This window comes from Rattus norvegicus, chromosome 9 (assembly GCF_021556685.1).
Source record: "Rattus norvegicus strain SHRSP/BbbUtx chromosome 9, alternate assembly SHRSP_T2T, whole genome shotgun sequence".
In the NCBI taxonomy this organism is placed as follows: Eukaryota; Metazoa; Chordata; class Mammalia; order Rodentia; family Muridae; genus Rattus; species Rattus norvegicus.
The window spans coordinates 66,294,541-66,438,719 of NC_141542.1; the positions used below are offsets into that span (position 1 = coordinate 66,294,541).

Consider the following 144,179-nt stretch of genomic DNA (forward strand, 5'->3'; position numbering starts at 1 on the left):
TTCTCCTGGTGATGTAGGGATGGTTCTATATTCAGAAATCCATCAACATAATCCACTCTATAATCACAGGAAGGAAAAAAAAACCCACATGATCATCTCATTAGATGCTGAGGAAACATTTGACAAAGGTCAACACCCTTTATAATAAAAGTCTTGGAAAGATCAGGAATTCAAGCCCCATACCTAAACATAATAAAGCAATATACAGCCAAGCAGTAGCCAACACTAAATTAAATGGAGAGAAACTTCAAGCCATTCCACTAAATCCAGGGGCTAAACAGGGCTGCCCACTCTCTCCCTACCTATTCAATATAGTACTTGAAGTCCTAGCCAAAGCAATAGACAACAAAAAGATGTCAAAGGGATACAAATCAGAAAGGTAGAAGTCAAAATATCACTATTTTCAGATGATATGATAGTATACTTAAAGGACCACAAAAATTCACCAGAACCTCCTCAACTTGATAAACAACTGCAAAGTGGCTAGATATAAGATTAACTCAAACAAGCCAGTAGCCTTCCTCTACTCAAAGGATAAACAGGTTGAGAGGAAATTAGGGAAATGACACCCTTCACAATAGCTTGTTACAAGTGCTGGGGGTAGTAAGAAAAGAGGATTGGTCCATTTAGTAGTTCCAGAAGGTATTTGGCCAAATCAAACAGTGGAGGAGTAAATATTCAGGTACATGTGATGTATTCTGACATTTTTCCTTGTTGTATCCTAAAGTATCTTGTTACAGATGCTAGAAAAGTGAAGGAAATGCTTGAATCCCACTCATTAAGGAACATGTGTTTAATTTTGCTAAGTAAACACATTCATACTTTATCAATTAGAGGGGCATTTATATTCTTCTTTTGAACTAATTAGTATAAGTTCTAAGTAAAGTTTCAGCTGACTTATGAGATGACTCGATTAAATGTGAAGAACCCAACATTATGAGCAAATTGAGCCAGAGGTATACATGTCTGTGGCCTAGAATTCTTCCTTAGACACATAACAAGTCATGTTCTAATTCTGTCAAGTAAATCCCTTATTTAAAGATTTAAAGATCGCAAAAATATAAGCTAATAAGCATTATCTGGTGACAAACATATATATGCATGTTACATACTTCACTCTGTATGCAACTTATGTGATCCCTGTGAACTGAAAAGGAACATGCTGTTCAGACAGCAACTTCTAGATGCCCTCTTCGTATTATGTTTTTCCTCATGTTTATTCCTCACATAGCTATTGAGCTTGTATTCGTCAAGTGAAAATAAGCCATCACAAGTTTAATAGTCTGAAAAATAAGAACCAGTAACAATATTTAATTAAAATTATAAACATAATGTTTTTAGCAAAGCATTAATTTAATAAGAACTTTTCAATTTTTTATTTCCTAACACATTCAGGGTGACTCTTTTAAAAGAGATGCATGCTACTTTCCTCTAGAATTATTCAATGTTGGCAGGAAATGCAATATTAAGACAAAGGCTTACATTGACTTCCTGAACTTGGGTAGTGGGTTCAGTGGTAAAAGTATACATCATCCATGCACCAATATCAAAATACATAGAAAAATGTTAAATTTGAGGAAACAGATGTTGCTGTAAAATTATTTAAAAAAATCACTGTCTTTTATCCTGCACTAGATCCGGCACTGTAGTGCCCCAAGATATCTGGTAGATATCTTCATCTCAGTCAGCAAAGCCTCTCACCCGCTTTGCTCTATCCCATATCACACTGCCGATGGCTTCTCTCTGAGCCTGGCAACAATCTCTCTACTCATCTAGTTCTCAAGACAGGTTGTTACCATGTCAGAAATATACATCCCAATTCCGTGGTGGCTTAGTCTCTCCAACTACCACATACTCTCTTGAATATGTGTTTTAGCACAACAAAATAACCTCTGATCTAATTGATAAGATATAATTGCTCACCTAGACATACAAAGCGTTGTACACATCCATCCCTTAAGAATATTCATAACAACCTGTAAATGTGCAGAGAGGAATCTTAACTTCTGCCTCCATGTTCTCTCGGCTGCCTCTTTTTTTCTGTTCAGCCTCCTCCTCCCTCAAACTTTTCTCCCACCCATCCTTCCTTCTCATCCAATGACAGGCCTTGTTTATCTTGTACCTGCCTTCACCTGCATAGTGGCATCATCCTACAGAGACTGGCAGAACCCTGGTGCTTCCTGGAGAGCCTTCTGAATCTACTTGGAGAGGTCAAGGACAAAGGGAGAACCAGCTCCTAGGAAATACATGCCATTCCTGAGGATGACACCAATGGTATTCTTTGTTCAATACAGGCAGGATATCTTATCTACCTTCCTACCTTCCTACCTACCTACCTACACGCACAGACACAGACACACACACAGATACAGACACAGACACAAACACAACCACACACACACACACACACACACACACACACACACACACATGGATATTGCATGGGTATTACAAATGCTTAAATTTATACATGCCACACACATGTATAAATTTGTTTTACTTTCAAGTACATGAATAGATTTGATTATTTCTAATTTATAGTCACCTGTTACACAATGTTTCTGGATTTGAAAGTGTTTCTGAACAATTCTGACTTTGCATACTCTCAGTTTATTTTCCTGTTCATATATGCCTTTATGTAATTTTACTGATTGTACTGAAAATAAGCTAAACATGAATGTAAACTTCTTTTTAGCATGAAGACCAAATTTAGGTAATTTGTAATATTTTTCTAGATACTCCATTTAATTTTGTATTAATTTAAAACAAATAATGAGAATACTACAAAGAAAATGCATTTTAACAAAATATATAATCATCTCTTCTATTATTTTTTTCTCTTCTTAAAGCAAAGTAAGATTTACCCATTTACAGGGAATGAAGTATAAAGAACTTTAGCTATTTATTTAAGACAAATATTGTAAATTATATTTATAATTTTATTGAAAGAAAAATAATATAAGCTCCAACAATACAAAACATCATTTTGTAATTATAAAAATGGTAAGGGAGAATTAATTTTTTTAGATAACAAATACACCAGATTTCTAGATAGGCTAGATTTTGAAGAATAAATTAGACAATCTCTAAGTGAAAAATCTCTTTGTTGAGCTAGAATGCGCACTACTACATCTACTGTTAGTTTTTTCCTAAAAGTTGGAGCAAAATTTTCACTAAAATGAAGCTGATGCTGCATTCTGTAATAAGAGGGGGGTGCTAATGAATGTAAGTACCAAGTGAATAAACAACTCTTAATGGCTGAATGTAGCTGTGCCTTTCTTTCCCCTACTTCCTTCACTCTCCTATATGTAGCCCAGGGCAATTCAATATGTGCCTGATCTGAGGTGGTACTGCACTGTTCCCCATCCACAGGGGATGGTGCGGCTCCTGTAACCTGAGCTGCTCAGACAGCATTAGTCTAATCAGGTTTCCCTTTCCTTTCCTTCCTGCCTAACTAGAAAGATGACACCCGCTTTGCAGGTCAGTGTTGAAATCTTTCTGCTTTCCTGTGGTTACTGTGGATGGTGGGTATTCTCTGGTGAATTAAATGAGGGGAATGCATTATAGTTTTAAACTTTGATGCCCCATTAAGATAAATATTCATCTAATGAGCTGAGAAATTACCAATGCTGCTGTCCCGCTTTCCTCTCTCCTAGGCAGGGAACTGCCTAATCATGTTGATAGTCTCTGTTCTTAAATCACTGGCTATAAAATTTTAGCCAAGGAGCATGCTTAAACACGTTTAGTATATTCATAGTGCACCCAGTGAGCACATGCAGCTTCAAGTAATAGGCAAGGAAGACTATTCTGACTTTTAATAATGACGGTAGTAGTAGACTTTTTTTTTTAAAACAATTTGGGTACAAGCAAATAAAATCCAGAGGGTATGATTTATAGGCCAAATGCTTTTACACCTGACAGTGTTTTGTAATTCAAATAAGTACTTTTCCAAATACAATTCACCAAAACCTATAGAGTATTTTGAAAAACAAGCAATTTTTGTCACTTTAGTAACACTTGGGGTTTATAAAAAAAATTGTAACATAGCAATTTAAGGCAAGCTGAATTTAAAATATGTCCTTGCAGCTTAGGGCAGGTGACAGAGGAACGAAGCAATTTCAGGGGACAACACAGAGTGCTGAAGCCAATTATATCCCTGTGTTATTCAGGAACATAGATACCTGCCTGCCCAGTCACAAATGCATGCACACTGTGATCTATGGTCACAGGAAGGAAGCTCAATTTTCTCAGAATGGAAACAGTCTGATAAAGAGTTGATAGAGCAAATGCTCTTAGGGTGGAGCAAATGAAGAACCTAATAAGAATGATGGGGATATTTTAAGCAGCATATTTTCTAATGTGCTCTCACACAAAAGTTGAGCTTTAGTGTAAAGCCTGCCAGGCAGTGTAGTATAAGCAGGGATTCTGCACTAGGTTTGCTCAAAATAAAGCTTTTGCTTTGAATCTGTTTTATTCTTTCTCTTTTCTTTTTTTCAATGTTTTTGCATAGGTAACACACACACACACACGCGCGCGTGCACACACACACACACACACACACACACACACACACACACACACAAACCCAAAAACAAAAACACTGCTGCAATGTATGTAGTTGATCAGTGCCCTAATTCATCAGTGTGGTAAGTCAGTCTTAGTGGTGTAGGACTTTGATGCAAGGTAGTCAGTAGGCTGAGGCAGAGGAATTACAAGTTCAGGAACAATATAGTCAATTTAGTGAAAAACTTTCTCAAAATAGAAAACGAAGATTGTTAAAGCATATTAAAATGCCTTGCTTATGGCTGAGGATTTAATGATTACCTATTTTCAAAACTTTTCATTAAAGGCAATTTACTGGAAAAAAGCATATTTCTGATTAAGACTGAGAGTAATAATTGTGTATGGGTATAAACATATATTTAGAAAGGAGGTAGCTTGATGCTCAATCAATTTAGCTAAAAAAACGTAGTTCCTTCCCAGGTCCTAGAACATTCCCTAATTTCCAAGCACATACTTCTGTGTAAGATTCTATTACCAGATATGGATTCTTTCTTATGGAATGGGCATGGAATACAGAGGGCACTTGTTCATATCCTTAACAGCCATGGCACCAGTTCACTCCAGAAAAGGAGGAAGAAAGAATGAAAGAATAGAAGGTAGGGATAAGACCTTTAAATTTTTCATCTGAGTATGGCATAGTCATTGCACTCATGAACTCTCAACAGCTCTAGGTGGTTATATTGGATCTGCCCAAGAAAAAGGCAGTCAACTGTTGAGCTTAGATGAAAGAGGGCCTCAGAAGTCCTGCCTCTCACTATGTCCTACCCATAGAGGAGGGAGAAAATAATAAAAAATAAAAGGAGGGATGGCTGGGCAGGGGGAAAGAGGCATGAGAATATATTATATATAAATACACACATACAAAATTGTTGAAACTCGAAAGTTATTTAATGAAACCAAATGTATTTAGTGTATAGTGCAGTGTAGTGTATTTGCCTCACACAAGCAATACTCTAAACCATGCTTCTGAATCTGTCAATGCAGTTAAAAACAGTAACACATACATGGAGAAACAGACGGAAACCAGTGATGTAATTTTGTTTCCTTAAGCAAACATTTCTCTTCACCTGTATGTGAATATAGATTTATTTATCTACCTGAAAATTAATGGACAGGGTTTTTTTGTAAAGGCCTGTAACAGCATACATTACAGTCCAAACAAAAGTAAACTTATTCAAAGATGAACTCATATTTTTAGGAATATGTCACAAAATTGGCATAGATTATATATAAAGTTTTTATCTGATGGAATTATAGCATTATGACAATATAATACATTTTATTTGTGAAATTTTGCAGTTGTTTTTCAAGACTTTAATAGAATCCATGAAATGCAGTGTTTCAAGTTATAATTAAAATAGAAATGTAGATAAGACCAAATATGCATTTCTAATGTGAACTAATGAGACAGAATGTATTAGTTTCTTAAATTTTCACGATGTTGATTGAATATAAGTGTCTAAAGTCACAAACAATTAAGGTAGACAATTTATTTAGAGTAAATTAGATTTATCCTGAATTTCAACCAGTGATAGAGTGAAGATTTGATACAAATATGTTCTCTACACTTAAAGACCTAGACTGTCCCTTTTTTACAAGTTGTTTAGAATAGCATGTTTACTTCTTGTAAGCATGTGGCAAGTTGTGATGGTTTGTATATGCTTGTCCCAGGGAGTGGCACTATTAGGAGGTGTGGCCTTGTTAGAACAGATGTATCACCTCACCCTAGCTGCCTGGAAGTGAATCTTCTACTAGCAGCCTTCAGATGAAGGCTCCAGATGCCCCATGCCTGCCCTGATGCTGCCATGTTCCTGTCTTGATGATAATGGACTGAACCTCTGAATTTATAAGCCAGCCCCAATTAAATGCTGCCCTTATAAGAGTTGCCTTGGTCATGGGGTCTGTTCACAGCACTAAAGCCCTAACTAAGACAGAGGTAATGTAATACTACAATAGTCCCATGAAGATGTTCAAGATTATGGTGCTTATTGGGAAATGTCTGTCTTTTGTATATACTTCGTTGTGAAATAATTTTAGAACCAGTACAAAGTTATCAGAAATTTCAAACGGAAATCATAATCTAATCAAGTGTACTCTTTAGTCACTTTTAAAATTCTACAGTGGTATTATTTTCTTTAGAATATCTCTTCATTTGCATGACAAGATCTTTGTATAATGCTTAGCTAATGTCTCTGAAATAGTAAACATTCTCTTTCATAGGCAAAAGCACCTGCACTCTAGTTTCTTCAAGTCCAGAAACACATTTAGCTTTGTCTTTCTGCTTGACATACAACATTTATTAACTGTATAATCTTTGTCTTTGAGAACTCCTTAAGATCACCCACTTTATGTTTGGTACAAAAGAAGATACTACTGCCTTGATGGGCTCGCTGTTAGAAATGTATGTCCAGAAGATGTTTGATGCAGTCAGGAATGACAGTCGAGTCACTGAGAGAATATTTTAGAGAACAGCAACTATAATTTTTATGACTATTTTTAGTGTGCATATATAATTTTCATATTTATTTTTAATTCTAGGAAAATTTCTTAGTTATGGATATTAATGTCCCAAGTATTTAGCTGGAGAAAATAATATCCATATTACTACATATTTCTCGTGATTGGTACTTTCATTGTCTTATCTAGTCTCGCTTTATGTTCAATCTGTGTGTTATATTTTGAAGAGATATACACTTCTGCAGATGCAGATCACTTGAAGAATAACCTACATTGCCCTAGCAGCTTGGCTAGATTATAATTGAAGTCATTCAACTTTTGGGAAATATTTTCAAAAGAAAATTGTGACAGTGGCAGTTTACCTGCCTGTCATGAGGGCCACTGATTTTTAAATGAGAGTGATTCATGATAGTTATGTTTTTTTACATGCTATTTTAATGCTGTATTTTAGTAATTGCTTCAATTAAATTTAGTAACACACGCACACACACAAAATGATTAGTGTTTCTCTCTGTACTACATTGCCTTCTGGTACAAATATTATTAGAAAATCAACAATCCCACTCCTAACTCTAAAAATAGAAATCAGCAATTAAATTATATCTTATCCAGTTTTTATATGTGGAAAATCATTGTAGACTTCAGTAATTATTTGTGAAAATAGGCACAAGGAAGACAAAATCAACAACCAAGTAGAACAGAAACAGTAAATTATACAGACTTGAGAGAAAGGCAATCTTTTTGGCCATAACATTTTAGTCTACCTTCTCTCTTCTCTCTTCTCTCAGTACGTCTTTCCTTCTCTTCACCTCCCTCTCTCCCTCTCTCTCCCCCCTCTCTTTCTGTGTGTGTGTGTGTGTGTGTGTGTGTGTGTGCGTGTGTGCATGTGTGCATGTGTGCGTGTGTGCGTGTGTGCTCATGTACATGTGAGTGCACATTTCCAAACAATATTAACATATTTAAAGTCATACATGGGAATATTTTCTCATTGGAATATACAGTTGGAAACAGGTGACACAAAACGGTAGTATGATAGGGTTTCCCCATTTTGCTTCAATGCAAAGCTGTTGGATTTTTCTCAATATGATAGAGGATCTACTTAAAACAAATGTTAACAATGTGCCTTAATGCCAGGAGTCATACACTTTTTCTCTATATTGTTACTGAGGTGAGATAAATTTCAATTACACTGGGAATTGGAGTCTAGCATTTCTAAATTGTCAGAAAAGGGGGCTCAATTGCAGGCAGGACTTGACACAACCTAGTTAATTTTGTAACGACTCTAAGTGCTGATGTGAAAGAAGTCTTCAGTGACCATCAGCCACTCTTTTCCCCAATGGCTCCCTACAAATCATCTCATATACCACAGCACAAGGCTAGAAGCTAAAAAAAATGAACACAGCAGTAATTTCTTTTTGACAATGATTTGACACCTGTCTGATGGGGCTAGCTAACAGCATGACCTCCAGACTGTTAGCTTTGCTGAAAGACATTCACTTTATACACCCATGGGGTTATGGATTCCTGCTAATAGCAGCAATAGAATGGATGATAAAATTATGGCAGGGTGGAAATGCTTTCTCAATTAATTTCCCATCATGTTAAGGCTATTATCATAGGATGTCATCTGGCGAAATGGGGTAAAAATGTCTAGTACATCTGAAAGTTCCTTTTAGAACAATGGATAATAGTTGATAATAGCAAACCAGACCCTTAGAACAATTTACCTTCAACCCAAGCTGTTGTAATATTGATCGACAGGAACTGTTAACTGAGCTGGGGTTTAAAACTATGCATGCACGATGGTGTAGAAATGTATATGTGTGGTTCTGAGAGGCAAAGAGCTTTCACAAGAAAAAAAATCTTTAATTACTTAGATTCTGACCAAAGGAGAAATAGTGAATATGTTCTGGAAGAGTGCTTGTGTAGGGTGCTAGCCTCTGATCAAGCAACCCTTTACTATTGAAAACAATAGAAAAATATCTGAGCATATACCCATACAAGTAAATATGATTTCCTTTTGTATTTCACTTTTATGTTCAACCATTTAAATCATTTTACTTTATTACCTCCTGCTTATAAACAGTGAATCAAACATCAATATTCATCTTTAGAACATGAACAGAGAAAGCATATCACCAAATATACTTTTCCCATTAAAAAATGGGTCTCATGGTAACAGAGGTGTTTAGTGTGATACTTCACTTCCATGATTACTTAATAAAATGCCCTAAAATTATATGGGTAGAGGAAACATTTGCAATTGTAGTTACACAAATTAAAAGTGTTTCAGGTGCATTAAGAACATTTTTGTTCATATATATGTGTTTGAGAACTTTATCTGTATAAGAGGATATGATTCAAGAAACAAAAAGCAAGATCCTGATTAAACAATTTAAATTAAGGACTGCATCAAGTTTCATGAAGGTGACAAGTTGTGTGTTGCCAATAATGGATCCAATGAAATTTAAATTGTTAATTATTTCTCCTCTCCTGTCACTTTTTACACTATTCATTGCTTGTCTAATAATATAAGAGTTTGAAAGTTAACCAGTTACATTTGTTTGTCTAAAATAGGTATGCATGCATCCCAATATATATTCATAAATAAATTGCTTAAAATTTTAAAGGGATCATAACTCATTTGATATTAAAAATACTTACACATAAAGGATTCACTACTTAAAAATGAAACCCTTAAAAGTGCTTTTTTAACCATAGGAAAAATACTATAGAAAATCTTTGAGAATTATTTCATTTAGCTATTGACCCTTCAGTCACTATCAGCTACATTTTTTATTATTCTTTACATTGTATTTGACTTTTTCATGTGCTTTACGTTCATTCACATCCCTGAGGAGATATTGTGAAATTGAGTACACTTCTTAGCAGGTACTAATTAGGATACTAGCTCTAGATTTTTACTTGTAATGTATCTAGGTATATTCAGGCTTACTAGTCAACTCAAGTGCCTGATGTAAATGTGAGTGGGCATTTTGGACTTTTTATTTCAGTACATTGCCTCAGCCAATGCCACACATTTGATGTTGAATATTTAGATTTGCTAGATCTTTATCTTTGAAATAGATTTTTTTTGCTTAATTTACTGTACTAATTTTTTTAGCATATTGATTGGAACCCTTTAATTCAGAGAAACCAAAGTGACCATATTTGCAGAATAGAAACAAAGATGTTGATTCAGTTTGGAGTGTCAGTGAGACTGTTAGCCCTCCCTGCTCTCTCCTGGAGAGTTTCGTTTGTGAATTATCTACAGGAGCCATAGTGAGCTGTTCCATATTTCAGTTTTCACACCGAACACATTTTATACATTTATGTATTTATGCATGTATTTTGTTTTGCTGTATTTATCACAGGCAAATTATATCCCTCAAATATATGTTTAAATTTTCTGTAAAAATGACCTCAACATATACAATCCCACAGGCTAGATGTCTCAAAATATGTATATGTTTAAAACATGACTGGTTAATGTCATGCCACAAATTTTCAGGGCTATCTTTTCTTGAGGTGAGACAAAAATTGTAATAAAATATAACAGTAGATTTGCATTAGTTGTGATTTAAATGTGTGCGGTGTGTGTGGGTATGAGTGTACATAAATGCACATGGTTTTATGCTCATAAAATCAGAAGAGAATCAGAGTGGTAAAATAACACAATGATTGATATTGTATCATAATTTTAAGTTCTGTTGATATTTCACACTTGTATATGTTAATTGTTTATTTTGAAGTATTAAATACTATCTGAATATTAGCTAAGTTGTCTGTATAATTGAAATACCAACTCCTAGTAAGACATATCCTACTGATTACATTATCATCCTCCCTATCCAACTTTGGGTAATGCTGTTTCCTTGACCTACTACTTTTCAACACTGCTATGTCTGACTGATGTTATGAATGTGTCAAGAGAAACCACATGGGAGCTCTAAACATGTTCTTTGTGAATATGACTATAATTACACATTTCTAAAATTCACCGGAAGAATGGATTTCCACTGTCAGCAAACCCTGGGAGAGTCAAACCATGTGGAATGGATCTGAAAAAAGTGGATAAGGAAGTTGAAAGAATAGGATTTCATGGCCAACTTTAGTATTTGTTCTTGCTTGAACTTGCACAGGTCTTATGTATCTGAGCCTGCACATGTTGTCATAACCACTGCAAGTTCATATGTGAAGCCGCCCTGAAGTATTCATGGACACTATTTCACTGTAGTCATCTCCTACCCTGTCTTTTACAATCTTTCCATAATCATCTTCCACAATGATTGCTAAACCTTGGGTAGAAAAGTCAAGTATATACATTCCATTTAGGGCTGAACGTTTTACATTATTTTGTGTGTTTGGCCAGGAATGAGTCTCTGGGTTAATCATCACGTACTGCAAGTACATGATGAAGGTATAAAGATGCATTTATCTGTGCAAATAACTAAGATGTCAGGAATTGGTTTAATGTTATTTATTGGAGTAATAGGTTCTTTTCTAGGGCTGTTAACTTGCTTGACCACAGTTCTTAGCCAAACCATGACAGACGTATTCTTTCATCTTGTGGAGTGTGGCTTCAATCTAACCAGAAAGTGGTTGTTGACTCCCATGTTGTTCATGCTGCTGGTACAATAGTAGGCATGCACCATAGTTCATAGTTGGACAGCATTGTACAAACACTTTCGTAGTAAGCGTAACACCTACCAGGACCACGTAATCTAGCTAGTAACAATGAAGTCTCCAGGTAAGTACAAGTTTGGTTTCTCAGAGTCTGTGACTCAATATGTAGCTTCAGCAATAAGATCAAGACTAGCACATAGTCTAGAACTTTGGCAACAATTAGTACTGTTTATGTGCTTTTAAAGTGCTGCTGGCCGACAACTCCAAAGAAAGTAACCCAGTCTTCACACGAAGCTTTTAATTTGTTCCTAAATTCCGTTTATGAAGCCAGTATTACTGTGATACCAAAAATCAGAATCATTTAAAAAAACAAAAGAAAATAATAGGCCAATATTTTGAATGAACAAATTTTCTCAATAAAATTCATGCAAATTTAACTCAAGAAAACATCAAAAGGATTATTATTTGTGATGAAGTCCGCTTTATTCCAGTATACATGGGTAGTTCAACGTATGTAAAATAATTGTTTACTAAATTTAATCTAAGAGACATCAGTTCTGACTCCTGATCACATAGCAGACTATCTGTTTCTTTTCAAAAAATTTTCAGTAGCTTTTTCTAAAATTATTATCAACTTTGTTTTTTCTCTTGTTCAAATTATAGGTGAACATGTTCAATGAAGAATTACACTCGTGTATCATAAACACTTACTTTCTTCCTGTAACTTGTACTTAAAGAATAATTAACATGTTGTAATTCTGACACATAAGTATGGTTTTGGTTTAAAAAATCAATTAAATCCTTTTATGTAAAAAGTAATCTTTAGATATAGTTATGTGGCCATTGTGGGAAAATATTATCAGGAAGAAAACTTCAAATTTACACATGCATAATTGAACAGAATCATAATGGAAATAAAATGCGTATATACGGACTCATCACTAGTTTATTCCATTTAAAATTGAACCTCATTGTTGTATAAATGAACATTTCCTCTTTTGTTAGAGTTTTAATTTCATATACTATTTTTAAATAATAAATATAGAAGTGTGAACATTAAATATTAACTTTTTGTTTAGTTTTATATATAGAATACAGGATTAAATAAATTTAAGGATCATTTTTAAAATTATAAAATACTTCTAAAAACTCTGATAAATCCACGGTAAGCTTTGTGAGAACCTTTCAGTATAGTTTGTTCAATATTTGTGATAATTAATTTGCAGTATGTCTTTGAGTGGCTAACACAGCACCAGAATAAAGAATATTTTTGGATGTCTATGGAACATCTGGAGCTGATGATGGACTCTAACCAGACTCTGTTGTCAATCTGAGTGAGCACGAAACAGTATTTTGCAGCCTTCAAATAACCAAGTTAAGGGAAAGTCTGTATGAAAGAGTTTCTCATAATAAACCTATTTCATCATTCAGATTATTGGCCATGTTTCTCTCAAGAACCCTGATGTAATATTTTAAAACATTTTACTATCAATAATATATGCTTTCTGAACTCCCTAGAGCAAGAATACAGTGTCATATATACAAGGAAAGTTGGTTAAATAGTAAAATAAAGGTTTGTCTGCTGTAGCTCACACTGACAACTTTTACAAGCATGGTGTGGAAATCCGAGGCTGGTCAGAGAGATGCAAACCTAAGTTGTTAAATATTTACATTCATCTTCTTTTGTTTTCTCCCCGGTAACTTTTGAGGTTAATTTGTTTTTATATTAAACAAACTAATTAAAGAAATTAAAATAAATGATAGATATTAAAAAGAGAAGTAGGATGAAGTTTGAAAGTACACGAAGGAGCTGACCTGAGTGTTTCCTTTTTTGGATGGGAATTTGTTCAATCTTTTTTTTTTCATTTGTATAGGAAAAACTGAGAACTCTGTCCTTCATTTTTTATTTGGTTGTTTAGTGATACATAGATGAGATGGGGTGATGAATGCAACAAGAGTCCACAAGAACAAACCATCAATTTCGCAGCTACGGGAGACTTTGTGCTTAGTGGGTAATGAGGTTGGACAGCTGAATACACAGGCTTTTATTGATCCACGTGGCAGAGGAGTTTCAGTTCCTTTGCCTTTTATTCCTTCGTACATTATTGATAAAGGTGAAAGGTGTGCATGTTTGCAGCTAATGCCTCAGTTTTCCAGTTCTTTGGATACAAGTGGAAAGTTTACAATCAGATAAATTACTGCCCTCTACACAAGTATTTGCTGAATGAGAAACTATTGCTACGTAGACACCAGATATCTCTGCCCAAGGCTAACGAGCTAAACAAATCTCATTTTCTCACCTGTCTGCTGGGAATGATAATACATATGATTCATGAACGTTAAAAGAGAACAACTTTTTACATTTTTGCATTTATTTTATTTTAGGTAAATATATACACAGCATGTATTTAATCCCTACAAAAATGAGAAGGTGACATAGCATCTCCTATAACTGGTATTACAGATACTTGGCAGCATCTATATGGGTTCTGGAAACTGGACCCATGTCCTCAACAACAGCTTCAACTGCTATCCAATGCGGAGTCATTTTCCATAGTAGGAGAAAAATTCAAATCTAAATTATGCCTTTAACATTCTTTTCTGTTAAATATGAGAGAAAAGGACAATCAAAAACACAATTCAGTAGAGTAAATGTTACGTATTTGGAGGTATAATTTCTTATTTCTCACAATAGAGTCGGATCCAGATGGCAGAAGGGAAAAAGCAATGCATACGCTGTTAAGTTTCTCTTACAATAAGATGCCAACTTTCTAATTAGTCATTTCTCTTCCACAACAAACCCCAAAGGTTTAGATCTTGCTTTATGCACTGGAAGGTCACTAAGAATACATTTTTTGAAAAACCACCTGCATCTGGAAATATGTCAGCAAGTCTGAAAGTTACCCACGGGAACCCAGTGGGAGCTCTTCCATTTTGTAAATGATGAAAATGTGATAGTGGCTCCATCTCAGCCATCATTGACACATCTCCCTTTCCTGTACAAACTTTGGCTGGTTCTTTAGCTCCCTCTCTTTCTGAATGCCTCTTGACCCTATAACATCACATACTCAGCTTAAAGAGAATTAAAAAGATTATTAGGATTACCACTGAAATATCATTTAAAATATTATGGCAAATTATTCTTAGCATTAAAAGTTATTACTTTCATACATATGTGAGTATTAATCCATTCTGCTCATATGCCTTATTTATTGGTTTATTTGGAATAAACTGTATCTTGGTGAAAATGGTGTTTTTCTGCTCCAAAGAATCAATAGAAACAAAGAATATTGGGTCACGTGGAGATGAAGTCATCAGCTAAACACACACACACACACACACACACACACACACACTTGTAATAATATTTATATAGAACTTCTTCACAATAGATTTTATCACAAAATGTGGCTCAGTTTTAAACACATTAAAAGAATGGAGACTATTAATCTGTCTAAAGCAGTATAAAGTATTTGTTTAACCATCAACTTCACAATAATTTGACAGTTTTATTCCTTCAGGTAGATTTAGAGGTTTCATCAATATACATGCTTTACCAAATAATTTTATGTTCCATACAAATAAAAATACCTACTTGTGAGTGTTAAAATGTCCCTAAATATTGCCTTTTATGCCTGTGTTCAGTATCATTGTCTACATGGGTGATTACTGTCAGAATGCCATCGATCTCTCTTAGGAGAGGGGGTCTCATTGATCCAAAAATCACCAATTAGTTCAGAAGCAATTTATGGAAGAAAAAGTTTGTTTGTGCTTCCTTTTCTAGGAGCACAGTCCATAGTGACAGGTAACCAAGCAGGGTGATGCACACTGATAATTCCAGCATTTAGAGGGCAGAGGCCAATAGAACTCTGTGGGTTGAGGCCAGCCTGGTCTACATTGCTAGCTCCAGGACTGTCAGTGCTACACAACAGAGAGAGGTTGTCTCAAAAAAATTCAGAAAGTTAACAGGAAGTAGAATGACATTATGACAATGTAAGTTTTCAAAGCCCACCTCACTGGTTTACCTCCTTCATGCATTCACAACGAAAATTCCATAAGTTCCATAAAGAGCACCATCACGTGTTCCAATACATGATCGTATGGGCATCTCTCACTTAAAACACCTCTCCTGTTGCCTCCACCTCTTTACCATAACTAAAAAGCTACTGCCCTTAAAGTCACTGAAACTAAAGGCTGTCATATCAAAGTCCTGGGTTCATCACTGACTATAAGTGTTTGTCTCTGAAGTAGAAAATCTAAAATTATGTCACAGTTTTGGAAATTTGATATATGCATTTTTTCTCCAGTTATTTCTTATTGATGACATTTTGAGCATGTCCTCAATCTGATTTGATTTGCAATAACTGTTTTTTATCCCACATTAACATTTTAGAAACACCTTTTTTCTGTTAGAACTGACTGTGTTCTTTGTGGGTCAGAGGGTCATCTCTTGAACTTCTTTCTTCACTGAGTATGAAGTGTAGTTCTTAAAATTAGGTATATGTATCCATGTTTGTGTTTAATCTATGTGAAATATACATTACAAAAAAACCCCAAAGAAGATAGTGAATAAAAGTGAATACCATGAAAAAGCAAAGCTTTCATGAGCCAAATCAGAGGCAGCTTTTACACCAATGGATACTTAGCTTACTCAGTCATTCCATTTTTAATCAGGATCAACAGTCCTGCTGTTTTAAATGTTCACCTTAAAAGTAACTGCAAACATGTAGATACTAGAAGGCCACACATAATGATAACACAACTGATAGCTTATTAGAAATACACTTCACAGAAAATTGGACATTGAACTGCCTGAGGATCCAGCTATACCTCTCTTGGGAATATACCCAAAAGATGCCTCAACATATAAAAAAGACACGTGCTCCACTATGTTCATTGCAGCCTTATTTAGAATAGCCAGAAGCTGGAAAGAACCCAGATGCCCTTCAACAGAGGAATGGATACAGAAAGTGTGGTACATCTACACAATGGAATATTACTCAGCTATCAAAAACAATGACTTTATGAAATTCGTAGGCAAATGGTTAGAACTGGAAAATATCATCCTGAGTGAGGTAACCCAATCACAGAAAAACACACATGGTATGCACTCATTGATAAGTGGCTATTAGCCCAAATGCTTGAATTACCCTAGATGCCTAGAACAAATGAAACTCAAGACAGATGATCAAAATGTGAATGCTTTACTCCTTCTTTAAAAGGGGAACAAGAATACCCTTGGCAGGGAATAGAAAGGCAAAGATTAAAACAGACACAGAAGGAACACCCATTCAGAGCCTGCCCCACATGTGGCCCATACATATACAGCCATCCAATTAGACAAGATGGATGAAGCAAAGAAGTGCAGACCGACAGGAGCCGGATGTAGATCGCTCCTGAGAGACACAGCCAGAATACAGCAAATACAGAGGCGAATGCCAGCAGCAAACCACTGAACTGAGAATAGGACCCCCGTTGAAGGAATCAGAGAAAGAACTGGAAGAGCTTGAAGGGGCTCGAGACCCCATATGTACAACAATGCCAAGCAACCAGAGCTTCCAGGGACTAAGCCACTACCTAAAGACTATACATGGACTGACCCTGGACTCTGACCTCATAGGTAGCAATGAATATCCTAGTAAGATCACCAGTGGAAGGGGAAGCCCTGGGTCCTGCTAAGACTGAACCCCCAGTGAACTAGACTGTTGGGGGGGGGAGGGCGGCAATGGGGGGAGGATGGGGAGGGGAACACCCATAAAGAAGGGGAGGGGGAGGTATTAGGGGGATGTTTGCCTAGAAACCGGGAAAGGGAATAACACTCGAAATGTATATAAGAAATACTCAAGTTAATAAAAAAGAAAGAAAGAAAGAAAGAAAGAAAGAAAGAAAGAAAGAAAGAAAGAAAGAAAGAAAGAAAGAAAGAAATACACTTCAATTTTTGGTTAGTTCTTTTTTTTAATACTACTACAATGAATGGAGCCAATTTTAAGTTCTATATACTTATGATAGTATATGATGTGATAAGGTTATTTATTACTACGACAGCACAACATGAACTTTCACTTGCTTCTAAAGTGCAAAGAAGTGATAAGACCTCTGGAACAATTTGTAAATCCCTCAGAGCTTATCATTGACCAGAATAACAGACCATGTCTTTATTTCTGATGCCAGTATTATGCTGAATTTGGTCAGTCCCATGAGAGGGATATGGCATGATAAATTATGTAATGCTCGAAGGTCAAATAAGTAGAGATGTTATTAACCATCGTCAGTGGTCGCCAATATTTCTTTTATGCCAAGAAAATCTATTAGGAATATACTACTGTGAATCTCCAAGGTTATTCCATTTGAAAAGCTTTTGAGGCAGAAATGAAAGACAGAAAGAGAGCATTTAAAATAATAAATGCTTAAGTAAATATTATATCAAGAATTTGAGGCATCTAAATATGAATTGCCCCAAACTCAAAAGTCACTTCTTAAATTTTTACTTTGCTATTGTTTTCTGAAGATGATTTTTTCAAATTGATAAATATTTTTGAAATTATTCACGTTTACTTTATTTCAGAATAAATTCTTTTAAATACTCATGTTTCATCATTTAAAAATATGTGGACCAATTACGTTTCACTTTGAACTAGAAAGCAAATTAAAGACGTGTAAAAAGTATAATTTATTTAACAAAATACTTATTCTTTTCCAAGTGGATGATCACTGTAGCGACTTTCATTTTGTTACTATAGGTATTAGCTGTTCAAGAATAGAGTAAAAATAACACTGTTTTTAGACCCCCCTTCTTTGTACAGCAACTTTAGTTCACTCCTCTTAATGAAGTTTGAGATATGTAATATATATATATACATATATGAAATGATATAGACCCAGATATAGATATTTGTGTAATGTTTGTAAAATGTTGTCTCTAAATCAGTCCTTTATAGAAAAATTGTAAAGAAATATAAGTGGATTAAATATTTTTATTGGCTATGCTGAAGGAGAAATGATGTGATATTTATTGTACCCCTTTAATTCCTTTGTATCTCTAAACTTCCATTGTCTCTGAGATTTACTACTTCACAACATGAGGTGAAGGATAGCAGAACAAATCATTCCTGTCCACAGACATGCAAATGAATGTCTCATCAAGTACAATTGATTTCCTCTCTTCCCTTTAGGAGATACATGGTTAGCGTCCACCAAATGAATTCATTTCATCAGGCTTAATCACCTTTAAAAATGCCTGACTAATCGGTGTCCGTCGAATGGCTTGTTATGCCTTACCATTATCCTCATTAATTGAAATACTAAATAGGATATTTGAAAATATTCATTCAATAATTGAGCACTGTGATTTTTGAAAATATATCCTTTAATATTTCATATTTCATTCATCTTTGTACCTCATTGTGTATTTGTTGTCTTGTATAGAAACACTACCATAACCACTTCATTAGTGCACATGTTCAGAATGTTAAGTTATCTTCGCATTCTCCATTTTACATACTTCTCTTCGCTCCTTTATCCAGGTCAACTATGTCCCTAAGATTTGCTGTGCAGGTACTACTATTCAAACAATCAGCTCCTAGCAGTAGATCAAAGTTCCTGTCAGGATGAATATTTGTGCCATGACATTCTACATTACTCTTTTTTTTTATATCTTTGGTGATAATTAAAAATCTCCTGAATGAGTAGCAGCACTTACTGTAAGTATTCTCTTATTTAATAGTTTGTTCTCTTCTGACATTATTCTTTAGTGTAATATAGAAAATAAAGGAGTTGGGCAGTTCTGAATGGATTCTTGGGTTAGAGAAATTAAAGTAAAATATCTTAATTTTATAGAAAGTAAGCATGGATAAATATATCCATATTGCAATAGGACATTGCTGCCTCTACTAGCATTTCCTAGATTTGTACACGAGTATGTAGAGAAGAGTGGCTTATGGCTCTAATTGGCATTGTGAACTTTTGAGAGAGGAGCTCAATAATGATGCAGACTGAAATTGCAGTTGGCAATTTTATTAGAAGCATCAGACAATTTGTGTACTCTGGTGTTAAGAATAACCATATGAATAAATTGTTCATTCACAAGGACATTCCACACATGACAAAAGCATATTTTTCTATAGAGGCATATAAATAATAACAGTTGAAATAAACCCACTCCTATCTAATACTCCTGGGAGAAGCATGAAAACACGTTCCAAAAAAATTCTGTATTATGAAAAAACTAAGATCATAAGACTCTTGTCTTGTTTTCTTGAAGTTTTCTTACAAGCACCCAGAAATCTCATGCAGCTCCTTTTTTGGACCATGTTCCAAAAGAACAATAGCAGAGGGAGAGAGTATCTCTTGATACTTGATAGAAGCAAACAGTTATCGTCTCCATCACTTCACGGAGCACATAGGGTTTCGGAATAAAAGCCAGGTGGCTTTATTGCTTATTATCACCATATACTGAACAGAAATGTGCTTTATTTGATTACTCTGACAAAAGCCAGGCCCATTCATATGCAGAACACACGGAACTGCTGCCTTAATTTGGCTGTGTTCTTAAGACTTACCAAATGCTGCCTGTTCCAAATACAGCTGAGGAGTTTTAACTTTTCCGAGGCCCTGAACTTCCATAATTCTTTCCTCAGATTTTTTTTAAATCTAAAAGTAAAATTTCAAACTTTGTAAGAAGCAAATATGTTAGAGCTTTAATTTTTATTTATTGTTCTCATATAGAAGAAGTAGAAAAAGCAAAATGGATAAAATCTGAGGAGTTTATCCCTTAACTCGCGCGTGTGTGTGTATGTGTGTGCGCATGTGTGTGTTTGCACATGCATGTGCATCTGTAATAATCTTGATATTTCTTTATATCTTAAAATAGCTTTACATGTATTTGTTTAAAATGTATTTGTGTACCATTGTTCTGCTAAAAGAGCAGCAATAACATGAGCCCTAACGGCACTCTGCTACATCCATAGATCGTAGTCCTGCTCAGCCATCATCACATAATATTCCTCCCCTAGTCTATGGAAACAAATACAGAGACCCACAGCTGACCAATGTGCAGAGACTAAGAGACCTTGGAACTCTCAGTTCTAAATGGGATGTCGCCATTGAAGACCTTCCCTAAGGGCTCAGGAAACTATATGGAAAGGATGGAAAATGTTTGCAAGTCAGAGGGGATGGATGGCACCAAGAAAACAATGTCTTTGAGACACAGCGTGGCTGACTCACATAAATTCACAGAGACTGGAAGCACGTGCAGGATCTGCACAACTCCAAGCCAGATGGGATCCAAGTACGGAGAGAAACAAATGGACACAGGCTCCTTTCCCTAACCTATCTTCAATTGGCAACTGTTTGCAAGAGGTATACTGCTTCCTTCAATGGAATCTCCCTGGGTACATAAACCACACTTAGCCGACCCCACGCTCAGCAGCAGAGGACAAACATACAACTAACTCGAAGATATTTTTGAAGATAATTGTCTCAGGCTGCTCAGGAGATTTTTTACTTTAGTGATCTTTGGCTTGGCATAATGTGGTTGGTTTCTGTTTTTGTGAGCTTTTAATAGAGTTTTGCTTTCTGTGTAGATTTCTCTTGTGTATATCTTCTTTTCCCACCCCCCTCTCTCTCTCTCTTTCTTTCTTTCTTTCTTTTTTCTCTCTCTCTCTTTCTTTCTTTCTTTCTTTCTTCTGGTATGTTTATTTTTATTTACCTCTTTGTGAAAAAAAAGTGCAGTTGGATAAATGAGGATCTGGAAAGAATTGGGAACCACCATCAGGATATAAAATATGAAAAGTATCTTCAATAAAAATTTTAAAATGTATTTGTTATTTTTTTTGTGTTTACTTGTTCTTATAAAAAGTCCAGGATACATTTTATTCATGAGTATAGAAAAAGCTAGGAACTTCCTAAGCTAATTAAATGTATCCGTGATATCGTATAGAATAGTAAATTTAGTTTAATAAATCTAATTAGTAAACAAATTAGTAAATTAGTAACTGTTATTTAAATGGAGCCTGTATTTCAGCCCTGTGGAGGATACTTAATGAGTCATGAAAGAAATGAGCGACTTTGTTTTGAGATAGGTATATTCTGGAGTTTATATTTTCATAGACGAGACACGTTATGGTTAATGTGTTAATAATCTTTGCCCGTCACTCTCCATTTTAAAATCTCCAATATAGACACAAATTCCAAGCTTGATAAAGAAACTTCTGTAGCTACAGACTCTGGCGGAGAGAGCTTTTCTGACTGGTTGATGGAGAGAGTGATTTTTCAGTCCCCGGCTTAAGACAGGACGCTCAGGGAAGGCCCTAAGAGGTTTTTCCCCTTCAATGGTGCGCAGACAGAAGAATGGTGAGCTGCTACAATCCACTCCACATTGCATTTGCCAACCTGCATCCTGGTGAATGAATCCTTCAAAAAGGAGAAGTCGTTATTTTCCTTAATTTGTTAAATTCTATTATCAGTGACCCCAACTATGGAGCGATTTTGAGAACCTAGGAAATAGCTCCTTTTTTTTGTTTTGTGAGTGTATTCTTAGAAGGAAATGATTCAGAGAAAGGATTTAAGGTCTGAGCTGCTGTTCATTTCGCGATGGACTATTTCAGACGTGTAAAGTGATCAGGCCACCTGGAGTTTATCGGGATGTCTGTCTCATCAAAGCTTTCTGTCAGTCCGCTGTACATTGATGATTTACGATGTTGAGGGTGGGGTGAGCCGGGAGGTGGTTGGATTTTATTGGCCTCCACTCTACAGAAAACAGTATGCTTGGTGTCCTTGCTTTACCTCAGTTGATTATACTTGTGGGGTTCCTGACACTTGGGCTATTGTGCCAAGAACGATATGGTAATATCTTTTTTTCTGATTATTCTGAATTCCAGTGATCTAAGACTAAAATAAAAAATATGAAGCCATATTATTAAAGAAATACTGTAAATGTATTCAATATTATACAGGTTAACACTTTTCCTAAAAAACTTAGATTATATCAGACAACCTTTTCATAAGAAGGCCGAGAGTCAAACATTCTATTTTTTCACAATTTTAAGGACCAAGAAACAGTTAAAATTCTAAAAAAATTAAATAAATTTGATGCTTGATCATTTGTGAGGTGATTGATTTGAAGACTCTATTCCAGGTTAGGAAGAGAGGCCGTTTTCAGGAGACATTGTTTACCTCTCAGAGCCTGGCATCAGCAAAATCAAGGTCACAAAGCAGGATATGCTTCAGTTTTTGTTTTTGAATGTCCTCTCTTGCTTTAAAAATCTCTTTGATCCACAGAAATAAAACCGCATAGTAATAAAATCTAGTGTAGAGCTGTGGGAATTATTTACTGAACGGGAATGCATGCAGCTTGATTATTCCTGAAAGTACAACCCAGGAACCTCTGCAATTGCTTGACCTTCCCAATATAGGTTCTCTTCTTCTTCCCATTCTGCAATAGCAACTCTCAAGACCATGTGATCTGTCATCCCAAGACCTTGTAGCTTTCTAAATGTCACCATCCTGAGCTGCCCATGTACTAGGGCTGTCATGTCGTGCCTATCACAGACAATGCTCTCTAAAAACCAAAGTATGTGCTCTTAAAGCTATGAGCCTGCTACGGCTCATTAAAACAAAATCAGACCAAACAGCACTGATGCCCAGGAAACATCACACCCTTTAAGAGTTGCTTGAATTGACAATGCTTTTACTTATTTCACTAAACTGATGCCCTTGTCATAATATATAGTTTCACAGTTCTTTAGCTAGTAATACTCTCTTTCACCAAGTATAAAAAGTTACTTCAATTTGAAAATTTATAATGTGCATGAGAAATATTTTGAAATTCCAAGATGAAATCATGTAGTTTATTAAGTTAATTATAGAACCAATCTTAGAAGTAGAACTGTTTTGGGTTTTATGACTTGGTATCTACATCCTATCTTAGTACTATGCACCTCTGAGGGGCTGGTAGGACAAAGAACCCCATTCATATTCAAATTGCTCACTTCTAAATTGTTGAGAAAGTCAGGTGACTTTTTTTCCCTCACACATCTACCTGTAGCTGCTCAAAGTCTTTCTATATAATTCTATAATTGTTCAACATTACACGAATTCCATAAGAGGCAGACTGCATACAGCCTGTCTGGTCATATCCTCTCATTCAATTCAATTCATGGACCAATAAATCACATGTTCGAAATTTATTACTTAGGTTAATATCATTTTATAAACTCAATATTTAAGCAACACAAAGAAAGCTTGGACACATGCAAAGGTTTCAAAAGTTTGGATCTAGCAAATGTTTAGTGTTGAGTAGAACTTGGATTGTCTCCTTCACAATTCAAGCAAGTTTCAACTGAAAGCTGATGGTCTGGAGCAGATTTCTGGGGATGATTTCTGAGACACTGCAAGAATAAACACATGTGAATGCTTAGCGATTTGCCAATACCAACACTTTCCACTACCGTGAAGGTTTAACAGAGCTTACCACACTGTGAGCATCTGCTCTTGTTCTTGAGAAGTGCAGAGTGGTTGTTCTCACCAGCAGGCCCCGGCACCCACAGAGTATTTCTCATGGTCTCTGCATGCTTGCAATACTTAGAATTTTGGAGCCACAGAAAATAAAAGTCTCTCTCATTATATGCTTTATACAAAGTTACTGTGGAGAAAGAAGGAAAATAGGGAAGAACTGGAGAAATGATGTTCCCCAGGGAAGAGCACACCAACTGCTTATCTAATACCAAATGGTCAACCTTAATAACTTACATGCAAGTAACATTATACAGACTGAATTGGTGCCATTTATGTGTTTAGGAATCATACATGTTGCTACATATATACATCTAACAATAACTAATATAAAAAATCATGAATAAGAGCAGGAGCAAGGAGTGGTATCTAGGAATCCTACACTGATGAAAGAGAAGAGAGATATTATTTAATTGTATTGTAATCTCAAAAAATAAAATAATTTCAAAAGATGTCAGAACAGTATGGAAGCTATCGCTCTTTGTTTTGTTTGCATATTTGGCCCGTAGAAATGCCATATTAAATTAAATCTCTCAGATCTAGTTAATGCTTTTCAGTACTTTTCATTGATCTAATGGGGTGAGGATACTTTGTTCAGCAATTAATGGTAGTATTGTTTGTTTCTTTTATTACATTCCATATAGCCATTCCTTTCACGTCTCATAGACATAAAATAGCATGTGCTGGTAATTTTTGTATGATCTTGAAACTACTTATTTACTACTTTGAGTATATAATTATCATTGTTATTTATGTGTTATTTATCATTCTAATAATTTATACATTGATATGCCATATAAATCTACAATTCCAGTGCCAATCTATTTATGTATAGTTGACCTATTTTAGTTCTATGTCTAATCTATCACACAATATGTACTTTCTTCTCCAAAGATGGATCTAGATAGTTTATATTTCTGTACTATCATTAACAAGATTTAAATGAATATATCCATAAATTATTTCTCATGAACCTACCTGATATTTCTTTAGGATATGAAGCCATGAATTTTTGGCACTTAAGAAAACCTTCATCTCCTACTTTTGTCTACATTAATCTACAGTTAAGTCAGACATGATTATTTCTCTGCTAATATTTTTTCATCTTTATTAACTTGGGTATTGCTTATTTACATTTCAATTGTTACTCCCTTTCCTGGTATCCGGGCCAACATCCCCCTAACCTCTCCCCCTCCCCTTCTTTATGGGTGTTCCACTCCCCATCCTCCCCCCAATCAATCACATTCACTGGGGGTTCAGTCTTGGCAGGACCAAGGACTTCCCCTTCAGCTAATATTTCTATCAATACTTTGCACTTAACTTTTCAATTATTCCAATACAAATAGTTCACCTTAGTATATTGTGCCAAGGCAAGCAAGATGGTTTGCTCAACAGGATCAAAATAAAAAAAAGTTTCGTTCATTTGCCTTAAACTAATATTCCTGAATGCAGGTAAGAGAATAATCATTAGTAATTAAAGAAGATACAAATTTAATTGCACTCTTTAGTTCTAAATCTGTCATGAAATTTGTTTTATGGTCTTTAATTGCATAAACTATTTTCAACACTGAAAGTAAAATTTAATGTGAAGCCCTATAGCTTCCATTTCAAAAACCTATTTTCAATGTATAGAGGTTCCTTGTGTTGTATAAACTTCATTGTAGTTAATTTTGGTGTGTGATTAATTTGGTTTGGTTAATTAGTTGAAGGTTTTATAAGATTAGCAAAAACAGTATTTCTTTTTCTTTAACTCTCTTTCCTCATTCTGGTTGCTAGCATAATTAAGTATTTTTTATTTACTTTTCCATCCTTTAAATTGCATGTTCTAAGATTTCAGTTTTTGATAAGGCTCATGCCTATGATCTCAGAAGAGAAGGCAGAAGCATGTGAATCAGAATTTGACATGATCCTCCGTCATATAATGAGCTTGAGGTCAGTCTAGATGACTGGGGATCATGTGACAATTCTTTTACATTGTTGAGTGCCAAATGCATTTATTTTAGACATAAGGAAAACCTTCCAGATTATCTTTCAAATAGGCACATTTTATTTTTCTCCTTTTTACATATGTTTATTATCACGAAAGCAGCTTCCATGAGAGACTCCTAAGAAGTAGTGATCTGAAAAAAAATTGGAAATACAGTTAAGTATCTATAGTTGCTGCTTAGTGTTTCTGAAGTTATTTCATGTTTTTAATTTGAAAATCCATTTTGCATTTTTGTATACTGGATTTTTAGTTTTGCCTGCTCCAATAAAGTATGAATTTCATAAAACTACCATGCTTTATGTAGTATTAAATGGGCATCTTCTATTTCTCTAGATAACGCGTCAGGTACCCAAGCAAACTCCAAGCAGCAGGTAATGAGTTTCCATTGTTGCTTGCACTCCTCTTTGAGTTCCTATAGACACATGGACATGGTCCTTTGATTCACTGAACCATTTATCTTTCCCCTTTCTATTCCACATATTTTTTCCTCTAGTATCTGGAGTATATGTGTTCACACAAAATGTATTTTGCTAACAAAATTCACACCGTGTCAAATTCTTAAAAGAAATCAACCTGTAAGAAAACTATGTGCTGCAAATTGAGTGTGAGAGTTATCCAAGTACCTCTTGGAAATGTAAAACCACAGCAATCAAATTAAGTAAATAAGAAACGTTTTATTTTGGTGCTAAATATAAGTTATTATGGCCTTACAATCCAGATCCAGTTTACTCAACACGCAATACTCAAACATGCTAATGGTTTCAAATTTAAAAAAAAATAAACAGAAAAGGAAATCATAAGTGGTTCAAATTCATTAATAGTAATATCAGATATACCTAAATATTTACAAATAGAGAAGACTGGATACAAAAAAGGTAATAAATTACTATTATGGAGTCACGGTAACCTAAGAAAATTCATTAATTATAAATTGGCATAGCTGCAAGATTCTTGCCTTTTTACCATTGTGAAAAGAATGTGTAGCTTTCGCCAATGAGTTTTTATCCAGTCTGAAGGTTTCCCTATGGATCCATTCAAGTAACTTGTGAAGGAATACCTCCCTCACACGAGGGGATGTTTTGAGCATTTCTTCTACTAGAAGGCAACTTTAACTATGAGGTGGTACTATAGGCACCTATAAGAAATGTTAACACATCAACTTATTCAGGATAACAGCAAAAGCAGAAAATTGTTTGGCCATATATCAGTCTCCCTTGTTCCAAAATGTAATGAAGGTTGATTCCGTGTCAAGGAGATGAAAAGGACACATCATAGGGGAGGATCACGGCCTGCTCCCTCCTAACCCAGCCGCTTCACCTTATCTGCCAGTATCCTTGGCCGCAGCACTGGTTTTATGAGCAGCCTCTCCTCACTATTTATAGAGGTGTGGTGCCTGGAGCATTTCATGATCGTTTTTATTTGTATCAGTCAACCCTCATTAGCCTACTTTCCCAGGACAATAGAATTATAAAATCACTGTGTCAATCTGCCCTATCTTTTTCCAGTAATAACTTCTGATCCCAGAGGCGAATTTCAACCAGCTCTGGCAGGATGACAAACGGCTTGCTGTCTCTGGAAGCACAAAGGCACACACAAGAAAGTATGGCAGGCTTACCCACCCATAGCCCTCAGAAAGAGACAGGTTTAGGTAAGAAGCCTGCAGTATGTAAATCAACTAGACATACATTTTTCTGGGTGAAAGAAATCTAATTTAGTAATTTGTATTTAACAGAGTCTGATAAAATATATTTAATGAACTCCAGATCCTAAACCTTTCTCACATAATCTTCTAGCAAAATATATTTTTGTTAATAAATATAATATATCTTTTAAGAACATTTTCTAAAGACTCTATCATAATTTTGCCTTCAACCAGAATATTGAAAGATCTTATTATTTTCATGGGTGGAAGGAGGATGTTCATACACAGCTCACTTGCTGGCATCTTAAACTATTTTGAAATTACTAACATGAGTCATCACTGCTTATGCATGTATCATTCCCACATGCACGGATTGTGCTCACCACTGTCTTTCATCCACATAGGGTGTCCTTGTCACTGTGAGGCTGGGAGCTGTTTGCTTCATACCTCTCTGCCAATTTCTAAAATGTATAGTGGTGGTCCATATTCAACACACTGGATGCTTACCTTCTTAAAACCTCTCAAACTTCAGAAATATTTAGGTCTTTTGTCATTTTTGTCTTTCATTGGCTTACTTGAATATTATATTTTTATATTCAATGGTCATCTATAATCAGTCAGTACTATTCCATGGCAGTTGACAGCATTTGGTTAGCCTATTATCTTTTATATGGAAAGGCTGATTTTAAAATCCTGTCGTTAAGAAAAATGAATCCTCTAGTTTTAATGACAATAAAAATGTCTTACGTACTTGAATTATACTTGATTTTGAAAGTACACTGCTTCAAATTGCAGTTTTTGTTTGTCAAGAAGATGAATCTCACTGATGCCATCTCTAGGGGATCATCTAATTTCCCCAAGATACATATGGGAACACTCTGGATATGAATACATTATTAAGAAGAGGTTGAGATAATGTACGTATGATACATACAAGCAAACGTTGTCCTAGGGGAAAACTGAGGGAAATGCTGACTCTCAAAACTCTCAGGTTTTAGACTCTAAAAGTTCTTAAAGCATGTTGGATGGCTAAGAGCACAAGGGATCAATGCCAAGAAAAGGTCATGAGTTGCTGAAATAAAATTTACAAAAAACCAGGAAAGATGTCCAATCCACTGAGGACACTGAGGACTAGAGTCAGAATAGAATTATAATCCTGAGACTGTCATAACCCCGAGACACAAACTCTTCCTGACCTGTTTTCCTGCCCTCGCAGACATATGTTTTTGTGGAACGATGTGTTGTAATACTGAAATCAGTTTTGTAGATAAGCATACTGAGAGAAGTATTATTCCTTGTTCATGCAGTGCTACCCTGGTATTCACAACTGAATCAGTCTGAAAACTTCCATAGCACAGAAGAGGAAACAACTCATGGGCCATAGAGGTTTGGTCTTTAGAAACTTATGAGGGCTCATCGCTACTATGCAATCAACAGAAGCAAGTGGCTGATGCATGTCTTAGAAAGGAGAGGACATTTTTTTGTTGTTGTTTTTACAATTTTTAAATTTTTGATCTTCTCTGAGGATGGCATTGGTGGTATAAACCTAACTTTAGGTATACTTGGCAGCTGGAAAAAATAGCTGACTTATTCTTCAATGTTAGTGGAATAAAGCAACAATACAAAATAGTGGATTTCATCATATTTTCATAAATCTGTATAGTATGGCTTAACTATATTCATCAGCATTACTCATTCCTAGCCGTGCCCCTCCAAGTCTCACACCTGCTGAATGCCTTGATCCCATCTACAGTCGCTTTACTTTCATTCACGTCTTTCTTCTACAGGGTGCAGAGTCTGACCTACCAAGTTTCAATAGGGTTTTCAAAGGAACATAGAACATAGAGGGATCACTTAGGTCAGCTTTTGGCACCTTCCTCCTCCTCCTCTTCCTCCTCCACCTCCTCTTCCTCCTCTTCCTAATCCTCCCCCTCCTCCCCCTCCTCCTCCTCCTCCTCCTCCACTTTCTCCTCCTTTTCCTTCTCAACAACTTTTCTTTATTTGATTTGCTTCATCTTTTTGTCTCTTAAAAATAATCGTAATAGAAATAACCCGTAGAAGTTCTATATTTTCTTAATTTAAAATTGTTTACAAGATGCTTAATTGGCTCACACTTTTCTGCTGAATATTTAATATATCACTTTGTTAAATAAAATATTTCTTCCAGTTGCCAAGTCATCTAGAAGTCAGTTTTTTGGCAACAAATTTTAATCAACACCTGTTTCTCTGATACCTTTCTGTATTGCTTCACCATTTCCTTTTGTTCATTTAAATGAAATATTACTTTTAAATTAGTGTATTTTTTAATTCTTTTTATAGGAATCATTATATAGCCCACCCATCCTATCATATCAAATTTCCATTTTTGTATTATGTTCTCCTTATCTTTAGAATATTCAAATGATTTTTGGAATATTAGTCATTTGCACCAACATATTTTAAAAATTAAATTAAAATTTTTTTTTACTTATTCACTTTACATGTCACTCACTGTCTCCATTCCTGTCACCACATCCCACAATGCCTCTCTCATTTCCCCTCCTCTTTTCCTCTAAGGAGCTGGAGACCTGGGTATTCCTCCCTAGCATAGCATTTCATATCTCTGCTTCAGTAGGTGCTTGCTCTCCTACTGAGGCCAGACAAGGCAGCCCAGAGAGTAGAACATATCCCACATGCAGGCATCAGCTTTTGGGATAGCTCCTAATCCAGTTGTTCAGGACGCACATGGAGGCAAAGTTCCTCAACTGCTCCATATGTGCAGGGAGACCTAGGCCCAGCCCGTGTACGTTCTTTGTTCTTTGGCTGGTGGTTCAGACTCTGAAATTCCCCAGTATCCAGGTTATTTCACTCTGTTGGTTTTCCTGTGGAGTTCCTATGCCATTTGGGGAACACAATCCTTCCTCTTATTCTTCTATAGGAGTCCACAATTCCATCAGCTGCTTGACTGTGGATATCTGTATATGTCTGAGTCAGAAGCTGAGTGAAGCCTCTCAGAGGACAGTCATGCTAGGTTCTGTTTTGAAAGCATAACAGAGTATCATTAATAATGTCAGGGATTGGTGTTTGCCCATGGGATGGGTCTCAAGTTAGGGCAGATATTGGCTAGCCATTCCTTCAGTCTCTGCTCCATTCCCTGTGTCTGCATTTCTTGTAGATAGGATAAATTTCAGTTTGAAAGTTTTATGGATGGGTTGGTGTCTCTCCATCTACTGGGATTCCTGTCTGGCTATTGGAGGTGGGTTCTTCAGGTTCCATATCCCCAATGAAGTGAGTTACTGCTAAAGTTACCCCTACTGATTCTTGGGTACCTCCCTTATCCCAGGTCTCTGTCTAATCCTGAGGATGCCCCCCTACTTCTTCATCTGCATAAGTTGCCAACTTCCATCCATTCATATTCATAGCCATCTAGCCATCTCTCCAGTCCTTCCCCACATCTGTTCCTAAATCCCCCATTACTCCTCTTTCACAGTTCCCCCTCTATCTGCCTCTTATAACAATTTAATTCTCTGTTCTAAGTGAGATTCAAGCTTCCTTGCTTGGACCTTTCTTCTTGTTTAGCTACTTTGGATCTATGGAACATTACATAGTACCTGTATTTTATTGCTAATATACACTTATAAGTGAGTACATGCCAAGCACTATGGACCAACATATTTGTATTGTGCTACAAGACCTTAAACATAGTACCTGTATTTTATTGCTAATATACACTTATAAGTGAGTACATGCCAAGCACTATGGACCAACATATTTGTATTGTGCTACAAGACCTTAAACCATGTCAGTTTCTGGAATCTTATTGTTTTAATTGATGGGGTTAATTAGAATTCACTTCTCATGCTCACAGAACTTTAACCATGTTGTCTGTCCGTACTACTTGTGCTTTCATTTTAAGTTTATTTTGATTTTTAAAATTTGATTTTGATATATTGTATACTGTTATTTACATATTTATTATGTTAAGCGATTACATTACTACTTTTAATTTACTATAATTCAAATATTTTACTGATTTGACAATTTCCCTTGTTCCTTGAAATATACTTTAAAATTGTTTTATTATATGGGTATGATATAATTTCATGAAAACAAATTTATACACGAATAAACATATGACATATATTGTTTTGATGATATGACCCTAAGATACAGCAAACCAAAGAATGTTTAGAGTACCTAATACTGACTTAAAGATGGATTTTTATCACCAAAGGATTTTAGTTTAACCTTTATAACAGTTTCTATAATATAAATTAGTTATACATCATATACATATACATACAAATATACAAACATACATACATACATACATACATACATACATACATACATATTGAGAGAAGTATCAATGATATGTATCAACCACTTCTTGAACATAAGGTTTTTACTAATGAGATGATTGAAAAATGTTTTTGAGATTTCAGAGACAAATTGATAGCTAAAATACAGGGCATACAGAGTATAGAAATTAATAAGTAAATTTGCCTAAAAGTAAAACGTGAGTGCAACATTCACAGACAATGATTTTGGAGGGAAACGTGGGGGCAGATGATACCAAATTAATATAGATCTTTTGAGATTGGCTTTTGAATAAAATGAGTGTCATTGGTTCTGTCTAAAAGAAGAAAAGGCACATAACCCTAAATAGGCCACTGGCTAAAAATCCTCTAGAGAATCCAAGCCAAGATCTGAGTGCTAGGAATACAGAGCTAATTAAAAATATATCATTTAGTAACAAGTGGGCTTGCAAAATGCAGCACAAAAGAAACCCAGTAATACATAATTAATATGTAGTTTTGTCTACCGGGATGCATCTTCCTAAAATGATTGATGGAGCTACACGGAAGACACAAGAAAATACTGAATATGAATCAATATTAAAAATTGATGCCCTGATATGTCCAGAGGTTAATTTTCCCCCATGTGATGAGGAAGGATGTCAGTGCATTTGCACTGCCACATGTTTTTCTTAGACAACTGTATCCTTGAGTTGCCAAGGTGCTTGATTTTTTGCTCATCGATCCTAATTATTCCTTTTCCCCATTCAGGGTTAAATATACCTTAATGGATCTTAAATCTGCCCAACAAAGAGGCCGACACAAAGATTCATCTTACTCATGACATACAATTATTAATTAATGAGGGTCAGCTGCACAAGAGGCTTGCCACTGATATGTGTAATAAGGAAAATCATTGCAGACTGAATTATACACAGTAGAACAGGAAAGAGTACATTTTATTAGAACCATCAAAATTTCCTGTTTCCAAACTAATTAAGTTAACTCTTTCTGTAGTTTAAACAAATTGTGTTTATGACTTTCATGTTGCTTCAATTTCCTTCTAGCAAATAAAATGCCTGTGTCTTTTCATTAAGGGCAATAAGCTTCCTTCCTACAGCAGTTAATTCCTCTTCTGGCATCACATTTCTCCTTTATACTGTTGGGTGGGGGTCAAGTAGAGTGCGCACTATCCATCTGGAGTCAGTGTTGTGAGCCCACAGTAATCTGAAACAGCTAATTCTTTGTAGTCTCCATGCTGTTTCTCAACCAAAGACAAGTGCATGACACGGTGACAATTAACTTAAATTTGGCCCTTCCCCTTGGACACACTCTTTTCACCTGATCACATTCTTGTTATCTAATCTCAGCTGAGACTTTGATTTGGGACTGATCATCTCACAAGACAATTCCTTTGAAGCTTGAAATCTTATTAAAATAAGTGACGTCTAGTGACCTTAGTTTCAACAAACTGAACTGAATCAGAGACCAGGTGTGCATACTCTCTTGGAGAAAAGAGCAGTTCAGAAAATAAAGCAAAACACAACAGAGTTACAAAGCTTTGAATTTAATATACTTGCTTGTTTCCATTGGGGATATCTCAATGGTCAGATCAATTCTTAAAATTAGAATGTAGTATAGTTTTCCTTCTATAACCAGTGAGTTCGCCAGTGTTAGGATTTGTCCCCATGAAATAATGTAGAAAATCACCTCCCTGATGTTAATAGTAGTAAAAGGGTAGACATTTTGTATGGCTAAGTCATCTAAAGGTTTTCTTTTTAGAAACTGATTAACACTACATAAGGCCATTAGGAAGAGATTCTTGGTTTCTTCATATGTCAAGGGAGAGAAACCATACAGTATACCTAAGTATATTCATTTCTTCAGTCATGTAATACAATGTTGCCTGTCACATCAAGACAGTAAGCAAGAAGACTCACTGAATACTAATACAGTTGTTGTAGGACATATGTATATATATATTTCTATAATAATATATTATCTTATCAGTTGTCATAGGATATATGTATATATATGTATGTATGTATATATATTAGTATACCATTTTACATAATATGTTATATATCATAAAAACTACTAGAAATATAGAATGTGAATTAGGAAAGAATTGTGCAATTAATTACTTCAAACCTGTGTCTGCTAAATAACAGGTATATTGTTTCTTCAAATAAAGAAATACCCATTTTTCCTGCATCTCCCAGATCATTAAAGATCACAGATCAGAATTCATATGTTCGGTTGATTCAGCCTGTAGGTTTCAGAATATTTTGCCTTTAACTTTTATAATAGTCTTATTGCAGATTAGCTGATTAAGGTGAATGTCAACATCTAAATCAATTTCTCAGTCACTTGTTTATTTTCTTCTCTATGGTATATTCTGAAAAAAAAAAACAGATAGTCTATTTGATGGTGCTTTCTAGTTGTAACCTTGGTGGGGAGATCTTTCTGGGGGCAAACAGACTCGACTCCACCAGAGCAGAGCTGTAGAACTGCTTTGAACACACCCTTATTTACACTAAGACATATACTGCTTGCATCAAAACATATAAAACTCTCCATTTTCAGGTGCAGTGCAGGGCAAAGCATTTTGGAGGAAGGATTTGAGGACACTTCTATTTAAAATTTCAGTTTAGTGTTTAAACTCTTCTTTGTAAGCCTAGTTTCTGAATCTTTAATCTATGCATTTAAACACTTTAATCTAGTTTTATGTTTCTCTTCAACAATAACAAACAATAGATATTCTTTACACATAAAAGATGTGTTCTGAAATAGTATACAAATTTATCACAACATTTGCAACAGAGGAATTATCTGAAATATTTATGTTTTGTTTGTCAAATGGAAATAGTGATTACTCACTTCCTTAGAAAATGCATGTGTATTTTATGAGACCTCTCATTGTCTAATTATGAATATAAACCTTGGTCAATATTCCTTACATCCTGCATGTTTTCTGAAAAAATATGACTATATGAGGAAACAATTCTAGAAAACTCAAGTATCAGCACAGAAAGGTGACAATTAAATGTACATATAGGACATATTTAATAAAATAAGATCTAAGTCTAGGTTATTGGTAATGGATAGAGATGTGTAGTATGAAACTAGTATCAGGATAGACAGATAATTTGATTAATTTTTCTTAGTATGACAAATTATATTATTTTATTCTTTCCTTGGTCTCACATTTATAAACATGAGCCATTCAACCAGTAAACGGCACCACTTATTAAAATCTTGGAGAATTTTCTACATTTATTACTTAATTATTCTTGTCTTGACTAAATGTGAGGAACATATATGAAAAATAGGAGAATTTATGACAGTAATGTAGAGAGCTTTCATAACAATGCTTTTCATTATGTCAGATACTGTGTGCGTAGAATTGAGTTCACAGCTAAGCATGCTTTTCCTCAGTTTTTCAATTTGCCTTTTTTCACATTTTATACATAACAAAAGTAAAGTAGGTATTTTATTTTAATAATTTTCTGATGAACAAATGATAACAGATATTGTTTAATCAAGATAAAGCTATAGATTTATTATTTTTATGGGACTATTTTGAACACTGAGAATAAACTGAGCGTGAATTATTCTGTTGTATATAAGGACGTAGTATCATGTAATAACATTGCATTGTGGTCTATCGTGGTTTATTTTGATTAATGAAGATTTCTATAACCAAGAACATTCATTCAAATAATTAAAGAAGTATTTCAATTCTTAACCTATACCGGCAGATCTACTCAGCACAAGAAATAGGATAGGGGCAAAGCAGAAAATAAAATCAATCCTTAGTCAACCTAACATAAATGATGGGACAAATAAAGAGACAACAAGAAAAACAAGGTGGTGGGGAGGAACTCGATACATAGATACAGCATGGTCACAGAATGTTCCTGAACCTAACAGATGGTTTTGCATAACTGACACAAAAATAAAAGGTAAGACCCTCTCGATTACATGTAAGCTGTAGAAGTAAATAAGGATAGAAAATATGTAAGAAACTGACATCAAGGCATAATATGGTTGAAGTGGAATGCACATGATTCCTTGTCATCAGAGGAGCTATACTCTGAATTATAATTGTAGTACTGTCAAGAGCTTAGTAAAGTATAAATTAACAACACATATTAGGCTGTTACAGAAACTCAAAAAGGCTGTTCTCAGCATCATTAGACTGTGAACAAAGTTACTGACAAGTACAAGTTTGCTTAAATCAAGACCATTTTAGATAAACTAAACTTTAGCATGCTTAAATTTAAAATTTAGATATTTTAAAATAAGATAGGAAATAATACATCTGAATAAGTAACTTCCAGAGACATATTTCAAGTAGTACTTTTTAATATTGTAAAACCTGTATTCCTAAGAAAGAATTCTTTGCATAATGCCATCACGACTGAATCTGGACTTCATCTTTTCGTGTTAAACCCACTAAGTGAACCATAGAATAACCAGCTCCCCCTATACTCATTTTCCCACATCACATCACATCACACACACACACACACACACACACACACATACACACACATACACACACATACACACACATACACACACATACACACACATACACACACACATTCTACATGTACACACACATGCATGGTTTTCATATGAAAATACATAGAATTTTACTTCGTACAAAATTTTTAGTTAAAACCAAGTTTACATGTAGTTATTTTTAATCTTTAAGTTAATATTTATATCAAATTCAAATTGTATTTTCGATAGTAATATATATTCAGCAAAACAAGTTGAATGACAAAATTATAGGCCACATCTTTCTTAATTTCAATGTACAGTGCAAAGCTACAGTAACTAAGACATTGGCATAAATAGACTAATAAAATTGCATAGATATCAATATAATGTATATGTACATGTATAATACATGTACATGTATAGGTTTTCATAAAGCGATAAATGGACAGTGTCTTTAATGGAATCTCTTGTGCTAATTGAATATGCACATGAAGAATTTAAAATGTTACTTATTTCATAATACATACAAAACTATCAAGTAAAACTGGATCAAAACATTAAACCTTAAAACACATAGGGAAAATCTTTTAGTGCTGTTATGGGTAATTGCTTAATGAGCATAAAACCAAAATAAAAAAAGTTATTTTACATTTTATATCTGATAGGTAATCAGTTTCAAAATATATAAGGAACGCATCCAACTCTGTAACAGCAACCATGGCAATCCACAGAAAGGCTCTGCTCTATCACTGACTGGGTAGCATGGCTTTGACAGGGGGAGGTAGTAGCCAAAGGATATAAAAAAGAAGAAATGAGAAAATGTTTTGCTGTGAATAAAGGTCCAAGAATGTACCTCGTGGTATATGTAAGTCCAGGAAGCAGCTGACAACGTAATGAAGGAGGACATAAAAGTTCAAAGTATGCAGCCAGACCCAGTGTCTCAGACCTTTGGAAGGGAGGATGCAGAATCTAATGAGCCTGAAGACACTTGCAATATATTTATAGTGTTGATAGAAGTAAAACTGTACAGAAAAATATCTTTTACATAGGTATCAGTGTAAGCAGAGATTCAGAAATCAACAAGCAAAATTCAAGCTGTACACATGTTAGCAAGTCAGAGCAAATGCTGAAGTCTTTTATATCATAAGGCTGACCTTGAAAGTCACCCTACAGGCTATGGTTGTTTATGACCACACAGAGAAAAGACAATTGTGAAAAGATAAATATATATATATATATATATATATATATGTATATACATATACATAAACATACATACATACATACATATATATATCATCTCTGTAAATTGCAATTCTAAGAAATGGTGTGAATGTCTTGAAATATACTTATCCATAAGTTCCTTTTTTAAAATAATAAATAGAGATGAGGCAGTTATTGTATATCATGTCATTTTTGAATAGTCTTTCAACATAAAAATGATTTAAAATATATTTTCTGAACACAAATGAATAATTGTCTCTTGTTTTCAGTAAATCATAATAAAGTTCTAGTAAGTGAAAGTAAAAACTAGTTATTGTTTTTCTTTAGAAAACTGAGAATCTAGATTTCAAGTCACACATTGGTAGGAAATGAGCTTCTCTTGCAGTCAGAGCAAACCAACAAAAACGTTAAGTAAAACAATCTAGTAAACCATTTCACATGCTGCTGTATCCTTAGGAGAGAATTCCTGTAAAAGTGTTAGCATCAAAAAATGCTAGCAGACTACAGGAGAATTGGGTCTATGGCCAAATTACAATAACTGTCAGGAGGAAGGAAAGAATATCTGGTCACTGTTATGGCTAAATACATTACAAATTTTCCTACCCTCCTCTATTCTTGAAGGAAAAAGTATCTTCTCACAAGTGGGATCGGAACTACTACATCGATACTCATACAGTTCCAGGACCGGCCACATCTGGAAAGACATGTCACAAACACACAACAAGTTTCTTCTAGTGACAACTAAAAGATGAAGGATTCTAGAGAATAAATGATACAGCTTTATCATTTCTAAGTATTTTCTTTAGCAGATATAGAGAAGTTTGAAATATTTCGGCTCAACCATAAAGTCTAACTCTGAACATTACATGTAAGAAACTTAACTCTGGCGGTCCAGTTTCCACTTGCACCTGGAACTGACCCTGTGCCCAAATCCCCTGGGGAGAGAGCTGGATTCTCAGAAGTACTGACAGAACTGAGTGCATAAGTGACACCACCACTTCTGTTCTCATTCCTGGCCCAAGAGAAACCTGCTTAGAGCCCCCAGGATACAGGAACTGAAAAGCAGTCTGTGATAGGATCCTTCCGGTTTCTCTCTGGACCCTGAGTTGGCACTGTGCCACAGCTCTCTGTACCCAGATCCCACTGGGTGAGAGCTGGTCTTCGAGGAGTGCTGACAGACAGGCTTACAGGAGGGATAAGCCACTGTCAGAGTCAGCAAGACCAGCTAACACCAGAGATAAGCACATGGAAAGATTCAAGAACAAGAAACTAAACAAAAGAAACCGAGAACACTTGGCATGATCAGAACTCAGTTCCCCAACAATAGTAAGTTTTGCATACCCCAACACACCAAAAAAGCAAGACTTTGATTTAAAATCACAACTTATGGTGATGGTAGAGGACTTTAAGAAGAACATAAGTAACTCCCTTAAAGAAATACAGGACAACACTGATAAATAGATAGAAGATCTTACAGAGGAAACACAAAATTCCCTAGAAGAATTATAGGAAAACACAACCAAACACGTGAAGGAATTGAATAAGCCCATCTAGGACCTAAAAGGGAGAATGGAAACAAATAAAAAAAATCACAAAGGGAGACAGCAATGGAGATAGAAAACCTAGGAAAGATATCAGGAGTCATAGACACAAGCATTACCAATATAATACAGGAGATAGAAGAGAGAATCTCAGGGGCAGAAGATACCATAGAAAACACTGACACAACAGTCAAGGAAAATACAAAATACAAAAATCTCCTAACACAAAATATTTAGGAAACCAAGACACAATGAGAAGCTCAAACCTAAAACTAATAGATAGAGAAGAGAGCAAAGATTCCCAAATTAAAGGCCAGCAAATATCTTAACAAAATTGTAGAAGAAAACTTCCCTAACCTAAAGAAAAAGAGGCCAATAGGCATACAAGAAGCATACAAAACTCTAAGTAGAGTGGACCAGAAAAGAAATTTCTCTTGTCACATAATAGTCAAAACACTAAATGCACAAAACAAAGAAAGAATATTAAAAGCAGTACAGAAAAAAGGTCAAGTAACAAAAAAAGGCAGAACTACACCAGACTTCTCACCAGAGACTATAAAAGCGGGAAGATGCTGGGCAGATGACATACAGGTCATCAGAGACCATAAATGCCATCCATAAATGATAGAACATAAATGTCTATCCAACAGAACTCTGGAGAGAAACTGGAGAGAGCATACACTAGCAACGTGACAGCACTTTTACTAGAGTAAAAGCTCTAGAACAAAAAGAAGCAAATGCACCTAAGAGTAGTAGATGGCAGGAAATAATCAAGCTCAGAGCTGAAATCAACCAAGTAGAAACAAAAAGAACTATATGAAGAATAACCAAAACCAGGAGCTGTTTTTTTTTTTTGAGAAAATCAACAAGATAGATAAACACTTAGCTAGACTAACCAGAGGGCACAGAGAGAGTATCCAAATTATCAAAATCGGAAATGAAAAGGGAGACATAACAATAGAACCTGAGGAAATTAAAAAACCATCAGATCCTACTACAAAAGCTTATATTCAACAAAACTAGAAAATCCAGATGAAATGGACAATTTTCTTGAGAAATACCAGATACTGAAGTTAAATCAGGATCAGATAAACCATCTAAACAATCCCATAACTCCTAAAGAAATAGAAGGAGTCATTGAAAGTGTCCCAACCAAAAAAGGCCCAGGATCAGATGGGTTCAGTGCAGCATTCTATCAGACCTTCAAAAAGGACCTAATAGCAATACTGTCCAAACTATTCCACAAAACAGGAACAGAAGTAACACTACCCAATTTATTCTACAAAGCCAGTATTATGCTTATACCTAAAGCACACAAAGACCCAACGAAGAAAGAGAGCATTTGATCAATTTCCCTTATGAATATCGATGTAAAAATATTCAATAAAATTCTCACCAACTATGAATCCAAACGATCATTCATCATGATCAAATAGGCTTCATCCCAGGGATGCAGGGATGGTTCAATATATGAAAACCATTAACTGAATCTGCTATATAAATAAGCACAAATGAAAAAACCCATGTGGTCATCTCATTAGATGATGAATAATCATTTGACAAAACTTAATAACCCTTCATGATAAAAGTCATGGAAAGAACAGGAATTCAAGGCTCATGCCTAAACACAGTCAAAGTAATATACAGCAAATCAGTAGCCAACATCAAACTAAATGGAGAGAAACATGAAGCAATCCTAAAATCAGGAACTAGATAAGGCTGCCCACTCTCTCCATACCTATTCAATACAACACTTGAAGTCCTAGCCAGAGCAATCAGACAACAAAAGGAGGTCCAATGATACAAATTGGAAAGAGGAACTCAAAATATCAATTTTCACAGATGATATAATAAAATATGTAAGTGACCCAAAAATTCCACCAGAGAACTCCTAAACCTGATAAACCACTTCAGCAATTTGGCTGGATAAACTCAAGCAGATTAGTACCATTCCTGTACTCAAAGGACAAACAGGCTGAGAAAGAAATTAGGGAAATGACACCCTTCACAATTGTCACAAATAATATAAAGTACCTCAGTGTGACTCTAACTAAGCAAGTGAAAGATTTGTAGGACAAGAACTTCAAGTCTCTGAAAAAGAAATTAAAGAAGATCTCAGAAGATAGAAAGATTTCCCGTGCTCATGGATTAGCAGGATTAATATAGTAAAATGGCCATTTTCCAAAAGCAATCTACTGATTCAAGGTTATCCCCATCAAAATTCCAACTCAATTCTTCTTAGAGTTAGAAAGAACAATTGGCAAATTTGTTTGGAATAACAAAACTATTCTTCACGGATAGCAAAACTATTCTCAACAATAAAAGAACTGTGGGAAACAAAATCCCTAAACCCTAGCTGTATTACAGAACCATAGTGATAAAAACTGAATGGTATTTGTACAGAGACAGAGAGGTAGATCAATGGAATAGAATTGAAGACCCAGAAATCAACCCACACACATACGGTCACTTGGTCTTTGATAATCAGCTAAAAACATCGAGTGGAAAAAGGATAGCATTTTCAACAAATGGTTCTGGTTAAACTTGAGGTCAACATGTAGAAGAATGAAAATCGACCATGCTTATCTCCCTGTAAAAAGCTTAAGTCCAAGTTGATCAAGAACCTCCACATAAAACCAGAAACACTCAAACTAGTAGAAGAGAAAGTAGGGAAGATCCTCAAACCCTTGGGCACTGGGAAAATTTTCCTTACCAGAACACCAATGGCTTATGCTCTAAGATCAAGAATCTACAAATAGGATTTCATAAAATTGCAAAGCTTTTGTAAGGCAAAGAACACTGTCATTAGGACACACAGCAACTAACAAATTGAGAAAATGTCTTTAAATATCCTACATCTGATAGAGGACTAACATTTAATATATATAAAGAATCCAAGAAGTTAGACTCCAGAAAATCAAAAACCCCTATTAAAAATGGGGTACACAGCTAAACAAAGAATTCTCAACTGAGGAATATTGAAGGGCTAAGCAGCACCTCAAGAAATGTTCAACATCCTTTGTCATCAGGAAAATCCAAGTCAAAACAATCCTGAGATTCCACCTCACTCCAGTCAGAATGGCTAACATAAAAAAAAAAATTCAGGTGACAAATGTTGCAGGCTAGGATGTAGAGAAAGAGGAATACTCTTACATTGTTGGTGGAATTGCAAGCTGGTACAACCATTCTTGAAATAATTGTGGAGGTTTCACATAAAACAGACATGGTATTACCTGAGGACCAGCAACACCACTCCTGGCATATACCCAAAAGTTGCTCCAACATATAACAAGGACATAGGCTCCTCTGTTCTTATCACCCTTATTTGCAATAGCCAGAAGCTGGAAAGAACTCAGATGTCCCTCAACAGAGGAATGGATACAGAAAATGTGCTACATTTAGACAATGGAGTACTACTCAGCTATTAAAAACAGTGACTTCATGAAATTAATAGGCAAATGGATGGAAGTAGAAAATACCATCCTGAGTGAGTTAACCCAGTCACAAAAAACAGAAAACAACAACAACAAAACAAACAAACAAGCAAATGAGAAAACCCACATGGTATGCACTCACTGATAAATGGATATTAGCCCCAAAGCTCAGATTATTCAACATACAATCCCCAGATCACATGAAATTCAAGAAGAAGGAAGATCAAAGTGACGATGCTTCTGTCCCACTTAGAAGGGGAACAAAAATATTCATTGGAGGAAATATAGAGACAAAGTCTGGAGCAGATACTGAAGGAAAGGCCACCCAGAGACTGTCCACCTGGGATCCAGGCCATATACATACAGTCACCAAACCTAGACAATAATGCTGATGCCAAGGAGTGCATGCTGACAGGAACTTGATATAGCTGTCTCTTGAGAGGCTCTTCCAGAGCATGACAAATACAGAGGCTAATGCTAGCAGACAACCATTGAACTGAGAAAGGGGTTTCCAATGGAATACTTAGAGAAAGGATTGAAGGAGCAGAAGGATTTGCATCACCATAAGAACAATAATACCAACCAATCAGAGCTCCCAGGGACTAAACCATCCTCCAAAGATACACATGGATAGACCCATGGCTCCAATTGAATATCGAACAGAGGATGGTCTTATTGGGAACTAATAGGAGAAGCTCTTGGTCTGCCAAGGCTTGATGCTCCAATATAGGGGAATGTCAGGGAAGTGGGAAAGGGTGGGAGGGGAAACACCCTCTTAGAAGCAGGGGGAAGGGGCATGGAATAGGGCATTTATTGAAGAGAATCCAGGAAAGAAGATAACATTTGAAATATAAATTAAAAAAAAAACAAAAAAGAAGCTTAATACTGATAAAAAACACTTTATTCCTTCTCAAAATTAATGTAGAACTTAATTGCAAGTTATTGCTCATTTTAAAGAGATTTCCTTGAACATTATTTTGCATAAAATGCAAATAATGTCATGAATGCATGTAATTATTCATCATATGCTAAATTAGATAATTGTAAGGACAGCAATTTTATATCAAACTGAAAAGATGTAACATAACTCCAGACATCTTTTAATATTACTAATACTGTCCATTCCCTCTCTAGGTTTATGTCAACATGCAAAATCAATATTCTTTGTGTTAATAAAGTGTTTGCATATCTCAAATCTGTAATATTCGAAATCTTGAGTCTTGTTCTTCATTCCCATCAATACAGATTAATGGTTAATTGCCGCCAGTTTTTCTTTCAATGTTTATAGACACAAATTATACACACATCAATTGGAGCAGTCCTATCCATAAATGAAAACATCAGTCAGAACTATTTTGAAACATTTGTCAGATTATGTATCTCTGTCTTCAGATGAAGAAGAGATATTAAGGTCAATGTAAATAAATTATTTTCATTTTTTGAGTTTATTATTCTTTTCTGTTTACCCCCATATTTCCTTTATTTTTATTTGGTTTTTCTAATTTTGTAGTTGTAATTTGGTTAGATAATTTTAACTCATATTTGTCAGTATAATTAAGGAAATGCTAAATGCTTATAAGTTGAGACCTGGGTTACAGTCTCATTGGAAAACCTTGAAATATAAATATTTAATTTAAAGCTTTAATTATTTCCTTACATATGGGATATTGATCTATAGCTGTTGCATGAATGACAAAAGATGAACTGATACTCATTAGTCAAGGGACACCAGAAATGTACCTGTCATTTAAATTATATATATTACACATATATTAAAATTTCATATATATAATATTTATATAAATATAAATATTCTTTACCTGGATGAACTTTGAATTACATAAAGTCAAAAATATTCAAGGTGAAATGTTATAAAATATTGGCTCATGTCTCATGTTTGAAAATAAATATATAAGGACATAGAGATTATTGTTCCTAGGCTGAATGATATATTAGGGACAGTCAATTCACAGAAAGATAACAACTTTTCACATAAGTACAGTAGAGAATTAAACTGCTTCTGCCCCTTTTTAGTATAAAGCCTAATAATCTGGCAAGCGTGTTGATTATATGTCACCACATCTATGTTTTCCTTATATGTACCATTGTTTCTTCATAGAAATATCATTGTCCATCTTCTGAATCTCCTCTGGTATTGAAATCAGTTTAGAAAATATGATACATGATTTGTCTTTATTATAATGTAACTATGCACAAATTAATTTGATGGAAAATCTACTGCAGTATACAGCTCACTCACTACCAATGGATCAGACTAGAGATGAATATTGTGAGGTGCAAGCTCCGATGCCAGGAAAGGAGAATGATCATATGGGATGTAAAGAATCTGAGGCAGATAACACAGATGGGTGCTGATACAGAGCCTGCTGTGAAGCCAGGTAGAACCTAGGCATATGTCAGGATAGATGGGACACATGTAGGTGGCAAAACATCCGAAGGACTAACACATACATGGGATGCATGGAGGTAGGCACAAGAGCCTACAGACGGACAAATTCAGACAGTCTGGTGAAGGCAAGGACCAAGACTAAGGACTTTACCTCTGACACCAAAGTCATACTTAGACACAACTGAGGCAAAGGTGTCATTCTGCTATAAATAGTTAGTTAAAGAACATAATATATCACTATTCACATTTGGGATGCCCAAACATCTGATGTCAGCCATTTTGTGCTGATTTATAACTACTAGACATCCAACCTGAGACATCATTCATCATTGAGAAACATTACGATTATTCTCCATCTTGGCTTAGGAGGCCTAAATATAAACTAGCAACTACTGGCTTTTGTTTCCTATAGATATTTCATTTTAAACATGAAGTAAAAACCAGACAAAATGATACTTCCATAAGTTTTGCAATAATAAGTTATTCCATTATCATGATTACAGTATCAGTACTGATCACAGAATGGTTTGATGTGTATTCTATCAGGCTTCTTCATTGACTAAGCTCACTGTGATCTCAACTGTGATCTAATATTTCTTCATTGCTTTTTGATTTATCTCTTGTAAATAACTTCTTACAAAGTGATTGCTGAATCTAAATGTGAACTTTGCTAGGTCAGTGATATACATACACTAAAATATTGAGAAATGAGAGTACTTTGAGGAAATATCAATTTTAAAAAGCAAATCCATTTCTTACTTCCTCATAAAGTCATCACAAAAATTAGAGGGCGGCTAGAAATGAGGAATTATAAAAACCAAACGTCCAGAACATAGAAAATAATGGTTACTAAATATTATTTTAAAAATTTCTATGTTGAGATGGGTTTTAGTTTTACTATATAATATATTTGGTTAGTGATAGAAAATTTGTCTTTATTCAGTTCCTTGTGACTAAGAAACAGACTAATGTTTAAATGGAAAAGCATTTTAAAGAGATGCTTTCTATCTTGTGAAAAACATGGCTTAAAACACAGATGAATCTTATTTCGCCTCAATCTTTTAACACACTGCTCAGTTCAAAGTTCCTTCCCAACACCTAATCTGAAATATGGCTTTGATCTCAGTCATTTCGTGCGCTGTGTCAGAGGATAATAAATGTAAATGTAACATTTAAACTATCAGTAATTCATTCTGTAAGAGCAGTTCAAAGGGAGTGTCAGTTGAAGCTATTGATTGAGATGTGAAGTTCCTAAGACTCTTCATGCATCTTCTTATTTAAATTCTAGTAGAATTTATATGGAAGGCCACCAAACAGATTAAGCAAAAACAGCCTGCTTAGTTACATACATTTTAATCTATAATTCACATGTTGGAACCTTATTTTCCAGACATATACATTTGTATTCAAACAATGTGAAAGTAAATGTTTCTTCTACTATCTGGAACAGACAAAAGGCATGCAGGTATCAGCACATAGTTGCATGTCATGTTTCAGTTTTCTATTAAAGAACCTCATGCATAATTTTAGCAATCAAAATAATTAAGCTTCATTTAATGTATGTGACAAAAGTTGTAATATATGGTTTTAATTATGATGTTGTAACAATACGTTTCCTTCACGACGTTAACATCTGTTCAAAAAGATAAATAAAACAATGGGGAGTAAGTTTGCCTCATCCATTACAAAGCAAAGGATGTTTATAGAAACATTTTAATCATTTAAATTGTTGATGTAGTTTGATGGCAAACTGTCTCACTGAAACATATGGTTTTCATTGTCTGACTCATATTTTGCCTTCTCAGTGGGGAATTCACTTGAACTGATATTACCATAATAATAAAAGAGATTTACTGATACTCATTTCTCAATAAGCAGATGTTGATTTCTACAGAGGTCATAGCAAAGAGTACCTGTAAAGTAAATTATAAAAATCTCTGTTAATGGCTATCAGATAGTTAACATTTAACACTGTTCAGAATATTTATTTCACTGAAAAAAATGTGATATATATATATATATATATATATATATATATATATATATATATATATATATATATCACATGGAGGGAAATCATCCCAATTTCCTTTTTGACTATAGTCATCAAATGTGCACAGCATTATAATGCTTATTCCCAAGGACTTAGGCATGGCTGTTTTTAAAACTAGTGCACAATGAATACATTCCTTGTTTGAGCTGCATAGACCAGATGGAATGCAAAGCTTATTGTGAGAAGGCAAACACTCTTGGCTTTGCTTGAACCAACATGTGGATCTTTTCATCCTTTAAAGCATTTTTGAAGTCTTCATGCTCTTGGCAAGCAACGGAGCAAAATGATTCAATAGAAAAACTGTTCTCAACTAGAAGTAGGCTACCTAGGAATTAGTGTCGTCTCTCAGCTATGCTGGTCATCAAACAGAAAGCAATTATGAAGGCTTAGAGAGAAACCTTTAAAGTCGTATTCCTGGGATGAGAACAAATTTCTACCATATTGTCAGATGGAGGATACATAGCAAAGGTAACACTGGTATAAAGAGCAGTTCCTGTATGAGATGTCTGAACAATGAGTGCTTATTACAAAGCATGAGTAGAGTGAAAAACCCTCCTGCTGTTGCCTTAAAAAACATCTTAAGTCAGAATGTATTTACATACTGTAATGAATATTAATTTACAAATCTGGATTATATACAGAAACCAGGTTAACAGAGATGAGTTAAGGCAACTGATGTATGCAGGAAACTGAAAAGAAAAGGTAGAATGTCAATGTTCGGATTTTAGAATAGTTTATAGACATTTAAGTTCAACCTACTTTGAATTGAGTTTGGAGTAATTAACCACTTAATAGAAGGAACTCTTGCTTAGATAAATAGTTTAGAATCATTCTTGCAAACTACCCTACTTTACCTTCATAAAATTTGTGTTGTTTTATTTTGTTGTTATTAAATATTTTTTTAGAATTTTATCCATGCAAATAATGAATAGTGGTAAACCTCATCTCCCATTCTTCCCTAATTTCCTCCTGGACCTTTCATAGAGTTACTATTTTGACTTAAACGTGTTTCTATTTCTCACTTTGCACTGCCAAAATTCTAGTTCAAGTCAGTAACGTTTCTTGATTAAGCAATATAGTATTTTCCCAAATGATTTCTCTGAGTTTCCAGCCAATTCTTCTATCCACTGACTTTATAAGATAATACATTAAAATCATATATACATGTGTGTTTACAGATTGAGACAAGAGATTCCTCATGTAGAAACACTTGAATGCATTATCGTCTTCTTACAGTAACATCTAAGCCTATGAGAATGTGCCTGTGTCCTTTCAGCTTACTCCCAGGGTCATTTTCTCCTTGATTTAGATGCTTAGCACACCCTGTTTTGCACCTGCCTCAGTATTTTTGTTATGTGTTCTTATGATTGACATCAGTTATCTTTTTACTGCCTGGTTAGTTTGTCTTGTTTTTAATTTCTTATTTTATATCTCTCAATTACTCTGTCTCTATGCCATTGTGCATTCTTTACTTAAATTTGAATTGATTACTCCTTTTATGGGCCTATTAGATTACTATCATGCTCTCTTGCATACGTTTTAAGTTAATAAGGTAAAGGGACATGCCTGCTTTATTTTCAATACTATAAATCCAAATCACAGGCTGCTATCTGAAGACATTAAGCTGTTTACTTATTTCTTCAATAAAATGTTGATGATTTTTAGTGATTCTTTAATTTTTCAAAGAATAATACATCAATATTAAATTTCTAAAATCAAGGACATCTGTAAGCCAAAATGATACTGATTTTATTCTCTAGTCCTTTACTATATTAATTGTTTTGATCAGGATTTCCAAGAAAGAGTAAAATACACACACACACACACACACACACACACACACACACACACAGAGAGAGAGAGAGAGAGAGAGAGAGAGAGAGAGAAGAAAAACCTTATTACTAATAAGTACTACTTGGTAGCAGTAACTGAGAATTCCACCATAGACTATACCCAAGATACAACATGATTGGTTGCATTGTAGAAACAGAACCATTGCCTAACTCTTTTTATGAAACCACAATTACCCTAATACTTCAACTACATAAAAACTGTACAAAGACTGAATAAAAGACATAGTTCTTGTATCAACAAAGATGTAAAAACTGTCAATAAATTCTTGCAAGCTTAATCCAAGAACACATCAAAAAGACCATTTACCATGAACAATTAGGCTTCATCTCAGATGTGGAAGAATGAAAAAAGGTTTATGCAAACTTAACTTAAAATAGATGAAAGCGCTCAATAGCAGGGTAGGTATACTGAAGCTGACAGATGAGAAAGTGGAAAATAGACTTGAATTCCTTTTCACAGGAAAAGAACTTTTGAGCAGAACACAACAAAAGAATTAAGAAAATAGTTAATGAATAGACCTCATGAAATTCAAAAGTTTCATTGCACCAAAATGCAGCGATTGCACAAAATAGTACCCTACAGAATGGGAAAAGACTTTTTTTTTTACTAACTACACATATGATAGAGAGCTAATATCTAAAATAAAGAACTCAAAACTGAATATAAAGATGACTAAGCCAATTAAATATTAGGTACATATTGAAAGAGTTTCAAAAAGAAGAAAACAAAGGGCTGAAAAACATAAAGAAGTGTTCAATGCCCTTCATTTTCAAGAAATTGCAAATCAGAACTACTTTGAGATTTCGTCCTGCACTAGTCAGAATAACCACAGTCAATGAAACAAATAACAGCTCATGCTGCAGAGGATATGAAGTAATGGGAAACTTAGGCATTGCTGATGGGAGTACAATCTTGTTTTTTAAATTTGAATGTTTTTTATTTACATTTCAAATGCTATTCACTTTCCCACTTTACCCTCCATAAGCTCCCTATATCATCCCCTGCTACCTTCTTCTATGAAGGGGTTCCCCTCCTCAACCACCCTTCTTCCTGCCCTGACATTCCCCTACACTGGGGGGTTCCAGCCTTGGCAAGACCAAGGGTTTTTCCTCCCATTGGTGCCCAACAACGCAATCCTCTGCTACATATGCAGCTGGAGCCATGGGTCTGTCCATGTGTACTCTTCAGGTGGTGGTTTAGTTCGTGGGAGCTCTAGTTGGTTGGTATTGTTCTTATGGGGTTGTAGACCCTTCAGCTCCTTGAAACCTTTCTCTAACTCCTCCAATGGGGACCCCATTCTCAGATCAATGGTTTAGTGCTAGCATTTGCCTCTGTATTAGTTTTGGTATATATGTATATATGGGTTGGACCCCCAGGTGAGGCATGCTATGAAAGGCCACATTTTCAGTCTCTGCTCCAAATCTCCTGTGAATATTTTTATTCTACCTTTTAAGAAAGACTGAAACATCTGCACTTTGGTCACCCTTCTTCTTGAGCTTTATGTGGTCTATGGATTGTATCTTGGGTGATTCAAGATTTTGGGATAATATCCACTTATCAGTGAGGGCATACCATGCTTTTGGTTTTGTTTTGTTTTGTTTCTGATTGTGATACCTCACTCAGAATGACATTTTCTGGTTCCATCCATTTGTCTATGACTTTTATGAAGTCACTCTTTTTGATAGCTGAATAGTACTCCATTGTGTAAGTGGACTGAATTTTTGGTATCCATTCCTCTGTTAAAGGCAATCAAGCTTCTTTCCAGCTTCTGGCTTTAATAAATAAGGCTGCTATGAACACAGTGGAGCATGTCTCTTTGTTATATGTTGGAGCATCATTTGGGTGTATGCCCAATAGCAGTATATTTGGGTCCTCAGGTACTACTTTATCCAATTTTCTGAGAAAACCTCACACTGATTTACAGAGTGGTTATACCAGCCTGCAGTCCCACCAACAATGAAGGAGTGTTCCTCTTTCTCCACATCCTCCCCAGCATCTGCTGTCACCTGATTTTTGGTCTTGGCCATTCTGACTGGCACGAGGTGAAATCTCAGGGTTGTTTTGATTGGTGTTTCCCTGATAACTAAGAATGTTGAACATTTTTTAGGTACTTCTCAGTCATTTGATATTACATAGGTGAGAATTCTGTGTTTAGCTCTGCACCCCATTGTTTTTTTTTTTTTTTTTTTTTTGGTTCTTTTTTTTTTTTCATTTTTTTTTCTTTTTTTTTTTTTATTAACTTGAGTATTTCTTATACATTTCGAGTGTTATTCCCTTTCCCGGTTTCCGGGCAAACATCCCCCTCCCCCCTCCCCTTCCTTATGGGTGTTCCCCTCCCAACCCTCCCCCCATTGCCGCCCTCCCCCCATAGACTAGTTCACTGGGGGTTCAGTCTTAGCAGGACCCAGGGCTTCCCCTTCCACTGGTGCTCTTACTAGGATATTCATTGCTACCTATGGGGTCAGAGTCCAGGGTCAGTCCATGTATAGTCTTTAGGTAGTGGCTTAGTCCCTGGAAGCTCTGATTGCTTGGCATTGTTGTACTTTTGGGGTCTCGAGCCCCTTCAAGCTCTTCCAGTTCTTTCTCTGATTCCTTCAATAGGGGACCTATTCTCAGTTCAGTGGTTTGCTGCTGGCATTCGCCTCTGTATTTGCTGTATTCTGGCTGTGTCTCTCAGGAGAGATCTACATCCGGCTCCTGTCGGTCTGCACTTCTTTGCTTCATCCATCTTGTCTAATTGGGTGGCTGTATATGTATGGGCCACATGTGGGGCAGGCTCTGAATGGGTGTTCCTTCAGTCTCTGTTTTAATCTTTGCCTCTCCCTTCCCTGCCAAGGGTATTCTTTTTCCTCATTTAAAGAAGGAGTGAAGCATTCACATTTTGATCATCCGTTTTGAGTTTCGTTTGTTCTAGGGATCTAGGGTAATTCAAGCATTTGGGCTAATAGCCACTTATCAATGAGTGCATACCATGTATGTCTTTCTGTGATTGGGTTAGCTCACTCAGGATGATATTTTCCAGTTCCAACCATTTGCCTACGAATTTCATAAACTCGTTGTTTTTGATAGCTGAGTAATATTGCATTGTGTAGATGTACCACATTTTCTGTATCCATTCCTCTGTTGAAGGGCATCTGGGTTCTTTCCAGTTTCTGGCTATTATAAATAAGGCTGCGATGAACATAATGGAGCACGTGTCTCTTTTATATGTTGAGGCATCTTTTGGGTATATGCCCAAGAGAGGTATAGCTGGATCCTCAGGCAGTTCAATGTCCAATTTTCTGAGGAACCTCCAGACTGATTTCCAGAATGGTTTTACCAGTCTGCAATCCCACCAACAATGGAGGAGTGTTCCTCTTTCTCCACATCCTCGCCAGCATCTGCTGTCACCTGAGTTTTTGATCTTAGCCATTCTCACTGGTGTGAGGTGAAATCTCAGGGTTGTTTTGATTTGCATTTCCCTTATGACTAAAGATGTTGAACATTTCTTTAGGTGTTTCTCGGCCATTCGGCATTCCTCAGCTGTGAATTCTTTGTTTAGCTCTGAACCCCATTTTTTAATAGGGTTATGGTTTCCCTGCGGTCTAACTTCTTGAGTTCTTTGTATATTTTGGATATAAGGCCTCTATCTGTTGTAGGATTGGTAAAGATCTTTTCCCAATCTGTTGGTTGCCGTTTTGTCCTAACCACAGTGTCCTTTGCCTTACAGAAGCTTTGCAGTTTTATGAGATCCCATTTGTCGATTCTTGATCTTAGAGCATAAGCCATTGGTGTTTTGTTCAGGAAATTTTTTCCAGTGCCCATGTGTTCCAGATGCTTCCCTAGTTTTTCTTCTATTAGTTTGAGTGTGTCTGGTTTGATGTGGAAGTCCTTGATCCACTTGGACTTAAGCTTTGTACAGGGTGATAAGCATGGATCGATCTGCATTCTTCTACATGTTGCCCTCCAGTTGAACCAGCACCATTTGCTGAAAATGCTATCTTTTTTCCATTGGATGGTTTTGGCTCCTTTGTCAAAAATCAAGTGACCATAGGTGTGTGGGTTCATTTCTGGGTCTTCAATTTTATTCCATTGGTCTATCTGTCTGTCTCTGTACCAATACCATGCAGTTTTTATCACTACTGCTCTGTAATACTGCTTGAGTTCAGGGATAGTGATTCCCCCTGAAGTCCTTTTATTGTTGAGGATAGCTTTAGCTATCCTGGGTTTTTTGTTATTCCAGATGAATTTGCAAATTCTTCTGTCTAACTCTTTGAAGAATTTGATTGGTATTTTGATGGGGATTGCATTGAATCTGTAGATTGCTTTTGGTAAAATGGCCATTTTTACTATATTAATCCTGCCAATCCATGAGCATGGGAGATCTTTCCATCTTCTGAGGTCTTCTTCAATTTCTTTCCTCAGTGTCTTGAAGTTCTTATTGTACAGATCTTTTACTTGCTTGGTTAAAGTCACACCGAGGTACTTTATGTTATTTGGGTCTATTATGAAGGGTGTCGTTTCCCTAATTTCTTTCTCGGCTTGTTTCTCTTTTGTATAGAGGAAGGCAACTGATTTATTTGAGTTAATTTTATACCCAGCCACTTTGCTGAAGTTGTTTATCAGCTTTAGTAGTTCTCTGGTGGAACTTTTGGGATCACTTAAATATACTATCATGTCATCTGCAAATAGTGATATTTTGACCTCTTCTTTTCCGATCTGTATCCCTTTGATCTCCTTTTGTTGTCTGATTGCTCTGGCTAGAACTTCAAGAACTATATTGAATAAGTAGGGAGAGAGTGGGCAGCCTTGTCTAGTCCCTGATTTTAGTGGGATTGCTTCAATTTTTTGGTTCTTTTTTTTCGGAGCTGGGGACCGAACCCAGGGCCTTGCGCTTCCTAGGCAAGCGCTCTACCACTGAGCTAAATCCCCAACCCCTTGCACCCCATTGTTTTAATAGGGATATTTGACTCTCTGGAGTCTAACTTCTTGAGTTTGTGGAATATATGGAATATTAGCCCTATATCATATGTAGAATCAGTAAAGATTTTTCTCAATCTGTTGGTTGCAGTATGTCCTAATGACAGTGTCCTTTACCTTACAAGTTTTGCAATTTTATGAAATCCCATTTGTGGATTCTTGATCTTAGAGCAAAAGTCATTAGTGTTCTAGTCAGGAAAATTTCCCCAGTGCCTTTGTGTTCAAAAATATTCCCCAATTTTTCTTCTATTAGTTTGAATATATATGGTTTTATGTGGAGGTTCTTGATCAACTTGAACTTAAGCTTTGTACAGGGAGATAAGAATGGTCGATTTTCATTCTTCTACATGCTGTTAAACAAGCATCAACTGTTGAAAATACTATCTTTTATCTACTGGATGGCTTTAGATTTTTTGTCAAAAGTCAAGTGACCATAGGTATGTGGGTTCATTACTGGGTCTTCAATTCTATTCCACTGATCTACCATCCTGAGTCTTTAGCAATTTCATATAGATTTTTATCACTATTACTCTAATACATCTTGAGTCAGGGATGGTGATTCCTCCAGAAGTTCTTTTTTTGTTGAAGATAGTTTTTGCTATCCTTGGTTTTTTTTAATTCCAGATGAATTTACCAATTGGTCTTTCTAACTTTATCAAGAATTGACTTGGAATTTTGATAGGGATTGAATTGAATCTGTAGATTGCCTTTGGTAAAATGGCCATTTTTATTACATTAATTCTGACAATCCATGAGCATGGGAGATCTTTCCATCTTCTGAGATGTTCTTCAATTTCTAGAAGTTCTAGACTAGAAGTTCTTGCCATGCAGATCTTTCACTTGCTTGGTTAAAGTCACACTGAGGTATTTTATTTGGTTGATATTGTTGTTCTTCTTATAGGGCTGAAAACCCCTTCAGTTCCGTCTGTCCTGTCTCTAACTCCTCCATCAGGGATCTCATATCCAAGCTAAGGGTTGGCTGCGAGTATTTACCTCTGTATTTGTCAGGCTCTGGCAAATCCTCTCAAGAGACAGCTATATCAGGCTCCTATAAACATGTACTTCTATGTTTTTGCAAAAGTGTCTGTGTTTGGTGACTGTATATGGGATGGATCCCCAGGTGGGACAGTCTCTGAATGGCCTTTTTGTCAGTCTCTACTTCATGTTTTATCTCTGTATTTCCTCCTATGAGTATTTTGTTCCCCCTTCTAAGGATGACTGAAGCATCTGCACTTTGTTCTTTCTTCTTCTTGAGCATCATATGGTCTTTAAATAGAATTTTGGAAATACTGAGCTTTTGGGCTAATAACCACTTATCAGTGAGTGCATACCATGTGTGTTCTTTTGTAATTGGGTAATGTCAAACAGCATGATATTTTCTAGTTCCATCCATTTGCCTTAGAATTTCATGATCATAGTTTTAATAGCTGAGTAGTATTCAATTGTGTAAATTTACCATATTTTCTGTATCCATTGCTTTGTTGAAAGACATCTGGCTTCTTTATAGCTTCTGGCAATTATAAATAAGGCTGCTATGAACAAAGTGGAACATGTGTCCTTATTATAGGTTGGAGTATCATTTGGTTATATGCCCAGTAGTGGTATTGCTGGGTCCTCAAGTATTACTATGTCCAGTGTTCTGAGGAATCTACAGAATGATTTCCAGAGTGGCTGTATCAACTTGCAATCCCACCAACAATGGAGGAGTCTGTTGTCACCTGAGTTTTTGTCCTTGGCCATTCTGACTGGTGTGAAGGAGAATCTCAGTGTTGTATTGATTTGCATTTCCCTGATGAAAAATACGTTGAACATTTCTTTAGGTGCTTTTCAGTCATTCTATATTCCTTACCTTAGAATGATTTGTCTAGCTCTGTACCCCATTTTTAATAGGGATATTTGATTCTCTGGAGTCGAACTTCTTGAGTTCTTTTTTTATTTTAGATATTAGCCCTGGATCAAATGTAGGATTGGTAAAGCTCTTAACCAATCTTTTGTTTATGATTTTGTCCTATTGACAGTGTCCTTTGCCTTACAGAGGCTTTGCAATTTTATGAGGTCTCATTTGTCTATTTTTGATCTTAGTGCATAAGCCATTGTTATCCTGTTCTGGAAAATATCTGCTGTGCTCATGTGTTCAAGGATTTTCCCCACTTTCTCTTCTATTAGATTCAGTACATCTGGTTTTATGTGGAGGCCCTTGATCCAGTTGGATTTGAGCTTCATAAAAGGTGATAAGAATGAATCATGTTGCGATCTCTGCCTGTGCTTAGAGCTGAAAACCAGTCACCAGGAGCAGTGACACACTTGTGAGCAGAGGGAACACCACTCTTCTGCTAAGAAAGACCAGCCTGGAGTCCTCAGGACACACAAACCCAGGAGCAGTCTAGGACAGAACCATTCTGGTTTCTGCCTACACCCAAAGCTGAAACTATCCCACAGCTCTCTGTATCCAAATCCCATGCAGGAGAGAGCTGGACTCTCAGAAGTGCACACAACCCTGAGAGTTCAGGAAGACTACCACTTCTGCTCATATTCCTGGCCCAAAGGAAACCACCTGGAACCCTCTGGACACAGGGACCTAGGAGCTATCAGGGAAAGGATCCTTCCCATTTCTGCCTGTGCCCAAAGCTGAAAGAGACTGGCCAGGAGCGGTGACACACTTGATAGCAGAAGTAAGACCACCACTTCTGCTTTGAGGGACCTGCTCACAGTCCTCAGGACACAGGAACTCAGGAGCAGTCTTTGAAAAGACCTTTCCAGTTTCTGCCTACACTGGGAGCTGACCAGGTTCCACAGCTCTCAGTACCCAGATTCTTCTGGGAGAAAGACAGTATCTAGGAGTGCTGAGACACAGGCTTTCAGGAAGGTCAAGTCACTGTCAGAGACAGCAAGCCCTAACTGACAGTGAAGACAGACAAGGAGGCAAGTACAGAAATATAAGCAACAGAAACCAAGACTACTTGGCATCACCAGAGCCCAGTTCTCCTTAAAAAGCAAATACTGAATATCCCAACACACAGGAACAACAAGATTTGGGCTTAAGATCGCATCTCATGATGATGCTAGAGGACATTAGAAGGACATAACTAATGCCCTTAAAGAAATACAGGACAGCACAGGTAAACAAGTAGAAGCTCTTAAAAAGGAAACACAAAAATCCCTTAAAGAATTACAGGAAAATACAACCAAATAGGTGAAAGAATTGAACAAAACCATCCATGGTTAAAAAATGTGAAGAGAAACAATAAAGAAATCACAAAGGAAGATGACCCTGGAGATCGAAAAACTAGGAAAGAGAACAGGAGTCACAGATGCAAGCATCACCAACAGAATGCGAGAGATTGAAGAGAGAATCTCTGGGCAGAAAATACCATAGAAAACATTGACACAACAGTCAAAGATAATGCAGAATGCAAAAAGCTCCTGACCCAAAACATCCAGGAAATGCAGGACACAATGAGAAGATCAAAACTAAGGAAAATAGGTATAGAAGAGAGCAAAAATTCCCAACTTCATGGGCCAGTAAATATCTTCAACAAAATTATAGACGAAAATGTCCCTAATCTAAAGAGATGCCCATAAACATACAAGATGCCTACAGAAATCCAAATAGATTGGATCAGAAAAGAAATTCCTCCAGTTACATAATAGTTAGAACACCAAATGGACAAAACAAAGCATATTAAAATCAGTAAGGGGAAAATGTCAAGTAACTTATATAGACAGATATATTAGCATTATACAAGACTTCTCTCCAGAGACTGTGAAATTCAGAAGATCCTAGGCAGATGTCATATAGACCCTAAGAGAACACAAATTCCAGCCCAGGCTACTATATCCAGCAAAACTCCCAATTAACATAGATGGAGAAACAAAGATATTTCTTGACAAAAACCAAACGTACACAGTATCTCTCTACAAATCAAGTCCTACAAAGGTTAATAGATGGAAACTTCCAATACAAGGAAGGAAACTACAACTAGAAAAAGCAATATAGTAATCTGCTTGCAAGAACCCCAAAGGAAGAGAGACACACAAACATAATTCTACCTCTAACAACAACAACAAAATAACAGGAAGCAACAATCCCAGGTCTTTAATATCTCTTAACATCAATGGACTCAATTCCCCAATAAAAAGACATAGACTAACAGACTGGATATATAAAGAAGACTCAGCATTTTGCTGCATGCAGGAAACACACCTCAGTGACAAAGGCCAACACTACCTCCAAGTAAAGGACTAGAAAACTATTTTCCCAGAAAATGGTCCGAAGAAAAATATTTGGATTAGCCACTCTAATATCTAATAAAATAGACTTTCAACCAAGAGTTATCAACAAAGATTAGGAAGGACACTTCATATTCATAAAAGAAAAACTCCACCAAGATGAATTCTCAACCCTGAATATCTATGCTCCAAATGCAGTGGCACCTACATTCATAAAAGAAACCTTACTAAAGCTCAAAGCACACATTGCAATGCACACAATAATAGTGTGAGACTTCAACATCCCACTCTCATAATTAGACAGATCATGGAAACAGAAACTAAACAGAGACAGAAACTAACAAAAGCTATGAATCAAATAGATTTAACAGATATCTATAGGACATATCATCCTAAAACAAAAGAATATACCTTCTTCTCAGCACCTCAGGGTACCTTCTCCTAAACTGACCATATAATCGGTCACAAAACAGGCCTCAACAGATGCAGTAAGACTGAAATCTCATGCATCTTATCAGATCACAATGAAGTAAAGCTGGTCTTCAATAATGACAAAAATGACAGAAAGCTCACCTACACATGGAAGTTGAACAATGCATTACTCAATAATAACTTGGTCAAAGAAGAAATAAATTAAAGACTTTATAGAATTTAAAGAAAATGAAGGCACAAACTTATGGGACACAATGAGAGCAGAGCTAAGAGGAAAACTCATAGCTCTGAGTGGCTTCAAAAAGAAAATGGAGACAGCATGCAGTAGCAGCTTGTCAGCACACATAAAAACTGTAGAGCAAAAATAAGCCAATACACCCAACAGGAGTAGAGGGAGGAAATAATCAAACTCAGGGCTGAAATCAACCAAGTAGAAACAAAAGGAACTATACAAGAATCAACAAAACCAGGAGCTGGTTCTTTGAAAAAAATCAACAAAATAGATAAACCCTTAGCCAGACTAACCTTAGGGCACAGAGAGTGTATCAAAATTAACAAAGTCAGAAATGAAAAGGGAGACATAGCAAAAGAATTCAAGGAATTTTAAAAAACATCAGATCCTACTACAAAAGCCTATATTCAACAAAACCTGAAAATATGGATGAAGTAGACAATTTTCTAGAAAGATACCAGGTACCAAAGTTAAATCTGGACCAGATAAACCACCTAAACAGTCCCATAACCCTGAAAGAAATAGAAACAGGAATTTAAAGTCTCCCAACCAAAAAAATCTCAGGACCAGAACAGCTTAGTGCAGAATTCTATCTACCCTTCATAGAAGACCTAATACCAATACTGTCAAAAATATTCCAAAAAATAGAAACAGAAGAAACACTACCCAATTCCTTCTCTGTATTCAGTTTCGCTTATACCTAAAGCTCACATAGACCCAACAAAGAAAGAGAACTTCAGACTAATTTCCCTTACGAATATTGACACAAAAATACTCAACAAAATTCTTGCAAACCCAATACAAGAACACATCAAAATTATCATCCATCATGATCAAGCAGGCTTCATCCCAGGGATGCAGGGCTAGTTCAAGATACGGAAATCCATTAACATAATCTACTACATAAAGAAACTCAAAGATAAAAACCACATGATCATATCATGGCATTAGTTGCTGAGAATGCATTTGCCAAAATCTAAACCCCCTTCATGTTACAAGGTTTGGAAAGATCAGGAATTCAAGGCCCATACCTAAACATAGTAAAAGCAATATTTGGCAAATGAGTAGCCAACATTAAACTAAATGGGGAGAAATTTGAAACAATTCCACTAAAATCAGGCACTAAACAAGGCTTCCCACTCTCTCCCTACTTATTGAATATAGTATTCGAAATCTTATCCAGAGCAATCAGACAATAAAAGGTCAAAAGGATACAAATTGGGAAGGAAAAAGTCAAAATATCTGTATCTGAAGATGACATGATAGTATACTTCAGTTACCCCAAAAGTTCTACCTGAGAAGTACTGAGCCTGATAAACAACTTCAGCAAAGTGGCTGGGTATAAAATTAACTCAAACAAATCAGTAGCCTTCCTCTACTCAAAGGATAAGCAGGCTGATAAAGAAATTAGGGAAATGACACTCTTCACAATAGTCACAAATAACATAAAATATCTTAGTGTGACTCTAACAAAACTAATGAAAGATCTACATGGCAAAAACTTCAAGTCTCTGGAAAAAAATTGAAAAAGATCTCAGGAGATTGAAAGATCTCCCATGATCTTATGCAGGATTTATAAAGTAAAAATGGCCATCTTGCCAAAAGCAATCTGCAGATTCAATGCAATCCCAATCAAAATTCCAACTCAATTCTTCATAGAATTAGAAAGAACAATTTGCAAATTCATCTGGAATAACAAAAAAAACCCAGGATAGCAAAAACTATCTTCAACAATAAAAGAACTTCTGGGGGAATCACCATCCCTGACCTCAAGCTGTATTAGAAAGCAATAGTGATGAAAACTGTATGGTATTGGTAAAGAGATAGTTAGAAAACACCGAGAAATGAATCCACACAGCTATTGTCACTTGATCTTTGACAAAGTAGCTAAATCCATCCAGTGGGAAAAGATAGCTGGTTCAACCGGAGGTCAGGATGTAGAAGGCAGCAAATCCATTCATTGTTATTGCCCTGTACAAAGCTTAAGTAAAAGTGAATCAAAGACCCCCACATAAAACCAGATACATGAAACTAATAGAAGAAAAGGTGGGGAAGATCTTCGAACACATGGGCACTAGGGATAATTTCCTAAACAGAACACCAATGACTTATGCTCTAAGATCAAGAATCGACAAATGGGACTTCCTAAAATTGCTAATCTTCTGTCAGGCAAAGGACACTGTCATTAGGACAAATCGGCAACCAGCAGATTGTAAAAAAATCTTTACTAATGCTACATCTATCTAATATAGGGCTGATATCTAATATATACAAAAACTCAAGAAGTTAGACTCTAGAGAATCAAATACCACTACTAAAATGGGCTTTGTAGCTAAACAAAGAGTTCTCAGCTGAGGGATATCTGATGACTGAGAAGCACCTAAAGAAATGTTCATCATCCTTAGTCATCAGGGAAATGTGAATCAATACAACCCTAAGATTCTACCTCACACCAGTGAGAATGGCTGAGATCAAATACTCAGGTGATAACAAATGTTGGCTAGGATGTGGAGAAAGAAGAACACTCCTCCATTGTTGGTGGGATTGCAAGCTGGGACAAGCACTCTGGAAATCAGTCTGGACATTCCTCAGGTAACTGGACATAGTGCTACCTTAGGGCTATACCACTCCTGGGCATATACCCAAAAGATGCTCCAACATATAACAAGGACACCTGCTCTACTATGTTCATGGCATAATTATATTTATAATAGCCAGAACCTGGAGAGAACCCAGATTTCCTTTACCAGAGGAATATATAGTGAAAATGTGTGTGTGTGTGTGTGTGTGTGTGTGTGTGTGTGTGCACATGCATTATACATATGTCCACATATGTATAATGGGAAAATTTAAGAGATAAAATTTGAGAATGTATTTTTTTTTTCGGAGCTGGGGACCGAACCCAGGGCCTGCGCTTCCTAGGCAAGCGCTCTACCACTGAGCTAAATCCTCAACCCCCGAGAATGTATTTTTAAGCCTGCTGATTGAAGTTTCATTTCAAAATTTTTTAACATGTAATCATAAGCATAATGTAAGCTTGCCTCTGTATCTATTTTCTATTCTCTTAATTGCCTGGTCATAAAACATCAGAATGGTTTAGAGAATTGGAGAGCCTCTTAAGGAAACCAGCTAAAATAGGTTAGTTTAAATTGGCTACAGAAAAGAGTGAAGTGAGCAATCTTTTGAAGAGCGCATCCCACAAAATGACGTTTGTAAGACCTCCTAATTACCTCAGATATCACATAGTCCTCAGATATCACATAATCCATTAGATCGGGAAGAATACCAGTGTCTTTATAACAAATATTAATCGTTGGTGTCAGAATCTACAACCCGATAAAGTCCTGAGGGCCAGCTGACTGATTGGAAATATGCAACCGTGGGGGCTGGGAGGAGGGTGCACCTTCTAGTAAGTACCAGAGACCTGGGAGGTGAGACACTCTTAGGACTCAAAGGACTTAGATGAAATGCACAACAGTGGGGATAAGGAACTTGTAGAGTGTACCTCCAGTAGAAAAACAGGGCATCAAGTGAAGGGAAGGAGTTGCCATCACACAGTCAAAAACTCTGAACCAGTATTGTTCCAATCTAAAAGAACTGCAGAAGAACCTTAGGAAAAGGCAGTCCAGTGACTGGCCCAACATGGGATCTATCTCAAGGGGAGGCTGTTAGCCCTTACACTGTTACTGTTGCTATGGTGTGCTTACAGACAGGATCCTAGTATGGCTGTTCTCTAAGAGGTCCAACAAGCAGCTGACTGAGACAGATGCATGTACTTAGATCCAACCAATGGACTGAAGTCGTGGACCCATGTGGTTGAATTAGGAAAAGGCTGAAAGAAGCTGAGGATGAGGTGAGAAACCTCATAGGAAGACCAGAAGTCTCAACCAACCTGTATTCCTGAGATCTCCCAGACATACACTCAGCCGAGGCCCCTAACACATATACAGCCCCTAACATATATTCAGCAGAGGACTGACTGCCTCTTCTAGCCTCAGTGAGAGAAGATGCGCCTAATCTGTGAGAGACTTGAGGCCCCAGGAAGTTGCGGGGAGGGGATATGCGGTAGGGTGGGAGATATCCTCTTGGAGAGAAGGAATGGGATGAGGAACTGTGAGAGGGAAGATGGGGAGGTGGACAATGACTGGACTGTAGAAAAAATGGCTTTATTTGACATCAATGGAAGGAGAGGCCTTTGGTCTTGTAGAAGTTGATGCCCCAGCGTAGGAGGATGGTAGAGCAGTGAGGAAGGAGTAAGTGAGTGCGTGGAGGAGCACCTCGTAGAGGTAAAAGGGAGGGGAAAGTGAGAGATAGGATGAGGGTGTTGTGGAGGGGTAACCTGGAAGAAGGTACCATTAGAAATGTAAATAAACAAAATAATTAAAAAGAAAGAAACAAACAAACAAAAAAACCCCAAAAACCCAAAACAACAGCAACCAAACCAAACCAAACCAAACAAAACAAACAAAAAACAAATAAAAGCCCAATAAATTATTTTCTTTACCTTAAAAGGTTCTTGGTTTAATCAGAAGACATAAAAATGTTATGTAAAAATTATGTCAAGTCGCACAGTAAAAACTGATCTATTCTGCATGGAGTTGTGTATAAGGCAAAACGAAACCATAGGCAGTTAGTCTACCATACTTAAAAATTACAAAAAGTTTAAATGTAAATAAAAATATCCATTAAAAATTACAAAAAGTGGTTTGGATATTGAGTGAATCCCCTCTCTTCATCTCATCAGACGTTGTCAAGGCATTGTGTCAAAGGAATGCATTTTGAGTGACATATTTAAAAAAATGAGACCACATTGAACTATAGTTTTCTGTACTCTGTTGCTATACTTTATATTATTGCTTATTGTTCTTATTCTCATTGATTTACAAATAACAATACCTTAAGTATGGTTGAAGAGAGAAATGCAGCACAGGCATTTTCAACTTAATGTGGGATTATATCCAAAAAGCTCAGCGTCGATTACAGTATCTATTAGTTTCTATACAGTATATATTATAGCACCAATTATAGGTATTGTAAGGAAATTAACAACCTTGGTAAATTGTAGGTAACTGAACTATTATATACTAGAGACTGTCTATACATAGTGCTAGGTGATCTTGGTTTGTAGGCATTTAGAGTACTGAAATTTTTTATAAATAAAGGGCAGTATTGGAATAGTAATATTTCATTCTTAGTTATTCCTTTTTATACTTTTTCAAATCTTCCTGGAAATTTTTTGATAGACTATCATTTATTCCTTGTGCTATCCCACCCTAATTTCATTTTTCAAATATATTGAAGATGCTCCTATTATAAATCACACCTGATAAATTCAATATCTGCTTTCTTTCTGAATCTCATTCTTTGGTTAGTAATTTCAGCTAATTTTCATCCATTATAGGCTCCATAATTTTAAAAGGTTTAATTTCATGTGCCTGTAAATTTGTCTCAAAAATGTTTTGAGAACTCATTTTGAACAATGTCATTAGAAGTTGCTTATTCGCCAAAAAAGGCTAGAGAGATTAGTTACACAGGGCCCACATGGCTTTCAGAATGAGCTTAGAATCCATCCATCTCTTGTCATTTGTGAGTAGGCAAAGCTCTGTAGACATGCATTTATTGTTATTCTTTATTCTCATAAGAACCAAGACTGACAAAATCTGCATGGTAATGATTCCCTGTCTTTAGCGTTGCTAGGAACGTTAATTCAATATTGGTGGATGGCGCCTCTCAAAAGTGTTGCCTTGTACAAAGGTCTTCTGAGTTTCTATTTTGCCCACTGTTATGTTCTGATAAGGGCAAACATGTGGCTTATTTAAATCTGAAGTTCAGATTAGGTGGAGTCAAAAGCTAAGTACACACTTTAATAGATTAGACTGTTGTTTTCTCTTCAGAAAAATTATTTCTTACTTTCTATTATTTTTGTTGAAGGTTTAAGCAGAGGATCCCACTTTTTGGTCAAGAATGCATATCTCTATAATCTACTGTGTAAAAAAGAATTATGAAAAGTATATTAAAGTATACTTATTATTAATATTGGGATAGTAATTTAAATATTAACATTTTATGTAAGTATATATGCAGAAAAATCTAATTTAATAAAATAGAATTTGAATTACATTTGATTATCAAATGAGTCTCAGCAGAAATTCAAGGAAGAAATGACTTAATATTTCTATGACTTAATATGACTATCATGACAGTCAAAGAAGCAGTATAAAGCCAAATAAAAATCATGCTCAGACTGCAAATTATGTCTTCAGTGGGTAACCTAACTTTACTTATGTCTCAAGTGATACTTCTTTATGAACATAAAATTAACAAAAAAGAAACACCTCCAAACACAGCACTTTTGCAGATTACTCTGCAGTATATTTAAATATTCATATACCATGATTTCAAAACTTACTTTCAATGGAACTTTGTGAGTATGGGTTTATGGTGATCATGATTACTAAGAGGAAAATCATTTTTAAGTAAGAAAAGAGCAATGGAAATATCAAATATTTCAAAATTCTATCATAGAACTTAATTTAATTATTTTTGTGCCATTTATTAAAAGTGCATGCAATACTAAATTCAACTTTAACTTATTATAATATTCAAAGGTAGGAAGACAAAGCAGAGAAAAGAATAAAGTAAAATGTACAAAGAGAGACCTCCAATTTATAATTTGTATTCACAGACTAACTTTTAATGAGATGGTTAAGGATATGTTACTTGCCTACTTCTGCAAGGAGTGAGAGTGGTCATGGACTAGCAGGCTGAATCACCCTCGGGACGAGTGGTCTTTGGCATGCTTGAAACAGTCTCTGGGGCTCAGTTTATTTACCAACTGTCATAGTTAGCATCAGTTGACAATATGACACACACTACAGTCACCTGTAAAAAAAAATTCAATTGAGAAATAACCTCCATTAGGCTGGTCTGTCATGGTTTTTCCTAGAAAATTGACTCTGAAGACATGGTTGTCTCTTGGAGTTTATTTTCTTGTGTCTTTTGAAGCACATGGTATGATCAAAAATCAAAACTGATGAACAGAAATTCAATATGTTCTGGATTTCATAGTTCAACATTTTTGAAAAGGTATTTTAATATATTGTTAGTAATTCTAATTTATTTCTAACATGATTAAGCAATAATGGAAGATTTTATTTATTCTTGAATTATGTTTTATTTTTATCGAAAATAGATTTTCTCCTCACATAATGTATACTGACTATTTATGTTTTCCTCTTCCTCTATGCCTCCTGCTTCCTCCATGAATTCACTCCCATCCAGATGTGTTGCCTTTCTGTCTCATGAGAAAGCAACCAGGATCCTAAGAGGTAATATTAAAATAATAAAATAAATAAACAAAACCAAAACTAACCCATCAGAATTGGGTAGAAAAAACAGAAGAAAATGGGCCCTAAAGAAGGCACATGAATTAGACCCACTCAGAACTTCCATAAAAACACTAAACTGGAAGGCATACTACATTATGCAAAGGACCCGATGCAGGACCTGGGTATAGTGCTTAGGTCTCTGTCAGTGAATGCAGCTTTAAGAATGTTGATTTAGAAGGCCCATTTACTTCATGTGTACCATGCCCTCTGGTTCTTGGGAAGGGATTTAATGAAGACATCTCACTTAGGACTAAGTGTTTCCAGGTCTCTCATTCTCTGCATAATGTTTGGCTGTGAGTCTCTGTATTTCCATCTGCTGCAGAAGGAAGCTTGTCTGATGATGACAGAGCAACGTAATATTCTAAATATAGCAGAATGTCATTGGGCCCCATTTTATTGCAATTTTTAAAAGAATGGTAGTATTTTTTCTGCGTTAAATGCAATCAGATATTGGCAGGTTACTTTTGTGCAACTATTATATAGAGAGAGTATTTACTGTATCAAGGGATTTGCATGTAGGGGTGAAGGTTCTATGTAAGCACCAGCTTGACTTCTCTCATATTCAATCAATGGTGTCTGTGTTGTCTTTAACAATTGGGCTTTGATATCAGTTTGTGGAGAGCAACCTATAGGCTTAGCAACAGTCTGGATTGTTTGGTAGTTCAAACTTCTTTGGTTAACAACTCAATTATATGTCTCTCAATCTAGGTCCTAGAAGCTTTATTTGTGACAAGAGTTAGCCAATTGGAACATCATCTTTTCCATTACTTGCTTACTTTACTTAGATTGCCTTGATATAGGAAATTTCTTCTGTATTAGGTTACCATACTATCCCTTAATGCCCCCTTATTTTTAGCTGTCTCTCCTGTATTTCTTCCCTCATCTCTCTCACTTGTTATAACCTCTATATCCATTCATCCCTAGCTATTCTGTTTCCCTTTCCTAACAAGGTTTGCCCCCTAAGTTCATCTCTCTATACCTAACCTCTGTGGTTCTACATATATGTCCTTTTTATTGTTGATTTAACAGCTGATATACACAGTAAGTGAATATAGATCATATTTGTCTTTCTGAATCTAGTATCTCACTCAGACTGAGTTTGTCTATATTCATTCATTGACTTGTAAACTAACTTTCCTTCCATCTTCCTTCCTTCCTTTCTCCCTTCCTTCCTTTCTCCCTTCCTTCCTTCCTTCCTTTCTCCCTTCCTTCCTTCCTTCCTTCCTTTCTCCCTTCCTTCCTTCCTTCCTTCCTTCCTTCCTTCCTTCCTTCCTTCCTTCCTTCCTTCCTTTCTTTTTTTGTGACTAAGGAAGACTCTACTGTAAAAACATTTCATATGTACCTTTTCAATTATTCTGTTGAAGAACATCTAAATTGTTTCCTATTTCTCTCCATTATGACTAGAGCAGCAATAAACAAGGATTAACAAGTGTCGCTGTATTGCCACATGAAAGAACAAACTACACAGTAACTTCTAATCCAATAGATAAGATATAATGGCCCACCTAGACCTACAAAACCCTGTACACATCCATCCTTTAAGAATATTCATAACCCCCCAGTGAGCATAATTGTTGGGGGGAGGGCAGTAATGGGGGAAGGATGGGGAGGGGAATACCCATAAAGAAAGGGGGGAGGGGTTAGGGGGATGTTGACCCGGAAACCGGGAAAGGCAATGACAATCGAAATGTAAATACGAAATACCCAAGTTAATAAAGATTAAAAAAAGAATATTCATAACAACCTGTAAATGTGTAGAGAGGAATCTTAACATCCACCTCCATCTTCTCTCGGCTCCTCTCCTCTTGCAGTTTCAGTCTCCTCCTTTTCGCTCAGACTTTTCTTCCACCCATCCTTGCTTCTCATCCAATGACAGGCCTTCTTCTATCTTGTACCTGCCTTCACCCTTATGACGTCATCCTACATCTCTATGCTAGGATGAACAGCCTTTGCTATACGGCTAAGACTGGTGTAGCTGAATATTGAGGTAGATTGATTCCATACTTCTAAGAATCGACTGCACTGATTTTGTTAGTGGCCATACAAGATTGCATTCCCATTAGCAGTAGAGTAGTCTTCCCTCGTTTCACATACTTGCCAGCATTAGCTGTTACTTGTCGTATTGAACTTAGTTATTTTGACAAGTATAAGATAAAAATCAAAAATTAATTTTAATTTGCATTTTTCTGATGACTAATGATGTTGAACATTTCTTTTAAGTGTTTCTCAGTGATTGAGATTTCTCTTATGGGACTCTTCTGTATAGATAGCTGATATTTTAATTTTTATCCTTCAGTTTTATTTCATTTTAAATAATTCCAATAATTCCTAGTATTTTTTGACAAAATAAATTATAAAAAGTCTTATTTATGGAAGTTGATTGAGTTATAATTTAGTTATACCATACAAGTTTACTAAAGATGTGGGAGGTAGAAAAATGAAAGATACGTAGATGGTAAATAACTGATAAACAGAATCTTTCAGACATAACCGAACTGACACACATAATGACCTCACAAAAACTGTTATATCAAGAATAAACCCTACACATTTTCAAAGTAAACAAAATCTATCATTGAGAAATGATAGTGGACATAAAAACATTACCTCTAGCAAACGAGCTATTTGCAACTGGTACTTGGGGGATACAGAAAAATTAGTTTTCATCACTGGTCTCTTACTATGTATTTTAACTATCCTCTAGGTCAAGACCCATATCCAGGAGTAGTTGGCCAATGGAAGGCAAACTCTAGTTTTTGAGGTTCTTGTGAAGGCTAAAGTTAACTTGTAAGCCCCACTTGCCCAAGGACAGGTGACTTTTTGTATTGCTACATGCTGTTGTTCATGTAAGAAATTCAAGTTATGTGTTCAATAAACAAAATCGGTCGCCCCAACTGCACAGGAAATGCTTGATCCCACATATGTGGGAGATACATAGACAGGAAGTATATATAGTCAGGATATATATTTGTCTTTAATTGAATGAAAGACAAAAGTGCTGTAGTGTTGTGGGTTTTGCCTCATATGAGCACCTAACTGACCTAATTTGGTGCTGTTCTGTGAATCCTGGGACTTGACTGGCTGGTGTCCACCTTCCCCAAAGTATTTAATAAAGCTTGCTTCAGTGGCCATTGTGGATATGGTCTTTCTTTTCATAATTTTCAGGTTTAACAGCTTTTTGTTTTGTGTTGGTATATTTTCTTGGTCTCATGATTTTTTGTTTGCTTTTATGTTTGTGATTTTTTTGTTTTGTCTTTATTTTTTTAGAGAAAAAAGCACAATGTTTGAAGGGTCAGAAAGTAGGAAAAATCTGAGAAGGGCTAGGGGAGGGATAATATCTAATATGTTGTATAAATATAATAAAAATGATAAAAATAATTGTTCCTTGGGATTCACAACTGAGTTGAATAAGTCAGTTTACTTTAATGGTCAACTTGTAACTGTAACTTGTACAGTTGAAAAAGGAATCATTATGGTTGAGAAGAAATTTCCTTTTTCTGTAAATACTTGTAATGTACATTGAATGTATACTTTTTGTTAAGTATATACATTGAACTTTGTTCTTGGACCTTGGCCTTCCAAGCTTGATATTTTACCATTTATATTTATTTATTTATAAGGAGATAAATAAAAAGGTACAAAATATGTTATACACTATGACATATGTGTTATACATACACACACATACATTTTTATTGCAGTGTTAGGTGTGTGACTTATCCTGTGTAAGAATCTTCCTCATTGTGTACATGTTTAATGTGATATTTTCATCTTGGCTGCATTGTAGAAAGTTATCTAATTAATCTATTTTTTCATACACTCAGTCAGGAATTATATACTTCTGTTTTACCTTCTACGTTCTAAATAGGTCCAGCATAATTTTTAATTTTTCATAAGTTATTTGTCTTTGAAGTAAAAGTGTAGGGATTTTAGTTATAGTCAGTAACTGTGCTGGATAGTTTTATGTCAACTTTACACATGCAAAAATCATCAGTGAGAATTGAATTTCAAATGAGAAAATGACTCCTTAAGATTTGCTTGTAGACAACCCTGTAGGACATATTGAGAATTGATAGGGGAGGACCCAGTATAGGTGGTTGCATATCTGTGGTGAGGGTCTTGGGATCTATAAGAAGGCAGGGTACACAATCCATGGAGAACAAGCAGGTAAGCAGTACCCTTTCATGGCCTCTGCATCAGTTCCTGCTGTCAGGTTCCTGCCCTGCTTGATTTCATGCATTCACTGCTTTTGATAATGAGCTGTTCTATGGAACTGAGAGTGAAATAAACCCTTTCCTCTCCAAGTTGCTTTTGGTCATAGTCTTTCAACACAGTAGTAGTAAGACTAAATGTAATAAATATAGTATTTAGATTACTTCTTTAAATTTCTCTTTCCAAACTAATTTTTATGAGAAGAATAAAGGTAATTGTTGATATGAATGATTTGTAAACATAGAATTTGTAGCCTAGAATGCTCTTAAATACAACTATGTTTTAATATTCTCTCACCACATAATTTTCATAGAGGCAGGCTGGTATTTACTTGGCTTCAGCCAATATTGATGGAGTTTATCAAAGCACAATTTAGATAGGATCACATCATATAAGATATTCCAAAAGTTTGTTTCTGTGTTTGAAATGTGTTTTATTGAAGCAATTCCATTAAAATCAGGAACTAGACAAGGCTGCTCACTCTCTCCCTACTTACTCAATATAGTTCTTGAAGATCTAGCCAGAGCAATCAGACAACAAAAGGAGGTCAAGGGGATACAGATTGGAAAAGAAGAAGTCAAAATATCACTATTTGCAGATGATATGATAGTATATTTAAGTGATCCCAAAAGTTCCACTAGAGAACTACTAAAGCTGATAAACAACTTCAGCATAGTATCTGGGTATAAAATTAACTCAAATAAATCAGTAGCCTTCCTCTACACAGGCCAAAAAAGAAATTAGGGAAACGATACCGTTCATAATAGTCCCAAATAATATAAAGTACCTCGATGTGACTTTAACCAAGCAAGTAAAAGATCTGTACAGTAAGAACTTTAAGTCTCCGAAGAAAGAAGTTGAAGAAGACCTCAAAATGGAAAGATCTCCCATGCTCATGGATTGGCAGGATTAATATAGTAAAAATGGCCATTTTACCAAAAGCGATCTACAGATTCAATGCAATCCCCATCAAAATATCAATCCAATTCTTCAAAGAGTTAGACAGAACAATTTGCAAAATCATCTGGAATAACAAAAAACCCAGGATAGCTAAAACTATGCTCAACAATAACAAGACTTCTGGGGGACTCACTATCCCTGAACTCAAGCAGTATTACAGAGCAATAGTGATAAAAACTGCATGGTATTGGTACAGAGACAGACAGATAGACCAATGGAATAGAATTGAAGACACAGAAATGAACCCACACACCTACGGTCACTTGATTTTTGAGAAAAGAGCCAAAACCATCCAGTGGAAAAAAGATAGCATTTTCAGCAAATGGTGCTGGTTCAAATGGAGGTCAACATGTAGAAGAATGCAGATTGATCCATGCTTATCACCCTGTAAAAAGCTTAAGTCCAAGTGGAGCAAGACCTCCACATCAAACCAGATACTCTCAAACTAATATAAGAAAAAGTGGGGAGGCATCTCGAACACATGGGCACTGGAGAAAATTTCCTGAACAAAACACCAATGGCTTGTGCTCTAAGATCAAGAATCAACAAATGGGATCTCATAAAACTGCAAAGCTTCTGTAAGGTAAAGTACACTGTGGTGAGGACAAATGGCAACCAACCAATTGGGAAAAGATCTTTACCAATCCTACAACAGATAGAGGGCTTATATCCGAAATATACAAAGAACTCAAGAAGTTAGACCACAAGGAGACAAATAACCCTATTAAAAAATGGGGTTCAGAGCTAAACAAAGAATTCAAAGCTGAGGAATGCCAAATGGCTGAGAAACACCTAAAGAAATGTTCAAGGTTGGGGATTTCGCTCAATGGTAGAGCGCTTGCTTAGCAAGTACAAGGCCCTGGGTTTGGTCCCCAGCTACAAAAAAAAAAAAAAAAAAAAAAAAAAAAAAGAAATGTTCAACATCTTTAGTTATAAGGGAAATGCAAATCAAAACAACCCTGAGATTTCACCTCACACCAGTGAGAATGGCTAAGATCAAAAACTCAGGTGAGGATGTGGAGAAAGAGGAACACTCCTCCATTGTTGGTGGGATTGCAGACTTGTACAACATTCTGGAAATCAGTCTGGAGGTTCCTCAGAAAATTGGACATTGAAGTACCTGAGGACCCAGCTGAAAAGCTCTCAGGGAGAACTTTCCCTCGGGATGGAGACCCTCCAACTCCAAAGACCAGACCGAGACACCACAGGATGCAATCAGCAAGAGGATTTGGTTTATTGTCCGGATACACAGGCACAGGCACCTGCGGGCGCTTCAGTCACTTGGGGGACTGGCGTGCCCCACGGAACCAAGGATGGGCTTTTTATAGGATTTTGGGGAGCAGAAGCAAGCATACAGAAGCAGATGCATGGTTACAGGGATATAATTGGTGGATTCTAATATGGCAAGGGTTTAGCCCGGGGGCAAGTTTCCTAGCTACCTTCCTGAAACATAACGACTGACTCGGCCCCCCACCAGGGTGTGGGACCTCTCCCGGGGCTTTTTTTTCATTGTCAGGTGCTCAACCGAAAAGTCGTCCTGTTGCCAGGCCTTCAACCAAACACATCCTGTTTGGCAGCCGCTGTGTACTCAGTGTTCTAACCTTTCCCTGAACCAGTCATCTTAAGTACAGCCTTGCAAAATGGCGTTACTGCTGCTAAGCTGGGGTCTTTCATTCCCCCATTTTTTTTGCTAACTTTGAGTGAAATCTTTCACTCGACTTGGTCAAGAAATTTCTGTCTGGTGGAGGCTTATTCCCCCACTGACTCTAGGCCACAAAAGGACTAGGAGGAGCCACGTAGGAGTTTTAACTTTAAGGGGTTTGGAGTGCGCTGAACTCTCCATGTCTGGGGTGTAGTGTTGTGATTAGTTAATTCCTCAGACCGGACTGCCTTGATGTGTGGTGCGTGGATCTAAGCCGCGACTCTGTCTACCTTTAGGGCGGTCGGGGTAGTCAGGAGGACGGTGTAGGGTCCTTTCCACCGTGGCTCGAGATTCTTAGTCTGGTGTCTGTGCACCCACACGGTGTCTCCAATCTGGAACGGGTGTGGCACCACCGGATGTTCAAGCTTGTCCTGGTAAGCAGCGGCCAAAGGTCTCCAGACGTCTCTCTGCACAATCTGTAGGGCCTGTAAATGGGCCCTCAGGGAAGGGCTGTCTGCAAAATCAGCAATGTTTGAATCAAAGAAATGGACAAATGGGTGTGGTGTTCCATACATTATTTCAAAAGGAGTTAGACCATGGGGGCCCGGGGTATTCCGGGCCCGATATAGAACTAGGGGAAGGAGGGCCACCCAATCCTTTGAGCCAGTTGCAAGCGTAAGTTTGGATAAAGTCTCCTTGATTGTTCTATTCATGTGTTCTACCTGACCTGAACTCTGGGGTCTATAGGCACAATGTAATTTCTAATCAATCCCCAGCAATTTGGCCACCAACTGACTTACTTGGGAGACGAAAGCGGGCCCATTGTCAGACCCCAACGCTTGAGGCATGTCATACCTGGGAAAGATTTCCTCGAGGAGCTTCTTGGTGACCATTTTTGTAGTCTCGTGCTTCGTGGGGAAGGCTTCGACCCATCCTGAGAAGGTGTCTACAAACACTAGGAGATACTTGTATCCATATATACCTGGTTTAATTTCAGTAAAATCAATTTCCCAATGGATGTCGGGACGGTGTCCCCTAGGACGAACTCCTTGTCCAATCATGGTCTTTCCCGGGTTAACCTGAGCGCACGCTTTGCAACTCTCAGTCACCTTTTGTATCGCTTTGTCCCGATTCAAAAAAAAACACAGATTTATCTCTTCCCGATCTAGTAAGGTTTTCATCTTCTTAAACCCCAAATGGGTTAATTTATGTAAAAAGGAGATCAATTCAAAAGTCCTTTGTAGACCCACTGTTTTAGTTGAGGGTGGTAGATGGCCCCCATTTTTTTAGGAGCTCTATGTCCTCATGGGCATAAACCCAACTGGTTTGTCCCACTGGTGGGGGCGTGGGTTGGTCTGGGCTATTTAAGGGCAAGATTTGTTTGTTCATGGCCGCTTCTCGCGCCGTGGCATCGGCCAGCCGGTTTCTTCGTGTCTCTGGGTTGTGCCCTTTCTGGTGTCCTGGACAATACATAATACTCAGTCTTTTGGGCAAGAATAGGGCTTCTAAGAGGGCCAGAATTTCAGCCTTATTTTTAATATCTTTACCCTCAGATGTGAGCAGCCCCCGCCTCCGGTAGATCTCCCCGTGGATGTGTGCCGTGGCAAAGGCATAACGGCTGTCTGTATATACATTTAGCCTCTTACCTTTTGCCATCTTGAGCGCCTGAGTCAAGGCGATGAGGTCAGCCCGTTGTGCGGAGGTACCAGCAGGCAGGGCTTTCGCCCAAATCACTTTGTCTTCCGTAGTGACCGCAGCTCTAGCCTTTCGCTCTCCCTCTGCCAAGAAGCTGTTGTCATCTGTGTACCATGTGTGGTCAGCATTCTGAAGAGGCTGGTCCGATAGGTCCGGCCTGGTTCCATGTACTTCTGCGAGGATTTGTAGGCAGTCATGTTGTTCTGCCTCCTCTGGTAGAGGAAGCAAGGTGGCAGGATTGAGGGCGACTACGGGCCCAAACTGAACCTGTTCTGCATCCAGTAACAAGGCTTGGTAGTGGGTCATGTGGGAATTAGAGAGCCAGCGGTCTGGGGGCTGCTTTAACAAGGCCTCCACTGCGTGGGGTGTTAGGATGGTGAGTGGCTGTCCCAAAGTCAATTTTCCAGGGTCCTTGATCAGGACAGCAATAGCAGCCACCATCCTTAGGCATGGTGGCCAGCCAGAGGCCACAGGGTCCAATTTCTTAGACAGGTAGGCCACAGGGCGTTTCCAGGGTCCCAACCTTTGTGTTGGGACCCCTTTAGCATACCCCTGTTTCTCATCGATGAACAGTTACTGAGCAAATTGTAAGGGTTTGGAACAGTCGGATGAATATCTTCTATCCTCTTGTTGACCTTTCTCAAGTCTTGTACTGGCCTATAATCTCCAGTGCCGGGTTTCTTAACAGGCAGAAGAGGCGTATTCCAAGGCGACCGGCAGGGGATTAGGATGCCTTGATCTAGAAGCCTCGTAATGTGAGGCCTTATACCTTGATAAGCTTCATGTGACAGGGGGTATTGTTTTATGGAGACTGGAGTTGTAGTGACCTTTAACTGTATAATTAAGGGGGGCTGTTGGAGTGCCAACCCCATCCCACCAGTCTCTGCCCAAGCCAGTGGAAAATTCGTGACCCAAGTGTCTATTTCTAGGGATTGTGGCTTGTCCTGTCCCAGTTCATATAGTCTATATTTATCCTCTAATTGTAGGGTTAGAACTTGAAGGGGAGTTCTATGGGGGCCAGTTATTCGGGCCCCTCCTTCCTCAAAATGAATTTGTGCTTTTAGTTTGGTGAGCAGGTCACGGCCCAGCAGAGGGTACGAGCAGTCCGGAACATGTAAGAAGGAATGGGTCACCTTACCGGTAGCCAGCTGAACCCGGCGGTCCGTAGTCCATCGGTATTGTTTCTCACCAGTAGCTCCTTGTACCCAGGCCGTCCGGTCGCTGAGTTGTCCTGAAGCTTGAGTGAGGACTGAATGCTGGGCTCCTGTGTCTACCAGGAAAGTAACCGGCTGCCCTCCAACTTTAAGCGTTACCCTGGGCTCAGGGGGGGCTCCTGGCCCTGACCTCCCTAATCTTTATCTAGAGCCAAGAGGGAGGTTCGTGGTCGAGGCTTTCGGGGTCCGCCAGTCTTCTTGGGGCACTCTCTGGCCCAGTGCCCTTTCTCTTTGTAATAGGCACATTGATCTTTATCCAGCTTCAGCCCCTTTCCAGCTCCCCCCCTATCTCCCTTCCTTTCTTGGCCCTGAACTACGGCGGCCAAGATTCGACTCAATTCTTTGTTTCTTTTTTATCTCTCTCTTATTAAAAATCTTTTCAGCTTCTTTAAGTAAATACTGTAATGTATAGCCCTGCAAATTTTCTAACCTCTGTAACTTAGTCCTGATATCTGGAGCAGCCTGCCAGATGAAGGACATAGAGACACTCGTCATTTGTCCTGGGTCATCTGGGTCATAGGGAGTGTACATACGGTAGGCCTCCTTAAGTCTCTCTAGAAAGGCGGAGGGAGTTTCCCCTGCTTCCTGTAATACCTGTTTTACCTGAGCCAAATTAGTAGGGCGTCGTATAGCCCCTCGGAGACCCGCTAGAAGCAACTGGTGATAAACGCGTAGGTGTCCCTTACCTTCAGCTGTATTAAAATCCCAGTTTGGTCCTCAGGCAGCTGGGTGGGACGCACATCATCTCCCAGAACATGCTTTCTGGCCTCTAGGAACACTGTTTTTTTTTTTTTTTTCCTGAGGTTAAGAGGGCCTGTAAGAGCTGTTGGCAGTCATCCCAAGTAGGCTGGTGGGTAAGTAAAACAGATTCTATTAGGTCGGTGAGTGCCACCGGATCTTTGGAGAAAGAAGGGTTGTGTTGTTTCCAATTGTAAATGTCAGCTGCTGAAAATGGCCAGTATTGGGTCTGGCCACCGGTTCCCTGTCTAAGTGGGAAAGCCTGGGAGGTTGAATCTGGCATCACCTCGCGCTTATTGCGCAATCTCCCTGCGACAGGGGAGAAACCCTTATCAGACTGTGGCCCGGCAACTGATCTGGCCGGCGGCTCTGCCTCCCCCGTTTTAGCTGGGCCTGTCAGAGAGAAGATCTATGAGAGGGGAGTTTGGGTCTGCCGGGAGGACAGGTTTCTTAGAAGGCTCTGATTTCACAAAGGTAGAGACTGTCCCATGTTAGTTCTAAGGAAGATTAGGACACAGAGAAAACAAACAACACCAACAGTCAAACAAACAACAGACAGGCGTGCTGCACGGCTTTGGTACCAAACTGAAAGCAAAAAGTCAGATGGAGGTGGCAAAGGTCCGGGGCCCTCTGAAAGCCAAAAATACAGACAGAGGTGCCGTTAGTCCGGATCTTTCTTCTCTAACCAGAGTCCCAGATTGGGCCCCGAAAAGTCGGGCCCCTAACACCCTTGGAACGTCTTCCAGGGCTTCGGGGCGAGAAGTCCGAGCTCATCAGCTCCTTCTTCGTCCCGCCCAAATTCCAAACAACCTGGCTGAGCGCTCACAGAACAGACCTGGCTGAGCGCTCACAGAACAGACAGAATAGGGCAGAACGAGACAGAATCAGACAGATGCCGGCCGGCTTACCTCCCAGTGGGTGGTCGGTGGTCCCTGGGTGGAGGATCTCCTTTCCCGGCCAACGCACCAAATGAAAAGCTCTCGGGGAGAACTTTCCCTCGGGATGGAGACCCTCCAACTCCAAAGACCAGACCGAGACACCACAGGATGCAATCAGCAAGAGGATTTGGTTTATTGTCCGGATACACAGGCACAGGCACCTGCGGGCGCTTCAGTCACTTGGGGGACTGGCGCGACCCACGGAACCAAGGATGGGCTTTTTATAGGATTTTGGGGAGCAGAAGCAAGCATACAGAAGCAGATGCATGGTTACAGGGATATAATTGGTGGATTCTAATATGGCAAGGGTTTAGCCCGGGGGCAAGTTTCCTAGCTACCTTCCTGAAACATAACGGCTGACTCGGCCCCCCAAGGGTTCAGCCCGGGGGCAAGTTTCTTAGCTACCTTCTTGGAACATAACGACTGACTCGGCCCCCCACCAGGGTGTGGGACCTCTCCCGGGGCTTTTTTTTCATTGTCAGGTGCTCAACCGAAAAGTCGTCCTGTTGCCAGGCCTTCAACCAAACACATCCTGCTTGGCAGCCGCTGTGTACTCAGTGTTCTAACCTTTCCCTGAACTAGTCATCTTAAGTACAGCCTTGCAAAATGGCGTTACTGCTGCTAAGCTGGGGTCTTTCACAGCTATACCTCTCTTGGGCATATACCCAAAAGATGCCCCAACATATCAAAAAGACATGCTCCACTATGTTCATAGCAGCCTTATTTATAATAGCCAGAAGCTGGAAAGAACCCAGATGCCCTTCAACAGAGGAATGGATACAGAAAGTACATCTACACAATGGAATATTACTCAGCTATCAAAATCAATGACTTTATGAAATTCATAAGCAAATGGATGGAACTGGAAAATATCATCCTGAGTGAGGTAACCCAATCACAGAAAAACAGACATGGTATGCACTCATTGATAAGTGGCTATTAGCCCAAATGCTTGAATTACCCTAGATGCACAGAACACAACAAACTCAAGAGGGATGATCAAAATGTGAATGCTTCACTCCTTCTTTAAAAGGGGAACAAGAATACCCTTGGCAGGGAATAGGAAGGCAAAGATTAAAACAGAGGCAGAAGGAACACCCATTCAGAGCCTGCCCCACATGTGGGACATACATATATAGCCACCCAATTAGACAAGATGGATGAAGCAAAGAAGTGCAGACCGGCAGGAACCAGATGTAGATCTCTCCTGAGAGACACAGCCAGAATACAGCAAATACATTGGTGAATGCCAGCAGCAAACCACTGAACTGAGAACCGGACCTCCGTTGAAGGAAGTAGAGAAAGGATTGGAAGAGCTTGAAGGAGCTTGAGACCCCATATGAACAACAATGCCAACCAACCAGAGCTTCCTGGGACTAAGCCACTACCCAAAGACTATACATGGACTGACCCTGTGCTCCAACCTCATAGGTAGCAATGAATAGCAGTGGAAGGGGAAGCCCTTGGTCCTGCTAACACTGAACCCTCAGTGAACGTGAACAGTGATTGTTGGGGGGGGGAGGGCGGTAATGGGGGGTGAACGGGGAGGGGAACACTCAGATAGGAGGGGAGGGGGAGTGGCTAGGGGGATGTTGGCTGGGAAATCGGGAAAGGGGATAACAATCGAAATGTAAATAAGAAATACTCATTTAATAAAGAAAAAAAAACCAATGACTTCACTAATTTCATAGGAAAATCGTTGGAAGTAGAAATTATCATCCTGAGTGAGGTAACCCAATCACAAAAGAAGACACATGGTATGCACTTAATGATAAGTGGATATTAGTCCAAAGGCTCGGATAACCCAAGATACAATCCACAGGCCACATGAAGCTCAAGAAGAAGGATGACCAAAGTGCAAATGCTTCAGTCCTTTTTATAAGGGGGAACAAAAATTTTCAAAGGAAGAAATAGAGAGACAAAGTTTGAAGCAGAGACTGAAGGTCTTCCAAAGGCTGCCACACCTGGGGATCTAGCCCAGATACAGCCATCAAATCCAGGTAATATTGCTGATGCCAAGAAGTGCATGCTGACAGGAGCCTGATATAGCTGTCTCCTGAGGGACTCTGCCAAAACATAACAAATAGAGAGGTGGATGCTCAAAGTCAAACATTGAACTGAGAACGGGATCCCTAGTGGAGGGGTTAGAGAATGGATTGAAGGAACCAAAGGGGCTTGAAACCCGCTAAGTACAATACCAACCAACCAGAGCTCCCAGGGACGAAACCGCTATACAAAAAGTAGACATGGACAGACTCATGGCTCCATTTGCATATGTAGCAGAGGATAGCCTTGTTGGACACCAGCGAGAGGAATAATCCTTGGTCTTGCGAAGGCTCGACCCCCCAGTGTAGGGGAATGTTAGGGTTGGGAGGCGGGAAGATGTGGATGGTTGGATGGGGGAACATTCCTGTACAAGAAAGGTGATGGGGAGGGGATAGGGGGTTTATGGATGGGAAACTGGTAAAGGGGATAACATTTGAAATGTAAATAAAAAAATATCCAAAAAGAAAAAAAAGCAGAAAGTTTTTGGAAGCTATATAGTATAAATTCTGTTTGTCAAAAATTTCTGTTAGCTACAGCCGGAAGTAAAAAATCTTTCTTTTTTTTTTTTTTTGTTCTTTTTTTTTTTTCGGAGCTGGGGACCGAACCCAGGGCCTTGCGCTTCCTAGGCAAGCGCTCTACCACTGAGCTAAATCCCCAACCCCAAAGGAACGGTAAAAAAGCTTATAGTCGTGTTTTCACTATGCTAACTTGGGCTGTATTTTTATGCATTTTATATGGCTCTCTTTTTTTATATATGAAATGTAGACATCAACTGGTACAACACAGAAGAGAATAGTTGTTTGATATGTATAAATGTTCTTTATGGTATCCAGTGTTAGCAAATATTTCCTTAAAATAAATACTTGAAAAACTGGAAAAAAATAAAAGAAATTACACTGACAAATTTGAAAGAAATGAAAAAGAAAGAAAGAAATGTGTTTTATAGTAATTATCAGCAGGAATGAAAACAGAAACAGAAGAACTATCTTGGACAAACAACTTTAGATTGCCTACTGGAGGAATGTACCTTCTTGGCATAAAGAAATTCTCTTGCCTTCTTTGTGAAATGAAGAACTTTTCAGTGCAGTTGAGGCTTTCTGGGTTTCCTCCTTCAACAAAGAGCCAGATACTGAGCCAACTCAATCTCTAACAGGATTCAATGCAAACAGTAAACTTTGTCCCAATACCTACTACACATCAGCAGATTCTGTGACCTATTGTGTCTAGAAGACACTCCTTCCTTAGAGTCATCCATTATGACTGCATATAACAATCTTTTTGCCTCCTCTTCTGCATAGATCTCTGATTTTTTAATAAAGATGAATAATTTAGGACTGATGACCTGAAAGTGTTCTTATGTTGGCAAATATTTAAATTCCCATCTACTGCAATAAGCAGATACTCTGATGAGAGCTGATTTAAAAGTCGATCAATGGGTATAATAGAATGTCATCAGTTATTATTTTATTGCTATATTTCTTTAGTAGAATCACAATATTTTGTTTGCTTTGTTTTTTCTTAGGCCCATGACTTATCTAGTTGTTGATTTTTGTCCATCTTACTAATAGCAGGTATGGGTTCTATATCATGAATCGATTGGTGGTTGTTTACTCCCATAACAATATGCACCACTATTGCACTCGTATATATCTTGCAAATAGGTAACTATTATTCATTATAGGGATTGTAGCTGGGAATTATTAATGCTTATCTTTCTCTTCCGGTACTTTTCAGAATACTGTCTGGTACCAAGAATGAACTATGAGTGAAGCTTCTAATTAGATACCAGCTTAGTTTCTCTTAGTTATATAATGGCATATATAAGCATTGCTTTCAGTGATAGGGCCTTACCATAGGTTGTGGAGTGTAACCAATATCCTTGATTGTGGTTAAGCCTTCATTATTTACTCAAAAATTGTCTGCCTCTGACCTTCATCTTTTTGAAGATGTGGAAATATTAGATTGCATATGCTACAACCACATGGTAATTCTGTTATATTGTTAAATGTCTTAAAATTTCATACAATTTAAGAACATACCCATTTTTCAAGTTCTATTTTTACATTAGTTTTGCATAAATACATAATCTAAACAATAGCAATAAATGAGACATTTCTTGAACGGATGTGTGAATTTTTCTGAGGAATTGGTTTTATTAACAAGTTATGAGAGCTCCAAGTTTCTATTTGCTCTTAACATATACAAAACATAAAATAAGCCAGTTTACCCTTCCCAATACAATGGTAATAGAAGCCCTTAAGGGCTTCTGAATGTCTCTAAACTAGCCAGTTTGATGTGACACAGTATTTTTAAACAAGTTCATAACTGCCCCAAATTACAGCTAAATAAAGTGTTTTTGATCATTATAGAGAGAAGTATTATTTAAATTGAAAGAACATCATTTTCCCCAGTAGGGTGATGTTGAGTATATCAAGCTCACTCCAGGGCAAACTTTGCTTAAGGGAAGTGGGCCAACATAAAATGGTCTCCATGGTTTTTCTATGCTTTTATTGGTCTGGTTTGTTCTTGTTTATTCATTCCTTTAAAATATTTTAAGAGAGAAATAAAGAACATGAAATTGGATGGGTAGAAAAGGGGAATATATGGGAGTAGATGGGAAATAGTATATAAGCATATACAATATGAAAAATGCTAAAACAAATTTAAAAAGGAATGAACATTACTTATAGCTATATTCTTTCAAATTTGCAGTCTCAATTTTGTTAGTCTTTGCTGTACTGCATTTTGCCTCTCAGAGGAGGTAGAAGTAAAGTTCAAAATTGTGGTCCACAATCTTTGTCTTCCCTTGCCAGACAAGAAGGGGAGACAGTTGAGTCTGGGAAGAAGCTATTGTTCCAGGTCTCTTCTCTGGATACCCAGATGCCAACAATATACTGCTGGGAATCAGGAATGGACTGGGTAGTCTGTGCTTCCCCTCGGGGTATCTACAAGCTAGGCAGGAAGGGGAAGGCATAAATATTTATACACACATCATCACCACCATCACCAGCATCATCATCTTTTTCTGTGAGAGAAATACTAAACAATTCTTAGAGATAGGAAATCAGAAAAAAAAAAAACTACTCCTACGAAAATGCAATAACTTGTAAAAATTCCACTTAATCACTACAAAAAAGGTTCAAAAATTTTATACAGCATTTGTCAAACTATATCTCTGGAATTCTGTAAACTGGGCCAATTCAGACGTGATTTTATCACATCTTCTTGGGTGTGAATGCAGACTGATCTTATAAAGCTCTCTGCCCCTGTATTTTTTGTCAACATATGTCTGCTTCCACATCTTTTCACACTGGTTTTGTTACATATACTTTCTGTGAAGTAAATGATTGAAAGTGGAAGTATTAATTCATTATAGAAATCATGAGATGCTATCAATATCAGGTAGAAAGCAGTATTTCACCTGTGTAAACCCATGTAACTCAATCATAAGATTTACATGCTTGACAGAACAATAAAGAAAAAATAAAGATCAATGATTTATTGTTATATAGGTTTTAATATTGAGACTACAATTAATATAAAATTACTGTTAGTTTTTTAAAAATTCAAAGATATAAATTGTCAATTCTTTACTCTTCCTGTCTGTTAAGTCAGCCTTCCCTTCGTATGCCCTGAAAATCTATTTATCCAAAGCTCATTCAGATAATAATATTAGACACATCATCTTTTATTTTTGGTCTGTTCTTTCGTATTTAATGACATCAGTGTATTTCTAAATTAAAGATTCACTTGTCTCTAGACTTTCATGGTGGTATTGTTACTTTGTCTTTTGCTCTGTAACTTTGAACTTTCTACATAGGTGCATCTTAGGTGGTCTTTCTGACTTAGTTCCAAAGAGTTCGGAGGTGGTGTCAGTCGACTGGTCCTGTCACAGATGGTTTAGTTCTTATGGTACCACTCAGTGGATCACAGCTGCTGAACTCTGTGGCTCTAAGGTAAATCATCCATCGACAATCTAGAAATCAAATGGTGTGCCTGTTTCGCAATATATCTTCATTTAGGAAACAGAGACTTGCCAGGTCTGACCCGTGGGCCACATTTTGCTGACCCCAGTTATACTTAGATATTTGCTCCATCACTTTAACCCATGATAGTCCAGGAGGTAATTTTACTTTAATATAAAATCTAAAATGTTAGGAAACCAGTTAAATAAACATGCATCTATATGACTATATTGTGAGCCCTACATAACAAACAGGCATGAACTCTGTGGGTCCAACAGTGAGTACTAAGTGAGTCCACTAATTCTCTTATTGTACGTGTTTCAGTTGTTGGTTCACATACCTGAAGCACAACCAGAAAAAATTTGCTTGTTTACCCAAAACTTAAGTAGTAAAATTGACAGTCCATTGTCTGTCTCAGACAATGTGATTATAGGAGAGAAGGCCAATGGGGAGAATGCCTGAACGATTACCAGTGGTCAGGATTGTGCACATGAAAGAGATCTGAAGGGAACAGCAGGGTATATTCCTAGATAATTCACAGCCCATGTGCCAAAATTTCATTGGTCAGGAATTCTACACAGCTCTGGAGAACTAGTCATGAAATCTTTTAAGTGTTTGGGAAAAGTAGATACCAACTATTCTGCAATTACTCTTATTGATTATCAAATTATTTGCCTTGTTTTATTTTTTTCTATTGGCAACTCTCTTTTTCAGGATAATGTCATTTTAAATTTTACCCAAAGCATAATTCTCTTGAATGTTTTAAACATTCTAAATATCTCAGAATATCCAGGCCACATATGTAGATCTGAATAATTAAGTTGTGCTCTTAGGGATGATTGATTATTCTAAATTATTTTAAGGCATAACCTTTTCCCTTCTATTTTAATGAATACTTCCCTATGAAAATCACCTATATTACTTAAGTATAAGGACATTACGAATAGGTTGTTAGCATGAAGTTTTATTTCATTACCTCCCCGAAGGCTCAGGCATCTTTGCAAAGGTGAGACAAGAAAGACTTGAAGAGCTAGAGGTAGTAGATGTCTATAGAAGAACATTGTTTTATGGACATGATGGGCCCATTCCACAGATGAACTCATAATGGTTGTGACTACCTGCACAATATGAGCACAAGGGAAACAAGACAGAATCCTAACATAAACCAAAGAAGAGACCTGAAATCTAACCATTGCTGAGAAGCCCTCAGTATCTGATGGCCATGGGAGGAAGTGTCAGGTTTTTGTTTTATGTTTTGTTTCGTTTTCTAGGAATTTAACCACTGAGAGGCTTCGTATGCTTCAGCAGATGGACCTATACCTACGAGTAGCACCAAATTGATTCAATGAATTTAAAAAAGAGAATGAACATGAAGTTGTGAAGGAAAAGTGTTGGAAGGGATAGTGAGGAATTGAATAGAGCGGAGTGAAAGGTAGATTTGAGTAAAATATGTTATGTATATATTAAGTTTTCAATAAAAATAAAAGATTGTTAAAAAACCCTTCATCATAAATGGAATACAATCATTTTTAAAATTTGTAACCCTAAGGTCTCACTTTTTAGCAATAGCAATCTATCCCCAAATTCACCTCATATATTTTATCAATTTACCAATAAATATGTGGCAATATTTGTTGGCCAGAGAAATTAGAGAAGAACGACTTCTTATGCTGTCTTATCAAGTACTAGAGTACAGGAATTTATAAAATTCACACTTAATTTTGCTTTGTACTTTGATAGTATAGTATTAGCATACAGAAATTAAGTTAGCATATTTTAAACACTTGTACCATAAAGAATTATGTTCGTTTATAAATTCAAAGTTTTAAATTTGTCAAACTGCAGTATGATTATTTTGGCAAATATGATTTAGGTAACATTCTTTTCCTTGATTTTCATATCTTTATTCACAGTTCTTATAAGAATGTGCTTGTCATTCACTATTAATCCTGAAACCAGTCCAACATCTTACAATTTGTCAGGAATAGGAACCTCTGTAATATTTTCAACTTAATATCAAACTTACATATGATCTCAATAGCATGAAATACTGGTCTTGACTTCATATCATATTGTCAATAGATTGATGTTTCCAGTTATGATGCTAAACTGCAGGTCATTCATGCTGTAGCATGTGCCAACACATTCTCATTCTAAGTCATAGACTAACATATCGGCAAATTCCCCTGGGAGTCTTATCCAAACATTTCAAAAGTATCCTGAGTATATATCCTCCCAAACATAATTATCCTAGCAAATCACACTGTTGAACAAAAGTCAGGAATGTATAGACAATAATCTCTCCAGGGGGAATGAAAGAATTTTGAGGAAAATTTTAATTTCCAACATGTGTTTTCCTATATATTTAACATTAACAATGATCAGTATGAGTTTTATCAAGGATTTATAATGCCAAACTAAAATACATGCCTATTTATGCTACTAAATTTCAGCGCATGTGCATATTACCTAAAGTATATATATTCTTTTAACCAAGATAGTTCACATTAGTACTGAGAGCAATGTCACCATTCGTTTCATTGTGTTAAAATTGTTCATTCTGAAGAACACATAATGAAAATAAGTTTCAGGGAAGAAATTTTCACAAGTTCGTCCATGGTCGGAGAAACCTAGATGAGCTGATTTGTGAACTTATTAATGATATGACTGGTAAAATCAATAAGAAAATGAATTCTGCATTTGTTTCTAAATGAGATCACAGTGTAAGATTGGCTCCATCCTTTTCTTTTAAAAACCAATTCAGATGATTCTGGCTTATCTCTCCACTGAGAAATTTCATTAATATAGTCATAGAATAAAATTAAAACTTGACTCTTAGAACCATGAAACATGGAAAACTAGAGAAATTGCAATTATCTCTTTGAAAAATGTATTACTTGCTTTGTAACTATTAGACATCATCTATTCAAAAACTGAAATTTTATGCACTGTTAAAGTTTAAACAGAATTCATTAGACATATGAAGAAAATAGGCTATATATAAATTGCATTCCTCAATTTGTTTTAAATTTCAACTAAAAGTTAAACAACATAGCTTTAAATACATTTTAATTTATTCTTTAAGAATTTCATATTACATATTCATATTTTAGGGCAATATGTTTTGATCAATTTTACCCCCAGTCTCTTCTCTCCATTCCCTCTGAGATCCCTACCCCACATATACATCTCTCTATCACCTGGTCAGTCACATTTTATTTTAGCAACTGAGTTTAATTGGCACTGTGTCTATCTATGTTCATAAAAAATATCATGAAGAATTTCAACAAAACTTCAAGTAAGCTAATGAATGAGGAGTGAACAGATCACCTGACTTAGTTGACAAGATTCATATTTGAGCCTTTGGAAAGGGAAGCCAAAAAGAAGAAAACAGACTAGCGACGCAGAACCTCTCAAACTGCTAAAAAGGCTAGCTTCTAAAGTGGGATTTTAGACCAAGGCCAGTGTCATAAATGTTGGCTTAAAGTTTTATTAAAAACCGTTTGGTTCCTGGGTGCCCTAGAATGTAAATCTTATTACAGCAGGCATTCTAACTTTAATTTTAAGGTTTATATCAGTTGTATGTTATAACGTTTGGCACATAGTAGTCCCAACTAAGTCACTGAGGTCATTTCCAAACGTTACCAGTTTAAAGTGCAAACATCTAGTCTATACTTCAACAACATGAGCAATGAATTAAAAGTATCTAAGTTTACAACATTAATTCAATAAAAGCTTTTAGAAAACAAAAGGTATTGTAGTATAAGAAGACATGATAAATTTTGTATAAAAGGTAAATATGATATTTCATTATACAATTAAACATTCTTGACAAATACTGAATAATGGCAATGGACAAACTCCATCTTGTTCCTGCCCTCTCAAATGGCACGTTCAATCCAAGCAGCAATTAAGCAAAAATGCTCTGAGGAGAACATCTTCTGTGACCTATTCAGATTACAGATGACAAGAGACCTCCTGGGTGATAACAAACAGGAGCAAATGTCAGAGAACTCATATCCATAAACTTTTTCTTTTCTGTGGGGAGGACTATCCCTCACAGATATTTACACAGTGATTGAATACTGAAGACTTTGCTCCCAACTGAAGGATTAGGTTCTGTTGTAAGAGCACATGCCAAATGCTGTAAACCATTTAGAGATGATCGATTCCATTCAAGCCACATATGTGCAGGTTTATCGGAAAGCTCTCTAGGGCAGATTCACTGGCCCCAAGGACGTGAGGAACCTTAAGAAGTTAACATGGGTAGGGAGAAAGAAGCAAGTGGGAAGAGAGAAAGCAAGAAAGAGCACACATAGAACGAGAGGAGAGAAAAGGAGAGAGAGGAGGAGAGAGAGAGCATGAGCTGGGAGAGAAAAAATTGTCTACATTATTTAGGGAAGAGCTTCTTGGAGAAGAGCAGGGAAGCTGCTGGGCTGAAAAACTTATGGTTGGTGGCAGGGTATGGCAAATAGGTACCGAGGGATGCTGGGAGAACCTGGAGGCCAGGTCTGCTTTGGTGATTAAAATGTGCACCTCAGCCCTGCGCTCTGAAACTGAACATTAATACTTATTAAAAATATATCGGTAAGTTGGCTTGTAACTTTGGATTGGATTGCAGTATTCTCCATAACGCTAAGACTATAAGCAGCTAAGACTATAACCAAATGCCTGTCCCTCTGTCACCGAGTTTTCTTAAAAACAAAACGAAAACCTTCAAAAATAATTCCATCAGTTCTTTCTCCTTTCTTACCTTTCCTATACTGCAAACCTCCCTTCCTTCTAAATTCCTGTCCTGTTCTTATTTAATCAATGCTGTCATAAACATAAATAAACAACATATAAATGCTGTGTCTTTTCTGTACTGCCTGCCAGAATGTTTCTAGGTCTGACTGCTTGGACACCAGTGGGGTCAGGTCTTCGGAGAACCATCCCTCTTTCAGCTGTAGTTCATAGCTCGTAGCTCTTCATCTGTGCATTGGAGTAAGCGAGATCGCTCTCATCTATAATGGAAAATCAACTTGTCTTGGACTTGTCCATTTCTCATTTAGGCAGAATGTGGAGATTTAATGTGTAGAGCTTCCCTGACTTAGCAGACGACAAACCATACTGCAGACTTGGCGGGCTGCTTGTTCTTGCAGTGAGTATATTCTGCTTTACCTAGCTGCTCGGGAGCCTTCGGTATAGGAGTGGGACTATAAATGGATACTTAAGCCCCTACTCCCTATGGTCAGTTCTACTTTGCATTTTGACTTCTTGCAACTTTCTGTAGTGATCTCTTTCTGCTGCAAAAAGGATTCATTTTAATGAGGGGGTTAGATCCACACTTTTCTGAGGCATAAAAATACTTATTTAGACTGTATTTCGAAATTATACTAATTTAAAGCCATTAGTGGATCTCTGGCAAGATCCATAGCCTCACTGGTGAGCTGGGCTATATTATAGTACTAGGTGTAATTTCAGTGCAGCTAAATAGGTCTTGAGTAATTAGGCAGCTGTTGGTTACTATCAGGAATAAGTGCCTCCTCTTAAGGCACTTCTGGAGGAATCACCATCCCTGACCTGCAGCTGTATTACAGAGCAATCCTGATAAAAACCTGCATGGTATTGGTAGGAAAAAGGAAGGAAGATAACTGGGACAGAATTGAAAACCCAGTAGTGAACCCACATACCTATGGTCACTTGATCTTTGACAAAGGAGCTAAAACCATCCAATTGAAAAAAGATAGCATTCTCAACAAATGGTGCTGATTCAACTGGAGGTTAGCAAGTAGAATGCAAATCAATCCATTCTTATCTCGTTGTGCAAAGCTCAAAAGACTTCCACATAAAACCAGATGCACTGAAACCAATAGCAGAGAAAGTGGGTAAAGCCTCGAACACATAGGCACAGGGGAAAATTTCCTGAACAGAATACCAATGGCTTATGCTCTAAGATCAAGAGTCGACAAATGGGACCTCATAAAATTGGAAAGCTTCTGTAAGGCAAAGGAAACTGTCAATAGGACAAAATGGCAACTAACTTATTGGGAAATGATCTTTACCAATCCTACATCCGATAGAAGGCGAATATTTAATATATACAAAGAACTCAAAAGTTAGACTCCAAAGAACCAAATGATTCCTATTAAAAAATGGGGTACAGAGCTAAACAAATAATTCTGAACTGAGAAATTTCAAATGGCTGAGAAGTACCTAAAGAAATGTTCGACATCCTTGGTCATTGGGGAAATGCAAATCAAAACACCCCTGAGATTCTACCTCACACCAGTCAGGATGGCCAAGAACAAAAACTCAGGTGACAGCCGAAGCTGGTGAGCATGTGGAGAAAGAGGAATACTGCTCCACTGTTGGTGGACTTGCAAGCTGATAAATCACTGTGGAAATTAGCCTGGTGATTCCTCAGAAAATTGGACATAGTAATACCTGAGAACCCAGCTATACCTCTCCTGGGCATATACCCAAAAGATGCTCCAACATATAATAAGTACATATGCTCCTCTATGCTCATAATAGGCTTATTTATAGTAGCCAGAAGCTGGAAACAACCCAGATGTCCTTCAACACAGGAATGGATACGGAAAATGTGGTATATTTATACAATGGAGTATTATTCATCTGTTAAAAACAGTGACTTCATGAAATTCTTAGGCAAATGGATTGAACTAGAAAATATCATCCAGAGTTAGGTAGCCCAGTCACAAAAGAACACACATGATATTCACTCACTGATAAGTGAATATTAGCCCAAAAGCTCGGATTACCCAAGGTACAATTTACAGACCATGTGAAGCTCCAGAAAAAGGAAGACTAAAATGTGGGTGCTTCAGTCTTTCTTAGAACGGGGATCAAAATACTCATGGGAGGAAATACAGTGACAAAGAGTAGAGCAGAGACTGAAGGAAAGGTTATTCAGAGACTGCCCAGGGGTCTATCACATATGTAGCCACCAAACCCAGCCAATATTGCTGATGTTAAGAAGTGCTTGCTGACAGAAGCCTGATATGGATGTGTCCTAAGAGGCTCTGCCAGAGTCTTACTAATATAGAAAAAAAAATGCTTTCAGCTAACCATCAGACTGAACACAGGGACTCCAATGAAGGAGTTAAAGAAAGGAGTGAAGAAGTTGATGGTGTTTTCAGCCCCATAAGAACAACAATATCAACCAACCAGAACTCCCAGAGCTCTCAGGGACTAAACCAACAACCAAAGAGTACGCATGGAGGGACCCATGGCTCCAGCCCATAAGTAGCAGAGGATGACGTTGTCTGGCATCAATAGGAGGAAAAGCCCTTGGTCCTGTGAAGGCTTGTTTCCATAGTGTAGAGGAATGCCAAGGTGTTGTGGGAGTAGGTGAATTGGAGACCAAGCATCTTTATAGAAGCAGGGTGAGAGGGGAGAAGAAAGGGGTTACCAAGGAAAGGGGATTGCATCTGAAATGTAAATACATAAAATATCCAATAAAAATAGAAAGGAAAATATATTTCAAATCGTTTAATTTAAACACTTACAGAGTTCTATTTTTAACTTTACTCAGCTCATCCCTATGAAAAACATCACACAAAATCATGGCAGTATTCCAAAAAAGTAATTGGCTCCATCACAATACTATTAAATGTATGTTGTTCATTGGCAATGGATGTATGGGTAGCTCCTGAAAATAGAGTTAAAATTCAATCCTTGATGTGGCATGCAAGTGAATTCAGAGTACATTGTCTCCAACAATGGTAGTAAGTGGCCTTTTAAAGGGGATTTACCTAGCATGCTAATTCTTCTGGGAAGAACCTCTCTATCCTCATCTATTGGCTATTAGTGAGGGTATGCTTTACAGGATGCAGCAAGAGGAAGCTATCTCCTAGGACCAATAAGCAGTTTTCTTCAGGCACCAACCCTGATAGCACTTTCATATAGTATTTCTGGGTACTAGAAAAATATTTGTATTCTATTAGAATCATGGCTTTCATATGAATCACCTTGTGAAAAGGCAAGGAGAGTAAGATAGTTACAATTAGATTTCAGTAGTTTCCAGTTGTCCTCTGTGTGGATGTTTATCTATGGGTTTAATTTCCAGATAATGTATCAAATATTTAGTTCTATACAAACATTGATATTTTTCCTTTTTTAAAAAAAGATTTATTTTATTTTATTTATATGAGCATTCTGTAGCTGTTAGACACACCATAAGAGGACATCAGATTCCATTACAGATGGTTGTGAACCACCATGTGGTTGCTGGGAATTGAACTCAGGACCTCTGGAAGAGCAATCAGCACTCTTAACCACTGAGCCATCTCTCCAGCCCCAATATTTTTTCTTAATAATGAGTTTTTCCTTTAACCATAATTCTTGGCAGTGGGAAAGATCTTCCTACTCCTTGATCTCCACCATTCTTGGTATTGTAACTTTTCCCATCCTCTCCAGCTTGAGTGACAACTGACATCCTTCCAAGTCATGTCACCATCAGCAATGGTGTTCACAAGACTTTTTTTTCTGTGTAATATTTATGTCTTAAATGTACCAAAGCTGAAAGAAATTTGTGGTATGCTCAACTTTCAGGCTTTATAGATAAAATTTCTGTGAACATTTGTGCAGTAGATATTGTGACCAAACTGGGTTCACAGTTACCCCAACACATGAAGAGCCCATCTGCCAACAAGTTGTGGTCTTTTCCAAACTACCTCCTGTCTTGCTGTTGAAGGCCCGGGAGTCTTCACTGATTTTCTGCTGCCTGTCAGCACATCTCAACTGTCTTCTTTCTCTGCATCTACTACCTCGGAGACTTCTCTTTAATTGATATCTGAGTTATATTATCAATTCCTATTTCTTTATAGTTAGGGTTGGATCAGGGTATGTACTTTTAATGTTTTTGATATGTTTTAATATGCTTTATTTTTCAGTATTGTCTTCAAGTAAGAATAGCCTATTGAATAGAGTATTTGTATAGTTAGGCAATCAGGTATCACAGTGTGCTTTTTCCAGAGGATTGGAAGCTTTATAATGTAAAAACAAAGGTCAGGTAGTCTTTGACTGAAGTCTCTGGTCTTCAGAGGCTGGAGATGCGTTGCCTAAAGCACATCATCTTTGTTAGTTTGGGGGGGCTTGCTCTGGGTGGTCTTAAGTTGAGAGAAAAAACAAAAGCTAGAGAAGTTGCTCATTACTATTCAAGTTCTGTCCATTGGGACTGACTGCTGCAGAATTTAGAGTTTAGATCTCTGTACCAATTGCTATAGACTGTGAGTAGAGTCCTATTTTTATATGTGATTTGGCTGTTGTTCATTGTATTTAATCTCACAAGTGCATGCCAAGAACTGGAGGTGGCAGAAGATTTATTGGCTATCAAAGAGGCACATGGAATTTTCCATTGTCATGGTAGTTATTACATATACATGTATTTATAAAAATTGTAGAATGCAGTCTGTAGACATTGACCAAATTTATACTATAAAATTTATAGCTCACAAACCTAATTAAAAATAAAATTGGATATGCACAGTCTATGGCTTTTTTCAGAAAACTCCAACTCTTTGTATTGATTATTAAACTACTTAATAACTTCCATTTACTGCAAATAAAATTGAAGTAGAAGACTGAAGGAAAACAGAGGTTTTAAAGAGAGTATGTGATAAACCTCAGAACAAAAATGAAGTGAATTTGGGAAGAGATTAATGGAAATCTATAAAGGGTAGGGTTGAATTTTCTCTTTAAATAAAATCCTTACTCAGGACAGGAAATTGAGGAATGGAGAGAATAGGGAGACCAATGCTAATGAGATGCATGTTTGAAATTGTGTCACTGGAGATGAACTTATTCTCTTAATAAATGTTAGATTTGACTACAGTTTCATTTTAGAAAAATAGTAAAAGAGAAGTATGATCAATAGATCAATACATAAATGTATATTTTGATGTGAAATGCTTGGGTCTTTGTCTATTAGTATGTATATTTCATTGTGCTAGAAGAAGAAAATGTCCTTACCGAAGCTATTGGTAGAAGAGGAATTAATTCATGTTGTTCATAATGAAAAGGTACAGGAGCTAAAGAGAAAATTTCACATTAGTGGAAAATATATTAACATAAAATAGTTTTCCATCCAATTTTTAAAATTGAGAGAGTTAAAAGAGTGAAGATATGCTTCAAGTCAGCAGACCATCACCTTTCAGGCGTGTCATGACCCTGTGCTTGGAAGTGGGTGAAGGTACACTGACTTGTCAGGTAAGAACTCTGTGTCTACCATCATTGTTCCTGCTCCCTTAGACCTCTGGAGTCTGGTTCCTTGGTTCTTGTTTGTGTACTCTCTGTCTGTGTGAAATATAGATTATACCATTTTTGTCTTTTCAACATATCTTAATCTGCTAAACTCAACGTTAAACTATTTATGAGGAAAATCAGTTCAGACAGAGAGACCCAGTATTGAGGAGGAATGCCTAAAAGAGAGCGCCACTTCTCAGCCAAACTTCCTTCTCTCTCATATATATATATGAGAAGCTTTATAATGCTCATATATATATATATATATATATATATATATATATGAGAGAGAGAGAGAGAGAGAGAGAGAGAGAGAGAGAGAGAGAGAGAGAGAGAGAGAGCAGGCTTTGAGACTATTGGTGTACTGGCTGGTTTTGTGTGTCAACTTGACAGAAGCTAAAGTTATCACAGAGAAAGGAGCCTCCCTTCTCCCTTGAGAAATGCTTCTATGAGATCCAGCTATAAAGCATTTTCTTAATTAGTGGGAGGCCCATTGTGGGTGGTGCTATCCCTGGGATTCTATAAGAAAGCAAGCTGAGCAAGCCAGGGGAAGCAGGTCAGTAAGTAACATCCCTCCATGGCCTTTGCAACTGCTCCAATTTCCTGACCTGTTTGAGTTCCAGTCCTGACTTCCTTTGGTGATGAAAAGCAACATGGCAGTGTAAGCCAAATAAATCCTGCCCTACCCCACCCCCTTGCTTCTTGATCATGATGTTTGTGCAGGAATAGAAACCCTGATGAAGACAACAATTGGGAAGTTCTCTCCTTTTGGCATTTTGTGAATCTCTGATATTCTGCTGTTAGGTAGCAGCACCCGAATCCACCTATATGATATGATAAAATTTTCAAATATGCTGCCAAGGCACTTATCACCATTCTAAAATGTAGATGAGGACATTGGCATAAGTGCTGCATTTTTTCCTTAATATAACCAAAAAAAGCTTGCAAAGCAACCATGTTTTTACTTCCAGATATAATTTGTAGATTTAGGCTTCTCTGTTAAATAACTGTGATGTTTCTAAAACATCATTTGTACCCTCTTCCTTCCTCCCCTGACTCCCTGAATGCTAATATAAGATTGAATTTTGAATAGGTACAACAGGCATTTGCAAATAGCAACAGAAGTTAGATCTAGCTGCATAGACGACTGGATATGATAGCAATTTGGGGACATGTTCAACCTATGTGTGTGGCCTTTACAATGCTACAGTAAATGTTTCAACATCGTGGTAGCTTCTTAGTACCTAATAAGCAGAAAGAGAAAGATCCTCTGATGGGGGTGAATATGCATACTTTTAATATTTAAGGGATTAGGAGAACGTTTGTGTTAGTCTCTGGACGTACAGCTTTCTGTATCTTAAATTAATTCTATTTCTAACCCTACCTTGAGCAATCATCATTTTTAAAAATGAAAGGTGTATCACCTATCACCAAGAAAGCTGGAAAATAAATCAGTTCATAAACCAGTTCAAAAAATATTACTAAACTTTTTGTTAAGTATTCCATAGCTTTGCAACTGATTATTGCACTAAATGGAAGGGTGTAAAGGAAAATGAGATAAACAGAGACACACACACAGAGAAAGAGAGAGAGAGAAAGAGGGAGAAGGAGAGAGGAAATTGAGACAGGGAGAACAAACAGAAAGCTGTAAGGCAGTAGGCAGTAGTGCGTTAAAGTCTTCATTCCTCCCATCCAGCACTGGGGATCATGGAACATGGTGAAACTGAACTACAGAGTGGGGGGTTCATGATAAGCTAGGCACTTATTGAGACTGTCTCAAACCTCAAGTAAAAAGAAAGGTGAGGGCTTTAGCTGAGTAGTGGAGCACTTGCATGTTTGGGCAAGACTCTATTGAATCTTCAATATTATTTTAAAACTATTTTCGGAGAACTTCAAATCTCCAAAATTAAAAAAAAAACTTTCTTATTAGAGAGCACATGTAAGCGAAGTATAGTAAAGCATTTCAGTGTGAGACATATTCCTTTAAGCTCTCTACTCAGTCAGTCTCTTGTTCCAATATTCTGGTAACATGTGCTTGACTCTCTGTATCAGATGCTCAAAAGTACCAATGCCCTTTTCAGGAAACAAACTCAGAGAGATGCAGTTCCAAATGAAATCTGGCTTCTCTCTATTTTTTCATTTAGAAACAATCAGTTCTCTATAAAAATCTAATAGGCATACTTTCTATCATGTTGCTTGTTTCAACCATGCAGGCTTCATAAATGTAAGTGGCTTTAATGTGAACAGACTCTCTAGAGAACTTTGGCAGTCGATATATTATTTTGGACAGTGTTCTTTTCTTGGTTTTCTCCCTACCTCCTCTTTCCCACTTGGCTGACTCTTAGTTCCATTTATCAGTCTTGGGCATCTTAACTTCCCATCTAAAACGCTTGTCTTACTTTCACAAGGGAGATCTTTAACCAGGGAGATCTTCTTCATGCCTCTGATAATCTCTATGCTAAACTCACTCCACTGTGTTTTCAGTACCCAGTAAATGTTGTAGGGTTTTCTCTACTCTTCTGTTCAATTCCCAAAAGTTTTCCAAAAGGAATTGGTCCTCAGATCTCACCCCTAAGTGATGGGCCAGACTTTGCCTTCTACCACCCCACATTCTACGTCTTCATTTCATGTTCAGCTGTATTAAAATTAGCCAGTACAGTGTGCATCCTCACCTCTGTCTGTGGTTGATATTCACACACTTTTCCTTTAGCCTCACGATATGACATGGCTTTTTCAAATTATTCTCACAAGTACATTCAAATCCTGATTTCAGAATTACCACATTTAACCTGCTAGCCCAAAATGTGCCTCTATACTCTGTTCCAAGGCAAGATTAGGCAACTCCTATGTATTTAGGACAATGGATTTGTGTAAAATTCTCTGCACTGTCTTGAAATATTCTTTACTGACTATTTTACTATGCCATAGAACCTCACATCTGTGGATCTTTTTGTATACTAGTCTCATAATTTGAAACATGCTTTTGTAATATATTCAGCTATCTAATTTTAATGTCACTTTTATTTTTTATTGCCTCTAAATAACATTCCTTTAAAAGTAAAGGACACATTATATTTTTCTACATTAAGTAAGCAAATTAGCACCTAGAAACTAGTAATCCTGCAATGATATTTACTAAATTAAATGAGTATTAACTAATCAAGCTGGCTCTGTCAGTCAACAGGTTCTCCAGGGCAGAAGCAAGCATTAAAAAAGATAAAAGACAATTAGACAACACTGTAGCATGACCCCCACCAATTCTGAAGCAGAAGCAGGTTTATTTTTTTTTTCAGTCTGCTTTTAAACCAATTTACGTATATGCAAAGTGAAATCAGTTTTAGATCAAGGAACAAGCAAGGCAATAAACAAAATCTCATAAACACCGTTCTAGGAGCTAATCAGGATGACCAAGACAAAAGGGATGCCATCCAGGTTGCATTAACTCAAATGTAAATGTTCTTTTTTTTTCTTGGATTTTTTTATTTACATTTCAAATGTTATCCCCTTTCCCAGTTTCCCCTCCAGAAACCCTCTATTTCCCCCAGTTTTTATAAGGGTGCTCCCCCACCCACCCAGACACTCCAATCCACCTCCCCTCTTCAATATTCTCTTACACTGGGGCATCTATCCTTCACAGTACCAAGGGCCTCTCTTCCCACTGATACCCTACAAGGCCATCCTCTGCTACATATGGGGTTGCAACCAGAGGTCCCTCCTGTGGACTCTTGGGATGGTGGTTTAGTCTCTGGGAACTCTGGAGTGTCTGGCTGGTTGATATTGTTGTTCTTCTTAAGGGATTGCAAACCCTTTCAGCTCTTCAGTCCTTTCTCTAACTACTCCAGTGGGGTCCCCATGCTTAGTCTGATTGTTAGCTGCAAGCATCTGCATCTGTATTGGTCAGGCTCTGGCAGAATCTTTCAGAGGACAGCTATATCAGGCACATGTCAGCATGCACTTCTTGGCATCAGCAATAGTGACTGGGTTTGGTGTCCGTACATGGAATGGGTCACCAGGTGGGACAGTCTCTGGATGCCCTTTCTTTCCTTCAGTCTCTGTTCCACACTTTGTCTCCATTTTTTGTTCTCCCTTCTAAGAAAGACTGAAGCATCCACATTTTGGTCTTCCTTGTTCTTGGGTTTCACGTGGTCTGTGGATTGTATCTTGGTTGTTCTGAGCTTTTGGGCTAACACACTTATGTGTTCCTTGGTTTACCTCACTCAAGATGATATTTTCTAGTTCCATCCATTTGCCTAAGAATTTCATGAAGTCATTGTTTTTAATAGCCGAGTAGAACTCCATTGTGTAAGTGTACTGTATTTTCTGTATCTGAATCCTGAGGTTCATGACTATCTAGTTTTTGACCTTTATTTAAAAACAAAACAAAACAAACAAACAAACAAAGAAACAAACAAACAAACATGCATGGTACTGGTGTACTGGTACAGAGACAGGCAGGCAGATCGATGGAATAGAATTGAAGACCCAGAAATGAACCCACACACCCATGATCTTGAACCAAGGTGCTAAAACCATCCAATGGAAAAAAGACATCATTTCCAATAAATCGTACTGATTCAACTGGAGGTCAGCACGCAGAAGAATGCAAATCGATCCATTCTTCTTAATCTGAGCATATTTCCTCAGCCCTAGCCCAAAGTCAGATTCCTGCCTTGAGTTTACTTCTTTTGTCCTGGCCTGATGTCAAATTTCCAACAAGTTTCTAGGAACTACCCCAAAAAGCTCTTCAAAGTGTAAATCTTTAAAGGTAATTATAAATTCATAGATCAGAGTTTAAAACTTCTATTTTAATTTATCCCAACTTTCTTTCATTTCTTATACTTTCTTTCTATCAATAAAGGGGATTAAATACAATTTAATCAGATGTTTTACATACATTACAAAATATTAATCATGAATTCTAAGTAACTAATTAAGTAATTTTATATTGTCCTAAATAGTTCCTGTTTTTAAAGTTAACATGAAAGATGTCTGTGAGACTTGAACAAAATTTACTAGACAATGATAGGGACAGGCATGATTTACTTTTTTCTGTTGCTTTGTCCTTGGTGGAGATTGAACCCAGGTCTCTCAGCATGGGGTGCTTGGGGTGCCAATAGATTCTGCTTCAGTTTCCCATCCATTGCTCCAAGAAAAGTGAAAGCAGTGGGTTTCCTGCCTTGCCTTCCCTTCAAAACTAGCAAATATAAATACGTGAAGACTGCATTTTCTTTTTGTGTCAAAATATGTGTGCCTATTCAAATAAAAAAATCCCCTTTTCCTAAAGTTCTAAGTACTTTAAATTCAATAGATAAGTATTTTTAGTTTCCCATCATCTTTACTAGAGAAATTCACATGCTGAGAAAGGTAGGTTGTGAACCACTGCAGGGCAACAGAAATTAAATTTCTGGTCATCTTCAGGAATGTTTTTAGAGAAAGTTTCCAATTAAGGGAAAATAATACTCATGTTAACATGCATTGTTTTGTTTCACCAAATCAAAAAGATATAACATGCATATGTAGACGAGAGATACATCACCCATTTAAAAATCTATCTATCACTAGGGGTTTTAGTTATCATTCTGATTAGGAAGGCAAACAAATATAATCATAGATAGGCATGCGTCTCTCATGCACAGCTCTTACAGACACTCTTACATATTTTCTGTAATACTGATGACTATTCTTAGGTTTGTCCTTTCTTGTTTTTTTTTTTTTGTTTTTTTTGTTTTTTGCTTTTAATCAGAAAAATGAGACAACTGACAATTTTTAATAAACAGTGGCCTAAGCAACATAATGGCTCAAAGACAGCTGAGAAGGTTTCCAAGTATTTTTATTAAGACTTCCTGTGAAAACTAAATGAAAACACACAGCTATTTAACATTAGATATACAAAATAGTATTTATATTTTAATATTATTTTCCATATCATTATATTATCAGTTATAATACAATTCTCAAGTAAATTACCACAATATTTTAAACGTTCAAGGATTTTTTAAATCAGATTTTTATTAATTTAAACTGGTTAGATTTGTTTTACTGTCTAAAGAATAAGGTATTCTCTACAAATTTATTTTTGTCAATTATAGGTAAATTATTTTTCCATTTTCCCTTCCTGTATTTTTATCTTAATTCAATTTTATTTCTTTTAGTTAAACAAAGTGAAATAAACGTTTGGTCTGCTTGCAAATGTCAGTTGACAAACCACCAAGTATCAATCTTCTAAAACCAGCATTAAATGGATCAGAATTACTGAAACTGAATTTTGCTTGCTATATCTAAATGTCAAGGAAAAGGATTTTTGCCATCTCATTTGTCCAATGTCCTTTATGAGTGATTATTTAACCTTTTTGAATTCACTAGATTGTAATATCAACAAAAGCATAATACTATTTAGATTGAAAAACATATTTGCTACAGAAAGACCCCAAATTAAAAGCCTGTTGTAGGTTAAATGTTCAGCTGTAGATAGCATTATTGAAATGTTAATATATAGCCTTTTAGAAACAATTTTATAAATGGCAGTTCATGCAGCTTTCCAAAATTCATATTTAATCCCTTATGAAAAATGAGACGTTCACTGTAGGAGTTGTATGCATTTAAGAGAAAGACAATTATTAATGCTAATTATCCTCATTCTTTGCCTGAGGGAAAGGAAGCTTTGTCTTAGGAAAATGGAGACTTCCCTGTGAACCTTGTGGGGTTTCTTAATATGGATATTTTCTGTTGATAGTTCTTAATTGTCAAATACCTTTTCATTACTTCTTAGAGGTGTTTGACCTTTTATTTGCAAAACAGTCATTATGTGACACAATAAATAAATATGGGAAAAATAAAGCAACGAAGTAGCGACAGCCTGAAATTAAAAACAAAGGTGTGGACGAGATGACAGCTATGCAGTTAATATTACCTACAGCCTTATCTACAGGTAACGGACCAAAGACGAAGATAGTTTTTAGACTATGATGTTGACGTGACTGAGGATGGCATAACCAATATTAATATGTAAAACAGATTCTTAGGTAATATAGTAGGTGCTTTTATAGTAGGGTGCTTGTGATTCGTACCTCCTATTTTCATGGAAAAGCAATAACACACAATTTAAATGTTTCCCTCCAAAAGTAAGGTAAATTGACTGCCACAGTTTACTATGTTATCCTTAAGAAGAAGGGTACGTATATAAGAAATACTCAAATTAATAAAAAAAACAAAAAAAAAGAAGAAGAAGGGTACCTAGTCTTTTAGAAACAATTTTATAAGGGACAGTTCATGCAGCTTTCCAAGTTTCATCTTTACAACCTTATCAAAAACATGAAATAAACCTGTATACATTCAAGGTAAAGTAATTAATGTTAATTAATGTTAAAATAACTGATCATAGCAACTTGGTGAAAGAGAATATTAAAATCATACTTGCTCTTATCAGGAACTTTTAGGTAGATACAAATGTGAGTCATTATTTTCACAGATTAGCAAAAATGCCACCCTGAGTTCATGTCCATTGCTATGGCCCTCTCACTTCCCCCTTTCAAGAGGCTATGCCTTTTTGCATGCCACTGTAAATGTGGCAAAGCTTGTGGAGGTAAAAACTGCTATTTGAAATCCTGCTAATGTCCATCGAATCATAAAATCCAGATGAACTTGATGTAGGCTGAGATGCTGGAGAATTGTAAGGTCATTTACATAGATCAAACCTATTTTCAAGCAATAGCTCAGAAACAAAAGCCTAGCCAACATCAGAAAACCCTTTGCCTTATTCACAATTGAAACATTGATAAGTACAGCTGAGATTAGTTGAGTTTGGGTCAGAAACAAACTACTCAGTTGCTCCACAGTCTAATCACATGCATTCATTTATTAATGCATCAATAAATTTCATCGAAATTTGATTTTAAGTCTTTTGCTTTTTGAGTGATCAACCAACAAAAATAAATAAATAAAAGGACCTAATCTACTTTGGTTCCTTAGAGAAAGTTTTGCTTCTCTGGCCACAGCATGAACTGAGTTTTATGTGTTACCTGTTGCATTTTTAGGAAAAAATATGATTGAGGAAATGACTGAACCAGTAAGCATTTGCTACTAGAGAATGAGAATCTGAGTTTTCGTATTCAGTGGAGACATAGAAGGCAGGTGCACTGGCATGTTATTGACTCTGAGCTCTGTCTGGACTAAAAAATAATGTGGAAATCAACTGAAGATGGTACCTGATATTGATCTCTGGCCTCCACATACACATAAATATACACACACTTGCACATACACATTAATACACACGTATGCAGTGATAGTAGAAACAAATGGTGCTTTTACATTTACTTTGCCTTACTCATTTTAGCCTTGGCTAAATATCAAATGACAGCTTCTCTCCTTTCTATGAATCCAGACTACTACAACAGGTAACACAGGAGTGGAACTGCTTCAAACACTAATCGTCTTGTTGAGATGGTGTATCTTCAGTTTAATCAGGTCATGAGTACAGTGTTACATTCTCCATGAGTTTATATGTGCAGCTTATGTGTTGTACTCAGAAGATACTGTTTCAATGTAGTTAATATACCATGGCCTCTGGTTCTTACACTCTTTCTACTCCTTCTTCTGTAATGATCCTTGAGGAAATCTGTGTGTCCTATTTTAAGTGTATATTACTGAGAAAAACATGACTAAAATCAGCTCATGGAGGAAACATTATTTTACTTATAGTTCCACATTGCAGTCCATTGCTGAATGTATCAGGGCAGAAACTCAAGGCAGATACCAAATGCCCTCCCTCATTTATTTTCTTTTGCCCTTCACATTCCTTACATTTTGCTACACCCTCTCACTATATTATCTTTCCCAACTTCCCCTGTAGTTACCTACATTATGTATTACTAAATTCAAACACATTATATTGTTCAAATATGATCAATGCAACTATTCCTTAATTTATTAAGGAATAATAATAGCTTATTAATGGCAACATTGATAATCAACTGTAGACAGATGAACAGGCTAACATCTAACATGAGATCAGCATTCCAATAAAAATGCTCTATTTGCCTCAATGAATGATTATGAATTCTATTTCAGTTATATGATCAATACAATTATCTTGATTCAACCTTATTACAAAATACAAAGATTAAAGCATTATATTCCAGTCTATTGGTGTGACTTTATTATTTTCATATAAAAATAAAGGAACATAAGAGGTGATTATTAAAATATCAATAAATACTCTATAGGAAGTGTATTTATCTATTTACCAAAGTTTTAAAAAGTAATTCCTGCAATTGTAATATAATATAAATGAATCATGCGTGGGTGTTTTTCTGGCATATAGGTCTGTGTACCACATGTATGCTTAGTTCCAGAAGAGATCAGAAGAGGACACCAGATATTCTAGATGTAGTTACAGAAAATTGTGATGCACTATGTAAGTTTTGAGCCTCCATGTAGGAACCTGTGTCCTCTGAAAGATAAAAACTCACCCATCACATCAGCCTTACATCTTATAATTTTATTGCTTTTTTGCAACATTTAAAATAAAAATTCAACATAACAATTTTTTAAAAATTTTCTGTGAATTTCAAATCATGCATCTCATCACATTCACTTCATAGTCTTTCCATATCTGCTGACCCACCCCATGATCTTTGCCCCCCCACAAAAACAAAAATAATTAAAAAAATTAATTTTAACTAATAATTAAAATTAATAAATTAAATTTGATAATAAAAATACTCACTGGACCATGGTAAACTCTCAATAGCTTTAAATAGAACTGAGTCCTTCCTCTCCCAAATCCATGACAGAAGCCATTAATTGTGGAGGGCTATTCTTCAGCATCACCATCACACTTCTGAAAAGTTCTCTTTGATGACTTCCTGTCTAGGCTGTTACTTTTGAAATGGGGCTGTGGGTAGGGTTTGTCATAGAAGCCTTCCTTGTCCCTAGCCTCTCAACTGCACACACACAATCATTGATATCACAGCAAAAGCAGCCTCCTTTCTTTTCACAGTTAGTGAGAGCATGGATCACAGGACTCTCCATAGATTCTGGCTACAGTACAGACCACAAAAACCCCTCAAGGTTGCAGTAGACCAGAGACCCAGACACGCCTTTAAGGCAGCCAGGACCATGAATATAAACATCACCTCTGGTGGCATGTTGATATCTGTGCTCCATGTTGCCACTTAAGGCCATATTGATGTGAGTGAATGAACTGCACTCCCCCCCACCCCAAGGTCATGATAATATCTGGTTCTGTCCTGCCACTGAAGGCTCTGTGTTCTACTTCAGCCAGGGTCTATGTACTGGCTGGTTTTGTGTATCAACTTGACACAAGCTGGAGTTATCACAGAAAAGGAGCCTCAGTTGTGGAAATGTCTTCCTGCGACCCAGCTGGAAAGCATTTTCTCAAGTAGTGGTCAAGGTGGGAAGACCCAGCCCATTGTGGGTGGAGCCATCCCTGGGCTGGTGGTCTTGGGTTCCATAAGACAGCAATCTGAGCAAGCTAGGGGGAGCAAGTCAGTAAGTAACATCCCTCCATGGCCTCTATCAGCTCCTGCTTCCTGACCTGCTTGAGTTCTAGTCCTGACTTCCTTTAGTGATGAACAGCTATGTGGAAGTAAGCTGAATAAACCCTTTCCTCCCCATCTTGCTTCTTGGTCATGATGTTTGTGCAGGAATAGAAACCCTGACTAAGACAGTATATGTGGATGTCTATGACCTGAGTTACCACTGAAGGTCATGTGGATTTTTGTGGTATGTACTGCAGCCTGAGGAAATGTGGATATTTTTATTCTTAACCCCTGGAATGCTTTTTTTAAATACACATGTATCCTGGAGCTTTTAGAAACTAGTATAACAATCTTAAGTGATTCATCTCTGGTTTGGAAAACCTATATGTCACTTATTAGAAATAGAACATGGTACGTTGCTTTGGGAGAATCTAGAAAATGCAAAGTCAAAAATATGAAAATGAAAACAAATAAAATCCTTTATGGTGTTATCTGAAGATAGTCATATTTTATTTCTAATATGTCTAAATTTCTAAAATGTATTTTGTAAATTGTATATGTGTATGTACACAGCAAGAAAGTCCTATATGGTTTGTGTCCCTAACTTGAATTAATTAACTGACTTGAATTAAATAAGGGACTATTTCTACTGTATCAAGATATTGGTGAATATCATCAGTTTAGCAGTCAGATCTTACTGCCACATAATATCCACAGATTTAACCAATGTTACTGTGGAACATTAGAATGTTTTAATCCTCATATTATGAGCAATTTAATATGTTGGATCTGGTAACTTGAGGGATCATTAAGCCCATGAGACCTATATTCAAATATATTTTAAATAATTTGCATTTTTAATGAGAAACCATATGTTAAAGATGTACAGGGTTAATTTGAAATCCATCTTCTACACTCCCGGACCCTTGGAAGGTAGTGTGTCTGAATAGTTGGCTAAGTTGTGGAATGTTGTAGTGAATGTGGAAGCTACCAGAAGGGTTGCGTAGCCTATTACAATTCCAGTCAGCTTTCTCCTTGCTCCACTGCCACCACTGCCCTGCCACCTAACACACTGTCCTCTCTCAAACTATGCTGACATACATTATTCTCCTAAGTTGCTTCTTCCAGATGCTCAGTCTCAGAAATAAGAAAAGCAACAGTTATAGTAGGTAACTGAATGGAACACTCACGTTATCTATGATGCCAAGGGCATTTCAAATGAGCTAAATGACAGATGGCACAGGTAGATACACTATTAATGGCAACAATGATAATGACCTATAGACAAATAAATAGACCAACATCTACCAAGAGATCAGCATTCCAATGAAAATGCTCTATTTGCCTCAGCAAATGATTATGCTTTCGATGTCAGTGACGTACACTCCATTCCTCGTCACTGGGCTTTTATCATAATTCTGTATATATCTCTTCCAGCTTTTCTCCATGTATCTGAACATCCAAAATATGTGCAAATTTTACATTACAAATAAAGAATTTTATTAAAATGACAAAACCTAACTGATATATTTTTATACTTGCTTATATTATGGTACGGTGAGTAAATCAGAATACAAAGATGTCTTAAAGCTGCTAAGCCACTTGAGGCTCAGACGATTTAACATTTTCGTACAAGTAAAATGCTGTAGGGTTAGAATCAAGTCACTCTTCTAGTCTGAATAGTATAGTACTGCCTGTACGCATATGTACACGTACATGTATGAAATATGTCTTTATCTATCTACATCTGTCTGTCTGTCTGTCTGATGGCCTGCCTACCTGCATGTGTGCGTGAGTGCATGCATGCGTGTGTGTGAATGTTTTCATGGCTGAAAACTTGGTAGTATGTACACACTTGGCATCCCTTTCACTGGTGAAGACTTTCTCCTGCTTCAGCATTCCTCACTCCATCACGGTCCTATGTGTAGGGTTGAGGACTTATGCCATTTCCCCACTCGTTTGGGCAAGTCTACTGTTGCTGTCCGTTTTCAGTTCATGCTTAAGCAGTCATGTTGATGAGACTGTAGGGTATAGCTTCTGACATTATGAAGGGACACGGCGCCTTAGAAAACATCCAATCCTCTAGCTCTTGTAATCTTTCTGATACTGTTCCATGAGATTCTCCCAGGCTTGGTTTTTAGATATATTTATGGTGATTGAGGTCCACAACTTTATAATTCAAAAATGAATATTTTGATACGTTTCTTAGCTATTTCCCCCTTATATTAGAGTTCTCTGTTTAGGTCACAAACACATTTTTATTTTTTAAATGAGTAGTTTGCTTTTTGTTTTGATTTTATTCTTCTTATTTGAGTTTCTTTTTATTGTTGTTGTTGCTGTTTGGATGTTAATCTTTTGTCAGATAATTAGAAAATTGTCTTCCATTCTGTGGACATCCTAGCCCACATTCTCTCTAAATTTAAATTTTCTAGTGTGTTTAAGCATAAGTGCAGTCAGAGAATATTAAGAGTTTGTCAAGGGCTTTCTCTGTATTTATTGAGACGATCTTTTGACTTTCTTCTTTAAGTCCTTTTAGGTGCTTTTTCTTTTTTTTTTACATTTATTTAGATTCATTTACTTACATATTTTGCTCCACCCTTCATTTTAGGCATAAAGCCAAATTGGTCATGATATAGAAATTTTTTGATGCATATCTGTATTCTGTTTGTTACTTTTGTCCTTGTTGTTGCTGTGCCTTTACCTGGTTTGGATATTCGAGTGATATTAGCTTTAACTGAGAAGTAGGAGGGTCTCACTCTCTCTCTCTCTCTCTCTCTCTCTCTCTCTCTCTCTCTCTCTCTCGCTGCCCCTCCCCCTCCCCCTCCCCCTCTCCCTCTCCCTCTCCCTCTCTGTTTTGTCTTATGAATTACTTAAGCAGGATTAGTTGTCTGTGGATCTTCTTTAAAAGTTAGGTCAAATTCTGCTCTGAATTCATCTGGCCCTGGACATTTTTAGCTGGAAGTATTTTTATTATTATATTAATCTCTTCATTAATTATGGCTCTGTTTAGGTTATTGATGTCTTGATATATATAATTTGGTGGTTCGATTAATTTTAGGTATTCATCTATTTTAAGATTTCCAAGTTAATGGACTACAGGTTTTTTTTTAAAAAATTCTCTCATAAAATTTTGATTTTTTCTGTGTTTGTTGTAATATTTCCCTGTTTGTTACTGACTTCAGTTAATCTGTGTGCTCTTTCTTTCACTCTGCTAGCTAATATTGGCAACTGGACATGTGACCATTTTGTTTATCTGATTAAAGTACCAGCTTTTATAGTCATTCACTTTTTTGTATCATTTTCTTTGTTTATATTTTATTATTTATTTCTTCTCTAAATTGTATCATTCTTGAAGTTGACTAGGCTGAGATTTGCTTTTTTTATTATTTCTACAATTTTTAAGTGGTATCATTAAGTCATTTATTTGTTTTCCTTTCGAATTTTTAATGTAGGCAATTAGAGCCTACATTTCCTTATAGCACCATTTTCAATGTGTCCCAGAGACCTGTGGCAGTGTGCGTGTGCGTGTGTGTGTGTGTGTGTGTGTGTGTGTGTGTGTGTGTGTGTGTGTGTGTATTTATGTATTTATTTAGTATTGTTTTCTTCATAGATCCATTCAGTTAAAAATTCTTTAATCTACATGATATTTTCTATTTATTAGAGATTTGTCTGCTGACAGCTTTAAGCTTTATCTTACTGTAATCAGACAGGATGAAAAAAGTGAATTCGATTTTTTAAATTTTTTAAAGATTCCTTTTCTATTCCAGGATGTAGCCTTTTTTAGAAAAGTCCTCCTTTGCATCTGAATAGAAAACGAATTCTCTGATGTTTGGGTAGAATATTCTTTTGAGATCTGTTTTTGGTATATCTTTGATATATGAAGTCAGTTAATACTGGGGTTTCTGTTTATTTTTTGTCCCTATGACTGTCTACTGGCAGAAAAATGGAGTATTAAAATTATGTACTATTAATGGATTGATATTAATCAGTCTTTAAATCAAGTAATATTTTTTATAAAGTTGATTTCAATTGAGCGAACTACATATACATTTAAGATCATAATGTTTTTCTCAGTTAACTTCCCTTGATGAGGAATTTCTTTATTTCTTCTGACTCGTTCAGTTTGAAGTCTGTTTTTTCCCAGATATGAAAATGGTATTGTCTGCCTGTCCCAGTCCCATTTGATTGAAGTGCTTTTATTCTAAAGCCATGACTGTCTTTAAAGCCAGGGTATGTTGCCTGTCAACACCAGAGAGATGAATGCTTTTGTTTCAATATTTTGGTTGGATAATTGGCCCAGCTTACACTTAAAGTTATTATTGAAATGAATGCATTAATTTTTGTCTTTTTGTGTTGTGCTTTGTTTTCTTGTCTTACCTTGTTTTAGCCATTTCAGTTTCATAATTCTTCACTCGTTTCAACATCTCTCTGCACTGCCCCTTTCTCTCCTGGACACAAAATAGTAGGTTCTATATTTTCATTAGATTTGGTTTGTTGGAAATAAAATATTAAGCTGTTTATATCATGGAGAGCTTTTTTTTTCTTTTACAATTATGTTGGATAACTTTGCTGGCCAGCATAGACTTTTTGATTTGGGATGTGTTGCTCAGCTCCTCTGTCTTTCAGTTTTTACAGTTGAACAATCAGATTTTTGCCTGGCCTCACATAGGCTTTGAAATACCAGGATAGAAGGATACGCAGGGGGTTCTCACCCACACAGAGGAGAGGGGAGGATGGGTAAAGGGGTGACCAGGAAGGAGGCAGTGAATAAGAATGAAAAGTGAATAAGTAAAAAATTAAATTAAAAAAGAGAAAGAAACATTTTCGTAGTTGTTTTGGTTTACTTTTGTCTTTCAATACACTTTATTTTGTTCTGTATACTCAATGGTTTTACTATGATATGCAATGTTTTTGTTTTGTTTTGTTTTTGTTAGTTGTTTGTTTTTTCCTGGTCTTATCTACTTTGTGTTCTGTGTGGTTCTTGTATCTGTATCAGTGTGACATTATTGAGTTTAGGGAAGTCTTTTTTTTAATCATGTTATTCCTTTGCATTTTAATTGATAACCCCCTCCCTGTTTTCCCCTCAGCAAATCCACCACCCCATGCCCCCCCTTTTCCTCTATGAGGGTGTTCTTCTACCTACTCACCCATTCTTGCGTACCTGCTCCAGCATCCCCTTACAATTGGGCATTAAGCCTCCTCATGAAGAAGGGGCTCCCCTCCCATTGAAGCCAAATAATGGCATTGTCTGCTATCTATGTTGGTGGAGCCATGAATCCCTTCATGTGTACTCTTTGGTTGGTGGTTTAGTCTCTGGGAGCTCTGGGTGGTCCAGTTACAATCATTTTCTGCTCCTACAGTCCATCCCTTAGCTCACCATTGGAGTACCTGGGCTTAGTCCCATGGTTTGCTGTGAGTATCTGCATCTGTATTGGTCAGGTGCTGGTAAAACTTCTCAGAGAACAGCCATACCAGGCTCCTGTCAGCAAGTGCTTCTTGGCATCAGCAATTTTGTGGGGGTTCGGTGAGTACAGATGAGATGGATCCCTATGTGGACGTTGTCTCTGGATGGCCTTTCTTTCAGTCTCTGCTCCATTTTTTGTGTCTGTCTTTCCTTTGGACAGGAACATTTTTGCCTTTAAAATTTTGAGATGGAGAGTTTATTTGGAGGTTCTAGCAGTGGAGCAGAGATACTCATATACCCTTGACTGAGGACTGGTCCTCCTCTATTCAGGGAAGGTCTAATTCACAGCTTTGGGAGGGATACACATGGAGTGATAAGGGAGGAAGAGGACTCCCACCTAACCAGCCCGATCAGCTGAATCAACTATGGCTATCAATGGGATGACAGATGTCACAGCCAGATTGTCCTCTGGACCCCTGAGATCTCTCAGACACTGAGCCATGAAGCTGATAGCATATGCCAGCTGATATGAGGCCTCCGACATATATATAGCAGAGAAGTGCGTGGTCTGGCCCCAGTGAGAAAAGAAGCACCTAATCCTCTAGAGACTCGAGGCACCAGGGACTGGTAGAGTGGGATTGGGGAGGTCTGTGACATCCTCTTGAAGGCCAGGGAGGAAGTATGGGATAATGAACAGTCAAGAGGCAGGACCAGGAGGGAGATAACAACTGGACTGTAAAAAGTTAAAGAACAAAAAAATTTATAAGTTGGGTGGGTGGCCCCATCCCTCAATTGGGGGCCATGCCGATTACTTGAGGTGGTCTGTTCTGGTTCTATCTCCACTTTGTTGGGTAATTTTGGCTATAGTCATCCCTATTGTGTCCTGGGAAACATTCCCTTCCCTGGCATCTTGGACTATCTAGTGATTAACCCCAGTTCCCCATTTCCCACTGCTACATATTTCTATTCAAATTTCAGACCCTCTGAACTTCTCTCCTGGTCTTCCAATACTTGATCCTGACCCCCCTTTTTCCCCTCCCCATCCTCTCTCCTCTCAGGTCCCTCCTTCTAACACCTGTGATTATTTTTATGATGTTAATCCTGCTAATCCATGAGCATGGGAGATCTTTCCATCTTCTGAGGTTTTCTTCAATTCCTTCTTCAGACAATTAATGTTCTCGTCATACAGATCTTTCATTTGCTTGATTATAGTTACACCAAGATATTTGATATTATGTGTGACTATTGTGAATGTTGTTTTTTTCCAAATTTCTTTCTTGGCTCATTTGTCCTTTGTGTAGAGAAAGGCTACTGATTTGTTTGAGCTAATTTTATATTCAGGCACTTTGTTGAAGCTGTTTATCTTCTGTAGTTCTCTGGTTGATTTTTTGGGGTCACTTAAGTATATTACATCATCTACGAATAGTGATATCTTGACTTGTTTCTTTTCAATTTGTATCACCTTGACCTCCTCTTTTTTTCTAATTGCTCTGGCTAGAATTTTGAGTAATAATGTTTCTTTTACAAATGTGTGTGCCTTTGCATTTGGACATAGATGTTCAGAATTGAGAGTTTATGTTGGTGGAATTTTTCTTTAATGTGTATTGTGTCCTTGTGCAATTTTTTTGTTAACTTTTGCCTGAAAGTCTATTGTTCTGGATATTAGAATGGGACAATTTGCTTGGAAAAAAATGTTCTCGCCTTTTACTCTGAGGTAGTAACTGTCTTTGTCAGTGAGGTGTGTTTCCTGTGTGCGGAAAACTGCTGGGTCCTGTTTACACATCTATTCTGTTAGCCTATGTCTTTTTTTATTGGGGAATTGAGTCCATTGATTGAGAGATATTAAGGTCCAAATATCATTGTTTCCTGTTATTTTTATGGTTAGAGGTGGAGCTATGTTTGTGTGGTTCTCTTCTGTTGGGTTTGTTCTGAGAAGATTAATTTATTGCTTTTTTTGAGTGTAGTTTTTGTCCTTGTATTGGAGTTTTCCTTCAATTTTCCTCTGTAGGTCTTGATTAGAGGAAATATGTTGTGTATATTTGGTTTTGTCAGGGGATATCTTGGTATTTCCATCTATGGTAATTGAGAATTTTAAAAAGTATAGTAGCCTGGGCTGGCATTTTTGTTCCCTTAGGGTCTATATGACATCTTCACAAGATCTTCTGGCTTTTAGACACACTGTTGAAAACCTTGTGTAATTCTATTAGGTCCACCTTTATATGTTACTTAACCTTTTTCTCTTATATCTTTTAGTATTATTTCTTTGTTCTGTGTATTTGGTGTCTTGATTATTATTTGACAGTAGGATTTTCTTTTCTGTTCCAATCTATTTAGTGTTCTGTATGCTTCTTATATGTTTATGGGCATCTCTTTCTTTACGTTAGGGATATTTCCTTTCTATAATTTTGTTATGATATTTACTTGCCCTTTGAATTGGAAATCTTTGCTCTCTTCTATTCCTATTATTCTTAGATTTTTTCTTTTTATTGTCCTGGATTTCTTGGATGTTTTGAGTTAGATGCTGTTGTTTTTTTGTATTTTCTTTGATTTTGTGTCAGAGTATTCTATGGTATCTTCTATGCCTGAGATTCTCTCTTCTGTGTCTTGTATTCTGTTGGTTATGCTTGTACATGTGACTCCTGCTCTCTTTTTAGGTTTTCCATTTCCAGGTGTTGTGATTTCTTTATTGTTTCTATTTTTATTTTTAGATCTTGGATTCTTTTGTTCAATTTTCACTTGTTTGATTGTGTTTTCCTATATTTCTTTAAGATATGTATATGTTTCTTTTTTAAGGACTTACCTGTTTGCCTGTGTTTTCTTGTATTTCTTTAACAGAGTTACTTATGTACTTCTTAAAGTCCTCTATTATTTTCATGAGCTGGGATTTAAGATTAGAATCTTTCATTTCAGGTGGGTTGGCATATCTAGAACTTGCTGTGGTGGGAGAACTGGGTTCTGATGTTGCCAAGTATCCTTGGTTTCTGTTGCTCATGTTCTTGCTCTTTCCTCTTCCCCTCTGGTTATTTCTGGATACTTTCTGTTTCTCCTGGCCAAGTGCACATTGTCCATCTCCCCTCATGGCATTCTCCTCCTCTGCTGGTCTTTTTACTTTCCTCTCCCTCTTGTCCTTCTTCCTTGAATCAGGTCACTCCAAACCCTCCTATATCTAATCCCTCTAGTAAATAGCTGTAGCCAATATTATTTAACAAATAGTTTAAATTCAAGGAACAAGGTTTGTACAACCAAAGCTTGTAAAAAAAGAGAAGTAATTTATAGGCCTATACCTTTAGGCATAGAATTTAGCATTACAATACTTAGAAATATACCAAATTTCATCAGCGACTTTTTTAAGTTTCTTAAATTCTTTGATGAAGTTTATGATTGTTCTCTTAAATTCTCTGTGTTGAAGTTCATCTATATAATTGTCATTTGAAAAATTGCTGTAAGTCTGGTCAGTTTGGGAGAAAATATACTGGTATGATATCTCATACTCCTCATATTTTTTAAGTCAAATATGACTATGTACAATTATTTTATTATTTCTAAGTCTGATATGGACAATGTAGGTTGGGGCAGAAGAGAGAATATGAGAGTAGGTTGGGCCTAGAGGTTAGAAATGACTTGCTTGGATGAAATCAGATAGACAGAGGGGACTGAGTGAGTTTACATGATTTGTCTCCTAGCCAAAGACTGGTGTGTAGAAATACATCTGGCTCAGGGGAAAGATCAGAGGTGGTGTGAGAGGAGCCTATTAGTTAGAGTGTAATTAGGGAAAATCATGGCTCAAGCCTAGAGGTTGATTATAGCACAAGATGAAAGGTCAAGGACTAGATATGATGGGCTGGGAAGAATTTGTGAATAGAGATAGATAGGAAAACTTATCAGGTTAGACCCCCAAGAATGATGTGGAGAATCTTGTTGGGTTATGGAAATCTGTGGGTAGTGGCAGCTAGAGTATTGTTGTTGGAGGGATGGCTGTAATGCTGACAATTATGGACAGACAAAGCTGGGGTACTAGGTGTGAGACCAAAGGCTAGATATGGCAGGCAAATGAGAAGCCATAAATAGGACAGTCACAGAGACTCACCAGATTAGGACCTTCAGTACCTAATATTCATACATGGTAAATAATTCATATGCTGATTAACTAATATATAAGGTTAAATTTATATACTTTAAAATTTTGATCAACAGAATTTGAAATATATTTTTCCTTCTTTCAGTATACATACATCCAGTGTTCACATTTATCACAAAGCTATGGCCATTCTACAGGAAACTATATTCATTTATTGATTGTTTTATGTATTTGTTAATCCTGGAACAATCAAAAGTAGTTTACAGCAAAATTCACAAATGTATTTTATGTTATTAAAACAAAAAAGAATCAAGACAAGAGTCAAGTAATAAATCAAAAAGCAGCTCAAAGTAAACTTTTAATCTGAAGATCTCTAAACTTTGATCCTCCTTGAAATGGAGACATAGAATGATATGCTACATCCTTTTCATTATTTTGTGATAGAAGTTGCAATAAAGATGCAAAATGAAGTTTTACAACATAGACTGTGTGGAATTTTATTTGATGATGCTATGTGGGACATGCTGCAGAACATTTGAAAGTAACTTCAATAATATTTTGAGAAAAGATTAGGGATATAATTCACACAATTCTATTAAAGATCTCATCTTAATGAAAGACAAGGGCTATCTTAGAGTTTCAGTTGCTTTGATAAAACCTAATAGCAGGGCTGGAGAGATGGCTCAGTGTTTAAGAGCACTGACTTCCAGAGATCCCAAGTTCAATTCCCAGCAACCACATGGTGGCTCACAACCATCTGTAATGGGGTCTGATGCCCTCTTCTGGTGTGTCTGAAGACAGTTACTGTGTACTCATATAAAATAAAATAAATAAAATTTAAAAAACAAAATCAAATAAACAAACAAAAAGCATAATAGCCATAAGCAACTTGAAGGATAAGATTATTTGGTCTATGCTTCTGTCACAATCCATCATGGTGTCAGTTACAGCAAGAACTGAGGCAGGGCAGAAACATTGAGACAGGAACTGATACAGAAGGCATAGATGAATGCAATTCATGGACTTGATCCTTAAAGCTTGCTCAGCCTGCATTCTTATAGTACACTGAACCACCCTCTCAGAGGTTGCACCCACATTGACCTAAGACCACCCATATCAATTGCTAGTTAAGAAAATGCCCTATAATTTTACTTAGAACCTGATTGTATAAGGGCATTTTCTCATTGAGGTTCCCTCCTCTAAAATGACTTTAGCTTGTATCAAATTGGTATAAACCTAATTAGTATAATTAACGCTTCTTCAACCTGACACACAAAACATCACTTTCTAACTTTGCATTCTCATTTGTCTTCAAGATCTCTTATTTTTATAAATATCATAGAATAAGACACATTATAAAGTTAAAAGTTCCACAGTCTTGACAAATCCAAACACTTTAAGAGTTCCAGTTCTTAAAAAAATGAATTCATTATTAAAACTCAGTCTCTATAAAACTCCAACAATCTTAAAATTTCGAAGTCTCTTGACTGTGGGCTCTTATAAAATCAAAATCAGTTAATAATTCTTTACTTCAAGTAGGAAGAACCAGGGAAGAGTCACAGTCTGAACAAAGCAATAACAAAATCCAGTATTGTAAATAACTCACTGTCCAGTGTCCAGGGTTCACTCATGACAACCAAAGAACTTGGGTTACTTCTCTGGCTCCACTGTTTAAAACACATAAAGCTCATTACCTAGGGGAAGATGGCTGCGCTGCATAGTTAATGTTGTTCTTGGCCGTCATCAAGCTAAACTGATATCTCCAAAGCCCGAGTCTTTTCCTGCAATTTCTGTATCCTCTGCTGTTTTTTGTTTTTTTGGTTTTTTGTTTTTTTTTTTGTTTTTGTTGTTGTTCGTTTGTTGGTTTTGTTTTGTTTTTAATTTTTGTTTGTTTGTGTTTGCTTGTATGGTGCTAAGCTTTAATTTCTCTGCATGATTCCTTCAATTCTAGGATTTTGAATCCACTGAGGCTGTACTTTCACCAATGGCTTCTTTTGGCTGCTCATAGTGCCAAGTCCCAGCTGTTTTTCATGATTCCATCATGCCTTGGAAACCAGTTCCTCGGGAAAACTCTTACTTTCTTCTAACCAAGTTTAGCTGTCAGCCTGTGGTTATCTTGGACGTCTTTGGAACACAGCCTCTTTATGTTGATCTTGAGGAAACACTTCTTAGAAGACTTCACCTCAATAAAACTAGTCCCTTCTTAATCACAACTTATTTTTCAGTTCTAGTTGACAAGTATCAATAGTCCCAGTAAAGTAGAGGTTTTTTGTTTTGTTTATTCTTTTTTTCTTTCTGGTTCTCAATCAAAGTATCACAAGATTGACATATTTAAGTCTTCCTTCTGAAACTCAATTATCCCTAGTGCTTTCAATGTTTTATCTTCCAAACATTGAAATAACAGTAAACAGAGCTCTCCATATTCAATATCTATTTTGTTAGTCCAAAGTTCTTTAGTCCTTCCGTAATATTTCTAAAAACATGCTAAGCTATTTCGCAATAATACACTCAAAACCTGGTACCAATTTCTTACTTATTTAGTATTTCTATTTTTGTGATAAACTTGGGGATGGAAGATTTTATTTGGCTTAAATTTCCACATTCCAGTCTATCATGGATGCAGGGCAGGAACTCAGTCACACGTAGAACCTGGGAGCAAGAGATGATTTAATGGCCATAGAGGAATGCTCCTTACTGGCTTGTTTTTCTTGGATTGCTCATCATGCTTTCTTTTCTTTCTTTTTCTAAAACCATTTTTATTTACTTTTACACTCCAGGTCCACCCTAAACCAGATCATGTTCCCCTCTCCCCCTACCCCTATCTCTTTTCCCTCTCATGTCTCTCCTTCCCTCCCCACTTGTGGTTGCTTTCTTTTCGTTCCCAAGTGGGACTGAGGTATCCTCACTTGGGTCCTTCAGCTTGTTGAACTTTTGGAGTTCTGTGGGGTGCACCTTGAATATTCTGTACTTTTTTTTCTTTTGCTAATATCCACTTATTAGAATTTAGGACTACTCACACAGAACTTGTATCACCCTCTGTGAGGTGGGCCCTCACCCATCAATCAAACTTATTAAATTTTCCTATAGGCTTTTGTGTCTACAGCCTGATCTTATGGAGGCATCTTTTTACTGATATTCCCTCATGTCAGATGAGTCTATCATCTTATAAGATGACCATGTTTATAGATACTTCTAGCCATCATATAGGCATATGCTTCTAAGCAATTTTCAGATTATTAATTTTTGAATTTCCATTTAAATGATCAATGGTAGATGTTAGAGAACTTTCTGAATGAATAATTCATATGAATAGTTCTTTTGATTTATGCCATATCATTGATAGCAATTTTAAGGCAAATAGTTTGAAATGTACTTGTTATAGTTTTACATTGTAATACAAATACAATTATATATGAATTAAGGAAAATATTTAAGTATGGATATAAATAATATCTTTGGCATTTTGATTTGTAATTCAAAGAAGTTTGGCATAAGTTTGCCCTGTATAATTCATTAATCAAGTGAGTTACAGGAATTTGTATATGCAAGATCAATTCTTTTCCATGTAACATTATACAATTGGCTTACATGTTAAAAGAAATTTTGAAGTGCTATGCTTCCTTATCTTAACACTTAAGTGTTTTAACTTGAGTTTAATAGTTTTAAAATCAGAATTATATTATAAGAGGTGGCCAGAAACAGGTTCAGTGATCTCTTGATAGCAGCAATATGCTTGTTGACTTTTTGTTAATAGTTATCTAGTGTTTCCTAAAGATTGTAAGACTTGCCTCTGTTCTACTTGTCATGAATTTTTATAGAACTATTGATTTTTAAGTAAAAAATAGTTGTTATTCTACTTCAACAGGGATAAAGTCATAGCTTTCTATGTCGAGATTTCATTTGTAGTCTCTGTGATAATGTGAGTCTGTAATAATTTTACGGGCATGTCATCAAAAGCACTTTACTCTTGTGATTTTTATTGGTGAACTGAAATACTGATGATAGATCAATAAATACTATCATATGGAAAAACTCATTTCTATTTCCTGAACACTTTGAAACACAATATAGCCATTACTATTATGACCTGACATAATTACCACATTGTGTAACAAGACTTAGGTATGGAAGTCTATCCAGTTCAGCATTTATGAGGAAGAGAAAGGAAAATAATATGTCTCGTTTTGAGAAGTTAGTGATGTTTTTCTTAAGGATGCAGTGTATAAATCAAAGTTATGCCAGGAGCCCAGCTCTAATGGGCGTATCTAAAGCACAACTCTTGCATTAGTGGCCTAGGAAACATCCCAGAAGAGGCAGGAAGATAAGAAAGTCTGCTGGGAAAAAATTTCTCTAAGAAATTACTGCACAATAAATATTGGGACAATTGCAATATATCTTTGCTTAGAAGGTATTGGTGAAAGGGATCTTGGGAGGCTAGAAGGAGGAAAGGGATGGGGAAAGTAGTATTAGTAATTAAAATTGATAAATATAAAATTAGAAAATATGAAAATTTGTGCACACTATTAAAAAATTTATGTTTAAACAAAGCAGTAAGGGAAAATCTTTTAATAATGAAGAAAACAAGTGGCTGAAATCTGCTTTTTAACGTTCATATTCATGACTTAAGTTATTGAAGTCAATAGACTATGGTCTCCCAGTGATAGATCTCCTACTATTCCAGACGCAGAGACAGAGTATTATAAAAAAAAGTATTGAACAAGTTATTGCTTAAATTTTTTGTCTCTGCAATTTGTCTTTCTTAATAACAAATAAATTTTTATTTTCCAATATGTTATTGGAAATTAATATTTAAATTCATCTCACTAACTTATGTTAGAAAAAAATTTTTTTGGTTTGTTTTTGTTTGTTGTTTTTTCTTTCTTTTTTAAAATTAGGTATATTTCTTTACTTACATTTCAAATGTTAGTCCCTTTCCCGGTTTCCTTTCCATAAGCCCCCATCCCCTCCCTTTTCCCCATATGGGTGTTACCCCATCCATCCCTGTTACTACCCCCTGCATATTCCCCTGCACTGGGTGTCCAACCTTGGCAGGACCAAGGGCTTCCCCTTCCACTGGTACCCCAATAAGGTTATTCTCTGCTACATATGCAGTTGGAGCCCTGGGTCAGTTCATGTATAGTCTTTGGGTAGTGGTTTAGTCCCTGGAAGCTCTGTTGGTTGGCATTGTTGTTCTTATGGGGTTGCAAGCTCCAATACAGAGGTCAACACTAGCAGCAAACAACTGAACTGAGAACAGGACCCCCTATGGGAGAATTAGAGGAAGGATTGAAATAGTTGAAGGACCTTGCAACCCCATATGAAGAACAATGCCAACCAACCTGAAAAACTTGTGACACTTTACAAACTCTACAATTGGGCCCATTATGCTTCATCATTGCAGTGCTTTCGAAAGTAGCCTCCTTGTTGTTGCTGGTAATTTTTCATGTGTAGTTGTATTATGATTAGTCCCCTCACAACAGGCCTATTAACAGTGTGTCAATGGCTTCAATGTATTGCTCTCAGTTAACTGGTCATAGGGACTGTAACTAACATATAATATGTGAACATTCCTATAATATGGAAAGACAGAAATAAAATAATTTATTCAAGGAATACATAAGTTTGTATGAAGTATAAAATCTAGAGTATATTCTGAATATTTTGTGTGTTATACTTTTTTTACACAACTTTTCCTTAAGAATCTCTAAGCAGCATTGCTCTCCTCAGATGATGGATCAACTAGGTTATTTCTAGACAAGGAACACTCACATACCTAGTGCTACTCTTTCATTCAGTTTCATTTTTTGTTTCATGTGTACATATTTGACTATACATAACCTTTCAACCACCATGACAAATAGTTAAAATAGAATAAATTTTGCACCTTGCATAAACTCCACGCTGTTGGCAAGGTATTCCCACCTTCTGACATAGGATTTACATTCCCTGTAATTGATATCCTGTTAAATACACAACTACCATCCCCCTTCTCAGTGATATTTTAGACAATTAAATAACACTCAATTTCAGCTTTATTTACCTTAATCATATGAAAAGAATACTAAATTTTGTGAAATATGAAGTTGGTGATGGTGGTGCTAAAAGCAAAGGAGTACTTCGATGGAGTTTCAAGTTTGGTATCTGTTTTCTAAACTGGAGCCCTGCCACTTATACCAATAGCTTCCTTTGTGTATTGACTTAACAAGGAAGAAATGTCTGAAAAATAACTCTCAGTACATTTTACAAGGGTTTTTTATTTTTAAAAAATAGAATAAGCTATCTTAATTGTTAAAAGGAGTGTCATCCACTTGTTCCCCAATCTCCTTGTTTGAGTTCAATTCTGTCTAGGTTCATGAGAGCAGATCATACTGTTTTACCAATAGATATATCCTAGGAATTATTCTTTTTTATCTACTATTTGCCATCTCATAGGAAACATACAGCTATCTCATTTTTATTACTAAAATTCCCCAAATAATATTATCAAGCATAACTAATACTTTAAAATTGAATTTCCACAATGAACATACACACACACACACACACACACACACACACACACACACACGACGTTGAACCTCAATGACTCTACTTTCACTGAAGCAACACAATGTCCTCTCATGATCAAAAGAATCACATAATATTCTCTACAAAGCCATCAGAATATGTCCTTAAGCCACATTGTAAAGAATAAAATTGTTCTCAACCTTTTAATTCTTGAACAAGAAATTAAGCATCATTCATCTTAAAATGGCCTTTATACTTACACTCTAAGGGATAACTTTACTTGAAAAGTGAAAGTATTAAATACATGTGTTTAGTTATCAAAATAGTTTTTATAAATCAGACATGGCTTCAATTTTATAATGCTACATTTCAAAGCTGCCTCCTATTAGAAATGAAATTATATTTTTATAGGCATGCTCATCTGAGACCAAATAGATTGTAGCCATATTTCTGACTTAGATGATGTGTTTCTCAAGGACCTTTCTCTGGCCTTTCATGTATCTGAGGTATAGCTATCATCTCGGAAGGCAAATGATGTTTCTTCAGGCTTCATATAAGAAATGACATCGTATCTTGCATTTTTCTGTTCATCCATTTTTATATTTTTCTTTTTACTGGAGAATTTATGTTTACTCATATTTCTACCTTTTAAAATTACATTTTGATTCTGAAATCTAGACTTGAAGAATTAAAATAGTTTCTATAGTAAGTCTCATATTTTCAGTTTTGTGTAGCTCTAACAATATTGGAAACATTCGAAATCATGTCCTTTCAGTAACAAGACTTCCATATTTCAAATATATTACTCAGTTTCATTCTTGTGTCTATTAAATATGATGGATAGTAAATCCTTCTGGAGTTATTGTGATTTAGTTGTGATTTACCAGGGGTTTTAAATAGCAAGGTTTATTTAAGTTGCATGTTAATGTAGAAGCCAGTAGAAAAGAAACTTTGCTAAATAAATATTCTAACTTTGTTTTGCCCCTGGGATTTTGTTGCACAGCATATAATATGCTGATACATTATCTGATGAAACTGCTGCTTTCAATGATACAAATTAATAGAAGGGATTTATCATTTTTATCAAGTAATAGAAACAAGTACCCTCCTGGGAAATAGAACTTATCTCTGAATTAAAGCAATTAAATTCATGTCACCGAACCACACAACCTTAGTCTTGTGAGGTTATTTAAAATTGCTTCTGGTCATGTGAAATACATTTTTAATGAGTAGCATAGAGTGATGTAAGTACTTAAGGATATAAAGACTCCACAGTACACATCATTTCAAACCCTTATTAAAGTACACAGCACACCAGAAGTAATCTTATTATTCAGCTCTGTCAGGAAAGTTATCCTCCCATTATTATCTAGCGCTCTCTGGAGTGTAGACATAGCGTAGTCTAAGAAAAAGTTAAAAGGACTCTTTTCTGTTAACGTATGTTAATGAAGCTTGGATGTATTTTAACTTATGAATTCTATGGACAGGTAATCTTTACTTAATTAAGAATATGCATGTATACACATATTTAGAAGAGCATCTATTGACTACTATAGAAAAATAGTTTAAAATTTGATTAGTGATAATACATTATTACACCAATTATGTTGTTTAAATGTTTAGATTAAAGGGTCAATGTGGTTTCACACCCCATGAAAATGATAGAGCTTGTTTATACTTTTGAAAAAGATAATGGAATTATATATGCAATATATTATTTAGTAAAAGTATCTTTAAATCACTCCATAAAATATGAACTAAAGAATTTATTGAAAGTCTTAGTAATCTATTTTTTATGTTATAGGATAAATATGGATACATATTGTCACTATACTTCCATGGCCCAATTTCAACCATTAAGTAAGTAATGAACAAATATTTTCTTTACTGGATTAATCAAAATCATTTTAAAAGACACCATGCATAGCTGCAAAGAATACATATAAAACTTATTAGGAAATAGTTTTATATTGAATAAAAATCTTCAATATTATGACTGATGAAGTAGCTCAGCCTGATTTTCTACTAAGCCTGACAACCTGCGTTTAGCACTGAAACCAACGCCTACAGTGCTAGCGACTTCCTCAAATTGTCTTCTTTCTTCAGACATGTTCAATGGAGTGTGTACATGGCTGGCACGTACAGTGAGGCACATATGTTCATGTGTGTACATCTAAGTACATAAATAACAATCAATTTAAAAAATCTTCTCTGTTTTCAAACTTGTGCAAATTAATAAGACACAATTGAATGATAAATACAAGGTATGGTCTTAAGCATGATATAGGAAAAGCTTTGAGTTCATTTGGCAATTGCATTGTGAGAAAATAAATAAATATTTGTAAAATTATCAGTTTCAAAAATCTTTGTGTTTGTTATGTGTGCTAATTTTTAATCAATTTATATACTCTCTAGTAATCAAATGTTTAACTCATAAATGTGAGTTATGATAATATTGTATATTGAAAGAAAAGTCTTAGAAGGAATTTTATTTACTAAATCACTAAATAAAATTATCTTTAAATTTGAATTAGCTAATAAGGATAAATTAAGAAGTGTCTATTAAGGCCAAAAATTTTTAATTGACTTGTATTATTTATTATTTTGAGACCTTCTCGCAATATGTCTATCACTCTTACTACAAAGGGAGGGGAATGACAGTCGCTAGCACCTGGCGATACTCTTTCTTACTGCACTAGAAGCACAGCTGCCCTAAGTGAAAGTCTGCATTACCTGGATTCATGGAGTTCACTTTTCAGCATCCCCAAAATGCCTACGAGTTCACCAAAGAATTGTGTGCTTGCTAAGGTTCTCTCATGAGAGCTGTGAACTATGACCTACCTAAGTGTAGGGCAATTTCCAAAGCCCACATGACCGTGACCTAGAAAATGCTTGTTTTAAATTTCCAGTTAGAGTTTGCTACCCAACCAATACTATGTAATAGGAATAGACAAGATCATAATACTTACCCCCAAATCTTCATGAACCTTTGATATAAATTTAGGAATTATCAGAGCCTAGCAAAGAAATCAGAAATTTACTAGGTATTTTCATTTGTCTTCAGAAGTTTCTTCACTCACGACTAAGCCTGGGCAAGACTGAATTATATTTTCAAAAAAAAAAAAGAAAAAAAGATCCCAGGGAAAATACCAACATGAGATAGAAATAACTTTGTGAAAAACTACATTTTCAGATTTATTGAAAAGTATTGTGCATAGGATTTTAAAAGTTTCTTTCCATTTCATAAGTAGAAATATGGTAAGATAATCAGCATTGAAAATCTACAAAACTACTAACATAGGAAATTGAAGAGCAATGTAAAGCGAGTTAAATTATAGACCTGGTCTGTGATAACCGTCACCGACCCTGGAAGCCCGTGCAGAGAGTCAGCATAAATACTTGGTAAGGAAAAGTGCTGGAAAAGACTGAGCTAACCGCAACAGACAGTGTGTTCAAGGAGTTTTAGAGGATTTAACAACTCAAATGCATCAAATGAAAAAATTGCCCTGGATATGTGCAATATAAGTCATGTTTCTATCGGGTTTAGTGCTTGATTTCAAATGCAGATTCAGGGACAGGGAAATGATTGGACATCGGAAAAACATTCTCATCCATGATTGGGGAACTGATCCTGATTTATAAGGAAGGAGTAAAGAATATAAAGGTAGAGGGCTGTGCTGAGGGCAATGACTGAAAGCAGGCTATTGGGTCTTGGAGTTCATGGAAGGCCTGGGACACACTTGATTTTGGTTTGCATGTTTATGTAGACAATAAGAAGCTTTAAAATAACTCCATATTTTAACATATTTAAAAGCAGACCAATACTTCTACATAGAAGAAGTAAACTGTGATAAAGAATAGTGAGGAAAAAAGCTATTGTTGCTTTAAAATAGATAAAAGAATGAGTGTTTAGAATTCTGAATGTATGCTTAGGTTCATGACTGTGTTAATACAGCTTTATAAATCCTGTCATTGACTTCACCCATTCACAATGTTTTCCTATTTCATTGTACATATGTAAATTAAGTCAATTCAGATTCGACAATCAAAATATAATGTGCCAATAATGCTCCTTAAGTAATTATTGTTAGTGTATTTACATTTAACTCTGACATTTGTTTATTCTACATTTCACAAAAGCTATTTTACCCAGTTTTATTATTGGATGAATTAAAGTTGTTCATCACAAGCAACATAGGATGTAATTATTATGCCAATAAATATGGAGAACTCATCTTACACTGTCTAGGATTTGGTTGCAGATTTTATAAGTGTCTAATAATGCCTTTGGAAAGTCCTTAATATCTAGTGTCTTCAGCTTCAAATTTTCATGAATTGCTGGAGCACTTCAATGGGTATTTTGGGAAAGTTCTTTCATCCAAAGTCCTTTATGAATTGTTCTTATCCAGGATAATAAGGTATGTTTATTCCCAACTTGTCCTGCAATAGTTTTATTACTCATTTTCTCTGATATTTTTGGAAGAAGGAACTGAGAGGTGTAAACTTCACTGGAGTAAACAGTATGGCCCCTAAGTCTGACACAAGCATAGTGCAAAGAGGTTAGCTCGGGGGCAAGTGCAGGATGCAAATGATGCAAATGACAGGCTAGACTTCTGAGTAATTACTGTAGCCATGCTTTAAGCTATTAGAATATTTTCAAGAGCAAAAAAAATCATTAAAAATGAGGAAAATAAGAAGTCACATCATTTCCCTATTCCCCATTATAGACTCCTTGATGATTTATGATAAATTTATATTTTGGTCTTGATTTGACACTGGGAAATACCACTGCTTTTTCTGACAAGTGCTTCCACAGTGTCTGAGCTGCCCGAGCAAGGGGATGGCGTCCTGCTTGCACATTGGACTTCCTAGCATTTGCCTTGTGGCTTCTTTTCTGTCGCTTCATTGTTATGATCATCATTATGAAGTATAAGCTTCTTACCAATAATTTGAATGACCTCAATTTTCCTCTACATTCTTCTTTAGCACATATGTTGATTTTACTTTTTAACATCTTTCATATTTTAGCAAAGTAGCCGTTTAAAATGCATGCAGAGCTGGGAAGTAAATTACTTGGGTAAAGGGCATTTCAAGATGATTGAAAAATGTGCTCATGAACTGTTGCTTTCTCTCTCAGTTAGGCTGGCAGAAAAGATTCTAGAAATGAGATTCTGCAGGTAAATATTAATGTATTGTATGTATTTTCTGTTTCAATGTGGCTTTCTTTAATGCTTTTATATCATTGGCCTCATTATAGAAAAGCCAGGGATAAATAATGCCCACTCCCACATAACATTGCAGGGTTTTGTTCTCTGGAAAATTCAAAACACACAGGCTCTTAGTTATAGATTTATACTTAGGGTTCCATGTAAAAATGTTTGCATTTTTTCAAAGTTTTCTGAAATGCTTTTATCTGTTGTTTACAATAACTAGCTTTGTATGTTATTTGAATTTGTGAATCTTCCAGAGATATTGAAAGTAACCAATTTACTTATTTTTCTGTTGATATGAAAAATAAGAATTCTGATTTGGAAAATCAGGTTTTTACACAGCATTGTCATTTAAGGGGTGGTCATTGGTTATATATACAATGGTGCAAAGTGTATCAATGGCATCCTAAAATCTCTGTATTGTTACTTCTTCCTTTATAGAAGAGTTTGTTTGGCAAAAACAACTGAAAAATGTTGAGTTTATTTTATTTACATTTTGGCTTAAGTCTGTTATTTCTCACATTTCAAAATGCTTATATTACAAATATTAATATTTATGTAATGTGTAATGGAATAGAGAGCAGTTTCAAAAAAGAAATACACTTGATAAGCTATTGTATGAATATTTTATTCATTATTTACTCGCCCTCCTCTAGAACAGCTCATTGGAACAATATACATAACAAGAAAAAATCTGAATGACATGAAGAAGGGCCTCCTAGAAAGAAGTCTAGGAGGCCACCTTCCTGGCTGTAATATATAGTTAATTGTAAACTTCACCCCTGGGTGTTAGGCTGCAATCCAAATAGCATTTGGAGATTCTGACTTACACATTATCGAGTGACTCTAAGTTTCAGAGGAGATTTGCCTGAAATGTGCATCTCATTCTCACTGTGGACTTTAGTATGTTGGCCTGATACTGCTTCTATTCTTATCTAATATTGGTTCCTCAAGACTGGTCGCCCCAGAGACAAGAGTTTCTACATGTAGACAATCTGTGATCTTGTTCACAGATTATTTCTGACTGGTAAATAAAAATATTGACAGCCAATAATCGAGCAGATGGGACATAAAGAGTTTAGGATTCCTGGGCTGAGGGTCCAAGGTGAACCACCACAGGAAAAAAGGAGGGATATGAGGAACAAGAAGTCACTCTGAGTTAGGAGTCATGAAAACATGACCCTGAGTGCTGGCCAATAGGAGTTAAGGGCATTAAGTTTCTGCTGGGTTAAATGTATCTTCTCCTACTGAAGTCAGATAAGTGCAAGGGACATGGGGCAGGGTATCAGCAAGGCCATACATACTCTGGTTGGTGGCTTAGTCTCTGGGAGCTCTGATGATTCTAGTTAGTTGAAATTATTCTTCTTCCTATGGGGTTGCAATCTTCTAAAGCTCCTTCAGTCCACTCTAACTCTTCCATATGGGTTCTTGACCTCAATCCAATGGTTGGCTGTAAGTATCTGCATTTGTCTCAGTCAGCCACTCATGGAGCCACTTAGCCATGCCAGGCTCCTATCTGCCAAACATGTCATCAGTCTTACTGTCAGGGTTTGGTGCTTGTGCAACGGATGGATCCCAAGTTGGGCTGGTCAGTGGATGACCTTTCCTTCAATCTCTGCTCCCTTTTTGTCCCTGCATTTCTTTTAGACAGGAATAATTCTGGGTCAAAAGATTGAAGACAGACAGGTGGCCTCTGCCTCAGCTGGGGATCTACTGGGGCTGACTTCTTCAGATTCCGTCTCGCTACTGTTGGAAATATTGGCTAAGATCATCTTCACTGAGTCCTGGGAGCCTTAACAAGAGGCCTCTGGGTCTTTCTAGAGGTCCCCCCCACCTCATACTGCAAAAAGTAGATTCTAATAACATAGAGGGTAGATATATGTCCAGCTGTAGCACTGATAAAGGCTTATTGTAAATATAAAGATTTGTGTGTGTCTTTTATCTAGGAACAACTAAATGGTCAAAGGCCAGCTAGAAACCCTGGATTGGGATTAAAAATAGCAACAGCAATGGACTGTCTCATTTTATCTTTACAACATGACATTATCTTACCTATTGTACTCATTTGCAAAAGATAAAACAGATTTACTTAGAGAATTGAGGAAACCTATTCAAGTTCATTAGCTGCATATTGGTAGCATGAAAATGAAGGCTAATTGTGGCAGAAAATGAAGCAAGGAAAGGGACAGGAATGCCATGGCATAGAGTTTGTATTTTTTAAAAAAAGGAGGCTGCAAGGGATATGAAAAAGCAAGAAGGAGCCAAGAATAAACTTTGAAAATTATACCATTCAGCTCCGGTGCAATGCTATAGGTGTCAAAGGCATAATCACAGTGATTTTGTCAGGATTATACTTTGACCACAGGGTGTATCAGGGGAGTACTTTTATGTGGCTGGCATCCAGAGTCCAGAGGATAAAAATCTGCTTCAGACATCATGTATTAAGCTGTGTTAAAAACTGATCAACTTTAATTTAAAACTATAGTTGTTATTATGGTTCACAGATAAAAATTCATGTGTCTGTAACATACCCATGTAATGTTTCATTAACCACTCACACATTTCAATATGCAAAAAAGGAAATCTCATTGTTTAGGGAAAATGTTAATATTTCTGGGAGGGTACCTAACCATTACCTATCAAACTAAAAGTCAATGAATTTAAAATTGGCCACAGGGATTTTCTTTGTCTAGAGTCATTAAGGCAGTTGTGGCGTGTTAGCAACAAAGTGGTATCATCTAAATGTACTCAGCCACAGAAAGGTTCTAGAAATCTGAACATATTAGCCATTCATCATATATCAAGCAAATTATCAAAAGTAAAGATTACTATGAACTCATATATTGTGGTAGTTATTTATTATTTGATGGTATTTAGAATCACCATGGAATTAAACCTCTGGGAAATGTTTAGAGAGAGACTTCCATTAGAGGAAGGATGCTGAGCAGAAATCATCTCTCTCTGATTGCTTTGAAGACACAATGTCACAAGCTGTCTGGAGCCCTGGCTATGGTTACTTCTCCATCTGTAATGTGAAGACCTTTAAGCTGTGAGCTGAAACAAACCTTTTCTCCTGAAGATGCTTTCTTCAAATATATTGTCACTGTAGCAGAAAAAGTAGCACATATAGGTTTATTGACTTACTGCATTGTGTGCTCTGAGAATTAGGGCTCCGACATCTTTCTTAATGAAAGTAGAAACACATTTTTTACAGTATCTATTTATCTATAACTCTCTGTATCAAAGTAGATTTACAAAAAAATATTATGCATGAGAGTATGTGAATATCCCTGAGAATCTAATCAAGTTGGATGTGTGACATTTAAGATGATGAGACTCTACATTGGATTTACACAAATGAAACATACATATTTTATGTACTCATTTTTATCCATGTTTATATTTTAGCATTTGAATGGAACATTATATAGTTATTTGTTAGTTTAATTTGTGATAAAATGCCATTTAATTTTGAGATCCCTCTTTTTTTGTTCAGATGACTTAAAAAATCTGGTCTTGAAATAACCTTCTAGACCTCTGCTTGCATTAGTTTATTTCATTATTATTTTCATTAGTATGGGTTTCAATTTGATTGTCTGATCAGAGTTCAGCACATGTAGGCTTAGTATTATGATATTTTTCAGATTAGAATGAAATGCTCATCTTTTCTGATAGGTTTTAGTTTGAAGTCTGTTTGATCAGAAATTAGAATGGCAGTATGTGTTCCGTGAAGTGGAAATTTCTGGTTTCTTTAATAACTCGGTTATGTCATGTGATGTTTTTCTGGAAGCTCTCTTGAGAGAGAGCATGTGATGTCTTGCTGGAAACAGAAGAGTGGCGCTTTGGAGCTTTTAAGGAGTATAAACAAGACCCCACAAACATTGTGAGGATGCTTTTGCATTGCTATGCCCTGTAATGCTTTGTTTCACTGGTCTTCACTTCGGAGAGAAATATAACAAAGAACTTCTCATGGTACTCCTGCTGATTCTGTTCACTTCTGCTGACTCAGGATGATTCTGATGTAGTGGAGCCTTGCTGATTCTGTTGGATTGAGCATGCGGGACTGATTCATGTTTGGTGTTTGTTATTGAATTGGAATGCTGGTTTCCTGACAATGAAGAGTGAAATCATCCTAAGCGATGACTTCTAAACATGTCCAAAGCAGCCATTTCCTCTTAATCCTCTTTTGCCCTACTTCCGGTCAGTGGGTTAGAAGGGATATTGAAACAGTTTAGAATCCTAAATAAAGAAGGTTTAAAAATCTAAGCATACAATTTGCTTCTTGATTCTGTCTGCATGGAGTACATATAGTCATCTTTTCAGTTTAAGGTGGTGCATATCTTTAAAGCTGAGTTTCTTATACACAACATATAGATGAAATTTTGTTTTTGCTTTTGTTTTTGTTTTTTGGGTTTTTTGGTCACTTACTCTAGTCTCTGCTATTGATTGGACAGTTAAAATCATTAATATTTAGTGTTATTATGAATGCAGACTGCTATCATTTTCATGTTTGCTGATTTGTACCTGTAGTTGCTTTTTTGTTACATAACAGCTTCGTTAATTTTCTTTTTAGGGCCTTCTTCTTTTATATTCAAAGTGTCACTTCCAATATTGCTTAGCATTTTGTAGATGTTTCATTTCATTTTACATATTGATTTTTTTTACTTTTAGGTTTATGGTTCATGTAGTTTTTCTTTATCTTTCAACTATGGAAGCTTATAGTATTGTGAACAATAATCAAAGTTAGCCTTTATGGTCTTTTGGTCCAGGGTCATCGTCTGGCTTTCAGTTTCAATTGAGAAATCAGTTGTTATTCTGAAGGGTTTCCCATTAAACGTGACTGTATTTGACTAGGAGATATATGAGGTTTTCAGTTTTTTGTTTGTGTGTTTGTTTTGTTTTGCTGTTTGTTTTTAAGTCTTATATTGTTGGAATTTTGTGATCTTCTTGTATTTGTATTAGAAAGCTTTTCCTTAGCTTGTGGATGTTTCCCCCAGTGATCTTGTTAAAGATTTGGTTTTTGTAATTCACCTGGGACTCTTTTCCCTTTTCTATGCCTATAATCCAAAGATTTTATATTTGACTGTGTTCCACATTTCTTGCATGTTCCTTTCATTTGCTTTTAAAAACATCATTTTCTATGCTTATTTTATTTCGGCTTTCTACTTTATCTTCAAGTCCTGATTTTCTATCTCCTGCTTGACTCCTTCTATTTAGAAGAATTTCCCTGAGCTTTCTGTTTTGGATATTTATCTTTTCAATTCCATGTTTTCTCCTCCATGTTTCTATGATTTTTACAATTATAAATCATATTTTTCTTCCTTTGGGTAATTGGCAATAATTACTGTACATTAAATACTAATATTTCCTTCTGTTTAAATTCTTAGACTTCTTCATCTTTGGTACTAAACATATTTGTATTTTCATAAATATTTTCAAGCTCTATATTCAGAAGAAACTAATTCAAAAGTAATTTGATAACTGAAGAGATTGGTTTTGATCTTTTAAGGCAAGAGCAGTCATTACACTGTAGTTAATTTGTCCCAATAATTAGACTGTACTCTGAGTAATTTTCTGGTGACTTTAATTATGAAATAGTTCATTATGACTGGAGGAAAACACATGGATGACCTAGTCTATGGAGATGTTTCCAGAGTACTTTAGCAGGTTTTATACTTTTGGCAATATTTCTTTTTCCACCTATAGGCTTGAGAGAGTCCTTGAAGATCACCAAGGGTGAAATTCTGTGTGCAGTCTATCTGCCGTAGCCTCACAACTCTCAGCTGCTCATTTTAAACTTAGGTATTCAGCTTAATTATGTCTAGGCTATTTTTCATTAACCTACATCCTGAAAATTCTTTCAAGACATTAAACTATTACAAGGATCACTCCTCTCCCTTCAATATTATTCTTTTATGTCTAATAACAAATATATAAAAATCTTTATACATATTAGTAGTTTAATGTGGAAAAGTAAACTTAGTGTATTGCCTCACCTTAGTTGGTGGAACAATTCAATGGTTAAATAGTGTTATTTCAAAACTTCTACAGGTTTACTTGTTTAAAAAATACAATAAAGATATTTTGCAGTTTGAGAATTTGGAAAATTTGATAGATAAATGTCATGTGATTCTTAATTATTTTTGTCCTCAATCTTATATTTCAGAAAACTCATGAATATATTAAATGTAGTTTTTTCATGGATACTGACTTTTATACATTGGTTAATTTTATTATCATGTGCAACTGATATTTATCATTTCCTATTATTTAGATAATTTGATAATTAGTTGTTGATCATAACTGAATGCTGAAATAGAAGAAAGTATATATGAGTACATGGGAGTTGTGAAAGTGACACAATGCTAAATTACTACAATCAAAAATTATAAAAAATGGTGTTTTTGTAAAAGCTGTATATCATTTAAAATATTTTGTTGTGTTTAATATATTAATATCTATCCCTTCAAGCCTTAGCAAATATTTTCAATAAGTGCTTAAAGAGTATAAATTTATGGGATAACATCCTATTTTCCATTATTTGTTAGTCATCAAATGCATAAAAATTGGCAATTATTTTGATGGTATATAACTCAAAATTAAATGGAAAATATGCCTATGACTATCTTTTGTGCCACGTAGGAAAGAATAAAGTCCATGTTACGTGCTAATGGTTAGAACATTTCGTCTCTTCCATATTTATTAATATTATGTACATGCACAAGTGTTTGTGTTGCCTTAGATGTTTATTATAGTCTATGAAAGAGTGGGGATTAGTGTTTTCTTTTTTCCTGTACCATGCCTTCATCCTGTGTCCAGGCTTCAGCGGCCAATGCATCAGCTGGTCCCTGCACTTTAGTACCAGATCTCTGGTTTTCATTTTGTGTGCCTTCAACTTAAGGCATCTAGTTGAAGGGAGTAGAAATACTGCTTAGTCACCTTGCTTAGTCAAAATGCAAATGTGATGATCAAATATGTAAGCTGACTTTTTGATGAAAGTTGGTTTGGGTTTTAGAAGGACAGCTGAGGAAGTTCACCTCTCTTGCAGATGAACTTTGGATAGGGCACTACGAGCAAACAGGAAAGAGAAAAACAAACGGTCCTCCCAAATAGCATTTTCTACTGGTTTAACAGCAAACCTTTAATTCTTCCCAGCTCCGACTGGGAAAACTTTAACACTCTTAATACATTCTTCATGTAAAATTTCTTAATTCCTTCATGAAGGTGACAACCCAGCCATGAAAAGGATGGTGAACAACATTATTAAATATAATATCACCCTTATGACAAACTAAACAATAAGTCATTATGAATTCACATTAAATGAAAATCTCCAACCTCAGTGTACACTGGACAGTGTATATCTTAGACTATAAATTCTGGGTTATGTGTAATAAAGACCTAAATTCTCATTGTTCTTTGTACCTTTAATAAGAAAATGTAATTGACTTTCACTACTGTGTCTTCTAAGAGGAACAGTTTTCTAGGAAGAAAAGAATCTCTGTTGATTCAGAACATCTATCATAGTTTAAAGAGAATTCCGGAAATGACAGTTATGTTAGATAAGGCTATATATTACAGCTTCTGTCCATGTTCTCTTTTCTCATACAGTGAGATCTATGTAGAGACAGAATTACTCTATCAGATCAAGTAAGTGTCAAAGTCAAACCACATCTTACACATTTTGCATTTTGTATCTCCTTGATTTCATCTTTCAGTTTTTTGGAGGACATTTCAAGTGGATTTCTGCTTGCTCCTGGTTACATTGAATAATAATGCTGACTGAAATTATTTTTTGGAGAAAGGTTATTGTCAGGACTTAAGACTGGAAATGCAGTTATAGGCTGTTAAGAATTGGATTTGAAATGAATGAAATAGCTCAGAATGTCAGTGTTCACTATTTAAACTACATTTTAAGTCTAGTTCACAATGAATTTGATATACAGCATAGGGACCCCCAACTGTAATTTTTATTCCCTTTTGTAGGCTATGTTTGTCATGAACCCCCCACCTTCGATTAATGAAATGGGAACTTGGTGATCCTTTCTTTAGTCTTCATTTAATTATTCAAGTAGAAGCAGACATAGAAATTGAAGGTCATGCTTAGTCAATTAACCATTTAACTATCCTCATTTAAAATGAAAATAAAGTGAATACTGCAAAAATTACAGAAGGACCGACTATATAAATATGCTTAACAAATTACTTTTCTTCATGTTAAAAAAAACAGTGTGGCAGAAAATAAATGAAACAGATGACTTCTTTTGTGACAAAACACTGTGGAGGAACATTTTTTTGGTTCTTGTATTTCTCTTTGGCTCACACACATATCCCAGGTCACATCAGCAAAGCTATAGAAGGTACTTGGGATGAGGCACTGGACCATTGGACTTGCTTTCTTATATACCAGTGGACATACTGCTCAGGGATAGCAAATCAACGGTGAGCAGGAAGGGGGTCCTCTTACATTAATCATTAATCAAGAAAATGCCCCAAGATTCTTGCTGACAGGCTAATTTGATAGAGGCTTTTCCTGAATTGAGAATCTCTCTGTTAAGATGTCTCAAGTTTGTGTCAGATTGACAGAACCCACCAGCATACCCTCTTTTTATCTTAATACAGAATTTGCCTTTGTAGTGTGTAACAGTTTGGCGCAACAATATCCCAGTTCCCAGAGGGAAGCATCCCTGGACTATCCTCTCCTAATACATACTCATCGACTAAGTTCTGTTAAACACTAGTGGTGGATTTTAATGTAAAATATGTAAGCATTACACACAGCATACTAGTGAAAGGTTGAAAACCAATACTGGTCTATAAAATACTTATTTGAAGTTATTTTACTACTACTACTACTACTGCTACTACTACTACTGCTACTACTACTACTACTACTACTGCTACTACTACTACTGCTACTACTACTACTACTACTATTACATAACTGTCCATAAACACACAGAAAATAAGCAACTTAGAAAACAACCATCAATCACTAATTTCCAGATAGATGTCTCAACAATCAATTTCAAAAGGCTGTTCCCTTCAGTCATTACATTATGTCATAATGTCATTAAGTTGTTTAATCTTAAAGTCTAAGAAATTAATGCATTTAAATGACTACTTTGAAAAAAATTAAATAAAATTTTTCTGTGAGGTCTATACTTCGTGAGAGATTACATACTTTTCCAGATAGAGAAAATTTTCAGCAATGAATTAATGCGTTTCTCAATTAATTCATTTTAGATTAATTACTTTTAGATTTCTGGATTGATTAATTTTAGGTTTTCGAGTTTGGATGCTGAGTAGATCAGGGCCTGTGCTGCCATTCTCTGCCAGTGTCCCAGTCCCTTGCAATCATAGGATGGGGATATGTCTGATAGGCTCATGTGTCTATTGGGGAGGTTTCAGACACTTACTCTGTATGGATGAGTTCTAAGCACCTAGGAGTAGATCTCATTCGATCTCGACCTTTTTTCTGTCATTCTGAATTATGGAAAGCCTCTGCAACATACATACTACATTTGTCTGTGCTTGTAACTGAAACTGATCCCAATGAAATTTTCCTCAAGATGCTTTAGTTACAGACATAAGAAAGTAACTTACACATTTGCACGAGTACAGCCTATGTGTTGAGCACAGTTGCTAGCATTTTTTCACTGCACAAACTCACTATGACCTTATCCCCTTGGGGAGTTTTAGTTTATTGACAAATGGATATTAAATAGCTATCACAGATGGGGTAATTTAAAAATAAATGCAAAAGGGAGGCATGCAAGGATGTTTTGTGTGTGTATACATTTTTGAGAAGGAATCACTTGGGGTAATTCCCTAAGAACTGGAAGACGGTGAGTTAACCTGAACTTCCAAAACCCTATCTAGCAAGTGAATGAGGTAAGGCTTGGATATTTTATTTGTTTTCTTCTAATCCTGACAGTCAGACACTGGATCTCATTATGCTTAGACAAATGATTTTAATTAGGCTCTTTGCCTAATGAAAACATTTTGATAATGTGAAATGATTTGATTATATGGCTGTTCAATATTTAACCGTTATATTGAGATGATTTTAAGAATTTCTAACATTTAACTTTCCATAAAGTAAAAAAAAAACACCTGTTTACTATATTTTAATTTGATATAAAAATGCGTTACTTAGAATACTTAATCATCTTTAAGAAAAGATCAAAGCTTTCATTAGGGTTCTCAAGATGCTCATGAGATCAGTAATGGTAATACTGTTCAAATTTCCAAAAGTAATAATAGTTTTGAGGATGGGGAGGGATTAAAGTTCTGCAAATCTGGAGGAATGGCACCGAACTAATATATCATGTTAGGTGTCCAATCTTATATTTAGACAGATATTCTTAAATATCCATTCTACTGTTGCCTGCATAGCATTGAAGTGCAAAAATTTACAAACTTATAGTTGAATTTATATATCAATATAAAGGAACATGAAACATTTTATAATTATTCATCATTTATAGATGTACCTTGAGCCATAGCACACAGGTTATATTGGTTATATTTACTTTTACTCCTTAAATTTTATATATTCAAACAAATTTATCCTTTTTAATGACAATTATTTTAGTACAAACCACTTTCATTGCATAAGAAAACCTAAGTTGTTTACCTATGCCTTTCTCTTCTATGTTATATTCCACTGCTGATAGCTTCCTATATATGCTTTTGTTCAGAACCTAGTGTAGTTGAAAACAATTATCAGATTGATTTATTTTATATAATTATGTGAATCTATATTTCCTTTTTAGCTTTTAAATTTTTGGCACCCCCATTTCTTTTTTAGCTGAAGAACATTTTTTTTGATTGGATATATCAATTACTTATCTTCTCTAGGAAATCTTAGGGTTTTTTTCTATATTCAAAACATTTAAAAATGCTGTCAAATATCTGGTGAAAGATTTTGTAACTATGAATATATATGTATACACACATATATTTATAACCATACTTATTCAATGTATGTATTTAAAGTGTTCAAATCCTTTTGATTAATATCAAGAAGCATACTTACTGGATGATATTTGAAGTCTATGTAACCATGGCTTTTTCACCTATGCCCCAGTTTCCCAAATAATTACTCAGAGGCTTATTATTTAATAATAAATACCTAGAGTTTAAGCTTTGGATTGTTTCTACTATATTGTAACTCAATTATCCTTTAAAAAGCAGTCTAAGTTTTGCATGTGGCTGGTTACCACTCCTCAACTTCATACATCTTACTCCTGCTAGTCTCAGGTAGAATGTCCCACTATTAAATCTTTCCCAGCATTCCTGTCTCTCTCTGCTAAATGTCCCACCTTCTTATCCTACCTCTGTTCATCGGCTATCAGACTTTTATTGACAGGTGTTGCTTCTGCATACTACATAAGAGATTCTTAATATGAGTCTATGACTTGCATAAGAAAAAGAATTTCTACTCATGTGACTATATTATCTTCCCTGTTCTTAATAAATATTTAGATGAAAGTTTTTGGGAAAAATAAGGTGTCAACAAAAACCCTAAGTCCCTAAGTTTGAGGGCAACCTAGTCTACAGAGCAAGTTCCAGAGAAAGCCTGCTTTGAAAAACCAAGAACAAGCCAGACCAACAAAAAACAAAATCAAAAATCAAGTACCCTCATTGAAAATACATAAGTACACTTAAGTGATAATTTTCAAAAGTATGATAGGCATAACTAATCTACAATTAAATGGCTCAAAATCACATTGTGACATTTGGTCATTCAAGTAACGACTCTACACGAAGTGAAAATGATAGAAAGTATTGATGTGTTAGATGTGAGGGAATTCTTCCATGCTTTGTGTTGAGAACATAAATTATTGATGTTGTTTTAGAACAAAATATGGAAGTTGCTCAAAGCTTGGAAGGAAAAGGATTACACAAGGCAACAATTCCATACATATGTATCCAATGGAAACTAAATCAGTATGAAGAGACATCTGCCCTCTCCTTTGTAGAGAAAGGAAACAGTTTCAACTAATAATGAATAAAGTAAATGTGGCACATGTGCACAATGGATTAGCCTTCAGCTATAAAATATGAAGCCCATTATCACAACAGAGATGGAGATGAATATCCTTATGTTACATAGAATAAGAAAGACATAGAATTTTCTACCTTAGTGTTCCAGAGATTTCAACCACAATGGTATTTACAGGTGCTGGGGTTATAAGGAAGTAGCAATATTTAGCAGAGGGGTCAGCAGCTTCTGTTCACTGGCTGGGTGCACATATCTGAATCTGACTCACTTGCTTGTTGGGTCTTTTGGAGGGAAGTCCTGACAGGTCGCTTTTTGTGAGCACCCCATATTCTCAGTAATGGTGTTGGGTTGTGGGTCCTCTCCTTGAGGTGAATCCCATTTTGGGACTGTTGCTGGAGCTCCTTTTCCTCAGGCTCTTCTCCGTTTCCACCCCTGCATTTCTTCCAGACAGGAAGAATTATGGGTTAGAGTTTTTAGGGAAATGCTGGAGGAAGCTGAGGAGGATGGGAACCTGTAGAAGGACCAGCAGTCTTAATTAACCCCCGAGATCTCTCAGATATTGGATCACCAACCAGGCAGCATACACCAGCTGAGAGGAGGCCGCCAACACACATACAGCAGAGGACTCCTGGGTCTGGGTTCAGACAGAGAAGATGCACCTAACCCTCAAGAGACTGGAGGTCCCAGGAAGTTTTGAGCTCTGGTGGGGTGTGGGTGTGGTGACATCCTTATGAAGACTGGGGACAGTGGGTGCAGGGGTGGGGTGGGAATGGGATGTGAAACAATTGGAGGGTTTACCGGGAGGGGAATAAAATCTGGAATGTAAAAGTAAATAAAAAAATTTAAAAAAGAAACAATATTATGGAGAGATGGAGTAAAGGATGCCAATGTGTGCTTAGATATGTGTGGGATGCTCTGATGTGCTATTGAGCATGAGGGTGGGTGTAGATAATAACATTATCTACTTCAAATGTGAGAAGAATGATTGTAAATGTTTTCACTTCAAAGTGATGAAAAATTTTACATCAGTGCTCAAAATGGTTAAATAGTATATATATATATATACATGTATATATATGTATGTATATATGTATATCTATATATACATATAGTACATTGAGACACCATTAGTATGACACATGTAGGCACAATTATTTGCTTTCATCAGTTAAATATGTTGAAATTTAAAATGGTAAAAATAATAAATTCAGATAAGCCATTAGTTTTACAAAAGTGTTGCTTTTTAAATTCAATAGCTAGCTATATTTTATAATTATAATATGCAATGTTAAATCGATGCATTCTCCTAGGATTTGGTATGCTTTAGGATGTATGAAGAGTGATGTCTAGCAATGAAACATCTCAATATGTATTATTCTTGCAAGCGTAAGCTAAGTATTTCTCCATTCTCAGAGGGGCAGGTTGAGTATGCATTATCTTCTATTGATTATGGGTGTTCTTGTCAGCATCTAAACCAGTCCAGCACAGAAAAAAATGAGATTGAACTTTTTCAAGGCCAGAGTTAAAATGTCATGGAGTTTTCGCCAGATTCCCTGTGCTGCTCCTATCAGGAAGAGCCACCAATGTTGTAAGTACTCCCTTAGTCATGAGATTGCTGCAGTGGATGGATCTGTGGCTGGTCTGTGAGGGTCCCAGCTGAGTTCCCAGCTGTACCTAGTTTCAGCTGCCAGCCACCTGATGAGACATCTGGGAACAGAGCCCACTCCAACTTATGTTTGATGTTCAACAGATGATAATCACAATATTCAAAATCTGACAGGAACAAGATCAAAACTACAGCAGTCCAAGGAAGGAATGAAGCATGAAAGTTTTGGTTACTATATGAGGAGAGTTTCCTTTCAGTGCATGCTATTCCATTGCATTTTACCCACTCTTTTCTCTCTAAAGCAGGCAATGTGCTCAATAATCATTCTATTGGAAAATGATAAAGTGAAGGAAAATTAATTAAAATAGACATTTTCTCTTTCAAAAAGTGAGAAAGTACTCTTTTGTGAAACATGCTTAAATATCATACTGAAAAATTAGACTAGGGGGATCAAAGCATCATTTTAGTTAGTAACACATGCATTTAGTGATATTTCATCTTATGACAAATGTCTATTCTTATGACATTTTCCCCTGTTTCTTACTCACACTTTATTATGAAGTAAAATTTTACTATAGTATAATTTTGCATTTTACTGACTCCTTAATATTTTCAGGTGCATCTCACTTTAAACTATAAGAGAGCCTTATTTAACTGTTTCTTGTTGATTTTAATATATATATATTGAGTGATTAATTTTATTTATAAAATATAGAGAAAGGATGAGTTGAATAAAAAGGTACATAAGTAAAACAATTTCAATTAATAAAAATTATATATTATAGGTCTAGGTAGACAGTTCAATATTTAAGATGACTTGCTGCTTTTTCAGAGGACCTACAGTCACCTTCCCCCTACTCAGATGGATACAACTCTCTATAACCACAGCTTCAGGGATTCCAATCCTTTCCTGGTCTTTGCAAGCACAGGAAAACCATAGGACACAAAAATGTATACATTCATATAGGCAAAAGAATGAATTCGCATTTAAAAATCATTTTAAGAGTGTATAATTTTATTAATGTTGTAGTTCCACAGATACGTGTCATTACAAAAAGAAATGTCCTAATTGATTCTTAATGCTTACAGATTTATTAAATGCAAATTACAGTTCAACAAGAATATAAATGCCAGAAACCCATAATATAAATTTAAATAACATATATTCTTTTTAATGAATATTTTATGTATTTACATTTCGAATGTTATCACCCTTTTCCTCTCTCTCATAGCTCTCCCACCTTCCCCTGCTTTTATAAAGATGCTCCCACTCTAACCTACCCACTCCCACCTCAATACTCTGACATTACCTTACACTGAGGAAACTAGCCTTCACAGAACAAATGGATTTTCCTCATATTGATACCAGACAATGCTATCCTGTGTTATATATGCAGCTGGAGGCTAGGGTCCCTCCATGTGTATTCTGGTTAGTGGTTTAGTCCCCTAGAGCTCTGGGGAATCTGGTTGGTTGATGTTGTTCTTCCTATTGGGTTGCAAACCCCTTCAGCTCCTTCAGTCCTTTGTCAAAGGACTGGGGTACCCATACTCAGTCCAATGGTGAGCCATCTTCATCTGTATAATAAAGGCTCTGGCAAAGCCTCTCAGGAGACATGCATATCAGGCTCCTGTCAGCAAGCACTTTTTGGCATCAGTAGTAGTGATTGGATTTGGTGGCTGCATATGGGATGGATCCCCAGGTTGGGCAGTCTCTAGATGACCTTCCTTCAGTCCCTGCTCTACTCTTTGTCCCTGTATTTTCACCTGTATTTGGTTCTACATTTTAAGGACAGAAGCATCCACATTTTTGTCTTTCTTCTTGAGCTTCATATGGTCTGTGAATTGTTTCTTGGATATTCTGAGGTTTTGGGCTAATATCCACTTAACAGTGTGTTTTCTTTTGTGACTGGATTGGTTCACTCAGGATGATATTTTCTAGTTCTGTCCATTTGCCTAAGCATTTCATGTAGTCATTCTTTTTAATAGCTTAGTGGTACTGCATTGTATACATGTACCACATACTCTATATCCATTCCTCTGTTGAAGGACATCTGTGTTCTTTCTAGCTTTTGGCTATTATAAAAAAGCTTCTATGAACATAGTGAAGCATGTGTCCTTGTTATATGTTGGAATTTCTTTTGGATATATGCCCAGGTGTGGTATACCTAAGTCCTCAGGTAGTAGTATATCCAATTTTCTGAGAAACCACCAAACTGATTTCCACAGTGGTTGTACCAGCTTGTAATCCCACAGCAATGGAGGAGTGTTCCTCTTTCTCCACATCCTTGTCAACATCTACTGTCACCTGAAATTTTGTTCTTAGCCATTCTGACTGGTGTGAGATGTAATCTCAGGGTTGTTTTGATTTGCATTTCCCTGATGACTAAGGATGTTGAACATTTCTTTGTGTGCTTCTTAGCCATTCGATATTCCTCAGGTGAGAATTCTTTGTTTAGCTTTATACCCATTTTTCAATAGGATTATTTGGTTCTCTGGAGTCTAACTTCTTAAATTCTTTGTATGTATTAGATACAAATATATATCAGATGTAGGATTGATGAAGATGTATCCCCAACCAGTTGGTTGCTGTTTTATTGTATCGACAGTGTCTTCTGCTTTACAGACGCTTTGCAATTTTATGAGCTCCCATTTGTTTGTTCTTGAACTTAGAGCATAGGTTTTGGTGTTCTGTTCAGAAAATTTTCCCCTGTGTCTATGTGTTCGAGGCTCTTCCCTGCTCACTCTTCTAATAGTTTCAGTATAATACTTTTCTCTATCCTGACTTTTGTTATTCCCAATGAATTTGCAAATTCATATTTTTAACTCTATGAAACATAGAGTTGGAATTTTAATGGATATTGCATTAACTATGTAGATTGCTTTCAGAAAGACAGCCAATCTTATTATATTAATCCAGCCAATCCATGAGTATGGGAGATCTTTCCATTTTCTGAAATCTTCGATTTCTTTCTTTAGAGACTTGAATTTCTTGTCACACAGATCTTTCAATTGCTTTGTTAGAGTCATAGCAATGTATTTTATAATATCTGAGACTATTCAATTCAATTGAGATGGAAGGACGCCTAATGAATTCACACATTCAGTTTTAAAAGCAAATAGAAGAACATTAGGGAGGAGTAGGTAGTCTAGATCTTGATTGGTGGATTCTATTTTTCAGGGTTTTGATAGTGATATGATTGGTTAAGGTCTTGCTGCAAGCATGCTTGACTAACTGTTCTTGTTTCATTCCAAGGAAGTGTAGCTCTGGACCACTCAGCTGCAAACTTGGCTGTGATTTTGAAAGATGGGGAAGGTTCCCTTTTATATAAGTCTACAATTGTTCCAGTAACTTATTTGCCTAGTTCTGAGAAGTAGAAACTCAGAGCTGTTCTGAGCTTCTAGTTTACAGCCTGTCATGGAGTTAGCCTGGCTCAGGCCAATTCATTCCTTTCATTTGAGAGTCAGAATAGTTTGATGTGAGATGTTGTAGATAAATCTAGTTACTATTTGACACATGGGTATCCTATAAGAAGTCAAATTACATACATCATAAATAATATTAGAACAATGAATGTGTTGTGTGTAATATTCTGGAATGGTGAATAATAAGTATAAATGGGAATTTATTATGTTGAGTACTAATGGTTACATTATTATATTGATCGGAAAAAATCTAAACAATAACTTGAAATCACCTGTATGATTAGTAGGTCTGATTTCTTGTAGAATATAAGCCCATATTTTTCTTTAATGTGATTATAAATGTTATGGCATCCTCTGCAAGTAGCAAGTAATTAAAATCCCAAGAAAATAATTAAACACAAGGATTTCTACAGAAGAATTAATGAGTCTATTATACTCCCAAGATATAGCGATAAACCAAGAGTCATTAGTAAATATAAGTGGAACTGGCTCCATCCCATATACAAGTTGAAGCAAAGGAGGATGAATACTAACATAATTGGTCAGAGTCAATCACAGCAAGTGCACAGGTAAAGTAGCTACCATCAGCAGGGATTCTCGGATTACAGTGTTTTATAAAATAAAACAGTTTGTGTTTTATAGAATAACTTTGTCCTGATGCACAGGGCCTTAACTTGGCTCCACGAGGGCAGATTTATTTCTGATGATGTAGTCAATATTTCTCTTTGTCCTTAGCTACACATTTGCTATCTCTCTGGTGGTTCTACTATCTTCTCACTCTCTGTCACTCTCCTTGCTGGTCTGGCCTCAACAGTGCTAAAGAAACCCATAATGTTCCAGTGGATCCACATTCAATGACAGATGCATACCCTTTCATAATGTATTTCTGGAGAGGTAAAAATGAGGCTGGTTAATGAATCAGCTTGCCTATTTCCTTTTGCAATAAAACCAAGGAGGTTACATTGTGTACAAGTATGAGTCTATTGCTGGAAAAATTTGATAGTATAACCAGAACATAAAACAATATTTAAGAGTTTATGAATTAATGATAATAAATTAATCAAAATAGTCAACCCCACCTGTTGGGCTGAGGAGAAAGAAATATTAGTAGAAGGTTGATGAATTTCTGGACCATGGCTTCCTCCTATGTCCTTAGATAAACCATCAATAAAACATGTATCTGCTATAGAATGGGAAAAGGTTGGACAATTATATATTCCGTTCATATGGCAAAATCTTTTAGCTTACCAGCTGGATAAAGATTTTCTACTTTTCTATAGTAATCTGTGAATGAAATTTGAAAATCCACAGAGTTAAATAATGCTCTTAAAACTGATTTTCAGTTAGGGGTAATATAATACAGCAAGGATCAAATACATATAACTTTTGACATTGGGTCATTATATGATTTACTAATTGAGCAAGGATAGTTAGGTAAAGAGTTAGCATT

General features: G+C 36.3%; 1 long non-coding RNA gene across 2 annotated transcripts; it reads right to left on the minus strand.

Annotated features, from left to right (window-relative positions):
• Positions 1-23,813: 23,813 nt before the first annotated feature.
• Positions 23,814-68,211, minus strand: LOC148003727 (uncharacterized). 2 transcript variants are annotated; one of them, XR_015629961.1, is made up of 4 exons: positions 68,076-68,202; positions 65,668-65,825; positions 24,116-24,286; positions 23,814-24,032 (listed from the first exon to the last, which is right to left on the minus strand). It is a non-coding gene; the product is annotated as an uncharacterized LOC148003727 (long non-coding RNA). The 2 variants fall into 2 exon arrangements; XR_015629960.1 differs by lacking the exons at positions 23,814-24,032; positions 24,116-24,286 and adding an exon at positions 26,181-26,276 and having other exon boundaries at positions 68,076-68,211.
• Between the last annotated feature and the right edge of the window lie 75,968 nt (positions 68,212-144,179).